This window comes from Salvelinus alpinus, chromosome 7 (assembly GCF_045679555.1).
Source record: "Salvelinus alpinus chromosome 7, SLU_Salpinus.1, whole genome shotgun sequence".
Taxonomy (NCBI): Eukaryota; Metazoa; Chordata; class Actinopteri; order Salmoniformes; family Salmonidae; genus Salvelinus; species Salvelinus alpinus.
The window spans coordinates 78,038,622-78,178,396 of NC_092092.1; the positions used below are offsets into that span (position 1 = coordinate 78,038,622).

At 43.4% G+C, this 139,775-nt stretch overlaps 2 protein-coding genes across 4 annotated transcripts; both read right to left on the reverse strand.

Annotated features, from left to right (window-relative positions):
* Positions 1 to 50,019: 50,019 nt before the first annotated feature.
* LOC139581710 (kinesin-like protein KIF3A) lies at positions 50,020 to 90,121 on the reverse strand. Of its 2 annotated transcripts, XM_071411756.1 has the most exons (18): positions 89,948 to 90,121; positions 89,006 to 89,288; positions 88,461 to 88,605; positions 88,084 to 88,168; positions 87,400 to 87,505; positions 87,042 to 87,181; positions 86,328 to 86,525; positions 82,511 to 82,685; positions 80,829 to 80,927; positions 77,033 to 77,110; positions 63,906 to 64,062; positions 61,892 to 62,072; positions 60,062 to 60,172; positions 58,642 to 58,767; positions 58,389 to 58,442; positions 58,164 to 58,232; positions 56,336 to 56,457; positions 50,020 to 52,746 (listed from the first exon to the last, which is right to left on the reverse strand). In XM_071411756.1, exons 1-18 carry the CDS (start codon positions 89,951 to 89,953, stop codon positions 52,698 to 52,700), a joined length of 2,184 nt encoding a protein of 727 aa, XP_071267857.1. In that variant the 5' UTR covers positions 89,954 to 90,121; the 3' UTR covers positions 50,020 to 52,697. The 2 variants fall into 2 exon arrangements, with proteins under 2 accessions (XP_071267857.1, XP_071267858.1); XM_071411757.1 differs by lacking the exon at positions 77,033 to 77,110 and having other exon boundaries at positions 89,948 to 90,120.
* A 409-nt stretch (positions 90,122 to 90,530) lies between these two features.
* Positions 90,531 to 117,135, reverse strand: LOC139581711 (E3 ubiquitin-protein ligase SH3RF3-like). 2 transcript variants are annotated; one of them, XM_071411760.1, is made up of 8 exons: positions 116,643 to 117,135; positions 100,668 to 100,721; positions 98,108 to 98,232; positions 95,728 to 95,898; positions 95,192 to 95,478; positions 93,890 to 94,410; positions 93,339 to 93,649; positions 90,531 to 91,350 (listed from the first exon to the last, which is right to left on the reverse strand). In XM_071411760.1, exons 3-8 carry the CDS (start codon positions 98,218 to 98,220, stop codon positions 91,170 to 91,172), a joined length of 1,584 nt encoding a protein of 527 aa, XP_071267861.1. In that variant the 5' UTR covers positions 98,221 to 98,232; positions 100,668 to 100,721; positions 116,643 to 117,135; the 3' UTR covers positions 90,531 to 91,169. The 2 variants fall into 2 exon arrangements, with proteins under 2 accessions (XP_071267861.1, XP_071267860.1); XM_071411759.1 differs by lacking the exon at positions 100,668 to 100,721.
* Positions 117,136 to 139,775: the final 22,640 nt, after the last annotated feature.

A 139,775-nucleotide genomic window follows, 5' to 3' on the forward strand; every position in this document is an offset into this window, starting at 1 on the left:
GAATGACAGATTTTTACCTTGTGGTTAACAGGCAGCGTTGGAATAGACCTACAGTAGGGTTCCTACTCTGGGTCTGTGCTAAATGGTGCCCTACCCCCTATATAGTGCTCTACTGACTACAGGGCTGCCATTTTGAACAATACAATTCATAGATTGCTATTTGGGACGCAACCTGTGTGTGACTGTGACTGTACAGCTAAACACTCTATTTTAACACTGTGACTGTTCAGCTAAACACTCTATTTTAACACTGTGACTATACAGCTAAACACTCTATTTTAACACTGTGACTGTTCAGCTAAACACTCTATTTTAACACTGTGACTGTTCAGCTAAACACTCTATTTTAACACTGTGACTGTTCAGCTAAACACTCTATTTTAACACTGTGACTGTTCAGCTAAACACTCTATTTTAACACTGTGACTGTTCAGCTAAACACTATATTTTAACACTGTGACTGTTCAGCTAAACACTCTATTTTAACACTGTGACTGTTCAGCTAAACACTCTATTTTAACACTGTGACTGTTCAGCTAAACACTCTATTTTAACACTGTGACTGTACAGCTAAACACTCTATTTTAACACTGTGACTGTTCAGCTAAACACTCTATTTTAACACTGTGACTATACAGCTAAACACTCTATTTTAACACTGTGACTGTTCAGCTAAACACTCTATTTTAACACTGTGACTGTTCAGCTAAACACTCTATTTTAACACTGTGACTGTTCAGCTAAACACTCTATTTTGACACTGTGACTATACAGCTAAACACTCTATTTTAACACTGTGAGTATACTGCTAAACACTCTATTTTAACACTGTGACTGTACAGCTAAACACTCTATTTTAACACTGTGACGATACTGCGTATGGCAGTCCCAGTTTGTTAGCCTCCTTGATCTCAACTCTATCACAACTTCCCTGTCAGCTACTTCAGAGCCTGACTACTCTGAGCATGTGTCCCCCATGGCACCCTATTACCTATGTTCTGTATTGTATTACTGTTGATCAGATCCCTAGGGCTCTGGTCAAGTGGTGTGCACTATATAGGGAATAGGGTGCCATTTGGGACACTGGCTGACTCTGTGCTCCCCACAGTCCCTTCAAGTCTCCTAGTCCCCAGACACTAGACTGACTCTGTGCTCCCCACAGTCCCTTCAAGTCTCCTAGTCCCCGGACACTAGACTGTCTCTGTGCTCCCCACAGTCCCTTCAAGTCTCCTACGCCCCGGACACTAGACTGAAGTTTAGAGTTCCCTTCTATCCCATTTTTTATGTGATTTATTTAACCTTTATTTAACCTTTATTTAACCTTTATTTAATTAGGCAAGTCAGTTAAGAACTAATTCTTACTTCCTACCCGTCATGAATAAAGATGAATAAATGTAACCAACCTCTAGGAGCATAGAGGGAATGCCAGTCGCCTGTTAGTGCAGACGTAATTCCCCAATAGGTAAGACTGGATGTTCATTTCTTTCAAATTAATTTCAGATTTGATGATGTATTGGAATTTTTTGGCTTGCAATAAGAGTTTTATGAGTGTTGGAAAGATCCTGTTGTCTCTGTTCTGTGGTTCTGTGACTTATCTTCAAACCTCTGATTCAGGAATTAAACTCTGTCAGAGATGAGTTCCCTTGATAGCTTGATAAGGACAGGAAGAAAGCACTATGATAAGATCGGTTCCGTCATGTATGACGTCCTCTGTAAGGTTTCATTAAGATAATCTAATTACTCTTGTGATTCTAACATTTTAGTAATTTAGCAGACGCTCTTATCCAGAGCGACTTACAGGCACAATTAGGGTTAAGTGTCTTGCTCAAGGGCACACAGACAGATTTTTCATCTGGTCGGCTCAGGGAATCAAACCAGTAACCTTTCAGTTACTGGCCCAATGCTCTTAACCTCTAAGCTACCTGCTGTCCACTATGGTCACGCTGAGGTCTATACACCGGTGTCATTCTAATCACTGATAAAACCTGCTGCCCACTATGGTCACGCTGAGGTCTATACACCGGTGTCATTCTAATCACTGATAATACCTGCTGCCCACTATGGTTACGCTGAGGTCTATACACCGGTGTCATTCTAATCACTGATAAAACCTGCTGCCCACTATGGTCACGCTGAGGTCTATACACCGGTGTCATTCTAGTCACTGATAAAACCTGCTGCCCACTATGGACACGCTGAGGTCTATACACCGGTGTCATTCTAATCACTGATAATACCTGCTGTCCACTATGGTTACGCTGAGGTCTATACACCGGTGTCATTCTAATCACTGATAGTACCTGCTGCCCACTATGGTTACGCTGAGGTCTATACACCGGTGTCATTCTAATCACTGATAATACCTGCTGCCCACTATGGTCACGCTGAGGTCTATACACCGGTGTCATTCTAATCACTGATAATACCTGCTGTCCACTATGGTCACGCTGAGGTCTATACACCGGTGTCATTCTAATCACTGATAATACCTGCTGCCCACTATGGTCACGCTGAGGTCTATACACCGGTGTCATTCTAATCACTGATAATACCTGCTGCCCACTATGGTCACGCTGAGGTCTATACACCGGTGTCATTCTAGTCACTGATAATACCTGCTGTCCACTATGGTCACGCTGAGGTCTATACACCGGTGTCATTCTAATCACTGATAATACCTGCTGTCCACTATGGTTACGCTGAGGTCTATACACCGGTGTCATTCTAGTCACTGATAATACCTGCTGTCCACTATGGTCACGCTGAGGTCTATACACCGGTGTCATTCTAATCACTGATAATACCTGCTGTCCACTATGGTCACGCTGAGGTCTATACACCGGTGTCATTCTAATCACTGATAATACCTGCTATCGATATAGTGACTTCAATTTTCTTTTCATTTTGGAAATGACCATAAGATGATTATTATGGTTTACTACAGACAAAGGGAATGCAAACCATGTCAGTTCAATGTGTGTTGCATCTCTGAATGGCATGCTCTTTAACAAAAACCTATATTTTCCTTGTAAAGTCAAGAACAAAAGAATGACTCACAGCCATTAGCTTAAACACTTCTCCTTGTTCTTCTGGAACGTGTTCCCTGTCCAGGGAGAACACAAAAGACTTCTGAGTTATTTATTGACGAGACTAAACTGAAATTAATGTTTTTCAAACTGTTCATCTTCTACAGTAGAAGCTCTGGTGTGTTGTATCAGGGAGACAGGGTCCTTCTACAGTATAAACTCTGGTGTGTTGTAACAGGGAGACAGGGTCCTTCTACAGTATAAACTCCGGTGTGTTGTAACAGAGAGACAGGGTCCTTCTACAGTATAAACTCTGGTGTGTTGTAACAGAGAGACAGGGTTCTTCTACAGTATAAACTCTGGTGTGTTGTAACAGAGAGACAGGGTCCTTCTACAGTATAAACTCTGGTGTGTTGTAACAGAGAGACAGGGTCCTTCTACAGTATAAACTCTGGTGTGTTGTATCCGGGAGACAGGGTCATTCTACAGTATAAACTCTGGTGTGTTGTAACAGGGAGACAGGGTTCTTCTACAGTATAAACTCTGGTGTGTTGTAACAGGGAGACAGGGTCATTCTACAGTATAAACTCTGGTGTGTTGTAACAGAGAGACAGGGTTCTTCTACAGTATAAACTCTGGTGTGTTGTATCAGGGAGACAGGGTTGTTAAGGGATACAGCATGTCAAATAGTTTGGCTTTACATCCCATTCCCATTTTAATGTTTTGTCAGCCTTGTTTTCATGCAGCAGCAACACATTCACACGTTCACCATTTAAATTGATAATTATTCATTAACGAGTGCATGAATGGCTGACAGCGTCTTTCTCATACACACACACACAAACACACTCATATATGTATACATAAAGGTTCAATATGGAACAAGAAAGGCTACCAGGTAATTCATATTGTAATGGGATAAAGTAAGGATTACCATGACGAAGAACACCATCCCAACCGTGAAGCACGGGGGTGGCAGCATCATGTTGTGGGGGTGCTTTGCTGCAGGAGTGGCTGGTGCACTTCACAAAATAGATGGCATCATGAGGCAGGAAAATGATGTGGATATATTGAAGCAACATCTCAAAACATCAGTCAGAAGGTTACAGCTTGGTTGCAAATGGGTCTTCCAAATGGACAATGACGCCAAGCATACTTCCAAAGTTGTAGGAAAATGGCTTAAGGATAACAAAGTCAAGGTATTGGAGTGGCCATCACAAAGCCCTGACCTCAATCCTATAAAACATTTGTGGGCAGAACTGGAAAAGCGTGTGTGAGCAAGGAGGCCTACAAACCTGACTCAGTTACACCAGCTCTGTCAGGAGGAATGGGCCAAAATTCACCAACTTATTGTGGGAAGCTTGTGGAAGGCTACCCGAAATGTTTGACCCAAGTTAAACAATTTAAAGGCAATGCTACCAAATACCAATTGAGTTTATGTAAACTTCTGACCCACTGGGACTGTAATGAAAGAAATAAAAGCTGAAATAAATCATTCTCTCTACTATTATTCTGACATTTCACATTCTTAAAATAAAGTGGTGATCCTAACTGGCCTAAGACAGGGAATTTTTACTAGGATTAAATGTAAGGAATTGTGAAAAACGGAGTTTAAATGTATTTGGCTAAGGTGTATGTAAACTTCCGACTTCAAATGTACGTGTTTGTGAGAGTCTCACCTTTCGATGGTGGGCTCATATTAGTTTGTAGCCCAAACCGGTCGGACGCTATAGACCGATTTTCAGGATGTCTGAAAAACACCACTGTAGCTCTGCCACCTCCCACCGCAGATGCAGAAGACCGACGTCAACGAATGCGGTGGATTGAGACACAGCCCACTCATTAAGCCTGTCGCACACTCTACGCAAACAGAGCCACAGAGCGTCGTATACGGCCCGGTCCAAAAATCCAAAAAGATTGTATAACTACGTAGAGCTACGTAAAACTCCACCTCGTCGCTCCGTTTGCATAGAGTGTAGAGCCCTTTTAAAACAATGGGATTTTGATGGGGATTTGTGTATTATGCTAATTCGATTCCATGTGATTGAAGCCAAGCAGTCTCTGTTCACGTCAGGCTGTTGATCCACAGATAACGCACACACTGACACACACACACACAAACAAACAGACCAGTGGAGGCTGGTGAAGGGAGGACAGTAATGGATCAGAACAGATAGCCTACCGGTCCTTTATCCCATTACAATGAATCCCTCCACTTCCTTGGATTTAAAGTGACACTCCACTGATGGACATCCACCTCACCTTCACCGCTAGCTACCATCCTCTACAGTCTACAGCCTCCTGAACAAGCCTTTAGCTGCTAATAGCTATGCATGTGTCCAAAATGGCACCCGTTTCCCTACACAGTGGTCAAAAGCAGTGCACTACGTAGAGAATAGGGTGCCATTTGGGACACATTCTTTATCTGATACAGTGGAAGGATGATAATAGGATACATGTACCGGTGTACAAAGCACAGTGATTAATCACCTGTCACCTAGGTTGTGTTCCAAATTGCACCCTCTTTCCTATATAGTGCACTACTTTTAACCAGGGCCCATATAGAGAATAGGGTTCCATTTGGGATACCTCCCTAACCCCTAGGAACTCTCTTTCCGATTATAGCTCTGCTAGACTCTACAATAGATGGATAGTCAGTGGTTGGTGCTCAGTTATTAACAGAAGGTGTTTTTTTTACAGGGTGAACAGTGAAAAACATTGCATGGTTTCTTGTTTTGTCTGAGGACAGTTTGTTTCAGTTCACTGTAGAACACAGGTGTGTTACTGTAAGAATTACAACACACTGGTCAGCACACTAATAGAATGAATAGGAGGGGCCTTTTTCCAGTTTAGTAAATATATTGTGGTTAGTTCATGTTCAGCTAGTTATATTATATCCTGAAATAACAAACATATCAATCTACTGATAGTGAAAATAATGGTCAGTATTTAAAGGCATTGGCTGTGTCCCAAATAGTTCCCTATTCCCTATATAGTGCACTACTTTTGGTGGGCCCTGGTCAAATGCAGTACACTATATTTGTATTTATTTTATTTATTTAGAGTTTTTTTTGATTGCTTAAGCACGATTTTCAAAACAGGGCCCGTGTTTTCAAAACACTACACACAATTAGCACAACCACACACCCAATTAGCAAAACACTACAGATCCTTTGCAAAATTAAACACTCTTGTAAAAACTATACACTTCTTTTTAAAAACCACACTTTGTTACCATATGAAACACACACGTTTCACATTACTATACTCTGTTTGCACGAGTTACACTCTGCTGTGATAAACCTAAAACACTTTTAGCACTTCTACTTCCCTATGATTAGAGTAGGCTACTATCAACAAAGTTGACCAAACGTCACTTTACGTATTGTAAGTTCAAAAAAATAAAATAAAAAATAACTAGACAATGTCTCTTCGCCTAGCTGGATCTGGCCAGAGAATTTCATCAAACCACGCAGGCAAAGTTGTCATTAGCAAGACACCTTGGAAAGAAACGTCTTGAATGACGAATCCATCCTTGCATTGCTGCTACCTCCATCTGGTCACAGGCCTCCTCCATGGCTTGGATGAGGGGTACCTCAGCCTGGAGACAGAGATCATATACCTTCCACCTCCATGCAGAGAAAAACTCTTCTATGGGGTTGAGTAATGGAGAGTATGGTGGAAGATATAGAACGGTGAAATGTGGATGTTGCTGAAACCAGTTCTGAACCAGAGCAGAGCGGTGGAAAGACACATTGTCCCAGACAACAATGTATTGCATATGATCGATTTGATTTGCTGCTGTTATGTTGTGCAATTGGTCCAAGAATGTAAGTATGAGTCCTGTGTTGTAAGGGCCCATATGGGCATGGCGGTGGAGGACCCCATTCTGTGTAATGGCTGCACAGAGTGTTATATTACCCCCACGTTGCCCTGGGACATTGACTATAGCCCTGTGGCCAATGATGTTTCTTCCCTCGTGTTCTCATCAGGTTGAACCCAGCCTCATCTACGTAAATGAACTCATGCTGGATCTCCTTTCCATCCATTCGTAAAACTCTCTGAAAAACAGTGTCAGGCAAAATTGTGTAGTTCAGTGTAGATCTAGTATACATATTACAGTACAGTAAAAGATTATGAGACAGTATGCAAGATCACACTGCTAAAGTGAATACATACCTCTGCATAATCATGCCGCAGTCGTTTCACCCTTTCGGAATTGCGCTCGAAAGGCACTCAATAAATTTGCTTCATTTGAATATGTATTTTTTTTAGGATGCGTGCCAGTGTTGATGTTGAGACCTGATGGATATCGTTGAAAATGACGTGGTTATTGACAATGTTAGCTTGAGCTGCTTGAGTGTTATAGCATTGTTGGCCAAAACCATGTTTACTATCTCCCTCTCTTGCTGTTCTGTGAACATAGGAGGCCTTCCCCCTTGTCGTCCCTGACCCTCAATCCTATGTAGAAAAAAAAACAGTATACAATAGTACAGTAATTTCACAGGAAAAGGTAACAGAAGTGCTGATAGTGCATAGAATACAGTACTGTAAGCAGTTACTGAAACCGTGCAGATGTTTTTGATATGATGATATTTTTACAATACCTATTTTCCAGTCGAAATGTTCTCATCACACTTGCCACTGTATATCGGCTTAGATTTGTCTGTACTCGCAGTCCAGCCTCCCTCAGCGTCAGGCCGTGGTTTACAACGTGGTCAACCAGTGTTGCGCGGATCTCATTTGTCAGATTCGGTCCTCTTTGAGCACCTTCTTGTCTTCCTCTTTCTCTTCCTCTTCCTCCCCTTCCTCCTCCTCCTCGTCCTCCTCCTCGTCCTCCTCGTTCTCCTCCTCGTCCTCCTCCTTCTCCTCGTCCTCCTCGTCCTCCTCGTTCTCCTCGTTCTCCTCCTCGTCCTTCTCGTTCTCCTCCTCGTCCTCCTCCTTCTCCTCGTCCTCCTCGTTCTCCTCGTCCTCCTCCTCCTCGTCCTCCTCCTCCTCCTCGTCTTACTCTTTCTCTGACTCTTTCCATTGTCCTTGAAGACCGATGAACTCACCTGCTGCTTTTTATAGTGCTTATACACCTGATTGGTGTGTCTACAATTAAGCAAACAAGTGTTTGCACACCTGATGACTGTGTTGAACCAATTGGTTGGACGGTGTGGTAATTTGACAGTCAGTGCTTTGGTATTGCAAGGACGTGACTTCATGATAGATTTTTGTGTGTAATGTATGTTAAGTGTGTTTAGTGTTTTGCAAATCACTGTGTGTAGAGTTTTGCAACAAGTGTGAGGTTGACAATGTGCTTATAGTTGTGCAAATATGGGCTGATGTTTTGCTTCTTGAGTGTAAGGTTTTGCTAATAGTGTACTACTTTTCATTTTAGTGTGTAAGCAATCCAAAAAAACTGTAAACTTTATTTAAACTAGGCAAGTCAGTTTAGAACAAATTCCTTTTTTACAATGACGGCCTACCCCGGCCAAACCTTAACCAGGACGACGCTGGGCCGATTGTGCGTCCGCCCTACGGGACTCCCAATCACCGGCCGGTTGTGATACAGCCCGGGTATCGAACCAGGTTCTGTAGTGACTCCTCTAGCACTGAGATGCAGTGCCTTTAGACCGCTGCGTCACTCGGGAGCCTCATAGAGGGAGGAGAGTGTCGGGAACAAGGCGCCATTTGGGAGGTAAGCATTATAAAGCGTGTTTTATTGTACGTCGCAGACAGTCCACAGAGCATCACATCCAGCCTGCACAGAGCAGCTATTGAACCAACACTAGTCACATAACATCCAGGAGGAGAAAGATCATGACGGAGCTCTTATCACCTCAAGTGTTTTAGCCTTGGCTCCGTCCCAAATGGCATCCCTATAAAGTGCACTACTTTTGACCAGAGTGTGCACTACTTTTGACTTATGGAGTACCATTTGGGACCCATCAAGCCACTGCAGCCTCTGTCTCCCTGAGTACCTCTGACACATAGAAACCTCCTTCATATTGGATGAGGCAGAAGGATTGCGTAAGACCTTGTCAATAGTCCTCCTGAAATATGTCTGTCTGTTAGCTCCATCAAAACTACTTTGGACTTCGACATTGATTGTCGATCATTTGTTCAAAACGATTTGGTTTAAAAAAATAAATACAAAACATAAATGTTATAATATAACTGTACTGATGTTTTTTCATAACTGTCTGACTTTAGCATAGATAGAATAATATGATTAGATGGGTTGTTGGTCAGTGTTGTTACTAGTGTTTAACAGTTATTCACATCTCAGTACTGTGATGGAGAAGCACGTAATGCTGCCTGACAGCTATGAAACAAAGTCAAGCCGGTTCCCACTGCCAGCAAGTATTTATCTTTAAAGCCTCACATTTTGATGCCATGAACGTTTTAAAACGATGACAAGCCTGCTCCTTTTTTTTATCTTAAATAAAATATAATTTCATGCTGGATTAGCCGTATTGACCAGCAGCAAGAGAGAACAATAATCTCTGTGCTACTAGCCTCCGGGCTGGGAGATCTTCATCGGGGGTGGGGGGGTGGTGTGTGTGTGTGTGTGTGTGTGTGTGTGTGCGTGCGTGCGTGCGTGCGTGCGTGCGTGCGTGTTAGCGTTAGCGTGTCTATGTTAACGGACTTGTGTTAGCGTGTATGTTTCAGTGTGTGTGTGTTGGCGTGATGTGTAATGACCGGAGGGTTGTGGAGCATCTTAATCCAGATATGTATTCCTTCTGACATTACAGTCTACACTCACTCACACATCTATTATTAAAAAGTATACATCAGGCTTTAGTCTGGTTGATTTCATTAGTTATACCAGGTTTCCCTTTAGCGATGGTCATTTGACTGAAGATGCACATCAGGCTTTATGTAAGGGTGTCTGTCTTCTACCTTTAAATACATCCTGGTTTCTGAATCATCATCATGGCAATATAGTAGTTATGTCAAGTCCTTGAAGTTAAAAACGTCATACCCAATACTAAAAACGATAGTCTTCATTCCTTCAGACTGGGATAGTAGATGTGGCCTGATGACTGTCAGACAGGCTGGCAGGGCAGTGGGAGTTCTTTCTGTCTGTCTGTCTGTCTGTCTGTCTGTCTGTCTGTCTGTCTGTCTGTCTGTCTGTCTGTCTGTCTGTCTGTCTGTCTGTCTGTCTGCCTGCCTGCCTGCCTGCCTGCCTGCCTGCCTGTCTGCCTGTCTGCCTGTCTGTCTGTCTGTCTGCCTGCCTGCCTGCCTGCCTGCCTGCCTGCCTGCCTGCCTGCCTGCCTGCCTGCCTGCCTGTCTGTCTGTCTGTCTGTCTGTCTGTCTGTCCACTCCTTGACAAATGGGACTCTGGCTCTCCGCCCAGAAGCTTATCACTATCAAGACATGTTGTTCAGCACAACAAGGACTGAATGATTGAATGCACCTGCAACTATACTGACCCACAGCATGTATACTCACCCACAGCCAATGTAGACAAATTACAGTAAGCTAGCCCAACCTATGTAAACAAATTACAGTTAGCAAGCCTAACCAATGTAGACAAATTACTGTTAGCTAGCCTAACCAATGTAGACAAATTACAGTTAGCTAGCCTAACCAATGTAGACAAATTACAGTAAACTAGCCTAACCAATGTAGACAAATTACAGTAAGCTAGCCCAACCTATGTAAACAAACTACAGTTAGCTAGCCTAACCTATGTTGACAAACTACAGTTAGCTAGCCTAACCAATTCAGCTATTTCCTTACTGTAAAGGCCTTACATAGAGGGAATGGTACAGTTACAAGAAATGCACTGGGCCATGGAATTTATCAACACAATGTGGAACTTGACTTAAAGTTCACAAACAAGCATGTTTAGGAGAAAAAACATACATAAGGTGCTTAATGCTTATGGTGGGGCAATAAGGAAGGTGGTAATGATGGTATTTGAGGTCCTACTCCCCATCACAGGTTTAGCCAATTATCCTTCTAGTAGAGAAACACATCCATTAGTATTTTTAATCTAATGACTTGTTGTTGCGGTTAAAACATGATAACCACAGAATGGACGTCACATTATGACCTATAGCATTAGCTCACGTAGCACTAGCTAGCTATTAGCGTGTTTTAAAATGGCCTCCTGGTCTAGTTAGCACTAGATATTAGCGTGTTTGAAAATGGCCTCCGGGTAGACGAAACAACCTGCCTGGCACTACAACAACATGGATGGAGCTGAGATACGAGGAGGGCAGGATCCGCTAATGTCAATGTCTGTCATTAAAACACTTACCAGGGATAATTACATGGTGTGGTGTCATTAGCCAACTCAAAGCACTATTTTCAGTCATGTGAGGGAGGAGAAGGCAAGCAAGAGCCACCATCACTGTATCTGTGACAGGATTCTTTAATAGATCATTTTAATAGATATTTGATTGGATCAAAGTTATTTATGTCATATGGTAATCTGAGGCCCTAATCTCTCGTGGACAGATTCATCATGTTAAACAGGAAGTGACAACTTTCGCAATAATTTTACTTCTGGGTAACCGAGATTACTGAGGCCCTGATGTTTTTGGACGTGTTGTACATTATTACTGAACCAACTGCAACCCATCCGATAGTATTATAAACTGTCTGCACCACAACAAGCATTGTTTATTTGTAGAGAACATTGCCACAGAATTCAAGAAAACCCACAAAACCCTCAGATATAAAGAAAAGGACATATTTTTCATTACGAGCCATTTTGCAGCGGAAGCATTCTGGGTGCTGGTGGTTCATCCTATAACGTTCGCATCGCTACAATGACCTGTGGGATTCAAAATAACATAAACATATCCAACAGCTCTTGTAGTAGCTGTTTTGAAAGGTCTCTCCGGCCAAACGCAGCTGCACAGCTAAACAGGGGGAAATGAAAAAGGAAATTAGGACAAAGTTATCATGGAGCAACAACAACATTTCATTACTAAAAATGTGCTTTCAAAAGGCAGGATGTATTGCATTCACCCTCTACGTTATAGGTTTTGTTATCAGTACTTTGCAGCGTGGCTCTCTCCTCTTCTCTAGAGCTCTGGCTTAGTTCAGCGGGGAACAATGACCTGGTGTAGAACTGGAACACATGCAGCCTCACAGTGGGCTCTGTTCTGATGAGGACCACACAACACAATGTTCTGATGAGGACCACACAACACAATGTTCTGATGAGGACCACACAACACAATGTTCTGATGAGGACCACACAACACAATGTTCTGATGAGGACCACACAACACAATGTTCTGATGAGGACCACACAACACAATGTTCTGATGAGGACGACACAACACAATGTTCTGATGAGGACCCACAACACAATGTTCTGATGAGGACCACAGAACACAATGTTCTGATGAGGGCCACACAACACAATGTTCTGATGAGGACGACAGAACACAAGGTTCTGATGAGGACCACACAACACAAGGTTATGATGAAGACCACACAACACAATGTTCTGATGAGGACCACACAACACAATGTTCTGATGAGGACCACACAACACGTTCTGATGAGGACCACACAACACAAGGTTCTGATGAGGACGACACAACACAACGTTCTGATGAGGACCACACAACACAATGTTCTGATGAGGACCACACAACACGTTCTGATGAGGACCACACAACACAAGGTTCTGATGAGGACGACACAACACAACGTTCTGATGAGGACCACACAACACAAGGTTATGATGAGGACCACACAACACAAGGTTCTGATGAGGACCACACAACACAAGGTTATGATGAAGACCACACAGCACAATGTTCTGATGAGGACCACACAACACAAGGTTCTGATGAGGACCACACAACACAACGTTCTGATGAGGACCACACAACACAACGTTCTGATGAGGACACACAACACAAGGTTCTGATGAGGACACACAACACAACGTTCTGATGAGGACCACACAACACAACGTTCTGATGAGGACACACAACACAATGTTCTGATGAGGACCACACAACACAATGTTCTGATGAGGGCCACACAACACAATGTTCTGATGAGGACCACACAACACAAGGTTCTGATGAGGACCACACAACACAAGGTTATGATGAGGACCACACAACACAATATTCTGATGAGGACACACAACACAACGTTCTGATGAGGACGACACAACACAATGTTCTGATGAGGACCACACAACACAAGGTTCTGATGAGGACCACACAACACAATGTTCTGATGAGGACCACACAACACAATGTTCTGATGAGGACGACACAACACAATGTTCTGATGAGGACCACACAACACAAGGTTCTGATGAGGACCACAGAACACAAGGTTCTGATTAGGACCACAGAACACAAGGTTCTGATGAGGACCACAGAACACAATGTTCTGATGAGGACCACAGAACACAAGGTTCTGATGAGGACCACACAACACAAGGTTCTGATGAGGACCACACAACAGAAGGTTCTGATGAGGTCCACACAACACAATGTTCTGATGAGGACCACACAACACAATGTTCTGATGAGGACCACACAACACAATGTTCTGATGAGGACCACGCAACACAATGTTCTGATGAGGACCACACAACACAATGTTCTGATGAGGACGACACAACACAATGTTCTGATGAGGACCACACAACACAAGGTTCTGATGAGGACCACAGAACACAATGTTCTGATTAGGACCACAGAACACAAGGTTCTGATGAGGACCACAGAACACAATGTTCTGATGAGGACCACAGAACACAAGGTTCTGATGAGGACCACACAACACAAGGTTCTGATGAGGACCACACAACACAATGTTCTGATGAGGTCCACACAACACAATGTTCTGATGAGGACCACACAACACAATTTTCTGATGAGGACCACGCAACACAATGTTCTGATGAGGACCACAGAACACAACGTTCTGATGAGGACGACGCAACACAATGTTATGATGAGGACCACACAACACAAGATTCTGATGAGGACCACACAACACAAGGTTCTGATGAGGACCACACAACACATGGTTCTGATGAGGACCACACAACACAAGGTTCTGATGAGGACCACACAATACAAGGTTCTGATGAGGACCACACAACACTCTATGAGTCCCTAGGGTTAGGGTTAGAGTTCCTAGGGTTAGGGTTAGAGTCCCTAGGGTTAGGGTTAGAGTCCCTAGGGTTAGGGTTAGAGTCCCTAGGGTTAGGGTTAGAGTCCCTAGGGTTAGAGTACCTAGGGTTAGAGTCCCTAGGGTTAGGGTTAGAGTCCCTAGGGTTAGGGTTAGAGTCCCTAGGGTTAGGGTTAGAGTCCCTAGGGTTAGGGTTAGAGTCCCTAGGGTTAGGGTTAGAGTCCCTAGGGTTAGGGTTAGAGTCCCTAGGGTTAGAGTACCTAGGGTTAGAGTCCCTAGGGTTAGGGTTAGAGTCCCTAGGGTTAGGGTTAGAGTTCCTAGGGTTAGGGTTAGAGTCCCTAGGGTTAGGGTTAGAGTCCCTAGGGTTAGAGTACCTAGGGTTAGAGTCCCTAGGGTTAGAGTCCCTAGGGTTAGAGTCCCTAGGGTTAGGGTTAGAGTCCCTAAGGGCCCGTAGGGAGTTAGGACACAGCTTTACTGACTTTTTTTTATACTAAGCAGACATACACAGTTGTTTCAATAAATTATTAAGTTACTTGTTCACAGCCTTTTTTTGTTCATCAACTTTTTGGTCAAAGTATTACCTGAACTTAACATTTTAGTTGGCCCAAACTTAACTTGAGAAAACGTAGTCAACTTAAAATTACATGTTTTCTCAAATTGTTCAACTAGAAAATCCTATTTGGGTATCTTATCTAATGGAGGCTGTGGAACTGGTTACATACACAAACAGGGGTTTTAACATGAAAGGTTTTCAACAAATGCAGACACAGTAGGCGGATAGTTCGGTTCTCAGACTATTTGTTATAACAAAGGCCAGGTTGACGGCAGGCAGAGGTTCGTAATCCAAGGCAGAGTCAATCAGGGACAGAACGGCAGGCGGGCTCAGGGTCAGGGTCAGGACAGGCAGAAAGGTCAGAACCGGGAAGACTAGAAAACAAGAACTAGAGAAACACACTTGCAAGACCTGACAAAACAAGACGAACTGGCAACAGGCAGACAGAAAACGCAGGTATAAATACACAGGATAATAGGGGAAAATAGGAGACACCTGGTGGGGGGTGGAGACATGCACGAGACAGGTGAAACAGATCAGGGTGGGACAACAAGTTGAGCAAACACATCAATTTAGTTGCCTTATGTTTTTGCCTAAGGTTTCTCAAGTTTGAGCTAAGTTTGGGCCAACTAAAAATGTTAAGTTGGTGAAATAATTGGGCCCGCGTGAAAAGTAGGGAAGGGAATGGGTTGCCATTTGGAACACAAGCTGTCTAATAGTCTTTTACTTGAGTTCCTGATAGGCTGATCAGAATTGACAACCAAGAGCATGTGTTTAAGGTCAGACCACGCTTCTAATGAAAGGTTCACACTCGTTGATGGACCTAACCTGGAACTGATTAACTGTACTGGTTTCCTTAATAACCCCATGGTGGAACTACAGCATTCTCTGAGTGGTCAGTTTCCTGTGAGCCGAAAAGGGGAATTTTCACAATCCTTCCTTCATTTTTATAGAGAAAAAAAAGGAAAGTTATGTTTCCACGCTTAGTCCTCTCTGTAATACCTAACAGTGTATTGATGTACCCCTCCCTACCTTGTAAGTGACTAATCAATACATCTGAATAAGAAGTGAAGCGTCGACACGACTGTGTTACAACTATAGATGTGGTTGGTGTCGATCCAAGTCGTAGAGGAAAGGGGAAGAGGGTTTCTTCAGTGTGACAATGCAGAACGTGAACAAGTGCAACCAGCGAAGATATTAAAGGATTGTTAATTAATTGATTAACATTGCTGGAGCATTTTCAGGTATCACATTCCGTTATCAGACCAAGACATGGTTTTTGTTGGAGGTCGGGGGTCGGGGGGCGCTCGCTTTCAGAACAAGGAAAATAAAATAAAAAACTTTTGCAAATTAAACGATTTGTCAACAGCGCTAATTCTGTGTGGACATTCTGTGTGGACATTCTGTGTGCACATTCTGTGTGGACATTCTGTGTGGACATTCTGTGTGGACATTCTGTGTGGACATCAAAATGTCATTTTGAGGTGAAGTCTGTTGAATGGCACACATTTGAGTACATAGAACTGTACTGCATCTGCTTCAGCTGTTATTTCTGATAAAAAATAGGTAGTTTTTTTCCCCCTCACCAAATGGCACCCTTTCCACACACAGGAACATAACCTTTATCATCCCATTCAGTGAACTAGGTTACAGCCTGGACTCTATCATGAGGCCTAATGCGGTGATAAACGTGTAGAGGTCAAGTGTCTTCTCCCATTATGATCCATTAACAGTTTACAACAGCCTGATACACCCCAGAACAGTATGGCTTCTAGATGATGCCAATAAAATTAAAGTAGTCCTCTCTGTAATACCTAATAGTGTATTGATGTACCCCTCCCTACCTTTTAAGTGACTAATCAATACATCTTAATAAGAAGTGAAGCGTCGACACGACTATCCAGTTATGAAGAAATGTCTCCTCATTAATGGCGAGGAGAGTGCTGTTACACGGCTGGTAGTGTCTCTTGTTTTGGACGTTTCATCTGATGCGCTATGAATAGCTCTCAGTATCTCATCCTTTATCCTCGTCAGTATTTATTGGCTCTGTGGTGGCCTTGTAAACACTGAACTCTGACCCTGATCTCTGACCATCTGGCCTGTGTGTCTGGCCCGTAGTGGAAGAGACATGGGGGACATGGGGGACACACACACAGAGAGAGCGAGAGAGAGAGAGAGAGAGAGAGAGAGAGAGACAGAGAGAGACAGAGAGAGAGAGAGAGAGAGAGAGAGAGAGAGAGAGAGAGAGAGAGAGAGAGAGAGAGAGAGAGAGAGAGAGAGAGAGAGAGAACAATCAGAGGACACTGAGCTATGATCCTGATCTCTGACCATCTGGCCTGTGTGTCTGGCCCTTAGTGGAAGAGACATGGGGGACACAAACACATGGACACACACAGAGAGAGAGAGAGCAATCAGAGGACACTAAGCTAAGGGGACCGGGCCACTGTGATTCTGCTCCATGTCTTTAACTGGAGCAGGTGTAGACCCTAACACAGCAGATGGTATGGATGCTAACAGGCCACAGTGAGACATGGTCTCTGTCAGTCTACACTATGTTAATAACTCCTCTCCAATAAAAAACATGAGCTGGCGCACACCCAGAGGAAATTATTGGTGCTGACTAACGGCGAATAAACTATAAGCTATAAAAAATAAAGAGAGTTACACACTCTATATATAAACTCCCAGTAATTGATTGGGTAAATCACCAACGTTTCGGCATCACTGTGCCTTCTTCAGGGTAAAACTCCTCTCCAACCACCAATCGTGAACTGTCACCGTACAAGACGTCTTACGACTTGAACGTCTTTCTCCGAGTCATGAACATTATGTCGCTGGTGTATAAATTCCCCCCTGAGAAAATGTTGTTGGGGAAAGAGTTTGCATTGAGACACCGTCGTAGTAGCTTCCTGAAATAACTAGAATCCAAACGTACAGTCTGAAGTTAGTGTTACAACTATAGATGTGGTTGGTGTCGATCCAAGCCGTAGAGGAAAGAGGAAGAGGGTTTCTTCAGTGTGACAATGCAGAACGTGAACAAGTGCAACCATCGAAGATATTAAAGGATTGTTAATTAATTGATTAACATTGCTGGAGCATTTTCAGGTATCACATTCCGTTATCAGACCAAGACATGGTTTTTGTCGGAGGTCGGGGGTCGGGGGGCGGGGGGCGGGGGGCGCTCGCTTTCAGAACAAGGAAAAGAAAAGACAAAACTTTTGCAAATTAAACGATTTGTCAACAGCGCTAATTCTGTGTGGACATTCTGTGTGGACATTCTGTGTGGACATTCTGTGTGGACATTCTGTGTGGACATTCTGTGTGGACATTCTGTGTGGACATTCTGTGTGGACATTCTGTGTGGACATGTAACCAATTACAGTGGACAAAAATATAAACACAACATGTCAAGTGTTGGTTCCATGTTTCATGAGCTGAAATTAAATATCCCAGAAATGTTCCATACACAGAAAAAGCATATTTCTTTACATTTTTATATTTATGACAGTAGTGCTCTGATCATTCTCCTGACAGTAGTGCTCTGATCATTCTCCTGACAGTAGTGCTCTGATCATTCTCCTGACAGTAGTGCTCTGATCATTCTCCTGACAGTAGTGCTCTGATCATTCTCCTGACAGTAGTGCTCTGATCATTCTGACAGTAGTGCTCTGATCATTCTCCTGACAGTAGTGCTCTGATCATTCTCCTGACAGTAGTGCTCTGATCATTCTCCTGACAGTAGTGCTCTGATCATTCTCCTGACAGTAGTGCTCTGATCATTCTCCTGACAGTAGTGCTCTGATCATTCTCCTGACAGTAGTGCTCTGATCATTCTGACAGTAGTGCTCTGATCATTCTCCTGACAGTAGTGCTCTTATCATTTTGACAGTAGTGCTCTGATCATTCTCCTGACAGTAGTGCTCTTATCATTTTGACAGTAGTGCTCTTATCATTCTCCTGACAGTAGTGCTCTTATCATTTTGACAGTAGTGCTCTTATCATTCTCCTGACAGTAGTGCTCTTATCATTTTGACAGTAGTGCTCTTATCATTCTCCTGACAGTAGTGCTCTGATCATTCTCCTGACAGTAGTGCTCTTATCATTCTCCTGACAGTAGTGCTCTTATCATTTTGACAGTAGTGCTCTTATCATTCTCCTGACAGTAGTGCTCTTATCATTTTGACAGTAGTGCTCTTATCATTCTCCTGACAGTAGTGCTCTTATCATTCTCCTGACAGTAGTGCTCTTATCATTTTGACAGTAGTGCTCTTATCATTCTCCTGACAGTAGTGCTCTTATCATTTTGACAGTAGTGCTCTGATCATTCTCCTGACAGTAGTGCTCTTATCATTTTGACAGTAGTGCTCTGATCATTCTCCTGACAGTAGTGCTCTGATCATTCTCCTGACAGTAGTGCTCTTATCATTTTGACAGTAGTGCTCTGATCATTCTCCTGACAGTAGTGCTCTTATCATTTTGACAGTAGTGCTCTTATCATTCTCCTGACAGTAGTGCTCTTATCATTTTGACAGTAGTGCTCTGATCATTCTCCTGACAGTAGTGCTCTGATCATTCTCCTGACAGTAGTGCTCTGATCATTCTCCTGACAGTAGTGCTCTGATCATTCTCCTGACAGTAGTGCTCTTATCATTCTCCTGACAGTAGTGCTCTGATCATTCTCCTGACAGTAGTGCTCTGATCATTCTCCTGACAGTAGTGCTCTTATCATTTTGACAGTAGTGCTCTTATCATTCTCCTGACAGTAGTGCTCTTATCATTTTGACAGTAGTGCTCTGATCATTCTCCTGACAGTAGTGCTCTGATCATTCTCCTGACAGTAGTGCTCTGATCATTCTCCTGACAGTAGTGCTCTGATCATTCTCCTGACAGTAGTGCTCTGATCATTCTCCTGACAGTAGTGCTCTGATCATTCTCCTGACAGTAGTGCTCTGATCATTCTCCTGACAGTAGTGCTCTGATCATTCTCCTGACAGTAGTGCTCTGATCATTCTCCTGACAGTAGTGCTCTGATCATTCTCCTGACAGTAGTGCTCTGATCATTCTCCTGACAGTAGTGCTCTGATCATTCTCCTGACAGTAGTGCTCTGATCATTCTCCTGACAGTAGTGCTCTGATCATTCTCCTGACAGTAGTGCTCTGATCATTCTCCTGACAGTAGTGCTCTGATCATTCTGACAGTAGTGCTCTGATCATTCTCCTGACAGTAGTGCTCTTATCATTTTGACAGTAGTGCTCTGATCATTATCCTGACAGTAGTGCTCTTATCATTTTGACAGTAGTGCTCTTATCATTCTCCTGACAGTAGTGCTCTTATCATTTTGACAGTAGTGCTCTTATCATTCTCCTGACAGTAGTGCTCTTATCATTTTGACAGTAGTGCTCTTATCATTCTCCTGACAGTAGTGCTCTGATCATTCTCCTGACAGTAGTGCTCTTATCATTCTCCTGACAGTAGTGCTCTTATCATTTTGACAGTAGTGCTCTTATCATTCTCCTGACAGTAGTGCTCTTATCATTCTCCTGACAGTAGTGCTCTTATCATTTTGACAGTAGTGCTCTTATCATTCTCCTGACAGTAGTGCTCTTATCATTTTGACAGTAGTGCTCTGATCATTCTCCTGACAGTAGTGCTCTTATCATTTTGACAGTAGTGCTCTGATCATTCTCCTGACAGTAGTGCTCTGATCATTCTCCTGACAGTAGTGCTCTTATCATTTTGACAGTAGTGCTCTGATCATTCTCCTGACAGTAGTGCTCTTATCATTTTGACAGTAGTGCTCTTATCATTCTCCTGACAGTAGTGCTCTTATCATTTTGACAGTAGTGCTCTGATCATTCTCCTGACAGTAGTGCTCTGATCATTCTCCTGACAGTAGTGCTCTGATCATTCTCCTGACAGTAGTGCTCTGATCATTCTCCTGACAGTAGTGCTCTTATCATTCTCCTGACAGTAGTGCTCTGATCATTCTCCTGACAGTAGTGCTCTGATCATTCTCCTGACAGTAGTGCTCTTATCATTTTGACAGTAGTGCTCTGATCATTCTCCTGACAGTAGTGCTCTGATCATTCTCCTGACAGTAGTGCTCTGATCATTCTCCTGACAGTAGTGCTCTGATCATTCTCCTGACAGTAGTGCTCTGATCATTCTCCTGACAGTAGTGCTCTGATCATTCTCCTGACAGTAGTGCTCTGATCATTCTCCTGACAGTAGTGCTCTGATCATTCTCCTGACAGTAGTGTTCTGATCATTCTCCTGACAGTAGTGCTCTGATCATTCTCCTGACAGTAGTGCTCTTATCATTCTCCTGACAGTAGTGCTCTTATCATTCTCCTGACAGTAGTGCTCTGATCATTCTCCTGACAGTAGTGCTCTGATCATTCTCCTGACAGTAGTGCTCTGATCATTCTCCTGACAGTAGTGCTCTGATCATTCTCCTGACAGTAGTGCTCTGATCATTCTCCTGACAGTAGTGCTCTTATCATTCTCCTGCCAGTAGTGCTCTGATCATTCTCCTGACAGTAGTGCTCTGATCATTCTCCTGACAGTAGTGCTCTTATCATTCTCCTGCCAGTAGTGCTCTGATCATTCTCCTGACAGTAGTGCTCTGATCATTCTCCTGACAGTAGTGCTCTTATCATTCTCCTGACAGTAGTGCTCTTATCATTCTCCTGACAGTAGTGCTCTTATCATTCTCCTGCCAGTAGTGCTCTGATCATTCTCCTGACAGTAGTGCTCTGATCATTCTCCTGACAGTAGTGCTCTTATCATTCTCCTGACAGTAGTGCTCTGATCATTCTCCTGACAGTAGTGCTCTGATCATTCTCCTGACAGTAGTGCTCTGATCATTCTCCTGACAGTAGTGCTCTTATCATTCTCCTGACAGTAGTGCTCTTATCATTCTCCTGACAGTAGTGCTCTGATCATTCTCCTGACAGTAGTGCTCTGATCATTCTCCTGACAGTAGTGCTCTGATCATTCTCCTGACAGTAGTGCTCTTATCATTCTCCTGACAGTAGTGCTCTTATCATTCTCCTGACAGTAGTGCTCTTATCATTCTCCTGACAGTAGTGCTCTGATCATTCTCCTGACAGTAGTGCTCTGATCATTCTCCTGACAGTAGTGCTCTTATCATTCTCCTGACAGTAGTGCTCTTATCATTCTCCTGACAGTAGTGCTCTTATCATTCTCCTGACAGTAGTGCTCTTATCATTCTCCTGACAGTAGTGCTCTGATCATTCTCCTGACAGTAGTGCTCTGATCATTCTCCTGACAGTAGTGCTCTGATCATTCTCCTGACAGTAGTGCTCTTATCATTCTCCTGACAGTAGTGCTCTTATCATTCTCCTGACAGTAGTGCTCTTATCATTCTCCTGACAGTAGTGCTCTTATCATTCTCCTGACAGTAGTGCTCTTATCATTCTCCTGACAGTAGTGCTCTTATCATTCTCCTGACAGTAGTGCTCTTATCATTCTCCTGACAGTAGTGCTCTTATCATTCTCCTGACAGTAGTGCTCTATGTACTCAAATGAGCACTACATTTTTACATTTTTATGATTACATCCCTTTTAGGGACCATTTCTCCTTTGCCAAGAAAATCCATCCACCTGACAGGTGTGGCATATCAAGAAGTTGATAAAACTGTCACGTTCGTTGTAATAATTGGACCAAGGCGCAGCGTGCGTAGAGTTCCACATATTTTATGAATTGAAACTCACCAAACAAAAAAAACAAGCACAAACGAAACGTGAAGCTACTGGTGTGCACACAGGCAACTATCTGTAGACAAGATCCCACAAACACAATGGGGAAAATGGCTACCTAAATATGATCCCCAATCAGAGACAACGATAAACAGCTGCCTCTGATTGGGAACCATATCAGGCCACCATAGAAATACAACTCACCTAGATGACCCACCCTAGACACTATCACGCCCCAACCAACATAGAGAATAAACAGCTCTCTATGGTCAGGGCGTGACAAAAACAGCATGATAATTGTATTGGGTGCGTGCTGGTGGCAGGGAAGTCAGGCGCAGGAGAGTGAACTTGGTATAAACGGAGCAGTTTAATAAGTGCTCAAAAACTCAGAAAACCAAAATATACAAAAATAGTATAAGTGGGTACAAAACCCGTCGCACCCAGAACGCGACACCAGAACGCGACACCAGAACGCGACACCAGAACGCGACACCAGAACACGACACCAGAACACGACACCAGAACACGACACCAGAACATGACTTACACAAAACTTACAACAAACAATCACCGACAAAGACATGAGGGGAAACAGAGGGTTAAATACACAACATGTAATTGATGGGATTGAAACCAGGTGTGATGGAAGACAAGACAAAACCAATAGAAAATGAAAAATGGATCAGCGATGGCTAGAGGGTCGGTGACGTCGACCGCCGAACCGCCCGAACAAGGAGAGGGACCAACTTCGGCGGAAGTCATGACAATCATTACACAGGTGCACCTTTTGCTGAGGACAATAGAAGGCCACTCTAAAATGTGCAGTTGTCACACAACGCAACAGATGTCTCAAGTTTTGAGGGAGCATGCATTTGGCATGCTGACTGCAGGAATGTCCACCAGAGCTGTTGCCAGAGAATGTAATGTTCATTTCTCTACTATAAGCCGCCTCTAAAATTGTTTTTTAGAATTTGGCAGTACATCCAAGCAGTCTCACAACCGCAGACCACGTGTAACCACGCCAGCCCAGGACCTCCACATCTGGCTTCTTCACCTGCGGGATCATCTGAGACCAGCCACCTGGACAGCTGATGAAACTGTGCACAACCAAATAATTAATTCCTTTTTAATTCGTGGCCTGCATACTCACCAGAGATGTCACCCATTGAGCAGTTTGGGATGCTCTGGATCGACGTGTACAACAGCGTGTTCCAGTTCCCACCAATATCCACAGGCCACGTGGGACAGCATTCCACAGGACACAATCAACAGCCTGATCAACTCTGTGCAAAGGAGTATTGTCGCGCTGCATGAGGCAAATGGTGGTCACCCCAGATACTGACTGGTCTTCTGATCAACGCCCTTACCTTTTCTTAAAGGAATCTGTGACCAACAGATACATACAGTATCTGTATTCCCAGTCATGTGAAATCCATAGATCAGGGCCTAATGAATTTATTTCAATTGATTGATTTCCTTTTATATAAACTGTAACTCAGTAAATCTTGTGCATGTTGCGTTTATGTTTTGGTTCAGTGTAATTATAGAGCACCACACTTTAACACAGCAGAGAGAGAGAGAGAGAGAGGGAGAGAGAGGGAGAGAGAGAGAGAGAGAGAGAGAGAGAGAGAGAGAGAGAGAGAGAGAGAGAGAGAGAGAGAGAGAGAGAGAGAGAGAGAGAGAGAGAGAGACAGAGAGAGAGAGAGAGAGAGAGAGAGAGAGAGAGAGAGAGAGAGAGAGAGAGACAGAGAGAGAGAGAGAGAGAGAGAGAGAGAGAGAGAGAGAGAGAGAGAGAGAGAGAGAGAGAGAGAGAGAGAGAGAGAGAGAGAGAGAGAGAGAGAGAGAGAGAGAGAGACAGAGAGAGAGAGAGACAGAGAGAGAGAGACAGAGAGAGAGAGAAACAGAGAGCGAGAGAGAGAGAGAGAGAGAGAGAGAGAGAGAGAGAGAGAGAGAGAGAGAGAGAGGGCCATAACAATGCTATAGCTGCAGCAGCAAACCAAGCTGTAGAGAGCCCCTCTGATGCTGATGAGAACAGTTAAGACAGAATGGAGGAAGCCATTCAATGGCTTGAATTAAGGGGAGACAGGGGATGTGTTTTTAATTTACAGGAGAATGAGGTAGCAAGCAGAACCAAATTACAGAGCAGGAACACAGTTTACTGATGCTGCCTGATATGCTGTACTGTGCAATAATATTAAACATAAAAGTATACTGCATTGTTGCGGAGGGGGAAGTAAGTATTGGGAACAGAGAGAAATTAATATGCTGCAGTCTCTGCGCTACTGTCAGGAGAATGATCAGAGCACTACTGTCAGGAAAATGATCAGAGCACTACTGTCAGGAGAATGATCAGAGCACTACTGTCAGATGAATGATCAGAGCACTACTGTCAGAAGAATGATCAGAGCACTACTGTCAGGAAAATGATCAGAGCACTACTGTCAGAAGAATGTTCAGAGCACTACTGTCAGGAGAATGATCAGAGCACTACTGTCAGGAGAATGATCAGAGCACTACTGTCAGAAGAATGATCAGAGCACTACTGTCAGGAGAATGATCAGAGCACTACTGTCAGAATGATCAGAGCACTACTGTCAGGAGAATGATCAGAGCACTACTGTCAGAATGATCAGAGCACTACTGTCAGAATGATCAGAGCACTACTGTCAGAAGAATGATCAGAGCACTACTGTCAGAACAATGATCAGACCACTACTGTCAGGAGAATGATCAGAGCACTACTGTCAGAAGAATGATCAGAGCACTACTGTCAGAAGAATGACCAGAGCACTACTGTCAGAATGATCAAAGCACTACTGTCAGAAGAATGATCAGAGCACTACTGTCAGAACAATGATCAGACCACTACTGTCAGGAGAATGATCAGAGCACTACTGTCAGGAGAATGATCAGAGCACTACTGTCAGAAGAATGATCAGAGCACTACTCTCAGAAGAATGATCAGAGCACTACTGTCAGGAAAATGATCAGACCACTACTGTCAGGAGAATGATCAGAGCACTACAGTCAGGAGAATGATCAGAGCACTACAGTCAGGAGAATGATCAGAGCACTACAGTCAGGAGAATGATCAGAGCACTACAGTCAGGAGAATGATCAGAGCACTACTGTCAGAAGAATGATCAGAGCACTACTCTCAGAAGAATGATCAGAGCACTACAGTCAGGAGAATGATCAGAGCACTACAGTCAGGAGAATGATCAGAGCACTACTGTCAGGAGAATGATCAGAGCACTACTGTCAGGAGAATGATCAGAGCACTACTGTCAGGAGAATGATCAGAGTACTACTGTCAGGAGAATGATCAGAGCACTACTCTCAGAAGAATGATCAGAGCACTACTGTCAGGAAAATGATCAGACCACTACTGTCAGGAGAATGATCAGAGCACTACAGTCAGGAGAATGATCAGAGCACTACAGTCAGGAGAATGATCAGAGCACTACAGTCAGGAGAATGATCAGAGCACTACTGTCAGAAGAATGATCAGAGCACTACTCTCAGAAGAATGATCAGAGCACTACTGTCAGGAGAATGATCAGAGCACTACTGTCAGAATGATCAGAGCACTACTGTCAGAAGAATGATCAGACCACTACTGTCAGGAAAATGATCAGACCACTACTGTCAGGAGAATGATCAGAGCACTACAGTCAGGAGAATGATCAGAGCACTACTGTCAGAAGAATGATCAGACCACTACTGTCAGGATAATTATCAGAGCACTACTGTCAGGAGAATGATCAGAGCACTACTGTCAGGAGAATGATCATAGCACTACTGTCAAAAGAATGATCAGAGCACTACTGTCAGAATGATCAGAGCACTACTGTCAGAAGAATGATCAGAGCACTACTGTCAGAAGAATGATCAGACCACTACTGTCAGGAGAATGATCAGAGCACTACTGTCAGGAGAATGATCAGAGCACTACTGTCAGGAGAATGATCAGAGCACTACTGTCAGGAGAATGATCAGAGTACTACTGTCAGGAGAATGATCAGAGCACTACTGTCAGGAGAATGATCAGAGCACTACTGTCAGAATGATCAGAGCACTACTGTCAGGAGAATCATCAGAGCACTACTGTCAGAAGAATGATCAGAGCACTACTGTCAGGAGAATGATCAGAGCACTACTGTCAGGAGAATGATCAGAGCACTACTGTCAGAATGATCAGAGCACTACTGTCAGAATGATCAGAGCACTACTGTCAGAACAATGATCATCGCACTACTGTCAGAACAATGATCAGAGCACTACTGTCAGAAGAATGATCAGAGCACTACTGTCAGGAGAATGGTCAGAGCACTACTGTCAGGAGAATGATCAGAGCACTACTGTCAGAATGATCAGAGCACTACTGTCAGGAGAATGATCAGAGCACTAATGTCAGGAGAATGATCAGAGCACTACTGTCAGAAGAATGATCAGACCACTACTGTCAGAATGATCAGAGCACTACTGTCAGGAGAATGATCAGCGCACTACTGTCAGAATGATCAGAGCACTACTGTCAGGAGAATGATCAGAGCACTACTGTCAGAAGAATGATCAGAGCACTACTGTCAGAATGATAAGAGCACTACTGTCAGAAGAATGATCAGAGCACTACTGTCAGGAGAATGATCAGAGCACTACTGTCAGAATGATCAGAGCACTACTGTCAGAATGATAAGAGCACTACTGTCAGAAGAATGATCAGAGCACTACTGTCAGGAGAATGATCAGAGCACTACTGTCAGAATGATCAGAGCACTACTGTCAGGAGAATGATCAGAGCACTACTGTCAGAATGATCAGAGCACTACTGTCAGAATGATCAGAGCACTACTGTCAAAATGATCAGAGCACTACTGTCAGGAGAATGATCAGAGCACTACTGTCAGGAGAATGATCAGAGCACTACTGTCAGGAGAATGATCAGAGCACTACTGTCAGAAGAATGATCAGAGCACTACTCTCAGAAGAATGATCAGAGCACTACTGTCAGAAGAATGATCAGACCACTACTGTCAGAATGATCAGAGCACTACTGTCAGGAGAATGATCAGCGCACTACTGTCAGAATGATCAGAGCACTACTGTCAGGAGAATGATCAGAGCACTACTGTCAGAAGAATGATCAGAGCACTACTGTCAGAATGATAAGAGCACTACTGTCAGAAGAATGATCAGAGCACTACTGTCAGGAGAATGATCAGAGCACTACTGTCAGAATGATCAGAGCACTACTGTCAGAATGATAAGAGCACTACTGTCAGAAGAATGATCAGAGCACTACTGTCAGGAGAATGATCAGAGCACTACTGTCAGAATGATCAGAGCACTACTGTCAGGAGAATGATCAGAGCACTACTGTCAGAAGAATGATCAGAGCACTACTGTCAGAATGATCAGAGCACTACTGTCAGAATGATCAGAGCACTACTGTCAAAATGATCAGAGCACTACTGTCAGGAGAATGATCAGAGCACTACTGTCAGGAGAATGATCAGTGCACTACTGTCAGGAGAATGATCAGAGCACTACTGTCAGGAGAATGATCAGAGCACTACTGTCAGAATGATCAGAGCACTACTGTCAGAAGAATGATCAGAGCACTACTGTCAGGAGAATGATCAGAGCACTACTGTCAGGAGAATGATCAGAACACTACTGTCAGGAGAATTATCAGAACACTACTGTCAGGAGAATGATCAGAGCACTACTGTCAGGAGAATTATCAGAACACTACTGGCAGGAGAATGATCAGAGCACTACTGTCAGGAGAATGATCAGAGCACTACTGTCAGGAGAATGATCAGAACACTACTGTCAGGAGAATGATCAGAGCACTACTGTCAGGAGAATGATCAGAGCACTACTGTCAGAATGATCAGAGCACTACTGTCAGGAGAATGATCAGAGCACTACTGTCAGGAGAATGATCAGAGCACTACTGTCAGGAGAATGATCAGAGCACTACTGTCAGGAGAATGATCAGAGCACTACTGTCAGAATGATCAGAGCACTACTGTCAGGAGAATGATCAGAGCACTACTGTCAGGAGAATGATCAGAACACTACTGTCAGTTTGCACATGAAACTATTGTAATGTTTAGAACATGACTCACGGTAGATAATTCTTAACCCTTCAGACCTTCTCTTTCCACACACGAACAAATATCAACGAATCATTATGATGCTACCAAAACAAACTACACTACAGTACTGCAGCTTGTTATACTATAGCTGGAGGGCATTCATGTGCCACTGAATGTCCAACACACAACCATAAGCAGTGTAAACTAGGTCTCTGCACACTATTCCCTATGTAGAAGCACCCTATTCCCTATGTAGAAGCACCCTATTCCTTATATAGAAGCACCCTATTCTCTATGTAGAAGCACCCTATTCCTATATACAGTGGGGAGAACAAGTATTTGATACACTGCCGATTTTGCAGGTTTTCCTACTTACAAAGCATGTAGAGGTCTGTAATTTTTATCATAGGTACACTTCAACTGTGAGAGACGGAATCTAAAACAAAAATCCAGAAAATCACATTGTATGATTTTTAAGTAATTAATTTGCATTTTATTGCATGACATAAGTATTTGATACATCAGAAAACCAGAACTTAATATTTGCTACAGAAACCTTTGTTTGCAATTACAGAGATCATACATTTCCTGTAGTTCTTGACCAGGTTTGCACACACTGCAGCAGGGATTTTGGCCCAATCCTCCATACAGATCTTCTCCAGATCCTTCAGGTTTCGGGGCTGTCGCTGGGCAATACGGACTTTCAGCTCCCTCCAAAGATTTTCTATTGGGTTCAGGTCTGGAGACTGGCTAGGCCACTCCAGGACCTTGAGATGCTTCTTACGGAGCCACTCCTTAGTTGCCCTGGCTGTGTGTTTCGGGTCATTGTCATGCTGGAAGACCCAGCCATGACCCATCTTCAATGCTCTTACTGAGGGAAGGAGGTTGTTGGCCAAGATCTCGCGATACATGGCCCCATCCATCCTCCCCTCAATACGGTGCAGTCGTCCTGTCCCCTTTGCAGAAAAGCATCCCCAAAGAATGATGTTTCCACCTCCATGCTTCACGGTTGGGATGGTGTTCTTGGGGTTGTACTCATCCTTCTTCTTCCTCCAAACATGGCGAGTGGAGTTTAGACCAAAAAGCTCTATTTTTGTCTCATCAGACAAACCACACCTTCTCCCATTCCTCCTCTGGATCATCCAGATGGTCCTTGGCAAACTTCAGATGGGCCTGGATATGCGCTGGCTTGAGCAGGGGGACCTTGCGTGCGCTGCAGGATTTTAATCCATGGCGGCGTAGTGTGTTACTAATGGTTTTCTTTGAGACTGTGGTTCCAGCTCTCTTCAGGTCATTGACCAGGTCCTGCCGTGTAGTTCTGGGCTGATCCCTCACCTTCCTCATGATCATTGATGCCCCATGAGGTGAGATCTTGCATGGAGCCCCAGACCGAGGGTGATTGACCGTCATCTTGAACTTCTTCCATTTTCTAATAATTGCGCCAACAGTTGTTGCCTTCTCACCAAGCTGCTTGCCTATTGTCCTGTAGCCCATCCCAGCCTTGTGCAGGTCTACAATTTTAGCCCTGATGTCCTTACACAGCTCTCTGGTCTTGGCCATTGTGGAGAGGTTGGAGTCTGTTTGATTGAGTGTGTGGACAGGTGTCTTTTATACAGGTAACGAGTTCAAACAGGTGCAGTTAATACAGGTAATGAGTGGAGAACAGGAGGGCTTCTTAAAGAAAAACTAACAGGTCTGTGAGAGCCGGAATTCTTACTGGTTGGTAGGTGATCAAATACTTACGTCATGCAATAAAATGCAAATTAATTACTTAAAAATCATACAATGTGATTTTCTGGATGTTTGTTTTAGATTCCGTCTCTCACAGTTGAAGTGTACCTATGATAAAAACGACAGACCTCTACATGCTTTGTAAGTAGGAAAACCTGCAAAATCGGCAGTGTATCAAATACTTGTTCTCCCCACTGTAGAAGTACCATATTCTCCATGTAGAAGCACCCTATTCCTATATAGAAGCACCATATTCTCTATATAGAAGCACCCTATTCCTATATATAAGTACCCTATTCCTATACTGCACACTAATTTTGACCAGATCCCTATTGGCATGTCGTGGACCTATTGCAGGGTTTCCCAAACTCGGTCCTGGGGCCCCCCCTGGGTACACGTTTTGTTTTTTAACTCTTCACTACACAGCTGATTCACATAACCAACTCACACTCAAGCTTTGGTTATTTGAATCACCTGTGTAGTGCTAGGGCAAGAAACAAAACATGGTGGGGGGGGGCACGAGCGAGTTTGGGGACCCAGTCCTGTAGGTAATAAGATGCCATTTGGGATGCAGCCGGTCTCTAATTAAAGGTATTGCTGACTGTTCCAGAATGCTTACTTCCGTTTACAAGCCTTCTGCTTCACCAGGTCATTGTTGTTGGCTGCTTGGATGAGGTGCGTGTCCAACGTGCTTAGGTTGAGCCCTCAGTCACCAGTTAGCCACGCTCACTTCTATTACTTTCAATAGACTTCTGACTTGTTTTGTCTCCCTTGGTTGGAACTATTTATTTTCTAACTATAGATCATTTGTTAAAGAGGAAAGCAGTTACTCTAACAACTGTGTGTGTGTGTGTGTGTGTGTGTGTGTGTGTGTGTGTGTGTGTGTGTGTGTGTGTGTGTGTGTGTGTGTGTGTGTGTGTGTGTGTGTGTGTGTGTGTGTGTGTGTGTGTGTATCCTAAATATGCACCAATTGTTTGACCTCAAACTTGTGAAGGCAAAAGGACACTGACAGCATTCCCAATATTTTGTGACAAGGTCATGCTGCCACCTAGTGGTAATACAGTATAATAGCACCTGTCCTGCAGTAGTTTCAGCAGAGGATGAAGGGTCCCAGAAACAATGTGATCATCTCATACAGTAATACTGTGAATGTACTGGTCCCAAATGGCACCCTATTCCCTACATAGTGCACTATAGACAGTGCCTTCGGAAAGTATTCAGACCCCCTGACTTTTTCCATATTTTGTTACGTTACAGCCTTATTCTAAAATGCATTCAATAAAATCCTCAGCAATCTACACACAATACCGCATAATTACGAAGCAAAAACAGGTTGTTTGAAATTTTTGCAAATTTATAAAATAAATAAATAGAAATACCTCATTTACATAAGTATTCAGACCCTTTGCTATGAGACTCGAAATTTAGCTCAGGTGCATCCTGTTTCCATTGATCATCCTTGAGATGTTTCTACAACTTGATTGGAGTCCACCTGTGGTAAATCCAATTGATTGGACATGATTTGGAAAGGCACACACCTGTCAATATAAGGTCCCACAGTTGACAGTGCATGTCAGAAAAAAAACAAAGCCATGAGGTCGAAGGAATTGTCCATAGAGCTCCGAAACAGGATTGTGTCGAGGCACAGATCTGTGGAAGGGTACCAAAAAATGTCTGCAGCATTGAAGGTCCCCAAGAGCACAATGGCCTCCATCATTCTTAAATGGAAAATGTTTGGAACCACCAAGACTCTTGCTATCGGGGGAGAAGGGCCTTGGTCAGGGAGGTAACCCAGAACCCGATGGTCACTCTGACAGAGCTCCTGAGTTCCTCTGTGGAGATGGGAGAACCTTCCAGAAGGACAACTATCTCTGCAGCACTCCACCAATCAGGCCTTTATGGTAGAGTGGCCAGACGGAAGCTACTCCTCAGTAAAAGGCACATGACAGCATGCTTGGAGTTTTCCAAAAGGCACCTAAAGGACTCAGAGCATGAGAAACAAGATTCTCTGGTCTGATGAAACCAAGACTGAACTCTTTGGCCTGAATGCCAAGCGTCACGTCTGGAGGAAACCTGGCACCATCCCTATGGTGAAACATTGTGGTGGCAGCATCATGCTGTGAGGATGTTTTTCAGCAGCAGGGACTAGGAGACTAGTCAGGATCGAGGCAAGGATGAACGTAGCAAAGTACAGAGAGATCCTTGATGAAAACCTGCTCCAGAGCGCTCAGGACCTCAGACTGGGGTGAAGGTTCACCTTCCAACAGGACAATGACCCGAAGCACACAGCCAAGACAATGGAGGAGGACAGGAGTGGCTTCGGGGCAAGTCTCTGAATGTCCTCGACTGGACAAGCCAGAGCCCGGACTTGAACCCGATCTAACATCTCTGGAGAGACCTGAAAATAGCTGTGCAGCGACGCTCCCCATCCAATCTGACAGAACTTAAGAGGTTCTGCAGAGAAGAATGGGAGAAACTCCCCAAATACAAGTGTGCCAAGCTTGTAGCATCTTACCCAAGAAGACTCAATGCTGTAATCGTTGCTAAAGGTACTTCAACAAAGTACTGAGTAAAGGGTCTGAATACTTATGTAAATGCAGTGTTGTAAAGTAATTAAGTAAAAATACTTGAAAGTACTACTTTAGTAGTTTTTTGGTTATCTGTACTTTACTTTACTATTTATATTTTTGACAACTTTTACTTTTATTTCACTAAATTCCTAAAGAAAATAATATACTTTTTACTGCATAAATTTTCCCTGAAACCCAAAAGTACTCGCTACATTTTGAATGCTTAGCAGGACAGGAGAATGGTCAAATTCATGCACTTATCAAAAGAACATCCCTAGTCATCCCTACTGCCTCTGATCTGGCAGACTCACTGAACACATGCTTTGTTTGTAAATGATGTCTGAGTGTTGGAGTGTGCCCCCTGGCTATCCGTTAAAATAAAGAAAAATAAATGGTGCCGTCTGGTTTGCTTAATATAAGGAATTTAAAATTACTTTCACTTTAAATTCTTAAGTATATTTTAGCAATTACATTTACTTTTCATACTTAAGTATATTTAAAACCAAATACTTTTATACTTTTACTCAAGTAGTATTTTACTGGGTGACTTTCACTTTTTCTTGAGTCATTTTCTATTAAGGTATCTTTACTTTTGCTCAGGTATGACATTGGGTACTTTTTCCACGACTGTATAAATTAGCAAAAAATTCTAAAAAGCTGTTTTTGCTTTGTCGTTATGGCTTATTGATGAGGGGGGAAAAAACGATTTAAACAATTTTAGAATAAGGCTGTAAAGTAACAACATGTGGAAATAGTCAAGAGGTCTGAATACTTTGCGAAGGCGCTGTATATATGGAACAGGGTTCCATTCGAGATGTATCCCAAAAACACAGAGAACAGTCTGCTAGCTACAGAACCTCTGGTTCTCTCAAAGAGCTTTATCAGAACGGAAACAAGTCCAGGGAGTGTTTTTGAAAGCTGAAAATGAAGGAAAAAAACAAGGTCCACTTGGATCTATCTATAGGAAGCTATCCACACCCAGACAGGCAGCAGGTTTGGCACCGACCAGAACAATGCTCTTCTGGATTCGACAGTTCTACGACAGCCTTCATTTTGTAGCGTGATCATGAAATAGCCAACTACCTCGTTAACAGTGGTTAACCATTGCTGACATAGAGACATCAGAGGATACTGAGTAGAATAGAGAAAAATAATTATAGAATGCAACTTTACAACTCTATTGGATGGAGAGCAAGTTGCGTATAGACATATCAATGTACATTTGGATCATTAGCTTCTAATTCATGTCAACAGAATTTATATTGGACTATATGTCAGCAATGTCGAGCAATAGGTAGCTGATCTGGGATCATTTTGACCTTTTGTATCATATTGACCTTTTATATCATAGTGGATATGATTACATGGACAGGGGTTAGTTGAGTCGTTTGATGATATACAACCCCTGGTCAGTTCCAAGAGTATCTGAAAGGGTATTGAAAATAAGGATGAATTCATGTAAATCTGTTACACATTGGTTACTGTTAAAGTGGCAATCAGCAGTTCAAGCGTGTGTGTGTGTGTGTGTCCCCCTCCCGTGTTTCAGTAAAAAGCTGAGGGATGCTGCTGGAGAAATGCAACTACTCTCAACTTCATAGACAGAGCTATGGATGCAAAGAATGACCATGACATCAAAAGTATAGTTTTTACCATGTTTTTAGGCTATATAGTGTTTGTTTACATGTACTTTGTTTACAAATGTTGGAGTCAAACAAGCTCATCTTTTGGGTTCTGATAGGCTATGACAGTTGAACTAAGCTCACGAGGCATTTATAAGGTATAATCTTCAAGAATCAATAGGTACATATCCTTAATTCACAAAGTCCAAAAATGTATGTAGGAACTGCAGATTGGCCCTTTAAAGCTAGGGTTAGGGTTTATCAAACTAGGGGTTAGTTCAAATGTTAATCTCTGACAGGATGCAAAAGAGATAACAATCACATACAAACTCAGTCTGAAACAGCAGCATTGGCAACAGAGCAGTGATAGGAAGCAACATGTATTTAATGAACAGTCATCAACATGGTCTAGTCGGTGCTGTTTGAAAATGACAATAATAGAACCATAATGAAGGACCAGTACAGTCTTGATAAAACCCTAAAGCCTATTGCCTGATATTTCAGTAAAGAATGGTTGACTGAATTATCTCCTTAATTCCAACTGCAATTCATTTTATGACATCAGCAGTTTATTTTATGACATCATTAGTTTATTTTATTACATCAGCAATTTATTTTATGACATCAGCAGTTTATTTTATGACATCAGTAGTTTATTTTATGACATCATTAGTTTATTTTATTACATCAGCAGTTTATTTTATGACATCAGTAGTTTATTTTATGACATCAGCAGTTTATTTTATAACATCAGCAGTTTATTTTATGACATCAGCAGTTTATTTTATGACATCAGCAGTTTATTTTATAACATCAGCAGTTTATTTCTTCACACGTTCATCAATTCACTCTTTGATTCCGTGAGGACATCTGTTGAGTGTTCTGTTGAACTGAGCTAGTGGTATTTAGTTCTGTAAAAGGATATCCACTAGTCTTGTCAGTATACGGAAGGAAGTTTAGACAGCAAGACGTAATCTCCACTCTTCTCTTTGAACATCCCAACAGATTTGCACAAGCAGGCAGGTCCACCTCAAATTTTGGGCTGGTCCCAAATGGCACATGATTGGCCAAAATTAGTATACTATATAGGGAATAGGGCACCCTATTGGTCAAAAGTAGTGCACTATATACGGAATAGGGGGCCGGTTTGGTTAAATGCGGAAGACATATTCAGTTGAATACATTCAGTTGTACAGCTGACTAGGTTTCCCCCTTTCTCTTTCCCATTTGGGATGCATACATTGTGTGAATTACTCAGAGTGTCATGTTTGTCAAATTAAATCAAACTTTGTTTGTCACATGCTCCGAATACAACAGGTGTAGACCTTACCGTGAAATGCTTCCTTACAAGCTCTTAACTAACAAGGCAGTTCAAGAAAGTGTTAAGAAAATATTTACCAAATGAACTAAAGTAAAAAATGTAATAAAAAGTAACACAATAAAATAACAATAACGAAGCTATATACAGGGGGTACCGATACCGAGTCAATGTGCGGGGGTACAGGTTAGTCGAGGTCATTTGTACATGTACATGTACATTGTACATTTCAGGTTATAGGCTTTCCCACACAACATCAGATTACATCACAGAGTACAAAATCAAACCTGTACAGGCTACTGAAAATGTGGTCGTTATGACTACAATATTATGGGCTGGTATGGCCCCTACTGAGAAATGTACCCTACATTTGTGTTTCTTTCAGGTTGGGTGGTTCTGTGTAGCGTTGGTATATGTTTTTCTAGGCCTACTATCGGGGATATGTAGAATTTTTTTTAATCTGTCCGGATTACAAAATCTGTCACGAAAAAAGCTCTTGATTAATACTAACCTGACTTTGAATGACATTTATGATTAGAGACTATATCAATGACAGGGTGGAAATGTTTTACCAATATTTAATAAAAAATCATATGTTTGGTTGTGAACATGAGTTTCCTTCAGCTCAGCTGTACCAGCGTTATCTGATGCAAGACACATAGTCATTTCCTTCCACCTTTAGGACTTTTTTCTCTGCACATTTCTTCCCATCCAACATGACTGGACAGATACTGATCTCATAAAGTGCTTATTGAATGTTAAATGTGTTAACTTTCAGGTATTTGTTAGGTATGTCTACCACTGTCTCAATGTAAACTGTAAAGTATTTTGCTTGTAATGTATGGTTTAGTTCTGTGCCAGACTCCAGGAAAACGACCTGTCGTCACGGCGTAAATTAATGGGGATCCTAATCAAATCTGATCCAAATCAAAATCCTAACTGCTGACAGAGACCTGCAAAACATTTTAATGTCAATTTATGAATGGCGGCAATCTGGGATTCAAACAACAAAAAACGATCACCCTATAATTGATTTGTTGGTGTAAATAGCTCTCCAACAGCAGGACCATTCCAGTCTAGCTGATCTAGGATTTCTGTTCCAGACATTCCAGCTTTTCCTTTCTTCATCTCTGCAGATCCATTTTGATAATGACTTGAATTGAGTCATTCATTGAACCGCTGAGTTTGAACAAGTCTCGATGCAGATTGGCTAAACCAGATTGGCTAAACCAGATTGGCTAAACCAGATTGGCTAAACCAGATTGGCTAAACCAATGAATGAAAATACAATCGCAACATGTGTAGTGTTGATCCCATGTTTCATGAGCTGAAATAAAAGAACCCAGAAATGTTCCAAACACAGGAAAAAAAGCTTATTTCTCTTAAATGTTGGGCATAAATGTGTTTACATCCCTGTTAGTGAGCATTTCTCCTTTGCCAAGATAATCCATCCACCTGACAGGTGTGGCATATCAAGAAGCTGATGAAATAGCATGATCTTTACACAGGTTCACCTTGTGCTGGGGACTATAAAGCCACTCTAAAATGTGCGGTTTTGTCATACAACACATGCCACAGATGTCTCAAGATTTGAGGGAGCGTGCAATTAGCATATTGACTGCAAAATGTAAAATGGCACCGGAAGAAATGGCAGCAGTTTTACGGGCGCCCAACCAATTGTGCTATTATGTGTTTTTATTCGAGTTATTTGTAACTTATTTTGTACATGATGTTTCTGCAACCGTATCTTACGGCAAAAAGAGCTTCTGGAAATCAGGACAGCAATCACTCACCTCGGATTAGACAAAGATTTTTTCTTCAACAAGGAGGACACTCAACAGGGCCGATCTCCGTTATTTGCAATAGGAAGCGACGCAGGTACAGAGGACAAAGAGCCGGATGCCTGGTCAGGACCCGGAAAAGGCGGGTGGGAAAGCTGCCGTTACCGTCAATACTACTCGTCAACGTGCAATCATTGGTCAATAAACTAGACGAGGTATGATCACGAATATCCTACCAATGGGACATCAAAAACTGTAACGTCCTATGTTTCACAGAATTGTGGCTGAATGATGACATGGATATTCAGCTAGCGGGATATGCGCTGCACCGGTAAGATAGAACAGCACACTCTGGTAAGATGAGGGGGGGGGCGGTCTGTGCATATTTGTAAACAACAGCTGGTGCACAAAATCTAAGGAAGTTTCTAGATTTTGCTCGCCTGAAGTAGAGTATATTGTGATAAATTGGAGGCCACACTACTTGCCTAGAGAGTTCTAAGCTATACTTTTCATGGCTGTTTAGTTACCACCACAGACAGATGCTGGCACTAAGACCGCACTCAGTCAGCTGTATAAGTAAGTAAGCAAACAGGAAACCACTCACCCAGAGGTGGCGCTCCAAGTGGCCAGAGACTTTAATGCAGGGAAACTTAAATCAGTTCTACCAAATTTCCATCAACATGTTAAATGTGCAACCAGAGGGAAAAAAATTCTAGATCCCCTGCACTCCACACACAGAAACGCGTACAAAGCTCTCCCTCACCCTCCATTTGGTAAATCTGACCACAACTCTATCCTCCTGATTCCTGCTTACAAGCAAAAATGAAAGCAGGAAGCACCAGTGATTCGGTCTATAAAAAAGTGGTCAGATGAAGCAGATGCTAAACTACAGGACTGTTTTGCTATCACAGACTGGAACATGTTATGGGATTCTTCCGATGACATTGAGGAGTACACCACATTAGTCACTGGCTTTATCAATAAGTGCATCGAGGACGTCGTTCCCACAGTGACTGTACGTACATACCCCAACCAGAAGCCATGGATTACAGGCAACATTCGCACTGAGCTAAAGGGTGGAGCTGCCGCTTTCAAGGTGTGGGACTCTAACCCGGAAGCTTACAAGAAAGCCTGCTATGCTCTGGGATGAACCATCAAACAGGCAAAGCGTCAATACATGGCTAAGATTGAATCATACTACACCGGCTCTGATGCTCGTCTTATGCAAGGCTTGCAAACTATTACAAACTACAAAGGGAAAAACAGCCGCGAGCTGCCCAGTGACACGAGCATACCAGACAAACTAAATCACTTCTATGCTCGCTTCGAGGCAAACAACACTGAGGCATGCATGAGAACATCAGCTGTTCTGGACGACTGTGTGATTTTGCTCTCCGTAGCCGACGTGAGTAAGACCTTTAAACAGTTCAACATACACAGGCTGCGGGGCCAGACGGATTTCTAGGACGTGTGCTCCGGGCATATGCTGACCAACTGGCAGGTGTCTTCACTGACATTTTCAACATGTCCCTGATTGAGTCTGTAATACCAACATGTTTCAAGCAGACCACCATAGTCCCTGTGCCCAAGAACACAAAGGAAAACTGCCTAAATGACTACAGACCCGTAGCACTCACGCCCGTAGCCATGAAGTGCTTTGAAAGGTTGGTAATGGCTCACATCAACACCATTATTCCCGAAACCCTAGACCCACTCCAATTTGCATACCGCCCAAACAGATCCACAGATGATGCAATCTCTATTGCACTCCACACTGCCCTTTCCCACCTGGACAAAAGGAACACTTATGTGAGAATGCTATTCATTGACTACAGCTCAGCGTTCAACACCATAGGACTGGACACCGTGCCTGGACTGGCCACCAGCGCAGAGGAAGGCTCCTGCCCTGGAGCTGGACTGGACGCCTTGCCTGGAATCTCCGGACCGTTGACCCTCGCTGGAGGTTCCGGACCATTGACCGTCGCTGGAGGTTCCGAACCGTGGACCGTCGCAGGAGGTTCCGGACCGTGGACCGTCGCAGGAGGTTCTGGACTGTGGACCGTCGCAGGAGGTTCCGGACCGTGGACCATCGCAGGAGGTTCCGGACCGTGGACCGTCACAGGAGGTTCCGGACCGTGGACCGTCGCAGGAGGTTCCGGACTGTTGACCGTCGCAGAAGGTTCTGGACTGTGGACCGTCGCAGGAGGTTCCAGACCGTGGACCATCGCAGGAGGTTCCAGACCGTGGACCGTCACAGGAGGTTCCGGACTGTTGACCGTCGCAGAAGGTTCCGGACTGTTGACCGTCGCAGAAGGTTCTGGACTGTGAATGCGCACTGGAGGCCTGATGCGTGGAGCCGGCACAGGTTGCACCGGACTGATGACACGCTCTTCAGGGCGAGTGCGAGGAGCAGGCACAGGACGTACCGGACTGGGGAGGTGCACTGGAGGCCTGATGCATGGGGCCGGCACAGGTTGCACCGGACTGGTGACACGCTCTTCAGGGCGAGTGCGGGGAGCGGGCACAGGACGTACCGGACTGGGGACACTCACTTCAGGGCGAGTGCGAGGAGGAGATACAGGACGTACCGGACTGGTGAGACGCACTGGAGGTCAGAAGCGTGGAGCCGGCCTAGGTTGCACCAGACTGCAAACCGGATCCTCTGGTCGGATGTTGAGCAGAACACACTTGCACAACATCTCTCTCATCTCTCTCGCTCCCAACTTCCCCATTGCCTCCCTGACGGTCTCTGGCTCTTCAGGGTGAGTGCAAGGAGCAGGCACATGACGTACCGGGCTGGGGTTGTTCAATATCAGACATGTATTTGTTTGAAATCTTTCAACTGGTTTCATTTCAGAGACAAATCACATTTATAGTACAAGTAGTACCACTAGGTTTTACAAAGTCAAAGTAGACAAATAATTAAATGTTTAAAAAAAGAACTGTACAAATAACACAATTGTGACATCAATATACTTTTTTTATTTTTTATTAATCAGTACAGTATATGAGATCTGTATGTGAAATATTTCCATTTTACAGTGAGGGGAAAAAGTATTTCATCCCCTGCTGATTTTGTACGCTTGCCCACTGACAAAGAAATGATCAGTCTAAAATTTTAATGGTAGGTTTATATGAACAGTGAGAGACAGAATAACAACAAAAAAATCCAGAAAAACGCATGTCAAAAATGTTATAAATTGATTTCCATTTTAATGAGGGAAATAAGTATTTGACCCCCTCTCAATCAGAAAGATTTCTGGCTCCCAGGTGTCTTTTATACAGGTAACGAGCCCCTAATCTCAGCTTGTTACCTGTATAAAAGACACCTGTCCACAGAAGCAATCAATCAATCAGATTCCAAACTCTCCACCATGGCCAAGACCAAAGAGCTCTCCAAGGATGTCAGGGACAAGATTGTAGACCTACACAAGGCTGGAATGGGCTACAAGACCATCGCCAAGCAGCTTGGAGAGAAGGTGACAACAGTTGGTGCGATTATTCGCAAATGGAAGAAACACAAAAGAACTGTCAATCTCCCTCGGCCTGGGGCTCCATGCAAGATCTCACCTCGTGGAGTTGCAATGATCATGAGAACGGTGAAGGATCAGCCCAGAACTACACGGGAGGATCTTGTCAATGATCTCAAGGCAGCTGGGACCATAGTCACCAAGAAAACAATTGGTAATACACTACGCCGTGAAGGACTGAAATCCTGCAGCGCCCGCAAGGTCCCCCTGCTCAAGAAAGCACATATACATGCCCGTCTGAAGTTTGCCAATGAACATCTGAATGATTCAGAGGACAACTGGGTGAAAGTGTTGTGGTCAGATGAGACAAATGGAGCTCTCTGGCATCAACTCAACTCGCCGTGTTTGGAGGAGGAGGAATGCTGCCTCTGACCCCAAGAACACCATCCCCACCATCAAACATGGAGGTGGAAACATTATGCTTTGGGGTGTTTTCTGCTAAGGGGACAGGACAACTTCACCGCATCAAAGGGACAATGGACGGGGCCATGTAAAATCTTGGGTGAGAACCTCCTTCCCTCAGAGAGGGCATTGAAAATGGGTCATGGATGGGTATTCCAGCATTACAATGACCCAAAACACACGGCCAAGGCAACAAAGGAGTGGCTCAAGAAGAAGCACATTAAGGTCCTGGAGTGGCCTAGCCAGTCTCCAGACCTTAATCCCATAGAAAATCTGTGGAGGGAGCTGAAGGTTCGAGTTGCCAAACGTCAGCCTCGAAACCTTAATGACTTGGAGAAGATCTGCAAAGAGGAGTGGGACAAAATCCCTCCTGAGATGTGTGCAAACCTGGTGGCCAACTACAAGAACGTCTGACCTCTGTGATTGCCAACAAGGGTTTTGCCACCAAGTACTAAGTCATGTTTTGCAGAGGGGTCAAATACTTATTTCCCTCATTAAAATGCAAATCAATTTCTAACATTTCTGACGTGTTTTTCTGGATTTTGTTGTTGTTATTCTGTCTCTCACTGTTCAAATAAACCTACCATTATAATTATAGACTGATCATTTCTTCGTCAGTGGGCAAACGTACAAAATCAGCAGGGGATCAAATACTTTTTTCCCTCACTGTATATGTTAGTCATTTAGCAGATGCTCTTATCCAGAGCGACTTACAGTTAGTGCATTCATCTTAAGATAGCTAGGTTAGACAACCACATATCACAGTCAAATATACAGGATACATTCCATTCCAGCTAAACTTTTGTTTTTATTTGTTTTATTTCACCTTTATTTAACCAGGTAGGCCAGTTGAGAAACAATTCTCATTTACAACTGCGACCTGGCCAAGATAAAGCAAAGTAATGCAACACAAACAACAACACAGTTACACATAAACAAGCGTACAGTCAATAACACAATAGAAAGGTCGATGTACAGTGTGTGCAAATGAGGAAAGATTAGGGAGGTAAGGCAATAAATAGGCCATGGTGGCCACTTTTTAGCAATTAAACACTGGAGTGATAAATATGCGTTAGATGAATGTGCAAGTAGAGATACGTCGGTGCAAAGGAGCAAAAAATAAAAATAACCATATGGGGATGAGGTAGTTGGGTGAGCTATTTACAGATGGGCTATGTATAGGTGCATGAATCTGTTCTGACAGCTGATGCTTAAAGTTAGTGAGGGAGATATACGTCTCCAGCGTCAATGATTTTTGCAATTCGTTCCAGTCATTGGCAGCAGAGAACTGGAAGGTTAGGCGGCCAAAGGAAGTGTTGGCTTTGTGGGTGACCAGTGAAATATACCTGCTGGAGCGCATGCTACGGGTGGGTGCTGCTATCAGTGAGCTGAGATATGGCGGGGAATAACCTAGCAAAGACTTATAGATGACCTGGAGCCAGTGGGTTTGGCGACGAATATGATGTGAGGGCTTTGGTGACAAAACAGTTGGAACTGTGATAGACTGCATCCAATTTGGTCAATAGAGTGTTGGAGGCTATTTTGTAAATGACATCGCCGAAGTCAAGGATCGGTAGGATAGTCAGTTTTACGAGGGTATGTTTGGCAGCATGAGTGAAGGATGCTTGATAGGAAGCCGATTCTGATTGGAGATGCTTAATGAGGGTCTGGAAAGAGAGTTTACAGTCTAACCAGACACCTAGGTATTTGTAGTTGTCCACATATTCTAAGTCAGAACCGTCCAGAGTAGTGATGCTAGACGGGCGGGCAGGTGCGTGCAGCGATCGGTTGAAGAGCATGCATTTAGTTTTACTTGCATTTAAGAGCAGTTGGAGGCCACAGAAGGAGAGTTGTATGGCATTGAAGCTCGTCTGGAGGTTAGTTAACAGAGTGTCCAAAGAGGAGCTAGAAGTTTACAGAATGGTGTCGTCTGCGTATAGGTGGATCAGAGAATCACCAGCAGCAAGAGCGACATCATTGATGTATACAGAGAAGAGAGTCGGCCCAAGAATTGAACCCCTGTGGCACCCCCATAGAGACTGTCAGAGGTCCGGACAACAGGCCCTCCAATTTGACACACTGAACTCTGTCTGAGAACTAGTTTGTGAGGCGAGGTAGTCATTTGAGAAACCAAGGCTGTTGAGTCTGCCGATAAGAATGCGGTGATTGACAGAGTTGAAAGCCTTGGCCAGGTCGATGAAGACGGCTGCACAGTATTCTATTTTATCGATGGTGGTTATGATATTGCTTAGGACCTTGAGCGTGGCTGAGGTGCACCCATGACCAGCTCTGAAACCAGATTGCATAGCGGAGAAGGTACAGTGGGATTCGAAATGGTCGGTGATCTGTTTGTTAACTTGGCTTTCAAAGACCTTAGAAAGGCAGGGTAGGATAGATATAGGTCTGTAGCAGTTTGGGTCTAGAGTGTCTCCCCCTTTGAAGAGGGGGATGACAGCGGCAGCTTTCCAATCTTTGGGGATCTCAGACGATACGAAAGAGAGGTTGAACAGGCTAGTAATAGGGGTTGTAACAATTGCTGAGGATAATTTTAGAAAGTGAGGATCCATATTATCTAGCCCAGCTGATTTCTAGGGATCCAGATTTTGCAGCTCTTTCAGAACATCAGCTGTCTGGATTTGAGTGAAGGAGAAGCGGGGGGGAGGGAGCTTGGGCAAGTTTCTACAGGGGGTGCTGAGCTGTTGGCCGGGGTATGGGTAGCCAGGTGGAAAGCATGGCCAGCCGTAGAAAAATGCTTATTGAAATTATCGATTGTTGTAGATTTATCGGTGGTGACAGTGTTTCCTAGCCTCAGTGCAGTGGGCAGCTGGGAGGAGGTGCTCTTATTCTCCATGGACTTTACATTGTCCCAAAACCTTTTGGAATTAGTGATACAGGATGCAAATTTCTGTTTGAAAAAGCTAGCCTTAGCTTTCTTAACTGACTGAGTATATTGGTTCCTGACTTCCCTGAAAAGTTGCATATCGATGGGGCTATTCAATGCTAATGCAGAACGCCACAGGATGTTTTTGTGCTGGTCAAGGGCAGTCAAGTCTGGGGTAAACCAAGTGCTATATCTGTTTTTAGTTCTAAATTTTTTGAATGGGGCATGCTTATTTAAGATGGTGAGGAAAGCACTTTTAAACAGCAACCAGGCATCCTCTACTGACAGGATGAGGTCAATATCCTTCCAAGATACCCGGGCCAGGTCGATTAGAAAGGCCTGCTATCTGAAGTGTTTTAGGGAGTGTTTGACAGTGATGAGGGTGGTCGTTTGACCGCGGACCCATTACGCACGAAGGCAATGAGGCAGTGATCTCTGCGATCCTGGTTGAAGACAGCAGAGGTGTATTTAGAGGGCAAATTGGTCAGGATGATATCTATGAGGGTGCCCATGGTTACTGATTTAGGGTTGTACCTGGTAGGTTCCTTGATCATTTGTGTGAGATTGAGAGCATCTAGTTTAGATTGTAGGACGGCCGTGGTGTTATTTAGCATATCCCAGTTTAGGTCACCTAACAGTACGAACTCTGAAGATAGATGGGGGGCAATCAATTAATTGGACTCAGATTAAGATCATTTCCATAGAAAGTTATTTTTAGTCACATATGGTCACATATGGTGTCCAGGGCACAGCTGGGGTCTGAAGGGGTCTATAACAAGCGGCAACGGTGAGAGACTTGTTTTTGGAAAGGTGGATGTTTAAAAGTAGAAGTTCGAATTGTTTGGGCAAAGACCTGGGTAGTATGACAGAACTCTGCAGGCTATCTCTGCAATAGATTGCAACTCCGCCCCCTTTGGCAGTTCTATCTTGTCGGAAGATGTTATAGTTAGGGATGGAAATTTCAGGATATCTTCCCTCAGTTAGTCATCAAGTTTCCGTTTGATACTAATTGATTGCTAAGAGGACTGCGAGGACTGATGGCAACTCTGTCGACTCTGCATAGTCCAGTACCTCATATTGTTATTTATTGTATTGTATTTAAATGTATTATGACATTTATTTTTGTACTATTTATGAATAAATTAACTTGTAAAAGTTGCAAAAAGTATTGTTCTAAATGTGGTTTATTAAGTGTGTTGATCCTACTGCACCATATATTTTCTAGACTTGACCTATTCCTGACTCTAGCCTCAAACTACATTTTATAATGTGGAATCACTCAACTGTCTGGCAGTCTCCACACTAAAGCACTGGTAAAACACAATCATTAACGTTATACTGTTTCAGGCAAATTGTGGAAAAAGGCAAATTCTTGGCAGTGGCCATGGCGTTATAGCATCAATCAATCATTCACATTTATTTTATAAAGTTGTCACAAAGTGCTTTACAGATACCCAACCTAAAACCCCAGAGAGCTTTACAGATACCCAACCTAAAACCCCAGAGAGCAAGCAATACAGAAGCACAGTGGCTAGAAAAAACTCACAAGAAGGCAGGAAGAAACCTAGAGAGGAAGTAGGAAGAAACCTAGCATGATTCCAATCTTAAAACATACTTTTATTTTCTATTTATCTATTTTTACCTAACTTTTTTTTATTTTTTTATCGTAACTTCTTAAAGCATTGTTGGTTAAGGGCTTGTAAATAGGCGACAAATAACATTTGATTTGTTCATTGACTATAGCTCAGCATTCAGCACCATAGTACCCTCCAAGCTCATCATTAAGCTTGAGGCCCTGGGTCTCAACCCCACCCTGTGCAATTGGGTCCTGGACTTCCTGACGGGCCGTCCCCCCAGGTGATTAATGTAGGGAACAACACCTCCACTTCGCTGATCTTCAACACTGGGGCCCCACAAGGGTGCATGCTCAGCCCCCTCCTGTACTCCCTTTTCACCCATGACTGCGTGGCCAAGCATGCCTCCAACTCAATCCTCAAGTTTGCAGACGACGCAACAGTAGTAGACTTGATTACCAACAACGACGAGACAGCCTACAGGGAGGAAGTGAAGGCTCAGGGAGTGTGGTGTCAGGAAAATAACCTCTCACTCAACCTCAACAAAACAAAGGAGATGATCGTGGACTTCAGGAAACAGCACAGGGAGAACCCCCCTATCCACATCGATGGGACAGCAGTGGAGAAGGTGTAAAGTTTTAAGTTCCTCAGCGCACATATCACTGAAAACTGAAATGGTCCACCCACACAGAGTTGTGAACAAGGCGCAAAAGCGCCTCTTCAACATCAGGAGGCTGAATACATTTGGCTTGGCACCTAAAACCCTCACAAACTTTTACAGATGCACAATTGAAAGCATCCTGTCGGGCTGTATCACCGCCTGGTACGGCAACTGCATCACCCACAACTGCAGGGCTCTCCAGAGGGTGGTGCGGTCTGCACAACGCATCACCAGGAGCCAACTACCTGCCTTCCAGGATACCTACAGCATCCGATGTCACAGGAAGGCCAACAAGACCATCAAGGACAACAACCACCCAAGGTCAGTACAGGTGCATCAAAGCTGGGACCGAGAGACTGAGGCCATCAGAATGTTAAAGAGCCATCACTTGCACAGAGTGGCTGCTGCCGACATATACATGTTATATGTTAGTAATTTAGCACATACTCTTAATCAGAGCCACTTACAGTTAGTTCATTCATCTTAATAACATAGCTAGGTGAGACAACCACGTATCACAGTCAAATATACAGGATACGTACATTCCATTCCAGCTAAACAATGGATATATAGCGTTTTGCATCTTAAATCTATGAATACAAAACCGGAGAACAGTAATATTTTACACACACATTAAGGTACATACAATAATTTCTTAATTTCACAAATGTGAAAAATAAATAGCGTTTTGAAATTAAACTTCATACATTTTCACACTGTCAATCATCAAGTTTCAGCTTGATACTATTTGATTGCTAAATGATCATATGCAATATTACTTCCCATATAAGGACATGCTGGATGTTGATCGTCATCATTTTAGCTGTGACTTAGTGATCTCTATCTAACTGTGAGGAGTTTCAGTGTCAAGAGACAATATAAGAGGCCTGTGTTTGACGTTGCAAGTCAGTCACATACGAACCTTCTTCACCCCGAGGACTGAGACTGTATCTAGTCATAGCCTGCTGCTACTTCTCCTACTACTACTACTACTACTGTAAAGCCATGAAGACTGTCGCTCTCCTCTTCTCCTTTACATTTGCGCTGGTCTTCACTACGGTCACTGATGAGACTCATCTATTGGATACGTTAATCTGCGAGGTTAAGAAGATCCTCAATGGAGGTCCGGAGGTAAGAAAATTGAAATGTTGCATATAACAAGTGTAATAACTGCATTATAATCCATTGTATCTACAGTGTTATTAAATGTTGCTCTGCTCTATTGGATTAGAAGGCCTCTTGTTAAAAATGAGAGCAAAAGGGGTCATGAAAAATGACACAAATAACAAACATTTTGTGACGTTTTGTTTCTAGCTTCAGGCCCTTTTGGACCGTCTAGTGCCAGCGGGATTCGATCAAGATCGCTGCAGGGCAAACGGGGTAAATTGTATCCATAATCTTGATGAATAGAATGAAAACATGGTAGACAATGTTCCATTATGGGCCGGAATCCCCAGACACAGACTAAGCCTAGTCCTAGAGAATAAAAACCATGTTCAATGGATATTCACCATTGAAAAGTGCTCCTTAGTCCAAGACTAGCCTTAATTTGTGTCTGGAAAACAGGACCCTCACGTCCATCAGTGATAACTACTATTAACTTACCCATGTCAACACGTGTTGATGCAAATCAGACACTTATTAATGCTGACCAGAAAGTCGACCATGTATTTTAAGAATTTTCTACAGGCTATTATTGAATCCATTACAACAGCAGATTCATCAATAACCATGACACTCTCCAATTCCAGCCTGAAGATTTCTGCATAGCTGAGACTATTCTGTCTGCCATAAGCCATACGCAGCACAGGATTCCATTAAACAACATATCTAAAATCAGTAGAGTGTTGAAGCAGTACAATAAGGTAAGGAATCATTCAGACAAATTAAGCTTGGTTGGGGAGGTGGGGGGGTCTACTCTAGCCTGGGCTGCAAATTCTTGTCATGCCAAAGGAGTGGCATGATGGCACAAACAGACTGGCACCCAGGCTAGCTTAGGTGTATTCAGTGAAACATCCAAAATGTTGCAGATATACATTCATGAGTAGAGATTATGTCTGTTCAACACAATGTATGTATATCTTGTACTGTTGCACACACTTGAACAGAGCCCTGCTCTTGTCAATCAAACAGTAACTACTACTCTGACTATTAGCCATAACAATTATCAGTGTAGAAAAAGTAACTCAAAACATACAGGGCGGTGTTTCAGACATGGATGAAGGCCTGGACTAAAAAGCACTTTCTATGGAAATTATCTTAATCTGAGTCCATTAAACTGGCGTCATCCTAGTCCAGGAAAACGCCCCCATAATGCAATAATACTTGATTCATCCGCAAAAAAATCTTGTTTCTTTACACAAGATGTATTGCGCACCATGTTGTAGATAAACACCCTGAGCCTTGTTGAAGTACAGCATGTTAGGGTTCTAAGGTAGTGATCTGGGTTCTGTAGGCAGTCTACAGTTCTCAGTGGAATGTTCTCTGTTCTCTCCCCAGTTTCATCTAACCAACTGCACTGTGAAGGAGAACGATGATGAGGAACAGCTTCGCGATCTCCTGACAAACCTCAAAAAGTGTGCCCAGGTCATCTACTCTCGTCCCCCCCCTGCCGTTCATCGCAAACGACACTAGAGCTTTGCTGAGAGGACTGATGGAAACTCTGTCGACTCTGCATAGTCCAGTACCTCATATTGTTATTTATTGTATTGTATTTAAATGTATTATGACATTTATTTTTGTACTATTTATGAATAAATTAACTTGTAAAAGTGGCAAAAAGTATTGTTCTAAATGTGGTTTATTAAGTGTGTTGATCCTACTGCACCATAGACATGACATTTTCCTAGACATGACATTTTCCTGACTCTAGCCTCAAACTACATTTTATAATGTGGAATCACTCAACTGTCTGGCAGTCTCCACACTAAAGCACTGGTAAAACACAATCATTAACGTTATACTGTTTCAGGCAAATTGTGGAAAAAGGCAAATTCTTGGCAGTGGCCATGGCGTTATAGCATCAATCAATCATTATTTTATAAAGTCCTTTTTACATCAGCAGTTGTCACAAAGTGCTTTACAGAAACCCAGCCTAAAACCCCAGAGAGCTTTACAGATACCCAACCTAAAACCCCAGAGAGCTTTACAGATACCCAACCTAAAACCCCAGAGAGCTTTACAGATACCCAACCTAAAACCCCAGAGAGCAAGCAATACAGAAGCACAGTGACTAGAAAAAACTCCCAAGAAGCCAGGAAGAAACCTAGAGAGGAAGAAACCTAGCATGATTCCAATCTTAAAACATGCTACACACGGCAACCAGACAAATCACACGGCAACCAGACAAATCACACGGCAACCAGACAAATCACACGGCAACCATACAAATCACACCTAAAAAGACAAAGAAAGAGAGTGAGATTAAACATGTGCAATAATTTAATAAATTACTAAAATACAGGGGGGGGGGGGGCTCAGTAGATGTAAACATTTGAAATACAGTATATTCCAAAAAATAAAGACACTTTGCTTCCACTACAATACACCATGAACGATGAGATGAAAAGGAAGAAATCAAAGCGTGACAATAAATGGCTTAGTTAGTGTTTAATGGGCGAATGGCTCTACTATATAGACGGGTTAGCTGACATCAGGGAAATGATGTGTGTGTCGATAAGGCAGAAGTCCGTGTGGTGTTATAATTCTGGACAGTCAGATAGCTAACAACAATGACAAGAAGCTGCTACGCGGGGAATCGTAGGAGGCTGGTTTCAGCTTATCCCGTTTTATTCGGAGGTGTTTCGACTGATGTCACGTCCATGCTAACATGGTGAAAATACCCTAGCTAACCGACAACTGTAACGATGCATTTTTAGAGATAAGCGCTCATTGTGCAAATGTATTTGTTTTCAATAAACATTTGGAGACTAAATATACTGTAGTTTGTCTCATAGTTGCGCACTCGTCGGTATTGTTGCTAAACAACCAACCCGTCTATGGAAGCGGTATGGCATGCATGTCCTGCCCTTCAGACATAAAGGAAACCAAGCTTAAAGCTCACTTTAGACGCCCATAAGTCTGATGCTTGAAATAAGGGCATTATGACCTGTGGTGCACATATGAATCATTTCTGGAATTGTTCTTTTGTTAAAGGCCATCAGATGTATCCATTACATCCTGCCAGTAGAAGTGGCGGCGTCGGCATCTCAAAACAGTGTTAGTTGTTGTCGTCGCTTTCAAGACCTGATCAAAAACCATGGCTTGTGCTCATCATAGACTAATCTCATACGTCCCAAATGGGACCCTATTCCCTATTTAGTGCACTACTTTTGACCAGAGCCTTACGGGACACCCTATGAGCCCTGGTCAAAAGTAGTGCACTATAAAGGGAATAGGGTTTCATTTGGGACACAGCCTGTGTGTTGCCCACTGAACTGTGCTCAATGACTACATTAAGAATTAACAACATTAAGCTGACTATCCTCAACAAGCCTCCCCTTATTATAATACAAGGTCCCCTTGACTTGAGAAGTCCAAGGGGCAGGTCCAAATGACACCCTATTCCCTATTTAGTGCACTACTTTTGACCAGGGCTCATAGGGTGACAATAGGGCTCTGGTCAAAAGTAGTGCACTAAATAGGGAATAGGCTGCACCATTTGGGACGCTGGCTAAACCCTACAGTACAGTTTCTGCTGCCTGCTCCCTCCCTCCCTGACCAACCGTTTCCTCTCCTCCCTTCACATTTAAAACCTTACTTGGCTATACAGTGTATTAAGAAAATCTTCTTAAATAACGACAATAAAGATCTTCATGTTCGACTATTGACTGACTGCTGTTGTTCATTCTAAAGGTAAAGTAGTGTAGATTAATTGACTGCTGTTGTTCATTCTAAAGGTAAAGTAGTGTAGATTCATTGACTGACTGTTGTTCATTCTAAAGGTAAAGTAGTGTAGATTCATTGACTGACTGTTGTTCATTCTAAAGGTAAAGTAGTGTAGATTCATTGACTGACTGTTGTTCATTCTAAAGGTAAAGTAGTGTAGATTCATTGACTGACTGCTGTTCATTCTAAGGTAAAGTAGTGTAGATTCATTGACTGACTGTTGTTCATTCTAAGGTAAAGTAGTGTAGATTCATTGACTGACTGTTGTTCATTCTAAGCTAAAGTAGTGTAGATTCATTGACTGACTGTTGTTCATTCTAAAGGTAAAGTAGTGTAGATTCATTGACTGACTGCTGTTCATTCTAAGGTAAAGTAGTGTAGATTCATTGACTGACTGTTGTTCATTCTAAGGTAAAGTAGTGTAGATTCATTGACTGACTGTTGTTCATTCTAAGGTAAAGTAGTGTAGATTCATTGACTGACTGTTGTTCATTCTAAGGTAAAGTAGTGTAGATTCATTGACTGACTGTTGTTCATTCTAAGCTAAAGTAGTGTAGATTCATTGACTGACTGTTGTTCATTCTAAAGGTAAAGTAGTGTAGATTCATTGACTGACTGCTGTTCATTCTAAGGTAAAGTAGTGTAGATTCATTGACTGACTGTTGTTCATTCTAAGGTAAAGTAGTGTAGATTCATTGACTGACTGTTGTTCATTCTAAAGGTAAAGTAGTGTAGATTCATTGACTGACTGCTGTTCATTCTAAGGTAAAGTAGTGTAGATTCATTGACTGACTGTTGTTCATTCTAAGGTAAAGTAGTGTAGATTCATTGACTGACTGTTGTTCATTCTAAAGGTAAAGTAGTGTAGATTCATTGACTGACTGTTGTTCATTCTAAAGGTAAAGTAGTGTAGATTCATTGACTGACTGCTGTTCATTCTAAGGTAAAGTAGTGTAGATTAATTGACTGACTGTTGTTCATTCTAAGGTAAAGTAGTGTAGATTCATTGACTGACTGTTGTTCATTCTAAAGGTAAAGTAGTGTAGATTCATTGACTGACTGCTGTTCATTCTAAGGTAAAGTAGTGTAGATTAATTGACTGACTGTTGTTCATTCTAAGGTAAAGTAGTGTAGATTCATTGACTGACTGTTGTTCATTCTAAGGTAAAGCAGTATAGATTCATTGCAGTACATGGGGCTCCAGCCCTGATTGGCTCTCTCACTGCAGCAGCGATTCCATCACAGCCTCGGGCTTCGCTGATCTTTTCCTGTCAGGAGATAAGAGGGATGCATCACAAATGGCACCCTATTCCCTATATAGTGCACTACTTTAGACCAGAGCCCTATGGCACCCTATTCCCTATATAGTGCACTACTTTTGACCAGGGCCCATAGGGAATAGGGTGCCATTTGAGACGCAAATGAGATGATCATGGGGTTAATATACACTTAGTATACAAAAGAACACCTGCTCTTTCCATGACAGAGTGAACAGGTGAATCCAGGTGAATCTGTTATTGATGTCACTTAAATCCACTTCAAATCAGTGTAGATGAAGGGGAGGAGACCGGTTAAAAATTATTTTTAAGCTTTGAGACAATGGAGACATGGATTGTGTATGTGAACCATTCAGATGGTGAATGGGCAAGACTAAAGATTGAAGTGCCTTTGAACAGGGTACTGCAACGCTGTTGGGTTTTTGACGCTCAACAGTTTCCCGTGTGTATCAAGAATGGTCCACCACCCAAAGGACATCCAGCCAACTTGACACAACTGTGGGAAGCATTAGGGTCAACATGGGGAAGCAGCATCCCTGTGGAACGCTTTCGACCCCTTGTAGAGTCCATGTCCCGACGAATTGAGGCTGTTCTAAAGGTAAAAGGGTGTTCAATATTAGGAAGGTATTCCTAATGTTTTGTCCACTCAGTGTATTAGTACTGTTATCCTGGTTGGTATATTAGTACTGTTATCCTGGTTGGTATATTAGTACTGTTATCCTGGTTGGTATATTAGTACTGTTATCCTGGTTGGTATATTAGTACTGTTATCCTTGTTGGTGTATTAGTACTGTTATCCCGGTTGGTATATTAGTACTGTTATCCTGGTTGGTATATTAGTACTGTTATCCTTGTTGGTATATTAGTACTGTTATCCTGGTTGGTATATTAGTACTGTTATCCCTGTTGGTGTATTAGTACTGTTATCCCGGTTGGTATATTAGTACTGTTATCCTGGTTGGTATATTAGTACTGTTATCCTTGTTGGTGTATTAGTACTGTTATCCTGGTTGGTATATTAGTACTGTTATCCTGGTTGGTATATTAGTACTGTTATCCTGGTTGGTATATTAGTACTGTTATCCCGGTTGGTATATTAGTACTGTTATCCTGGTTGGTATATTAGTACTGTTATCCTGGTTGGTATATTAGTACTGTTATCCTGGTTGGTGTATTAGTACTGTTATCCTTGTTGTTGTATTAGTACTGTTATCCCGGTTGGTGTATTAGTACTGTTATCCCGGTTGGTATATTAGTACTGTTATCCTGGTTGGTATATTAGCACTGTTATCCTGGTTGGTATATTAGTACTGTTATCCTGGTTGGTATATTAGTACTGTTATCCCGGTTGGTATATTAGTACTGTTATCCCGGTTGGTATATTAGTACTGTTATCCCGGTTGGTATATTAGTACTGTTATCCCGGTTGGTATATTAGTACTGTTATCCCGGTTGGTATATTAGTACTGTTATCCCGGTTGGTATATTAGTACTGTTATCCCGGTTGGTATATTAGTACTGTTATCCCGGTTGGTATATTAGTACTGTTATGCCGGTTGGTATATTAGTACTGTTATGCCGGTTGGTATATTAGTACTGGTATCCTGGTTGGTATATTAGTACTGGTATCCTGGTTGGTATATTAGTACTGTTATCCTGGTTGGTATATTAGTACTGTTATCCTGGTTGGTATATTAGTACTGTTATCCTGGTTGGTATATTAGTACTGTTATCCTGGTTGGTATATTAGTACTGTTATTCTGGTTGGTATATTAGTACTGTTATCCTGGTTGGTATATTAGTACTGTTATCCTGGTTGGTATATTAGTACTGTTATTCTGGTTGGTATATTAGTACTGTTATCCCGGTTGGTATATTAGTACTGTTATCCCGGTTGGTATATTAGTACTGTTATCCTGGTTGGTATATTAGTACTGTTATCCTGGTTGGTATATTAGTACTGTTATCCCGGTTGGTATATTAGTACTGTTATCCCGGTTGGTATATTAGTACTGTTATACCGGTTGGTATATTAGTACTGTTATCCTGGTTGGTATATTAGTACTGTTATCCTGGTTGGTATATTAGTACTGGTATCCTGGTTGGTATATTAGTACTGGTATCCTGGTTGGTATATTAGTACTGGTATCCTGGTTGGTATATTAGTACTGTTATCCTGGTTGGTATATTAGTACTGTTATCCTGGTTGGTATATTAGTACTGTTATCCTGGTTGGTATATTAGTACTGTTATTCTGGTTGGTATATTAGTACTATTATCCTGGTTGGTATATTAGTACTGTTATTCTGGTTGGTATATTAGTACTGTTATCCTGGTTGGTATATTAGTACTGTTATCCTGGTTGATATATTAGTACTGTTATCCTGGTTGATATATTAGTACTGTTATCCTGGTTGGTATATTAGTACTGTTATCCTGGTTGGTATATTAGTACTGTTATCCCGGTTGGTATATTAGTACTGTTATACCGGTTGGTATATTAGTACTGTTATCCTGGTTGGTATATTAGTACTGTTATCCTGGTTGGTATATTAGTACTGTTATCCTGGTTGGTATATTAGTACTGTTATCCTGGTTGGTATATTAGTACTGTTATCCTGGTTGGTATATTAGTACTGGTATCCTGGTTGGTATATTAGTACTGGTATCCTGGTTGGTATATTAGTACTGTTATCCTGGTTGGTATATTAGTACTGTTATCCTGGTTGATATATTAGTACTGTTATCCTGGTTGGTATATTAGTACTGTTATCCTGGTTGGTATATTAGTACTGTTATCCTGGTTGGTATATTAGTACTGTTATTCTGGTTGGTATATTAGTACTGTTATACTGGTTGGTATATTAGTACTGTTATTCTGGTTGGTATATTAGTACTGTTATCCTGGTTGGTATATTAGTACTGTTATCCTGGTTGATATATTAGTACTGTTATCCTGGTTGATATATTAGTACTGTTATCCTGGTTGGTATATTAGTACTGTTATCCTGGTTGGTATATTAGTACTGTTATCCTGGTTGGTATATTAGTACTGTTATTCTGGTTGGTATATTAGTACTGTTATACTGGTTGGTATATTAGTACTGTTATTCTGGTTGGTATATTAGTACTGTTATCCTGGTTGGTATATTAGTACTGTTATCCTGGTTGATATATTAGTACTGTTATCCTGGTTGGTATATTAGTACTGTTATCCTGGTTGGTATATTAGTACTGTTATCCTGGTTGATATATTAGTACTGTTATCCTGGTTGGTATATTAGTACTGTTATCCTGGTTGGTATATTAGTACTGTTATTCTCGTTGGTATATTAGTACTGTTATCCTGGTTGGTATATTAGTACTGTTATCCTGGTTGGTATTAACACTGTTATTCTGGTTGGTATTAACACTGTTATCCTGGTTGGTATATTAGTACTGTTATCCCGGTTGGTATATTAGTACTATTATCCCGGTTGGTATATTAGTACTGTTATCCTGGTTGGTATTAACACTGTTATTCATGGTGGATAACGATGTACCGACAGCAGCTGGGGGACAGACGGTGGTGGTGGTTTACCTTCGTCCAGTCTTGGGTCTACTACTCTTGGAGGACCTGGGCCTCTCCAGCTTCATCAGTGACTGTCTCATACTCTCCTCTGTGTAGGCCAAGTACACATGGGACAAGTCCATCTCAAACGGCTGGGGGGAGAGAGGAAGAGAGGAAGGAGAGAGGGATAAAGAGAGGGATAGAGAGAGGGAGAAAGGTAGGAGAGAAGGAGAGAGGAAGGAGAGAGGGATAGAGAGAGGGAGAGAGGAAGGAGAGAGGGATAGAGAGAGGAAGGAGAGAGGGATGGAGAGAGGAAGGAGAGAGGAAGGAGAGAGGGAGAGAGGAAGGAGAGAGGGAGAGAGGAAGGAGAGAGGGATAGAGAGAGGGAGAAAGGTAGGAGAAAGGGAGAGAGGAAGGAGAGAGGGATAGAGAGAGGGGGAGAGGAAGGAGAGAGGAAGGATAGAGGGAGAGAGGAAGGAGAGAGGGATAGAGAAAGGAGAGAGGGAGAGAGAGAGGGAGAGAGGAAGGAGAAAGGGAGAGAGGAAGGAGAGAGGGAGAGAGGAAGGAGAGAGGAAGGAGAGAGGGATAGAGAGAGGGAGAAAGGTAGGAGAGAGGGAGAGAGGAAGGAGAGAGGGAGAGAGAGAGGGAGAGAGAGAGGGAGAGAGGAAGGAGAGAGGGATAGAGAGAGGAAGGAGAAAGGGAGAGAGGTAGGAGAGAGGGAGAGAGGAAGGAGAGAGGGAGAGAGGTAGGAGAGAGGAAGGAGAGATGGAGAGAGGAAGGAGAGAGGAAGGAGAAAGGGAGAGAGGAAGGAGAGAGGGAGAGAGGAAGGAGAGAGGAAGGATAGAGGGAGAGAGGAAGGAGAGAGGGATAGAGAGAGGAAGGAGAAAGGGAGAGAGGTAGGAGAGAAAGGAGAGAGGGAGAGAGGTAGGAGAGAGGGAGAGAGGAAGGAGAGAGGGAGAGAGGAAGGAGAGAGGAAGGATAGAGGGAGAGAGGAAGGAGAGAGGAAGGAGAAAGGGAGAGAGGAAGGAGAAAGGGAGAGAGGAAGGAGAGAGGGAGAGAGGAATAGAGAGAGGGAGAGAGGAAGGGGAGAGGAAGGGGAGAGGGAGAGAGGAAGGAGAGAGGGATAGAGAGAGGAAGGAGAAAGGGAGAGAGGTAGGGGAGAAAGGAGAGAGGGAGAGAGTTAGGAGAGAGGGAGAGAGGAAGGAGAGAGGGAGAGAGGGAGAAAGGTATGAGAAAGGGAGAGAGGAAGGAGAGAGGGATAGAGAGAGGGAGAGAGGAAGGATAGAGGGAGAGAGGAAGGAGAGAGGGATAGAGGAAGGAGAGAGGGAGAGAGGAAGGAGAGAGGGATAGAGAGAGGGAGAGAGGAAGGAGAGAGGCAGGAGAAAGGGAGAGAGGAAGGAGAAAGGGAGAGAGGAAGGAGAGAGGAAGGAGAAAGGGAGAGAGGAAGGAGAGAGGAAGGAGGGAGGAAGGAGAGAGGGATAGAGAGAGGGAGAGAGGAAGGAGAGAGGAAGGAGAGAGGAAGGATAGAGGGAGAGAGAGAGGGATAGAGAGAGGGAGAAAGGTAGGAGAGAGGGAGAGAGGAAGGATAGAGGGAGAGAGGAAGGAGAGAGGGATAGAGAGAGGAAGGAGAAAGGGAGAGAGGTAGGAGAGAGGGAGAGAGGAAGGAGAGAGGGAGAGAGGAAGGAGAGAGGGAGAGAGGAAGGAGAGAGGGAGGAGAATGGGAGAGAGGAAGGAGGGAGGGAGAGAGGAAGGAGAGAGGGATAGAGAGAGGGAGAGAGGTAGGAGAGAGGGTAGAGTAATATTATCCAGATGCACTATGCTGTCTGTCTTCTTATGTAGGCGTGAACTAAGAACTCACATCTTTCTCTTTCTTGTCCAGCACGGGGGTCTGTTTTCTCATGTTGTTACCAGTGTACGCTACACACTTCTGAGGACCAACAAGTAAACAAATAAACAATGTCATAAGCATGAGGCAATCACACCAACGTTCCTCTGTACTGTCTATATTAACGAAGAAACTCCCTCCCCTAAGCATAATTATTCTCAGGTTAAATATTTCACTGTGGCTGAATGCAGAACTCACCAGCTGCCATTCCCCAATGTCCTCATTCCACTGTACGTAGTTCTCGATCATCTCCTGCACCAGACAGGAAGAAGCAGGAACCATATTAGCATCAGCGCTAACTAAATACGCTCTCACACAAACATAAATGGAAACATAAATGGACGGACACACACATCCACGACATGTTACATACCTACCTACACACACACACACACACACACACACACACACACACACACACACACACACACACACACACACACACACACACCTGGTATTCCTGTGGGATGAAGCTGTCTATGATGAGCATCTGCAGTCGTAGCTCTCTGCTGAGGTGGCGGATATTCTCCAGCAGGCCCTCGATCTCCCGGTGATGCTCCTGCTGCAGGTCGGCCATCTGACAACACAACAACAACCTCAAAACAACCACACGACAACCACTGAACCCATGCCATGTGTTGATGAAGAAATGAACCAATGCCATGTGTTGATGAAGAAATGAACCAATGCCGTGTGTTGATGAAGAAATGAACCAATGCCGTGTGTTGATGAAGAAATGAGCCAATGCCATGTGTTGATGAAGAAATGAACCAATGCCATGTGTTGATGAAGAAATGAACCAATGCCATGTGTTGATGAAGAAATGAACCAATGCCATGTGTTGATGAAGAAATGAACCAATGCTGTGTGTTAATGAAGTAATGAACCAATGCTGTGTGTTAATGAACCAATGCTGTGTGTTAATGAAGTAATGAACCAATGCTGTGTGTTAATGAACCAATGCTGTGTGTTAATGAAGTAATGAACCAATGCTGTGTGTTAATGAACCAATGCTGTGTGTTAATGAACCAATGCTGTGTGTTGATGAACCAATGCTGTGTGTTAATGAACCAATGCTGTGTGTTAATGAACCAATGCTGTGTTAATGAAGTAATGAACCAATGCTGTGTGTTAATGAACCAATGCTGTGTGTTAATGAACCAATGCTGTGTGTTAATGAAGTAATGAACCAATGCTGTGTGTTAATGAACCAATGCTGTGTGTTAATGAACCAATGCTGTGTGTTGATGAACCAATGCTGTGTGTTAATGAAGTAATGAACCAATGCCGTGTGTTAATGAACCAATGCTGTGTGTTAATGAAGTAATGAACCAATGCTGTGTGTTAATGAACCAATGCTGTGTGTTAATGAAGTAATGAACCAATGCTGTGTGTTGATGAACCAATGCTGTGTGTTACTGAAGTAATGAACCAATGCTGTGTGTTAATGAACCAATGCTGTGTTAATGAAGTAATGAACCAATGCTGTGTGTTAATGAACCAATGATGTGTGTTAATGAACCAATGCTGTGTGTTACTGAAGTAATGAACCAATGCTGTGTGTTAATGAACCAATGCTGTGTGTTAATGAACCAATGCTGTGTGTTAATGAACCAATGCTGTGTGTTAATGAACCAATGCTGTGTGTTAAGGAACCAATGCTGTGTGTTAATGAAGTAATGCTGTGTGTTAATGTTCTGCTCCTGCTGCAGGTCATCCACAACACCACAAGGCCCCAGTCCTGTGTTTGAACCCACTTGGGATACATCCTATTCACTATATAGTGCACTAGTTTCCACTAAGTCCAAGTCCTGTGTCCAAGTCACCAAGTCCAAGTCCTGTGTCCAAGTCACCAAGTCGGACATTCTTACCTCTGACTTGGCAGCCATCAGCATGGTCCAGACCTTCTTCAGCTTCTTGGTCTTCCCCTGAGCCTCCTCCTGCAGACTGGAGTACTTCTCCTCCATGTCCAGACGCTCCGCCTGCATGGACGTCACAAACAAGACAGGGAGTTTTGGATTTCATTTCATTTATTGAATCATTAAAAACGGGAAACACTTTTGAACCTCATTAATTATCTCCATGTAGAAACTGGTACGGTGCTGGAGATACTGAATCTGACGTTAAAAAGTTGTAAAGTCTCCCTTGAACATAGAAGACTGCTCCGCCGGAGACAACAGAACATGCAGGAATACAATAACACCTGAAGGCTTTTTCCCCACGATGGAGACAAGATGGAGTATTTTGGTATTTTATTAGGATCCCCATTAGCTGTTGCAAAAGCAGCAGCTACTCTTCCTGGGGTTCCACACAAAACATGAACCATAATACAGAATGACATGATAGAGAACATCATTAGACAAGAACAGCACTACATACATTTTTAAAAGATACTCTATTCCCTATGTAGTTCACTGCTTCTGACCAGAGTCAGTTTGTAGATTTTATTATGTTCAATTCCTCTGCTCATCGACAGATGCCATTGCCATTTTCAGGGAAAGCAAAGCAGGCACCTCACCTGAACTAGCAAGGTGCTGACTGGTGTGACTTAGTAGACTTTAAGGCAGTGATTTTCAAACTTTTTCAGCATGGATTCTATTTTTTTCACCAGAAATTCTGGCAACCACACCCCACCCAAAATTGAATGGCAACATAAAAAAATATATATATATTTTTTTTATGACAATCTTAAAAAAATATATATAATTTAATGACAACCTTAAAAAAACAAAAGTGATTTAATGACAACCTTTAAAAAAAAAAAAAAAAACGTCAACAAATAACGTTAAATTCATGACATTTTCATCTCTCATGAAAATTACAAGAACCAATAAATACATTTCCTCATTTTTCTCAACAGCAACATAAATATATTGTCCCATAAAATAATCTGTCGTCTCAATTTCTGTCCCTCCCCCGACATAGGGCTCTAGTCAAAAGTAGTGCACTATGTAAGGAATAGGGTGCCAGTTGGACATGGGACAGTTAATACGTTATGACTCATTTCATTTCCCAATATGCTGGGCATGTGACATCTCACCAAAATATCACCTCTCATCAGCGCCACTCATCACTGAGAATCAACCCCGCTCAAACAGTCAGAGGAAGTCAATCAATCAATCAATTTTATTTTATATAGCCCTTCGTACATCAGCTAATATCTCGAAGTGCTGTACAGACACCCAGCCTAAAACCCCAAACAGCTAGTAATGCAGGTGTAGAAGCAAGTGTAGTGTAGTGTAGGAAGTGTAGTGGTGAGTATTTTGATGCAGAAATGAGACATGTCAGATGACCAAGGTTGAGTTAACCACTAAGCCATATATGTATAACAGCTCTTCAGTTGTCTGAACTAGGACCCTGGTTACGCTCTACAATGTACTGTAGATTATATCATATCCTGTGACAGAACTGCTTCTCCTCCAGTTCTCTGCAGCGCTGCTTTGGGTTGATGGTATGATGTACAGAGCCTTCAGAAAGAATTCACACCCCTTGACTTTTTCCAAATGTTCTTGTGTTACAGCCTGAATTTCGAAAAACATAATTCCACTTTGACATTATGGGGTATTTGTGTGTAGGCCAGTGACACAAAAATCAACATTTTATCACTTTCAAATTCAGGCTATAACAACTAAACGTGGAAAAAGTAAAAGGGTCTGAATAGTTTCTGAAGGCCCTGTAATATAGTGTGTAAGAAGGTATACCTCCTTCTCCTCTAGTTCTCTGCGGAGCTGCTCAGCCCTCCTGCGTCTCTCCTCTAACTCATTGTTAGACTCCTGCAGTAGTTTCTCCTGCTCCTCAGCCTTGGCCAGGAGGTCCACTCCTCCTACGATCACCTTCTTCTCCAGGGCTGACAGCTTCTCCAGCAGCAGGTGATGCTCCTGTCTGGGGGAAAGAGGTTAGAGGTCAGGGCTCAGTAGATCTGAAAATACCTTCAGTAGGTTAGATGGAGTTTCTGGCATATTCCTTATACCCTTCTAGAGGTCTCTGATCGACAAGAGGGCATCCAAAAGTATCTAGGGGTGGGGGTGGGGCTAACGTTAGATTATACACTGCTCAAAAAAATAAAGGGAACACTTAAACAACACAATGTAACTCCAAGTCAATCACACTTCTGTGAAATCAAACTGTCCACTTAGGAAGCAACACTGATTGACAATAAATGTCACATGCTGTTGTGCAAATGGATTAGACAAAAGGTGGAAATTATAGGCAATTAGCAAGACACCCCCAATAAAGGAGTGATTCTGCAGGTGGTGACCACAGACCACTTCTCAGTTCCTATGCTTCCTGGCTGATGTTTTGGTCACTTTTGAATGCTGGCGGTGCTCTCACTCTAGTGGTAGCATGAGACGGAGTCTACAACCCACACAAGTGGCTCAGGTAGTGCAGCTCATCCAGGATGGCACATCAATGCGAGCTGTGGCAAGAAGGTTTGCTGTGTCTGTCAGCGTAGTGTCCAGAGCATGGAGGCGCTACCAGGAGACAGGCCAGTACATCAGGAGACGTGGAGGAGGCCGTAGGAGGGCAACAACCCAGCAGCAGGACCGCTACCTCCGCCTTTGTGCAAGGAGGAGCACTGCCAGAGCCCTGCAAAATGACCTCCAGCAGGCCACAAATGTGCATGTGTCTGCTCAAACGGTCAGAAACAGACTCCATGAGGGTGGTATGAGGGCCCGACGTCCACAGGTGGGGGTTGTGCTTACAGCCCAACACCGTGCAGGACGTTTGGCATTTGCCAGAGAACACCAAGATTGGCAAATTCGCCACTGGTGCCCTGTGCTCTTCACAGATGAAAGCAGGTTCACACTGAGCACATGAGCACATGTGACAGACGTGACAGAGTCTGGAGACGCCGTGGAGAACGTTCTGCTGCCTGCAACATCCTCCAGCATGACCGGTTTGGCGGTGGGTCAGTCATGGTGTGGGGTGGCATTTCTTTGTGGGGCCGCACAGCCCTCCATGTGCTCGCCAGAGGTAGCCTGACTGCCATTAGGTACCGAGATGAGATCCTCAGAGCCCTTGTGAGAGCATATGCTGACACATGCACATTTGTGGCCTGCTGGAGGTCATTTTGCAGGGCTCTGGCAGTGCTCTTCCTGCTCAAAGGCGGAGGTAGCGGTCCTGCTGCTGGGTTGTTGCCCTCCTACGGCCTCCTCCACGTCTCCTGATGTACTGGCCTGTCTCCTGGTAGCGCCTCCATGCTCTGGACACTACGCTGACAGACACAGCAAACCTTCTTGCCACAGCTTGCATTGATGTGCCATCCTGGATGAGCTGCACTACCTGAGCCACTTGTGTGGGTTGTAGACTCCGTCTCATGCTAGCACTAGAGTGAAAGCACCGCCAGCATTCAAAAGTGACCAAAACATCAGCCAGGAAGCATAGGAACTGAGAAGTGGTCTGTGGTCACCACCTGCAGAATCACTCCTTTATTGGGGGTGTCTTGCTAATTGCCTATAATTTCCGCCTTTTGTCTATTCCATTTGCACAACAGCATGTGAAATTTATTGTCAATCAGTGTTGCTTCCTAAGTGGACAGTTTGATTTCACAGAAGTGTGATTGACTTGGAGTTACATTGTGTTGTTTAAGTGTTCCCTTTATTTTTTTGAGCAGTGTATTTCAAAGCAGTAGATTATTCTCCAACCGTGATTTCTGGAAAATTTGGGAACTTAGGGAATGTTTGTGGAATGTTTGCAACCCCAGACTATACTCACTGCGCTTTGAGCAGATCCTTCTCTCTCTTCTCCAGTTCTGCCCTGGCCTTGTTCCTCTCCTCCTCCTCCATGTCCAGCTTGGCTTCTAGCTCCTTCCTCTCCTCCTCGATCTTCGCCTGCATCTCCACCATCTTGTCAGGAGAAACCTTCTTCTTCCCTTTAATAATAATAGTGATCATCATTTATTTGACTTATAGAACCATCCCCCAACTCCACAGCCATCATCAAATAAAATTGTATTCGTCACAAGCGCCGAATACAACAGGTGAAGACCTGACAGTGAAATGCTTACTTATGAGCCCCTAATCAACAATGCAGTTATATTTTATTTAAAAAATGTTTTTTACAATAATAATACGAATAAGAAATAAAAAGTAACAAGTAATTAAAGAGCAGCAGTAAAATAACAATAGCGTCACTATATACAGCGGGATATCGGTACAGAGTCAATGTGCGTGGGCACCGGTTAGTCGAGGTAATTGAGAGTACATGTAGGTAGTTATTCAAATGACTATGCATAGATGATAACGTCTATGCATGGACGTTTCTTAATGACACGTCATTGTTTAGTTCCCACCACCTCAACCCACCCACTAAGGGTGGAAGTTTCCCCTAGGTACAGAATGCTGATCAAAGATCTGCATCTAGGGGAACATCACCCTACACCCAACCCAGTCTGATTCGTAGGTTTGCTTAGACAGCACTAGTCTGGTCCCAGATCTGTTTGTGCTTATCCTGCCAACTCCTATGGTCATTGTCACACTGTGCACAAACAGATCTGGGACCGGGCTAAGACAACACATCATATTACAATGGTCAATTAAGTCAAATATTAGATTTAATATACTCTCAACATGTTAGATAGTAGCTGCTCTTCTACAGAGCAGTAAAAACAGTATCGACATAAATTATCTCCTTGATGACACAGCAGTCAGTACTTTCTGGAGAAAATATTAATCAGATTAAAAGAAGGAAGTTGAAGGGTGATTTTAAAAGACCTCTGTGTATGTCCCAACTGACACCCTGTTACCTTTATAGTGCACTACATTTGCACAGAGCCCTATGTACCCTGGTCAAAAGTAGTGCACTACAAAGGGGTTCCATCTGAGACCTGTTTCTCGACAGAGTGCAGGCCTCAGGGCAGCTATTTCCTCTTCAGATATTCATATGTCAAGCACAAGGCTCTCAGAGATATGGACATGAAGACGTACGCGATGGGAAAGACCTTGACAGACAGAGTGGCAGTACAGTAGAGAGACCCTTCATTCATATTGACTGACCGACTCAACCATACATTTCATTCTGTTGACGTTTTTTTTTGGCTTTAAAAAGCTGGTTAGTCAATTCAATTATATTAGTTTGATAATTTAACTACATTCTATAGTTCACTGAAAGACATTGCAAATATAACCTGGTCCCAGATCTGTCTGACAACTAGAGTAAAGAAGTTGCCTGGGCACATACAGATCTAAGACCAGACCAGAGACATTGGCTGTATCCCAAACGGCTCCTTACCTATTTTGTGCACTACGTTTGACCAGGGCCACATATGTAGAGATTAGGGTACAGTTTGGAACACAGCCATTGATTGTGGTCAGTTGGGAGTTATTTATCTACAGAGGATGTTTTGGCACCAACCTCTGTCTTCTTGCATTAAGAGGAGAATAGCGAGTCAGAGTCAAACAGGAAGCATTTTGCACCAGGAGGAGAAAGAAGAGATTACACAGTGAGCTGGAACAGTCTTATAGATTCTACAGAGAGGAGGCACAGACACACACAGACGGAAAGAGAGACACAGACAGAACAAGAGACAGACAGAGAGGGAGAGCAAGATAGAGGGAGAGACAAACAGACAGAGGGAGCGAGGCAGACATGACAGAGGGAGAGAGACAGACAGACAGACAGAGGGAGAGAGAGACATATATTGAGAGACACAGACACATAGAGAGAAAAACAGAAACCCAGTAGTAGTGTTGATATAGTGGTTAGATAGATAGACATGTAGTAGTAGTGTTGATATAGTGGTTAGATAGACATGTAGTAGTAGTGTTGATATAGTGGTTAGATAGATAGACATGTAGTAGTAGTGTTGATATAGTGGTTAGATAGACATGTAGTAGTAGTGTTGATATAGTGGTTAGATAGACATGTAGTAGTAGTGTTGATATAGTGGTTAGATAGACATGTAGTAGTAGTGTTGATATAGTGGTTAGATAGACATGTAGTAGTAGTGTTGATATAGTGGTTAGATAGACATGTAGTAGTAGTGTTGATATAGTGGATAGATAGACATGTAGTAGTAGTGTTGATATAGTGGTTAGATAGACATGTAGTAGTAGTGTTGATATAGTGGTTAGATAGACATGTAGTAGTAGTGTTGATATAGTGGATAGATAGACATGTAGTAGTAGTGTTGATATAGTGGTTAGATAGACATGTAGTAGTAGTGTTGATATAGTGGTTAGATAGACATGTAGTAGTAGTGTTGATATAGTGGTTAGATAGATAGACATGTAGTAGTAGTGTTGATATAGTGGATAGATAGATAGACATGTAGTAGTAGTGTTGATATAGTGGTTAGATAGATAGACATGTAGTAGTAGTGTTGATATAGTGGTTAGATAGACATGTAGTAGTAGTGTTGATATAGTGGATAGATAGATAGACATGTAGTAGTAGTGTTGATATAGTGGTTAGATAGATAGACATGTAGTAGTAGTGTTGATATAGTGGATAGATAGATAGACATGTAGTAGTAGTGTTGATATAGTGGTTAGATAGACATGTAGTAGTAGTGTTGATATAGTGGTTAGATAGGCATGTAGTAGTAGTGTTGATATAGTGGTTAGATAGACATGTAGTAGTAGTGTTGATATAGTGGATAGATAGATAGACATGTAGTAGTAGTGTTGATATAGTGGTTAGATAGATAGACATGTAGTAGTAGTGTTGATATAGTGGTTAGATAGACATGTAGTAGTAGTGTTGATATAGTGGTTAGATTGACATGTAGTAGTAGTGTTGATATAGTGGTTAGATAGACATGTAGTAGTAGTGTTGATATAGTGGTTAGATAGATAGACATGTAGTAGTAGTGTTAATATAGTGGTTAGATAGACATGTAGTAGTAGTGTTGATATAGTAGTTAGATAGACATGTAGTAGTAGTGTTGATATAGTGGTTAGATAGATAGACATGTAGTAGTAGTGTTGATATAGTGGTTAGATAGACATGTAGTAGTAGTGTTGATATAGTGGTTAGATAGATAGACATGTAGTAGTAGTGTTGATATAGTGGTTAGATAGATAGACATGTAGTAGTAGTGTTGATATAGTAGTTAGATAGACATGTAGTAGTAGTGTTGATATAGTGGTTAGATAGATAGACATGTAGTAGTAGTGTTGATATAGTGGTTAGATAGACATGTAGTAGTAGTGTTGATATAGTGGTTAGATAGATAGACATGTAGTAGTAGTGTTGATATAGTGGTTAGATAGATAGACATGTAGTAGTAGTGTTGATATAGTGGTTAGATAGATAGACATGTAGTAGTAGTGTTGATATAGTGGTTAGATAGATAGACATGTAGTAGTAGTGTTGATATAGTAGTTAGATAGATAGACATGTAGTAGTAGTGTTGATATAGTGGTTAGATAGACATGTAGTAGTAGTGTTGATATAGTGGTTAGATAGATAGACATGTAGTAGTAGTGTTGATATAGTGGTTAGATAGACATGTAGTAGTAGTGTTGATATAGTGGTTAGATAGACATGTAGTAGTAGTGTTGATATAGTGGTTAGATAGATAGACATGTAGTAGTAGTGTTGATATAGTGGTTAGATAGATAGACATGTAGTAGTAGTGTTGATATAGTGGTTAGATAGATAGACATGTAGTAGTAGTGTTGATATAGTAGTTAGATAGATAGACATGTAGTAGTAGTGTTGATATAGTGGTTAGATAGATATGTAGTAGTAGTGTTGATATAGTGGTTAGATAGACATGTAGTAGTAGTGTTGATATAGTGGTTAGATAGACATGTAGTAGTAGTGTTGATATAGTGGTTAGATAGATAGACATGTAGTAGTAGTGTTGATATAGTGGTTAGATAGACATGTAGTAGTAGTGTTGATATAGTGGTTAGATAGACATGTAGTAGTAGTGTTGATATAGTGGTTAGATAGACATGTAGTAGTAGTGTTGATATAGTGGTTAGATAGATAGACATGTAGTAGTAGTGTTGATATAGTGGTTAGATAGACATGTAGTAGTAGTGTTGATATAGGGGGTAGATAGATAGACATGTAGTAGTAGTGTTGATATAGTAGTTAGATAGACATGTAGTAGTAGTGTTGATATAGTAGTTAGATAGATAGACATGTAGTAGTAGTGTTGATATAGTAGTTAGATAGATAGACATGTAGTAGTAGTGTTTGATATAGTAGTTAGATAGATAGACATGTAGTAGTAGTGTTGATATAGTGGTTAGATAGATAGACATGTAGTAGTAGTGTTGATATAGTGGTTAGATAGACATGTAGTAGTAGTGTTGATATAGTGGTTAGATAGGCATGTAGTAGTAGTGTTGATATAGTGGTTAGATAGACATGTAGTAGTAGTGTTGATATAGTGGTTAGATAGATAGACATGTAGTAGTAGTGTTGATATAGTGGATAGATAGATAGACATGTAGTAGTAGTGTTGATATAGTGGTTAGATAGGTAGACATGTAGTAGTAGTGTTGATATAGTGGATAGATAGATAGACATGTAGTAGTAGTGTTGATATAGTGGTTAGATAGACATGTAGTAGTAGTGTTGATATAGTGGTTAGATAGATAGACATGTAGTAGTAGTGTTGATATAGTGGTTAGATAGACATGTAGTAGTAGTGTTGATATAGGGGGTAGATAGATAGACATGTAGTAGTAGTGTTGATATAGGGGGTAGATAGATAGACATGTAGTAGTAGTGTTGATATAGTAGTTAGATAGACATGTAGTAGTAGTGTTGATATAGTAGTTAGATAGATAGACATGTAGTAGTAGTGTTGATATAGTAGTTAGATAGATAGACATGTAGTAGTAGTGTTTGATATAGTAGTTAGATAGATAGACATGTAGTAGTAGTGTTGATATAGTGGTTAGATAGATAGACATGTAGTAGTAGTGTTGATATAGTGGTTAGATAGACATGTAGTAGTAGTGTTGATATAGTGGTTAGATAGGCATGTAGTAGTAGTGTTGATATAGTGGTTAGATAGACATGTAGTAGTAGTGTTGATATAGTGGTTAGATAGATAGACATGTAGTAGTAGTGTTGATATAGTGGATAGATAGATAGACATGTAGTAGTAGTGTTGATATAGTGGTTAGATAGGTAGACATGTAGTAGTAGTGTTGATATAGTGGATAGATAGATAGACATGTAGTAGTAGTGTTGATATAGTGGTTAGATAGACATGTAGTAGTAGTGTTGATATAGTGGTTAGATAGGCATGTAGTAGTAGTGTTGATATAGTGGTTAGATAGACATGTAGTAGTAGTGTTGATATAGTGGTTAGATAGACATGTAGTAGTAGTGTTGATATAGTAGTTAGATAGACATGTAGTAGTAGTGTTGATATAGTGGTTAGATAGATAGACATGTAGTAGTAGTGTTGATATAGTGGTTAGATAGACATGTAGTAGTAGTGTTGATATAGTGGTTAGATAGATAGACATGTAGTAGTAGTGTTGATATAGTGGTTAGATAGATAGACATGTAGTAGTAGTGTTGATATAGTAGTTAGATAGACATGTAGTAGTAGTGTTGATATAGTGGTTAGATAGATAGACATGTAGTAGTAGTGTTGATATAGTGGTTAGATAGACATGTAGTAGTAGTGTTGATATAGTGGTTAGATAGATAGACATGTAGTAGTAGTGTTGATATAGTGGTTAGATAGATAGACATGTAGTAGTAGTGTTGATATAGTGGTTAGATAGATAGACATGTAGTAGTAGTGTTGATATAGTGGTTAGATAGATAGACATGTAGTAGTAGTGTTGATATAGTAGTTAGATAGATAGACATGTAGTAGTAGTGTTGATATAGTGGTTAGATAGACATGTAGTAGTAGTGTTGATATAGTGGTTAGATAGATAGACATGTAGTAGTAGTGTTGATATAGTGGTTAGATAGACATGTAGTAGTAGTGTTGATATAGTGGTTAGATAGACATGTAGTAGTAGTGTTGATATAGTGGTTAGATAGACATGTAGTAGTAGTGTTGATATAGTGGTTAGCTAGATAGACATGTAGTAGTAGTGTTGATATAGTGGTTAGATAGACATGTAGTAGTAGTGTTGATATAGTGGTTAGATAGACATGTAGTAGTAGTGTTGATATAGTGGTTAGATAGATAGACATGTAGTAGTAGTGTTGATATAGTGGTTAGATAGATAGACATGTAGTAGTAGTGTTGATATAGTAGTTAGATAGATAGACATGTAGTAGTAGTGTTGATATAGTGGTTAGATAGATATGTAGTAGTAGTGTTGATATAGTGGTTAGATAGACATGTAGTAGTAGTGTTGATATAGTGGTTAGATAGACATGTAGTAGTAGTGTTGATATAGTAGTTAGATAGACATGTAGTAGTAGTGTTGATATAGTGGTTAGATAGATAGACATGTAGTAGTAGTGTTGATATAGTGGTTAGATAGACATGTAGTAGTAGTGTTGATATAGTGGTTAGATAGATAGACATGTAGTAGTAGTGTTGATATAGTGGTTAGATAGATAGACATGTAGTAGTAGTGTTGATATAGTAGTTAGATAGACATGTAGTAGTAGTGTTGATATAGTGGTTAGATAGATAGACATGTAGTAGTAGTGTTGATATAGTGGTTAGATAGACATGTAGTAGTAGTGTTGATATAGTGGTTAGATAGATAGACATGTAGTAGTAGTGTTGATATAGTGGTTAGATAGATAGACATGTAGTAGTAGTGTTGATATAGTGGTTAGATAGATAGACATGTAGTAGTAGTGTTGATATAGTGGTTAGATAGATAGACATGTAGTAGTAGTGTTGATATAGTGGTTAGATAGACATGTAGTAGTAGTGTTGATATAGTGGTTAGATAGGCATGTAGTAGTAGTGTTGATATAGTGGTTAGATAGACATGTAGTAGTAGTGTTGATATAGTGGTTAGATAGATAGACATGTAGTAGTAGTGTTGATATAGTGGATAGATAGATAGACATGTAGTAGTAGTGTTGATATAGTGGTTAGATAGATAGACATGTAGTAGTAGTGTTGATATAGTGGATAGATAGATAGACATGTAGTAGTAGTGTTGATATAGTGGTTAGATAGACATGTAGTAGTAGTGTTGATATAGTGGTTAGATAGATAGACATGTAGTAGTAGTGTTGATATAGTGGTTAGATAGATAGACATGTAGTAGTAGTGTTGATATAGTGGTTAGATAGACATGTAGTAGTAGTGTTGATATAGTGGATAGATAGATAGACATGTAGTAGTAGTGTTGATATAGTGGTTAGATAGATAGACATGTAGTAGTAGTGTTGATATAGTGGTTAGATAGACATGTAGTAGTAGTGTTGATATAGAGGTTAGATAGACATGTAGTAGTAGTGTTGATATAGTGGTTAGATAGACATGTAGTAGTAGTGTTGATATAGTGGTTAGATAGATAGACATGTAGTAGTAGTGTTAATATAGTGGTTAGATAGACATGTAGTAGTAGTGTTGATATAGTAGTTAGATAGACATGTAGTAGTAGTGTTGATATAGTGGTTAGATAGACATGTAGTAGTAGTGTTGATATAGTGGTTAGATAGACATGTAGTAGTAGTGTTGATATAGTGGTTAGATAGATAGACATGTAGTAGTAGTGTTGATATAGTGGTTAGATAGATAGACATGTAGTAGTAGTGTTGATATAGTAGTTAGATAGACATGTAGTAGTAGTGTTGATATAGTGGTTAGATAGATAGACATGTAGTAGTAGTGTTGATATAGTGGTTAGATAGACATGTAGTAGTAGTGTTGATATAGTGGTTAGATAGACATGTAGTAGTAGTGTTGATATAGTGGTTAGATAGATAGACATGTAGTAGTAGTGTTGATATAGTGGTTAGATAGATAGACATGTAGTAGTAGTGTTGATATAGTGGTTAGATAGATAGACATGTAGTAGTAGTGTTGATATAGTGGTTAGATAGACATGTAGTAGTAGTGTTGATATAGTGGTTAGATAGATAGACATGTAGTAGTAGTGTTGATATAGTGGTTAGATAGATAGACATGTAGTAGTAGTGTTGATATAGTGGTTAGATAGATAGACATGTAGTAGTAGTGTTGATATAGTGGTTAGATAGATAGACATGTAGTAGTAGTGTTGATATAGTGGTTAGATAGACATGTAGTAGTAGTGTTGATATAGTGGTTAGATAGATAGACATGTAGTAGTAGTGTTGATATAGTGGTTAGATAGATAGACATGTAGTAGTAGTGTTGATATAGTGGTTAGATAGATAGACATGTAGTAGTAGTGTTGATATAGTGGTTAGATAGATAGACATGTAGTAGTAGTGTTGATATAGTGGTTAGATAGATAGACATGTAGTAGTAGTGTTGATATAGTGGTTAGATAGACATGTAGTAGTAGTGTTGATATAGTGGATAGATAGATAGACATGTAGTAGTAGTGTTGATATAGTGGTTAGATAGATAGACATGTAGTAGTAGTGTTGATATAGTGGTTAGATAGACATGTAGTAGTAGTGTTGATATAGTGGTTAGATAGACATGTAGTAGTAGTGTTGATATAGTGGTTAGATAGACATGTAGTAGTAGTGTTGATATAGTGGTTAGATAGATAGACATGTAGTAGTAGTGTTAATATAGTGGTTAGATAGACATGTAGTAGTAGTGTTGATATAGTAGTTAGATAGACATGTAGTAGTAGTGTTGATATAGTGGTTAGATAGACATGTAGTAGTAGTGTTGATATAGTGGTTAGATAGACATGTAGTAGTAGTGTTGATATAGTGGTTAGATAGATAGACATGTCGTAGTAGTGTTGATATAGTGGTTAGATAGATAGACATGTAGTAGTAGTGTTGATATAGTAGTTAGATAGACATGTAGTAGTAGTGTTGATATAGTGGTTAGATAGATAGACATGTAGTAGTAGTGTTGATATAGTGGTTAGATAGACATGTAGTAGTAGTGTTGATATAGTGGTTAGATAGACATGTAGTAGTAGTGTTGATATAGTGGTTAGATAGATAGACATGTAGTAGTAGTGTTGATATAGTGGTTAGATAGATAGACATGTAGTAGTAGTGTTGATATAGTGGTTAGATAGATAGACATGTAGTAGTAGTGTTGATATAGTGGTTAGATAGACATGTAGTAGTAGTGTTGATATAGTGGTTAGATAGATAGACATGTAGTAGTAGTGTTGATATAGTAGTTAGATAGACATGTAGTAGTAGTGTTGATATAGTGGTTAGATAGATAGACATGTAGTAGTAGTGTTGATATAGTGGTTAGATAGACATGTAGTAGTAGTGTTGATATAGTAGTTAGATAGATAGACATGTAGTAGTAGTGTTGATATAGTGGTTAGATAGACATGTAGTAGTAGTGTTGATATAGTGGTTAGATAGATAGACATGTAGTAGTAGTGTTGATATAGTAGTTAGATAGATAGACATGTAGTAGTAGTGTTGATATAGTGGTTAGATAGACATGTAGTAGTAGTGTTGATATAGTGGTTAGATAGATAGACATGTAGTAGTAGTGTTGATATAGTGGTTAGATAGACATGTAGTAGTAGTGTTGATATAGTGGTTAGATAGACATGTAGTAGTAGTGTTGATATAGTGGTTAGATAGATAGACATGTAGTAGTAGTGTTGATATAGTGGTTAGATAGATAGACATGTAGTAGTAGTGTTGATATAGTGGTTAGATAGATAGACATGTAGTAGTAGTGTTGATATAGTGGTTAGATAGATAGACATGTAGTAGTAGTGTTGATATAGTGGTTAGATAGATAGACATGTAGTAGTAGTGTTGATATAGTGGTTAGATAGATAGACATGTAGTAGTAGTGTTGATATAGTAGTTAGATAGACATGTAGTAGTAGTGTTGATATAGTAGTTAGATAGACATGTAGTAGTAGTGTTGATATAGTAGTTAGATAGATAGACATGTAGTAGTAGTGTTGATATAGTGGTTAGATAGATAGACATGTAGTAGTAGTGTTGATATAGTGGTTAGATAGACATGTAGTAGTAGTGTTGATATAGTGGTTAGATAGATAGACATGTAGTAGTAGTGTTGATATAGTGGTTAGATAGACATGTAGTAGTAGTGTTGATATAGTGGTTAGATAGATAGACATGTAGTAGTAGTGTTGATATAGTGGTTAGATAGATAGACATGTAGTAGTAGTGTTGATATAGTGGTTAGATAGATAGACATGTAGTAGTAGTGTTGATATAGTGGTTAGATAGATAGACATGTAGTAGTAGTGTTGATATAGTAGTTAGATAGACATGTAGTAGTAGTGTTGATATAGTGGTTAGATAGATAGACATGTAGTAGTAGTGTTGATATAGTGGTTAGATAGACATGTAGTAGTAGTGTTGATATAGTGGTTAGATAGATAGACATGTAGTAGTAGTGTTGATATAGTGGTTAGATAGATAGACATGTAGTAGTAGTGTTGATATAGTGGTTAGATAGATAGACATGTAGTAGTAGTGTTGATATAGTGGTTAGATAGATAGACATGTAGTAGTAGTGTTGATATAGTGGTTAGATAGATAGACATGTAGTAGTAGTGTTGATATAGTAGTTAGATAGACATGTAGTAGTAGTGTTGATATAGTGGTTAGATAGATAGACATGTAGTAGTAGTGTTGATATAGTGGTTAGATAGACATGTAGTAGTAGTGTTGATATAGTGGTTAGATAGATAGACATGTAGTAGTAGTGTTGATATAGTGGTTAGATAGATAGACATGTAGTAGTAGTGTTGATATAGTGGTTAGATAGACATGTAGTAGTAGTGTTGATATAGTGGTTAGATAGATAGACATGTAGTAGTGTTGATATAGTGGTTAGATAGATAGACATGTAGTAGTAGTGTTGATATAGTGGTTAGATAGATAGACATGTAGTAGTAGTGTTGATATAGTGGTTAGATAGATAGACATGTAGTAGTAGTGTTGATATAGTGGTTAGATAGATAGACATGTAGTAGTAGTGTTGATATAGTAGTTAGATAGATAGACATGTAGTAGTAGTGTTGATATAGTAGTTAGATAGATAGACATGTAGTAGTAGTGTTGATATAGTAGTTAGATAGATAGACATGTAGTAGTAGTGTTGATATAGTAGTTAGATAGATAGACATGTAGTAGTAGTGTTGATATAGTGGTTAGATAGACATGTAGTAGTAGTGTTGATATAGTGGTTAGATAGACATGTAGTAGTAGTGTTGATATAGTGGTTAGATAGATAGACATGTAGTAGTAGTGTTGATATAGTGGTTAGATAGACATGTAGTAGTAGTGTTGATATAGTGGTTAGATAGACATGTAGTAGTAGTGTTGATATAGTGGTTAGATAGACATGTAGTAGTAGTGTTGATATAGTTGATAGATAGACATGTAGTAGTAGTGTTGATATAGTAGTTAGATAGATAGACATGTAGTAGTAGTGTTGATATAGTAGTTAGATAGACATGTAGTAGTAGTGTTGATATAGTGGTTAGATAGATAGACATGTAGTAGTAGTGTTGATATAGTAGTTAGATAGATAGACATGTAGTAGTAGTGTTGATATAGTGGTTAGATAGACATGTAGTAGTAGTGTTGATATAGTGGTTAGATAGACATGTAGTAGTAGTGTTGATATAGTGGTTAGATAGATAGACATGTAGTAGTAGTGTTGATATAGTAGTTAGATAGACATGTAGTAGTAGTGTTGATATAGTGGTTAGATAGATAGACATGTAGTAGTAGTGTTAGCTGAGACATCATCCTTCTTGGGTTCAACTCTATCCCCCCCAGTCAGTCTAGCACCAACCGACTTCTGTGAAACCATCTTCCATGTACAATATGACTTATAGCCAGCAAAACAATGACGGTTGTAGAAAGCAGTTTGTATTGCTGTTTGTAGAGACGTTTGGGCTGGGTACCTTCTATCTATAGGACTGGCAGGGGATCTTATATCTATAGGACTGGCAGGGGGAGGATGGGTATCTTCTATCTATAGGACTGGCAGGGGAGGCTGGGTACCTTCTATCTATAGGACTGGCAGGCTGGGTATCTTCTATCTATAGGACTGGCAGGGGGAGGATGGGTATATTCTATCTATAGGACTGGCAGGCTGGGTATCTTCTATCTATAGGACTGGCAGGGGGAGGCTGGGTACCTTCTATCTATAGGACTGGCAGGGGCAGGCTGGGTACCTTCTATCTGCAGGACTGGCAGGGGGAGGCTGGGTACCGTATATCTATAGGACTGGCAGGAAAGGCTAGGTACCTTCTATCTATAGGACTGGCAGGGCAGGCTGGGTACCTTTTATCTACAGGACTGGCAGGGGGAGGCTGGGTACCTTCTATCTACAGGACTGGCAGGGCAGCCTGGGTACCGTATATCTATAAGACTGGCAGGGGGAGGCTGGGTACCTTCTATCTACAGGACTGGCAGGGCAGCCTGGGTACCGTATATCTATAAGACTGGCAGGGCAGGCTGGGTACCGTATATCTATAGGACTGGCAGGGTGAGGCATGCAAGCAGGGGAGGTTAAAGTTAGGACTGGCAGGGCGGGCAGGCAGGCAGGGGAGTTTAACATTAAGAAGGGGTAGTTGGTTAGCCTGTTCCTTGATGTATACAGGCTCCTCAGAGTAGGTGTTGATCTAGGAGCAGGTCCCCTTGTCCATAAAAGCATTAAGCTATAGGCCTAAAAGGCACAACAGATCCTAGATCAGCACTCTCAACTCTGAGATGCTTTGTGAATACAGTCCCTGGAACATATTAACTAGCAACCCTGGTAGGGTTGGTAGTGCAGAGAGCAAGCTGCTCCCACTCACTAGTCTGAGCCTTGGATTTCTCCTCAGTGGTCTGTGCCTCTATAGAGGAGTCTGAGCTACTGATGCTGCTGCCACTGCCTGCAACACAGAGTAGAGTAGACACTCAACAGGGACATGTCAAACACAGAGAGAGATGGAGAGAGGGGAGGGTGATGGAAGGATGGGGAGAGAGAAGATAAGGAGAGAGGAGAGAGAGAGAAAGATTGGGGGATGGGATCCTGTAAAAAGAGCAACAAACCTGGAGCCAATCAGCCTAGAGGCCAATCCTAAATGCTTTATATAACCTGGAGCCAATCCTAAATGCTTTATATAACCTGGAGCCAATCAGCCTAGAGGCCAATCCTAAATGCTTTATATTACCTGGAGCCAATCCTAAATGCTTTACATAACCTGGAGCCAATCAGCCTAGAGGCCAATCCTAAATGCTTTATATAACCTGGAGCCAATCCTAAATGCTTTATATAACCTGGAGCCAATCAGCCTAGAGGCCAATCCTAAATGCTTTATATAACCTGGAGCCAATCCTAAATGCTTTATATAACCTGGAGCCAATCAGCCTAGAGGCCAATCCTAAATGCTTTATATAACCTGGAGCCAATCCTAAATGCTTTACATAACCTGGAGCCAATCAGCCTAGAGGCCAATCCTAAGTGCTTTACATAACCTGGAGCCAATCAGCCTAGAGGCCAATCCTAAGTGCTTTATATAACCTGGAGCCAATCAGCCTAGAGGCCAATCCTAAGTGCTTTATATAACCTGGAGCCAATCAGCCTAGAGGCCAATCCTAAGTGCTTTATATAACCTGGAGCCAATCAGCCTAGAGGCCAATCCTAAGTGCTTTATATAACCTGGAGCCAATCCTAAATGCTTTACATAACCTGGAGCCAATCAGCCTAGAGGCCAATCCTAAGTGCTTTATATAACCTGGAGCCAATCAGCCTAGAGGCCAATCCTAAATGCTTTATATAACCTGGAGCCAATCAGCCAATCCTAAATGCTTTATACAACCAGCGACATTAAGCAATGCATGGAGAGTGGATGCACACACACTAGGGCTGGGCGATATTACTTTCATTTGAATGTATATTTTAGTTCCATGTTCCAAAGGCCTGTATAGCAAGAATCAAGGTTAAAAATAACACCAATAGGGAAGTTAACATTTCAACTCCTCAAATTGCAGGCAGATTTGTAACCAAAACAAGACAGTTAACTGATCAGGTGACCAAGAACAACAGTCAAGGTACTAGCTATACTACAATAGAAGTGTATTAAAGAGTATCAGGAGGTCCCAATAAATATAGTCATACTTTGATAATGATGTGTGAACGATCGTTCGGACGTGTACAGGGCCTTCAGAAAGTATTCACACCCCTTGACTTTTTCCACATTTTGTTGTTGTTACAGTCTGAATTTTTAAAGGGACTAAATTGAGATGTGTTGTGTCACTGGCCGACACACAACAGCCCATAATGTCAAAGTGGAATGATGTTTCTCAGAAAGTTTTCCAATTTAATTCAAAATGAAAATCTGAAATGTATTGAGTCAATAAGTGTTCAACCCCTTTGTTATGGCAAAATATCCTAAATATGTTCAGGAGTAAAAATGTGCTTAACAAGTCACATAATAAGTTGCATGGACTCACTCTGTGTTCAATAATAGTGTTTAACATGATTTTTCAATGACTAAATCATCTCTGTACCCACACACATACAATTGTATGTAAAGTCCCTCAGTCAAGCAGTGAATTTCAAACACAAATTCAACCACAAAGACCAGGGAGGTTTTCCAATGCCTCACAAAGAAGGGCACCTATTGGTAGATGGGGGGGAAAAGAAGAAAAAAAAGCAGACATTGAATATCCCTTTGAGCATGGTGAAGTTATTAATTACACTTGCATGGAGCTAAACACAGGCCAAATCCTAGAGGAAAACCTGGTTCAGTCTGCTTTCCACTAGACACTGGGAGATGAAGTCACCTTTCAGAAGGACAATAACCTAAAACACGAGGCCAAATATACACTGGAGTTGTTTACCAAGAAGACAATGAATGTTCCTGGATGGCCAAGTTTCAGTTTTGACTTAAATCAGCTTGAAAATCTATGGCAAGACTTGAAAATGGTTGTCAAGTAATGATCGACTTCATATTTGACAGAGCTTGAAGAATGTTGAAAAGAATAATGGGCAAATATTGTACAATCCAGGTGTGCAAAGCTCTTAGAGACTTACCCAGAAACACTCACTGCTCTTAGAGACTTACCCAGAAACACTCACAGCTCTTAGAGACTTACCCAGAAAGACTCACAGCTCTTAGAGACTTACCCAGAAAGACTCACAGCTCTTAGAGACTTACCCAGAAAGACTCACTGCTCTTAGAGACTTACCCAGAAACACTCACTGCTCTTAGAGACTTACCCAGAAACACTCACTGCTCTTAGAGACTTACCCAGAAACACTCACTGCTCTTAGAGACTTACCCAGAAACACTCACTGCTCTTAGAGACTTACCCAGAAACACTCACTGCTCTTAGAGACTTACCCAGAAACACTCACTGCTCTTAGAGACTTACCCAGAAAGACTCACTGCTCTTAGAGACTTACCCAGAAACACTCACAGCTCTTAGAGACTTACCCAGAAACACTCACTGCTCTTAGAGACTTACCCAGAAACACTCACTGCTCTTAGAGACTTACCCAGAAAGACTCACTGCTCTTAGAGACTTACCCAGAAACACTCACTGCTCTTAGAGACTTACCCAGAAACACTCACTGCTCTTAGAGACTTACCCAGAAAGACTCACTGCTCTTAGAGACTTACCCAGAAACACTCACAGCTCTTAGAGACTTACCCAGAAAGACTCACAGCTCTTAGAGACTTACCCAGAAAGACTCACAGCTGTAATCACGGCCAAAGGTGCATCTTCAAAATATTGACTCAGGAGTGTGAATACTTATGTAAATGAGATAGTTCTGTATTTATTTATTTTTTTTAATTAAAAAACATATTTTCACTGTCATTATGGGGTATTGTGTATAGATGGGTGGGAGAAAAACATATTTAATCCATTTTGAATTCAGGCTGTAACAAAATGTGGAATAAATAAAAGGGTGTGAATACATTGAAGGCATGAAACTGTTGGATCTGGGTGTATATCAATTCAGTCTTTGTACTGTGTGTACAGTTTGACAGATTCATCTTTTCCACCTTTTGTCTAACATAAAGGGCAGATGCCATGGTTTGCTCTCACTCTACACGTCTTCTAGGTATTTTTAGTGCGATTATTTAGAAAAGGGGACGCTGACTCATTTAAGGAAATAAGCCCACATTAAATAATCATGTCAAACATCTCGCTGACAACTTTTGGGGCCAATATGTTTTACATGTGGGCGGATAAACCTTTGATGATAGCATCAACCACAAATGGTTAAGATAAGTCTATGTAGAAGCATTCATGCATCAGCTTTTTCCCCCCCTGTTTTTTTAAGAGTGCATCTTTCTGCTGCAATGCTGGAAGCAAGTTTCCATAAACAAACACAACTTCTCTGAAACATATTTATTCATATATTCAGTTTTTAAAAGCATCGGGGGATATTGGGACTGGGGAGCAGTCCTCTGCTGCATCCCAAATAGCATCCTATTCCCTATATAGTGGACTACTTCTAACCAAAGCCCAGTACACTTCAGAAGCCAAGGGCCCTTCCCAGAGAACTAGTACCCTTCAAAGTAGCCTAGTGAACTTCATGAGCCAAAGTACCATTCGCACACTCCTGTTGGGAGAGAGGAAGAACGGCCCCCTTACCTCTCCGCTTCCTTCGTCCCTCTCCTCCTTCTCTTCCCTCGTCATCTCCTTCATCCATCTCTTCTGATCCACTGCCCTCCGACCCGGAGATCTCTTCCCCTGGAACAGCAGAACAGAATTAAGTTCTAAACTCTCCTTAAACCCTAAGTGCAGGCTAACTCTCCTTAACTTCTTATGGCTGGCGGCGCTATTTTCACGTTCGGATGAAAAGCGTGCTCAGAGTAAACTGCCTGCTACTCAGGCCCAGAAGCTAAGATATGCATATTATTATTAGATTTGGATAGAAAACACTCTGAAGTTTCTAAAACTGTTTGAATGTGAGTATTACAGAACTCATATGGCAGGCGAAAATCTGAGAAAAATCCAACCAGGACGTGGGAAATCTGAGGTTTGTAGTTTTTCAAGTGAATGCCGATCCAATATACAGTGTAAAATTTGTTCCGATTGCACTTCCTCCGGCTTCCACTAGATGTCAACAGTCTTTAGAACGTTGTTTCAGGCTTCTACTGTGACGGGGGAGCGAATAAGAGCTGTTTGAACCAGTGGTCTGCGAACCAGTGGTTCTACGAACTGTAATAGAACTTGCGCCTTGTGCATTTGGATTACTGGACTAAACGCGCAAACAAAAAGGTGGTATTTGTACATAAACGATGGACTTAATCGAACAAAACAAACATTTATTGTGGAACTGGGATTCCTGGGAGTGCATTCCGATGAAGATCATCAAAGGTAAGTGAATATTTATAATGCTATTTCTGACTTCTGTTGACTCAACAACATGGCGGGTATCTGTTTGGTGGCTGAGCGCTGTACTCAGATTATTGCATGGTGTGCTTTTGCCGTAAAGCTTTTTTGAAATCTGACACAGCGGTTGCATTAAGGAGAAGTATATATTTAATTCTATGCATAACACTTGTATCTTTCATCAACGTTTATAATGAGTATTCCTGTAAATTGATGTAGCTCTCTGCAAAATCACCGGATGTTTTGGAGGCAAAACATTACTGAAAATAACGCGCCAATGTAAACTGAGATTTTTGGATATAAATATGAACTTTACGGAACAAAACATACATGTATTGTGTAACATGAAGTCCTATGAGTGCCATCTGATGAAGATCATCAAAGGCTAGTGATTCATTTTATCTCTATTTCTTTACGACAAAAGCATACCATGCGATTATGTTAAGTCAGCGCCTAGTCACAAAAAACAGCCATTTTCCAGCCAAAGAGAGTTTGGCTGGAAAATGGCTGGTTTTTGTGACTAGGCGCTGACCTAACATAATCGCATGGTATGCTTTTGTCGTAAAGCCTTTTTGAAATCGGACACCGTGGTGGGATTAACAACATGTTTATCTTTAAAATGGTGTATAATACTTGTATGTTTGAGGAATTTTAATTATGAGATTTCTGTTGTTTGAATTTGGCGCCCTGCACTTTCACTGGCTGTTGTCAAATCGATCCCGTTAACGTGATTTCAGCCGTAAGAAGTTAAACCCTTAGTGCAGGCTTACTAAAACGTTTCTCCATTAAGCATGCCTTTCAGTCTAAGACTAGGAAACAGGAAATTGGCCCTTAAAGTCCTTGGACCGAATCCTAACTTGAACACAGAAGTGTGTTTGTCATATTACAACTCCTGTCCCAAATGAAGACAGCATCAATAGAGAGGACCACTAACTGACCTTCTTGGAGTTTCTTCCTAAGCTCTTCGATCTCCTTCTGGAACTGCCGTAGCAGGGCATCCTTGGGGTCTTCATTGATCCGGGCTTTGTTCTTGATGTTCTTGGCCCGGTTGGCGTAACGCAGCGTGCTGATGGTCTCGTCGTAGTTATAGTCCGCTGGGCCGATGTTCGCACACTGACCGTTGAGAAGGTTTATGACAATACATATCATGACAGAGCAAAACGTTCTTATGAGACAACAGCAAGGAACGAGAGCTTGGTAGACTTAATCAAAATAAATGTAACATTTGTATATTTATTTATAACAGTGTTCTAATTTGATTCCAGTTGGATGTAATTTAATCTAATACATCTCCAGGCAACAAGACTGATAAATAGCTAACAAAACAGATACACAGACTGAGATAACCTTGTATCTTTATCGGCCTTTTATTACTGTCCTGTCTCTAAACACACTCACAGGGCCCCACACACACACTCACAGAGCCCTACACACAATCACAGAGCCCAACACACACACACACACAGAGCCCTACACACGCACACACACACACACAGAGCCCTACACACACACAGAGCCCTACACACACACACAGAGCCCCACACACACCCACACAGAGCCGTACACAGACAAACACACAGAGCCCTACACACACACACTCACAGAGCCCTACACACACAAACACACAGAGCCCTACACACACACACACACACTCACAGAGCCCTACACACACACACAGAGCCCTACACACACACACACACACACACACAGAGCCCTACACACACACAGAGCCCTACACACACACACAGAGCCCCACACACACCCACACAGAGCCGTACACAGACAAACACACAGAGCCCTACACACACACACAGAGCCCTACACACACACACAGAGCCCTACACACACACACACACACACAGAGCCCTACACACACACACCACACACACACACACACACACACACACACACACACACACACACACACACACACACACACACACACACACACAGAGCCCCACACACACAGAGCCCCACACACACACTCACAGAGCCCTACAGACACACACACAAACCCACAGAGCCCTACAGACACACACAGACAGGGCCCCACACACACACACACACACAGAGCCCTACACACACACAGGGCCCTACACACACACAGGGCCCTACACACACACACAGGGCCCTACACACACACACACATACAGTGGGGCAAAAAAGTATTTAGTCAGCCACCAATTGTGCAAGTTCTCCCACTTAAAAAGATGAGAGAGGCCTGTAATTTTCATCATAGGTACACTTCAACTATGACAGACAAAATGAGGGAAAAGAATCCAGAAAATCACATTGTAGGATTTTTTATGAATTTATTTGCAAATTATGGTGGAAAATAAGTATTTGGTCACCTACAAACAAGCAAGATTTCTGGCTCCCACAGACCTGTAACTTCTTCTTTAAGAGGCTCCTCTGTCCTCCACTCGTTACCTGTATTAATGGCACCTGTTTGAACTTGTTATCAGTATAAAAGACACCTGTCCACAACCTCAAACAGTCACACTCCAAACTCCACTATGGCCAAGACCAAAGAGCTGTCAAAGGACACCAGAAACAAAATTGTAGACCTGCACCAGGCTGGGAAGACTGAATCTGCAATAGGTAAGCAGCTTGGTTTGAAGAAATCAACTGTGGGAGCAATTATTAGGAAATGGAAGACATACAAGACCACTGATAATCTCCCTCGATCTGGGGCTCCACGCAAGATCTCACCCTGTGGGGTCAAAATGATCACAAGAACGGTGAGCAAAAATCCCAGAACCACACGGGGGGACCTAGTGAATGACCTGCAGAGAGCTAGGACCAAAGTAACAAAGCCTACCATCAGTAACACACTACGCCGCCAGGGACTCAAATCCTGCAGTGCCAGACGTGTCCCCCTGATTAAGCCAGTACATGTCCAGGCCCGTCTGAAGTTTGCTAAAGAGCATTTGGATGATCCAGAAGAAGATTGGGAGAATGTCATATGGTCAGATGAAACCAAAATATAACTTTTTGGTAAAAACTCAACTCGTCGTGTTTGGAGGACAAAGAATACTGAGTTGCATCCAAAGAACACCATACCTACTGTGAAGCATGGGGGTGGAAACATCATGCTTTGGGGCTGTTTTTCTGCAAAGGGACCAGGACGACTGATCCGTGTAAAGGAAAGAATGAATGGGGCCATGTATCGTGAGATTTTGAGTGAAAACCTCCTTCCATCAGCAAGGGCATTGAAGATGAAACGTGGCTGGGTCTTGATCAATGATCAATGACAATGATCCCAAACACACCGCCCGGGCAACAAAGGAGTGGCTTCGTAAGAAGCATTTTAAGGTCCTGGAGTGGCCTAGCCAGTCTCCAGATCTCAACCCCATAGAAAATCTTTGGAGGGAGTTGAAAGTCCGTGTTGCCCAGCAACAGCCCCAAAACATCACTGCTCTAGAGGAGATCTGCATGGAGGAATGGGCCAAAATACCAGCAACAGTGTGTGAAAACCTTGTGAAGATTTACAGAAAACGTTTGACCTCTGTCATTGCCAACAAAGGGTATATAACAAAGTATTGAGATAAACTTTTGTTATTGACCAAATACTTATTTTCCACAATAATTTGCAAATAAATTCATTAAAAATCCTACAATGTGATTTTCTGGATTTCTTTCTCATTTTGTCTGTCATAGTTGAAGTGTACCTATGATGAAAATTACAGGCCTCTCTCATCTTTTTAAGTGGGAGAACTTGCACAATTGGTGGCTGACTAAATACTTTTTTGCCCCACTGTACATACACTCACAGAGCCCTACAGACACACACACACACATACAGGGCCCTACACACACACACAGGGCCCAAACAAACACACAGGGCCCCACACACACACACAGGGCCCCACACACACACACAGGGCCCCACACACACACACAGGGCCCCACACACACACATAGAGCCCCACACACACACAGAGCCCTACACACACACACAGAGCCCCACACACAGGGCCCCACACACACACAGGGCCCTACACACATACACTCACAGAGCCCTACACACACACACACACACACACACACACACACACACACACTACACACACTACACACACACTACACACACACACTACACACAAATGGTATTGAACTGACCCTGTATATAGTATGGTATTAACTGACCCTGTATATAGTATGGTATTGAACTGACCCTGTATATCGTATGGTATTAACTGACCCTGTATATAGTATGGTATTGAACTGACCCTGTATATAGTATGGTATTGAACTGACCCTGTATATAGTATGGTATTAACTGACCCTGTATATAGTATGGTATTGAACTGAGCCTGTATATAGTACGGTATTGAACTGACCCTGTATATAGTACAGTATTGAACTGACCCTGTATATAGTACGGTATTGAACTGACCCTATATATAGTACGGTATTGAACTGACCCTGTACATAGTATGGTATTGAACTGACCCTGTATATAGTATACTTACGTACTTATTGTGTTCTTCATATTTATTGATTATTACATTGTTGGGTTCTGAGTTGGCAAGAAAGGCATTTCACTGTACTTGTGCATTTGACATTAACTTGAAACTAACGAGTCATTGCTACCATTGACACTAATGGGGTGCCAACACAGAACTAGAATAAAGTAGAACAGGCTGAAATAAAGAAGTCAATGATGCCATAACGGGTGTACTGGCAGCCATTTTGAGTGTACCCATAGCATTAAAGCAGCAGGAAGTAAAAGCAGGACGTGTTGTTAGTTACCATCATGGTCTTGGAGTTTCCCCCCAGTGAGTCCTGCAGCAGGCGGGTGAGTTTAGAGTTCCTGTAGGGGACGTGGGTGCTCTTCCCGTCCACCAGGGCTGAGATGACGTTACCCAGCGTGGACAGAGATAGGTTGATCTTAGTGGCTTCTTTCAGTCGCTGGCCCGTCGCTCCCGTCTTCCCCTGACGCTCAGAACCCTGGGAAAGACAGGGTACAGTGTGGTGGGTTAACTGGTGTTGATGTTTTCTTCTGTTTGCTATGTGGGGGGAGAGAGACAGACAGAGAGACAGAGACAGAGACAGACAGGACAGACAGGACAGACAGGACAGACAGGACAGACAGACAGGACAGACAGACAGACCTTATATAGCCACAGATGCATTGCTATTCCATAATAAATGTTGACTCTGATAAGAACACGCTCAACATGCCTTACTGACTTCCTTTAGCAGCCTTTAAAAACTCATCATTGGAGTCAAAATGTTCATAAAGGTCCTGTATTGAAATTCAAATTATAATTCCCATTGCAGAGACTAAGAAGACCCTAGGCAGAGAAATGTATGAAAGTAATCTATACAGATTATGTTCTTATATCTCAAAAAACAGTTAGCAATCATTTTCTTACTCCTGAAAAAGCATCACGTTTCCTCTATGGGAAGATTCCATCTGTTGAGAAAAATTATATTTTTTAATTCTTCAGGTGACTTCCTTACCGCCAGATCCACTAAGTGGAGTTTTCCCATGCGTACGTGCTGGTCTCCATCCACACCCTTCTCACTGCACTCGATGGTGATGGTGAAGATGGCATGAGAGCGAGAGCTGTGTTCATTCATGTTGGTGGAGCCAACCGAGCCTGGGTGGGATAAAGAACACTTTCACAAACATCAAATTGCATTTTCTTGGTTACACTTCATGGTAACTTCCATGAGTGTGGTGTAACCTTTATTCAAGCAGGAAAAGACCCTTGAGGTTATAAACCTATTTTGTGAGGGAGGCCTGACGAATGGTATACATGCTCATGAATTTGAATGCTTAGAACAACTTATACAAATGTTTAATGTGAATCTTTACGGTTCTTGTGCCCCATTGTCATAATCCTGTCCATGTCATCAGCGTTGTTCACCACATAACCAGACAGGTCCTTGATGTAAACGCCCACATCTGGCCTCTCCTTCACCTGGCGGTCACACCAACACAAACCAATGATATGAGTTAGGAGCAGGCAATACTCTCTAATTCCTCTTATACATTCATAGCTTAAGTTCCCTCCTGGGAACCAACCATGTTATCATGCTCATCTGTATTAGAAACTAAGAAGTGAATTAATGGAGGTTTAAATCGTCTATAGTTCCCTTAACAGAGAACATCCCACAGTCATGTGCTATGTCCTGTTGTCTCCTTTCAGGAACCAATGACATTGATGTATTATTGACAAACCAATGGAGATTAGTTATGATAAGGAAATCATCTTTAATTCCCTTTCTGGGCCCCTAGTATTGTGTCATGTCCTGTTTTGTCCTTCACGGAACCAACAACGTTAGCATACTCCACTTTATCATTTGGTCACTGTGGTCTTCAAATCAAATCCAACCAATAAGCTACTACCTATGAAGGTAGCGCCAGTGTTTTGTGCCTCATATTCTTGTACGGTTCATCTAATGATGGTCACAATTATGGGTCATGTTCTTCATTTCTACAGCTGCGTCATACAGCTACTTCCTGCTAAATGAATGGAAGCATCTCATATCCTCTAACCTCCAGCCTCTGCATCTGGTCCTTCCCCAGCAGGTCCCTCACTTCTTCATTGTAAATCTCCAGATAAGACACGCGAACTAAGAACCTGCGGTTGACAGGAAAGGTACTTATTTCAGATCAACCTTCGACTGAGAGACAGTGAGCAACAAGCATGTCAAAAACAGTGCCTGTCTGTTTTTCTTGAATGCCTATGAATGTTCTGTTTACATTGACTCCAACCAGTGTCTTAACCAGCGTTGCGTGATTGAGGCATTTTGCTCTCCTAGGGGCTGAAAGGAATAAGTCAAGTCAGTCTTATCATGTTGCATCAAACAATTGCCTGGCAATAAACTAGTATTGTTTCATTGTTTTGCCTGTTTGTGTTAAAATGTCCTTACCGGGTGTCGCCCTCTGCTTTGGCGATGTGGCCGAACACATGAGCAAAGGAGTTGGGGATTATTCCTCTGAGCTCTGGCACTGCCCTCACTCCCTCCATGGTGAACGTCTTTCCTGTCCCTGTCTGTCCGTACGCAAAGATGGTCCCTGGAGTAAACACAGGGTCACTATTAAAACATTAAGGAGGCGGATTCCAGGGCAGAGATTGAGCCTAGTCCTGGACTAAAAAGCTCAATGGAGAATATCTACTAGGCTTAATCTGTGTCTGGGAAACCGCCCCTACGTGGTAGATGAAACAGCAACACTCCTAATCTGAATACACACTGACAGCACACATCACTACAACTGAATGGAGGCTATCACTTATAAACAATGGGGGTGGGGGGGGCTATGGTGAAAAGGAATTCACAAAAGCCGTCTGATAATAGGCCTGTCATTGTCAGTCAGTCAACACATGCAAGTGTGTCGTTTTACATGGTGTGTCAGCAACAGCAAATGGACAAAGCGTTTCCATCATTCGATAATTTCAAATCCTCTCTCCACTTACCATTGTAACCCTCTAATACTGAGTCTATGATGGGGCGGGCTGTCAGATTGTAAACGTCCAGCTGTTTGCTGTCTGGTCCGAACACGGTGTCAAACGTGAAGGTCTTGGGGGGTTCGTGGGTAGTCTCTAATTTGTTGACGGTTATGGTCCCTCGGTTCTCATCCACACTGACGGCCTGCTTGTGGCCCATACTCCTCTCCTTCTGGTTCAGCGGGCGACATCGCACAACCACTTTGACGTTGTCCATGATCTCCGGCTTGTCCGATTTGTCCATCTTGTTGCTCTGCAAGGGGGGAATAACTATGCATGATGCCAGCCACCTAGTAGCTACGTGATTTCAGAGCCGATGGCTCAGCATGATGTCATGTAATGCAATATGAAAACACTGCTCATAGCTAACGTTATTAATCTCACCACAGCAAAGGGAGAGATCAAACTGGCTGGCTAACTTGTCTCAATGAATGCAGTTAGCAAGCTAACATTACAGTACAGCTAACGTTAGCAAAGATAGCTAGTTAGGTAGCTAATTAACTGTCAAGATAGTTGAAAGATCTAGTTGCTAGCTCAATGGATGGCCCATCCATACGTGCTGGCACGTAGCTAGCTAGTTAGCTGGCTCGCTACACTGCAATGTATAGCAAGGAAGCTAATGTTAGCATGTTAACTAACCAGCTGCTGCATCGCTATGCACAACGAATAAAACGTAGTTAACACAACAACTTGTCTAGATGCGCTTGCTGCATCCTAGTTTTAACGTGGCTACATCTCTATCAAATATAATGACACTGTCTAAAACAGATTGAAAATAGCTAATGCTAACTCATCCAAAACCCAAGACGAAGCTAACTATAGCAAGGTAAGGTAGTTAGCATCACATCAAAAAAAGAAGGGAGGAGCCCTCTGAAAAACACAAATACAGAGAAATACAAAGAGCCCACTTACCGGCATTTTAAAACTTCAGTTTTGATGACTAAATAATATGAGCCAATAGCAAACGCGTTTTGATGGTTTGATGTAAGTGTTTATCTTATCAAAATGATTTAGATGCCAATGCTGTGCCCATTTTCTCCAATGCTGATAACGTTTGTTGTCACCTCTGGACGAATTGAATCTGCGGCTGCGCGGTAAAATGATGGGGGGTATAGCTTGGTAGTGTACAGTAAAGTACAGGATATATGCATAGCTATAGGTGGAGGTAAAAGGCCTAGCTCACTATGTTAATCTTAGTGAACAACGTCACATTTTTGTATTCACCTAAAATGTTAGTTGAAAAACGTTAAGACAAAGAGTAAGATGAAAAACAGAACAGGGGAACATGATCCATGCAACAGCGAACAAAACGAGTCTTTTTGCTATAATGTGCCATACATTATTTATTTTCAGCACTCAAAGAGCAGAGAAGGAGAATCTCTTAGAGGACACGTGTGTCTCTTATCAGAAAAGTTTTCAATGTACAGGACAGAACACATACCATGGGTGTGCAGTTATTCAGCAAAATCATGTTGAGAATGTAACAAACGCATGCTATAGTTGACGAAAGCATTGTTTATTACCACTATATGATCATCACTTAATATACATTTAGCCTCTGGTAAAAACACTGTTATTGTTTTTCAAATCTAGACTCTGTGGGCTTTGCAAAGGCACTGAGCAGTGTGTCCTTTAGCTCTTGAATAAAAACTCATTCTTTATGCAAAACATTGGTCTGAGGTGGTTTTGTGTAACGGATTGGTAAAAATATGTGCAACTCATGCTTCTGCACATCAAAATATACACAAATATATCTTAGAAGCGTATAGTTATGTGTCTACAGTTTAAAACAGGTCCAAGGAATCTCAAGGGGAAAAATGTTTCCCTTTGTATTTGGTCACTATATGGCAGTAATATAATATATTATTTTCAACACACATAAAATACATACGCACACTCTCCCACAGATTTGGCATCTCGTTTGGCAGTGTCAACAGGTGGAGATCCATAGAAATAGAATTTCTAGAATGGACATTCCTTTTCAAGTCAACGTTAAGTGATGAGGTGGGCCGGCGGCCATATTGAGTGTACCCATGAGTCTATCAGTTGTATATCAAATAAGGAGCTTCCCCCATTCTAATCATTCTATTTCTATGTGAAAAACACACATATAATAACTAAACACTACAGGCCGTCAACTGAACCGGTCTAGGAACTGTAGAACACCGCTATGGAAGAGGCCCGTGTGGCCACTGCTCTCCTGGGTGAGCAGAACCCGTCCGTCGGGCCGATGTCTATGAAGCAGGACAGGCTCACCCTGCATCAGGCTCATTTCTGACTCTGTCTGGGCCTGGTAGGACGTCGCTACTCTGTGTCTGGGGGGGGGGTAGAGAAAGGGGAATGAGTGGAAGAGAGAAAGAGATTGTCCCTTTCTCAGGACCCTGTCTTTCAAAGATAATTTGTAAAAATCAAAATAACTTCACAGATCTTCATTGTAAAGGGTTTAAACACTGTTTCCCATGCTTGTTCAATGAACCATAAACAATTCATGGACATGCACCTGTGGAACGGTCCTTAATTAAGACACTAACAGCTTACAGACGGTAGGGAATTAAGGTCACAGTTATGAAAACTTAGGACACTAAAGAGGCCTTTCTTCTGACTCTTAAAAACACCAAGAGAAAGATGCCCAGGGTCCCTGCTCATCTGCGTGAACGTGCCTTAGGCATGCTGCAAGGAGGCATGAGGACTGCAAATGTGGCCAGGGCAATAAATTGCAATGTCCGTACTGTGAGACGCCTAAGACAGCGCTACAGGGAGACAGGATGGACAGCTGATCGTCCTCGCAGTGGCAGACCATGTGTAACAACACCTGCACAGGATCGGTACATCCGAACATCACACCTGCAGTACAGGTACAGGATGGCAACAACAACTGCCTGAGTTACACCAGGAATGCATAATCCCTCCATCAGTGCTCAGACTGTCCTCAATAGGCTGAGAGAGGCTGGACTGAGGGCTTATAAGCCTGTTGTAAGGCAGGTCCTCACCAAACATCACCGGCAACAACGTCACCTATGGGCACACACCCACCGTCGCTGGACCAGACAGGACTGGGGAAAAGTGCTCTTCATAGACGAGTCACGGTTTTGTCTCACCAGGGGTGATGGTCGGATTCGTGTTTATTGTCGAAGGAATGAGCGTTACACCGAGGCCTGTACTCTGGAGCGGGATCGATTTGGAGGTGGAGGGTCCGTCATGGTCTGGGGCGGTGTGTCACAGCATCATCGGACTGAGCTTGTTGTCATTGCCTGCAATCTCAACGCTGTGCGTTACAGGGAAGACATCATCCTCTCTCATGTGGTACCCTTCCTGCAGGCTCATCCTGACACGACCCTCCAGCATGACAATGCCACCAGCCATACTGCTCATTCTTTGCGTGATTTCCTGCAAGACAGACAGGAATGTCAGTGTTCTGCCATGGCCAGCGAAGATCCCGGATCTCAATCCCATTGAGCACGTCTGGGACCTGTTGGATCGGAGGGTGAGGGCTAGGGCCATTCCCCCCAGAAATGTCTGGGAACTTGCAGGTGCCTTTGTGGAAGAGTGGGGTAACATCTCACAGCAAGAACTGGCAAATCTGGTGCAGTCCACGAGGAGGAGATGCACTGCAGTACTTAATGCAGCTGGTGGCCACACCAGATACTGACTGTTACTTTTGATGTTGAGCCCACCTTTGTTCAGGGACACATTATTCCATTTCTGTTAGTCACATGTCTGTGGAACTCGTTCAGTTTATGTCTCAGTTGTTGAATCTTATGTTCATAGAAATATTTACACATGTTTGCTGAAAATAAACACAGTTTTTTTACCTTTATTTAACAAGGCAAGTCAGTTAATAACATATTCTTATTTACAATGACAGCCTAGGAACAGTGGGTTACTGCTTTGTTCAGGGGCAGAACAACAGATTAAAAAAATAATAATAATAATAATTTTAACCTTGTCAGCTCAGGGATTTGATCTTGCAACCTTTCAGTTACAAGTCCAACGCTCTAACCACTAGGCCAACTGCAGCCCCCCAAAAAGAAGTGTCCTCTCAGTGTAGTTGACAGTGAGAGGATGTTTCTTTTTTTTCTGAGATTATTTGCCATTTAGCAGATGCTTTTTTTCAAAGAGACTTATAGTCAAGCGTATATTTTTCGTATGGGGTGGCCCCAGCGGGAATTGAACTCACGACCCTTGTGATGCAAGTGAGCCACAGAGGACCACCATCTCATACAGAATACAGAAATCCTACTTCCTGAAGCCAGACACTAAGCAGGCCAGTTTGTGAAAAAGGAGGTGCTGGTTCCTCTCTTACCTGCTAGGGCTGCTGGACCGTATTGACGCAGATGGTGCTGATGATGATAATGAAGAGGTAGGTTTCTGATTGGAAGTCAGAACATCAGAGGGGTTTGTCTCCAGACCTTTCCTAAGAACAGGAGCCTTGCCTTCTTTCAGTATGATCCCAGGCCCGTCTCGCCCCAGTGTGAGTGATGGAGCCCAGACCTCCAGGGGAGGTGGACCAGGCCGGGTACTGGCGGGGGGCTGGCTACCCGAGGGCAGGGAGGTGGTCCTGGACCGTGGTGGAGGGGAATCAGGCTGGGTCAGGAACCGCACTGACTTGGTGGGCTGAGGGATAAAACACATACACAATGTTGGCATTATGATACAGTAGTGGAATAGGAATACAGATGATTGATGCTGGATATAGCAGACAGTGGCAGTCAGCATTTGCTACGTGAATGAGTTCATGGTAAGAGAGAATTTCAAAATAAATAAAAACGAAATAGAAGTCAAAGTAGACATGAAACCAGTCAACTCTCCCTCTAAGCTACTTAATATGATCTAGAAGGCAGGTGTGCGTGTTACCTTCTCTGTGTTGTTCTTGAGGGCGTCTGGTCTCACTAGGATAGAGTGTATGGAGTGCTGACCATTCGATGCTGCTTGCCTCGTCTCCAACACCTCAACGCTGTGCGTTACAGCGTTACACCTCGTCTCCAACACCTGCCTATCAAACACCTCTCTGGCAGCAGTGTCCCTGTCCTTCATAAAACTACCACTAGGGGGCGCTGGCCCTTCAGACATCCAGGCCAGAGATCTGTAGTGATTGGGCAGGATGCTCATGTGTTGTTTCTTCCTGAGCAGAGCAGGGGAGAAGCCAGGGCCCTGGATGTGGCTAAAGTTCTGGCTGTGAGATTGGGACTGAGAATGGGGCTGAAGGCCTGAGGTGGCGGTGGTAGTGTGGGGGTAGTGGTTACTGCACTGGGACGAGCTCTGGGACGAGCTCTGGGACGAGCTCTGGGACGAGCTCTGACTGTGGGTCTGGGATTGAAGGGCTGAGCTGGATGAGATGGTGGTGTGGGGGTAGTGTTTTCCCCGCTGAGATGAGCCTGAGAGGACATGAAACATACTTTGAAGTCACTCAAAATGGATCCTTGTCAAATCAACGCAATGTAATTTCCACTGCACTGTTCTGGGTTCCACATTGTACGATCTGACATATCAACTAGAATAGACAGGTTTAATATCTCTGACTGGTCAATGCTGAATAGAGAAGCCTTTTTTACAGGTTTAATATCTCTGACTGGTCAATACTGAATAGAGAAGCCTTCTTTACAGGTTTACTATCTCTGACTGGTCAATACTGAATAGAGAAGCCTTCTTTACAGGTTTAATATCTCTGACTGGTCAATGCTGAATAGAGAAGCCTTCTTTACAGGTTTAATATCTCTGACTGGTCAATACTGAATAGAGAAGCCTTCTTTACAGGTTTAATATCTCTGACTGGTCAATGCTGAATAGAGAAGCCTTCTTTACAGGTTTAATATCTCTGACTGGTCAATACTGAATAGAGAAGCCTTCTTTACAGGTTTAATATCTCTGACTGGTCAATACTGAATAGAGAAGCCTTCTTTACAGGTTTACTATCTCTGACTGGTCAATACTGAATAGAGAAGCCTTCTTTACAGGTTTACTATCTCTGACTGGTCAATACTGAATAGAGAAGCCTTCTTTACAGGTTTAATATCTCTGACTGGTCAATACTGCATAATGTTAGGATAATAACCAACCAACATGCTTGAGACTGAGAATAAAGCACTATGGAACTGTGGAACCACCCAACACCTGAAAAGTGAACTTTGTAGAGTTACAAACTTCCTTCACTCTTACCTCTGTGTGAACGATGGAAGACCCTCCTCACTGTGTCCCATCCCTCCGAGCCCACCCGATGCAGGGATTGTCTCGTGGCGCCGCCTGATGATATCATAGGCTGCGTGGCCATGGATACAGACGGCTGCGGAGCCCGTTGTCCAGTAGAGTAACTAGTTCCATCTGAGTTGACCCTGTCGAGAGCTAGAACCACCGCTGGCGTTTTGGAGGACGAGGAGGTTCTTCTTCCAGAGACTGTACCAGGGCCTGCCGTCACTGCCTTGGAATCCAAGAGCCTGGCAGAGGTTCTGTGGCAGGCAGGGAATAAATAGATATTGGTGTCAAAATCAATAAATGAGGTGTCCATGACACAAATGAAAGTCAAAAAAGATGGAACCATTGTAGGAAAGTAGTGTCACTGATGACCCCCACATCAGCTAACAGAAAGGCTGATCCCTCTGATAACTTTAACCACAGCATTACAATCCAAATAACAATTGCCACTCGTTTCTCACGGTCTGCGTAATGAAACCGGCAGAAATAGCTCTCCCGCTTACCTGAGGACAGGTGTGACGTAGTTGCCGGGCAGAATGCCCACTTTGCCCGTCCGTAGAGAGAGGCCTCTGAGCCAGCCCTCCTTAAACTTCCCATACACCCCCACCATCTCCCCCTTCCTCAGCTCCAGTTCCTCAGAACGACGGGGCTTGTAGGAGTACAGAGCAGCACACCTGAAGAACGGAGTACATGTTAGGTTACAACAATCTCACATACAGTGCATTCGGAAAGTATTCAGACCCCTTCACTTTTTCAAAATATTGTTACGTTACAACCTTATTCTAAAATCTATTCAATAATTTTCTCCCCTCACCAATCTAAACACAATACCCCATAATGACAAAGCGAAAACAGTTTTTTGGAATTTTGTGGACATTTATTAAAAATGAAAAACAGAAATACCTTATTTACATAAGTATTCAGACCCTTTGCTATGAGACTCAAAATTGAGCTCAGGTGCATCATGTTTAAATTGATCATCCTTGAGATGTTTCTATAACTTGATTGGAGTCCACCTGTGGTGAATTCAATTGATTAGACATGATTTGGAAAGGCACATGACTGTCTATACAATGTCCCACAGTTGACAGTGCATGTCAGTAAAAAAAACAAGCCATGAGGTCAAAGGAATTGTCCGTAGAACTCAGAGACAGGATGTTTTTCAGCAGCAGGGACTGGGAGACTAGTCAGGATTTAGGGAAAGATGAACAAAGCACAGAGTACAGAGAGATCCTTGATGAAAACCTGCTCCAGAGCGCTCACAAAGGTTCACCTTCCAACAGGACAACAACCCTAAGCACACAGCCAAGACAACGCAGGAGTGGCTTTGGGACATGTCCTTGAGTAAGACCAGCTAGAGCCCGGACTTGAACCTGATCTAACATCTCTGGAGAGACCTGAAAATAGCTGTGCAGCTGTCCATCCAAACTGAGAGAGCTTGAGAGGATCTGCAGAGAAGAATGGGAGAAACTCTCCAAATACAGGTGTGCCAAGCTTCTAGCAAAAATGTAAAAACAACTATTTATGGGGTATTGTGTGTAGATTGATAAGCAAAAAAATAATGTAATAATTTTTTGAATAAGGCTGTAACGTAACAAAATGTGGAAAAAGTCAAGGGGTCTGAATACTTTCTGAATGCACTGTAGATACAGACACACTGTAATGAAGTCACTGTAGATACAGACACACTGTAATGAAGTCACTGTAGATACAGACACACTGTAATGAGGTCACTGTATATACAGACACACTGTAATGAAGTCACTGTAGATACAGACACTGTAAGGAAGTCACTGTAGATACAGACACACTGTAAGGAAGTCACTGTATATACAGACACACTGTAATGAAGTCACTGTAGATACAGACACACTGTAATGAAGTCACTGTTAGATACAGACACACTGTAATGAAGTCACTGTAGATACAGACACACTGTAATGAAGTCACTGTAGATACAGACACACTGTAATGAAGTCACTGTAGATACTGTAGATACTCCATTCTAGTGTTGAACCACTGTCACGCTACTCCATTCTAGTGTTGAACCACTGTCACGCTACTCCATTCTAGTGTTGAACCACTGTCACGCTACTCCATTCTAATGTTGAACCACCGTCCCACTACTCCATTCTAGTGTTGAACCACTGTCCCGCTACTCCATTCTAGTGTTGAACCACTGTCACGCTACTCCATTCTAATGTTGAACCACCGTCCCGCTACTCCATTCTAGTGTTGAACCACTGTCCCACTACTCCATTCTAGTGCTGAACCACTGTCCCGCTACTCCATTCTAGTGTTGAACCACTGTCCCGCTACTCCATTCTAGTGTTGAACCACTGTCACGCTACTCCATTCTAATGTTGAACCACCGTCCCGCTACTCCATTCTAGTGTTGAACCACTGTCCCGCTACTCCATTCTAGTGTTGAACCACTGTCACGCTACTCCATTCTAGTGTTGAACCACTGTCCCGCTACTCCATTCTAGTGTTGAACCACCGTCCCGCTACTCCATTCTAATGTTGAACCACCGTCCCGCTACTCCATTCTAGCTGTTACTAGTCCAGTGTTTGTCCAGTGTTTGTCCAGTGTTTGTCCAGTGTTTGTCCAGTGTTTGTCCATTGTTTGTCCAGTGTTTGTCCAGTGTTTGTCCAATGTTTGTCCAATGTTTGTCCAGTGTTTGTCCAATGTTTGTCCAATGTTTGTCCAGTGTTTGTCCAGTGTTTGTCCAGTGATAGTCCAGTGTTCAAAAGCTGATGGAGTTGCTAGGCGGCGAACTGCTTGGCATCAGCGGAGATTGTTACTACCATTTTACTACTGTATTACTCCATAGTTACTACTACGTTAATCCTACGTTACTCTAATGTTTCTCCAGTACTCACACACTGATGGAGAGCTGCTGAGTGGAAGACTGTTTGGTGTCGGCTGAGGTGGAGGGGGTCTGGGGGCTGATCAGAGCCATGGTGATGGTGGGAGGAGCTTCACCACTACTCATCTTCCTCTCGCCCTATAGAAACAGAGGAAGAAGACCAGGGTGTAAATATATATACTGCCAAAGAGTGTTCTTCCTCTCACCCTATAGAAACAGAGGAAGAAGACCAGGGTGTAAATATGTATACTGCCATAGTGTTCTTCCTCTCACCCTGTAGAAACAGAGGAAGAAGACCAGGGTGTAAATATATATACTGCCATAGAGTGTTCTTCCTCTCACCCTATAGAAACAGAGGAAGAAGACCAGGGTGTAAATATATATACTGCCATAGAGTGTTCTTCCTCTCACCCTATAGAAACAGAGGAAGAAGACCAGGGTGTAAATATGTATACTGCCATAGTGTTCTTCCTCTCACTCTATAGAAACAGAAGAGGAAGACCAGGGTGTAAATATGTATACTGCCATAGAGTGTTCTTCCTCTCACCCTATAGAAACAGAAGAGGAAGACCAGGGTGTAAATATGTATACTGCCATAGAGTGTTCTTCCTCTCACCCTACAGAAACAGAGGAGGAAGACCAGGATGTAAATATGTATACTGCCATAGAGTGTTCTTCCTCTCACCCTACAGAAACAGAGGAGGAAGACCAGGATGTAAATATGTATACTGCCATAGAGTGTTCTTCCTCTCACCCTACAGAAACAGAGGAGGAAGACCAGGATGTAAATATGTATACTGCCATAGAGTGTTCTTCCTCTCACCCTACAGAAACAGAGGAGGAAGACCAGGATGTAAATATGTATACTGCCATAGTGTTCTTCCTCTCACTCTATAGAAACAGAGGAAGACCAGGGTGTAAATATGTATACTGCCATAGAGTGTTCTTCCTCTCACCCTACAGAAACAGAGGAGGAAGACCAGGATGTAAATATGTATACTGCCATAGTGTTCTTCCTCTCACCCTATAGAAACAGAGGAGAAAGACCAGGATGTAAATATGTATACTGCCATAGAGTGTTCTTCCTCTCACCCTATAGAAACAGAGGAGGAAGACCAGGATGTAAATATGTATACTGCCATAGTGTTCTTCCTCTCACCCTATAGAAACAGAGGAGGAAGACCAGGATGTAAATATGTATACTGCCATAGAGTGTTCTTCCTCTCACCCTACAGAAACAGAGGAGGAAGACCAGGATGTAAATATGTATACTGCCATAGTGTTCTTCCTCTCACCCTATAGAAACAGAGGAGAAAGACCAGGATGTAAATATGTATACGGCCATAGAGTGTTCTTCCTCTCACCCTATAGAAACAGAGGAGAAAGACCAGGATGTAAATATGTATACTGCCATAGTGTTCTTCCTCTCACTCTATAGAAACAGAGGAGAAAGACCAGGATGTAAATATGTATACTGCCATAGAGTGTTCTTCCTCTCACCCTACAGAAACAGAGGAGAAAGACCAGGATGTAAATATGTATACTGCCATAGAGTGTTCTTCCTCTCACCCTATAGAAACAGAAGAGGAAGACCAGGGTGTAAATATGTATACTGCCATAGAGTGTTCTTCCTCTCACCCTACAGAAACAGAGGAGAAAGACCAGGATGTAAATATGTATACTGCCATAGAGTGTTCTTCCTCTCACCCTATAGAAACAGAGGAGAAAGACCAGGATGTAAATATGTATACTGCCATAGTGGTCTTCCTCTCACCCTATAGAAACAGAGGAGAAAGACCAGGATGTAAATATGTATACTGCCATAGAGTGTTCTTCCTCTCACCCTATAGAAACAGAGGAGAAAGACCAGGATGTAAATATGTATACTGCCATAGTGTTCTTCCTCTCACCCTATAGAAACAGAGGAGAAAGACCAGGATGTAAATATGTATACTGCCATAGTGTTCTTCCTCTCACCCTATAGAAACAGAGGAGAAAGACCAGGATGTAAATATGTATACTGCCATAGAGTGTTCTTCCTCTCACCCTATAGAAACAGAGGAGAAAGACCAGGATGTAAATATGTATACTGCCATAGTGTTCTTCCTCTCACCCTATAGAAACAGAGGAGAAAGACCAGGATGTAAATATGTATACTGCCATAGTGTTCTTCCTCTCACCCTATAGAGAAAAAGAGGAAGAATTCAAACAGTAAAGTCGGAGAAGATATCATGTAAACTGACAGAGGATGACTGAGATGCCCTCATATTAAATGTGAAAAAGGGCATTTATGTGGTATAAAGGAGAAATAAAGCAGACTTTAAAGCAGGACTGCCAGAAAGAGAACCTGGGAGAGACAGGAAACAGGAAACAGGAAGATAGACAGACATAAACCTGTTTGATTTTAAAAGAAGGATATGAATGCAGGTCATTGAATTTAGTCACTCTTTGACAGCATCCCTTTTGATTTAAACAAACAATTACATACATGTTTGCCAATGCCAAAACATTCAGGAGATAAAGGTGAACCATTTTGCGTACCCCACCATTTTTTATGTATTTATTTATCTCACCTTTATTTAACCAGGTAGGCCGGTTGAGATCAAGTTCTCATTTACAACTTTGACCTGGCCAAGATAAAGCAAAGCAGTGCGACAAAAACAACAACACAGAGTTACACATAAACAAACGTACAGTCAATAACACAATAGAAAAATATATAAACAGTGTGTGCAAATGTATTTAAGATTAGGGAGGTAAGGCAATAAACAGGCCATAGTGGCGAAATAATTACAACTTAGCAATTAAACACTGGAGTGATAGATGTGCAGTGAAATGAATGTGCAAGTAGAGATACTGGGGAGCAAAAAATTATAAAAAATATGGGGATGAGGTAGTTGGGTGGGCTATTTACAGATGGGCTATATACAGGTGCAATGATCGGTAAACTGCTCTGACAGCTGGTGCTTAAAGTTAGTGAGGGAGATATGCATCTCCAACTTCAGTGATTTTTGCAATTCGTTCCAGTCATTGGCAGCAGAGAACTGGAAGGAAAGGCTTCAACTAGCCTACCTGGTTAAATAAAGGTGAAATAAATAAAAAATAAAAATAAAAATTCAAGAGCATGTTGTGTCTCAACCGATTGCGGGCACAACACAAAAACCTTAGATGACGTACAATAAGGTCAACACATGTGAATATGAAAACAGAGTTTTTAAATAATTGAGGTTAAAGGTTAAAAAATAACATTATTCTTATTTTTATATTTTCCAGTGAAGAATACTTGGATGTCTCATGGTATGATGGGGTATGCAAAATGGGTCAACTTTGAGCACCTTTATCTCTTGAATGTTTTGTCATTCGGGTCCAAAAAGTCACGTTCTGAGCACTTCTACAATGGGCAAATATGTATGGAAGGTTTCGTCCAAATCAAAAGGGGATTTACCCCATACTGTAGAACCAGGTGATCAGGCTGTGATCAGGCTGTGTAGAAGGCTGTGTCCCGAATGGGACCCTATTCTCTATGTAGTGTACTACTGGTCAAAGGAAGTGCACTACTGGTCAAAGGAAGTGCACTACTGGTCAAAGGAAGTGCACTACTGGTCAAAGGTCAAAGGAAGTGCACTACTGGTCAAAGGAAGTGCACTACTGGTCAAAGGAAGTGTACTACTGGTCAAAGGAAGTGCACTACTGGTCAAAGGAAGTGCACTACTGGTCAAAGGAAGTGCACTACATAGGGAATAGGGTGCATTTGGGACATACACTCACTGTTCCACCTAGTAAGCCCCTGTAATTGTTATTTGATGATGCGTACAGAAAAAATTATAATAATCTCAGCAATGGTCTCTGCCAGCAGACTCCTTTCTACCCTCAACCAGTCTCTTCACTATAAATAATGAATCATTTGTGTCAGTACTGACAACCCAATGTGTGTCTGAGAGCCAGTATTTGTTCTATTATTTAACCTTTATTTGACTAGGCAAGTCAGTTAAGAACAAATTCTTATTTACAATGACGGCCTACCGGGTTAACTGCCTTGTTCAGGGGCAGAATGACAGCTTTTTACCTCATCAGCTCGGGGATTCGATCCAGCAACCTTTCGGTTACTGACCCAACGCTCTAATCACTAGGCTACCTGCCGCCCCAGTACTTTCAACCTGAGGTGTGTCTCCAAACAGGTCAGACCCCAGACTTCAGGATAATGACACTTCATTACCTAACCAAGCCTGAGGTGTGTCTCCAAACAGGTCAGACCCCAGACTTCAGGATAATGACACTTCATTACCTAACCAAGCCTGAGGTGTGTCTCCAAACAGGTCAGACCCCATACTTCAGGATAATGACACTTCATTACCTAACCAAGCCTGAGGTGTGTCTCCAAACAGGTCAGACCCCATACTTCAGGATAATGACACTTCATTACCTAACCAAGCCTGAGGTGTGTCTCCAAACAGGTCAGACCCCATACTTCAGGATAATGACACTTCATTACCTAACCAAGCCTGAGGTGTGTCTCCAAACAGGTCAGACCCCATACTTCAGGATAATGACACTTCATTACCTAACCAAGCCTGAGGTGTGTCTCCAAACAGGTCAGACCCCAGACTTCAGGATAATGACACTTCATTACCTAACCGAGCCTGAGGTGTGTCTCCAAACAGGTCAGACCCCAGACTTCAGGATAATGACACTTCATTACCTAACCGAGCCTGAGGTGTGTCTCCAAACAGGTCAGATCCCAGACTTCAGGATAATGACACTTCATTACCTAACCGAGCCTGAGGTGTGTCTCCAAACAGGTCAGACCCCATACTTCAGGATAATGACACTTCATTACCTAACCGAGCCTGAGGTGTGTCTCCAAACAGGTCAGACCCCATACTTCAGGATAATGACACTTCATTACCTAACCAAGCCTGAGGTGTGTCTCCAAACAGGTCAGACCCCAGACTTCAGGATAATGACACTTCATTACCTAACCGAGCCTGAGGTGTGTCTCCAAACAGGTCAGACCCCAGACTTCAGGATAATGACACTTCATTACCTAACCGAGCCTGAGGTGTGTCTCCAAACAGGTCAGACCCCAGACTTCAGGATAATGACACTTCATTACCTAACCGAGCCTGAGGTGTGTCTCCAAACAGGTCAGACCCCAGACTTCAGGATAATGACACTTCATTACCTAACCGAGCCTGAGGTGTGTCTCCAAACAGGTCAGACCCCAGACTTCAGGATAATGACACTTCATTACCTAACCGAGCCTGAGGTGTGTCTCCAAACAGGTCAGACCCCAGACTTCAGGATAATGACACTTCATTACCTAACCGAGCCTGAGGTGTGTCTCCAAACAGGTCAGACCCCAGACTTCAGGATAATGACACTTCATTACCTAACCGAGCCTGAGGTGTGTCTCCAAACAGGTCAGACCCCATACTTCAGGATAATGACACTTCATTACCTAACCAAGCCTGAGGTGTGTCTCCAAACAGGTCAGACCCCAGACTTCAGGATAATGACACTTCATTACCTAACCAAGCCTGAGGTGTGTCTCCAAACAGGTCAGACCCCAGACTTCAGGATAATGACACTTCATTACCTAACCAAGCCTGAGGTGTGTCTCCAAACAGGTCAGACCCCAGACTTCAGGATAATGACACTTCATTACCTAACCAAGCCTGAGGTGTGTCTCCAAACAGGTCAGACCCCAGACTTCAGGATAATGACACTTCATTACCTAACCAAGCCTGAGGTGTGTCTCCAAACAGGTCAGACCCCAGACTTCAGGATAATGACACTTCATTACCTAACCAAGCCTGAGGTGTGTCTCCAAACAGGTCAGACCCCAGACTTCAGGATAATGACACTTCATTACCTAACCAAGCCTGAGGTGTGTCTCCAAACAGGTCAGACCCCAGACTTCAGGATAATGACACTTCATTACCTAACCAAGCCTGAGGTGTGTCTCCAAACAGGTCAGACCCCAGACTTCAGGATAATGACACTTCATTACCTAACCAAGCCTGAGGTGTGTCTCCAAACAGGTCAGACCCCAGACTTCAGGATAATGACACTTCATTACCTAACCAAGCCTGAGGTGTGTCTCCAAACAGGTCAGACCCCAGACTTCAGGATAATGACACTTCATTACCTAACCAAGCCTGAGGTGTGTCTCCAAACAGGTCAGACCCCAGACTTCAGGATAATGACACTTCATTACCTAACCAAGCTTGAGGTGTGTCTCCAAACAGGTCAGACCCCAGACTTCAGGATAATGACACTTCATTACCTAACCAAGCCTGAGGTGTGTCTCCAAACAGGTCAGACCCCAGACTTCAGGATAATGACACTTCATTACCTAACCAAGCCTGAGGTGTGTCTCCAAACAGGTCAGACCCCAGACTTCAGGATAATGACACTTCATTACCTAACCAAGCCTGAGGTGTGTCTCCAAACAGGTCAGACCCCAGACTTCAGGATAATGACACTTCATTACCTAACCAAGCCTGAGGTGTGTCTCCAAACAGGTCAGACCCCAGACTTCAGGATAATGACACTTCATTACCTAACCAAGCCTGAGGTGTGTCTCCAAACAGGTCAGACCCCAGACTTCAGGATAATGACACTTCATTACCTAACCAAGCCTGAGGTGTGTCTCCAAACAGGTCAGACCCCAGACTTCAGGATAATGACACTTCATTACCTAACCAAGCCTGAGGTGTGTCTCCAAACAGGTCAGACCCCAGACTTCAGGATAATGACACTTCATTACCTAACCAAGCCTGAGGTGTGTCTCCAAACAGGTCAGACCCCAGACTTCAGGATAATGACACTTCATTACCTAACCAAGCCTGAGGTGTGTCTCCAAACAGGTCAGACCCCAGACTTCAGGATAATGACACTTCATTACCTAACCAAGCCTGAGGTGTGTCTCCAAACAGGTCAGACCCCAGACTTCAGGATAATGACACTTCATTACCTAACCAAGCCTGAGGTGTGTCTCCAAACAGGTCAGACCCCAGACTTCAGGATAATGACACTTCATTACCTAACCAAGCCAATCAAAATAGATACTGACTAATTTGGAGAGGATTTGCATTTATTTTGTAAAGAAATATGTGGATCATTCAGTCCCATTACGCCAGTAACAACGTTAATGTTGGCGTTGCGTTGCCTAGGAGTCTACGGTAGACTCAGAGTGGTTGTGTTGACATTATGGTCATACTGTACGACAATCAGCCATGGAGCTATTTACTACATGATGCTGGACAACATTATGAAAGCAGTAATGTTATCCTCAGGTTGTTTGAGAGGTAAGAACTCACAGTGCAGTACTGTAGTGTAACTCAATCTCTCCCTCATATATACAGTGGGGAGAACAAGTATTTGATACACTGCCGATTTTGCAAGTTTTCCTACTTACAAAGCATGTAGAGGTCTGTAATTTTTATCATAGGTACACTTCAACTGTGAGAGACGGAATCTAAAACAAAAATCCAGAAAATCACATTGTATGATTTTTAAGTAAATAATTTGCATTTTATTGCATGACATAAGTATTTGATACATCAGAAAAGCAGAACTTAATATTTGGTACAGAAACCTTTGTGTGCAATTACAGAGATCATACGTTTCCTGTAGTTCTTGACCAGGTTTGCACACACTGCAGCAGGGATTTTGGCCCACTCCTCCATACATACCTTCTCCAGATCCTTCAGGTTTCGGGGCTGTCGCTGGGCAATACGGACTTTCAGCTCCCTCCAAAGATTTTCTATTGGGTTCAGGTCTGGAGACTGGCTAGGCCACTCCAGGACCTTGAGATGCTTCTTACGGAGCCACTCCTTAGTTGCCCTGGCTGTGTGTTTCGGGTCGTTGTCATGCTGGAAGAACCATTCACGACCCATCTTCAATGCTCTTACTGAGGGAAGGAGGTTGTTGGCCAAGATCTCGCGATACATGGCCCCATCCATCCTCCCCTCAATACGGTGCAGTCGTCCTGTCCCCTTTGCAGAAAAGCATCCCCAAAGAATGATGTTTCCACCTCCATGCTTCACGGTTGGGATGGTGTTCTTGGGGTTGTACTCATCCTTCTTCTTCCTCCAAACACGGCGAGTGGAGTTTAGACCAAAAAGCTCTATTTTTGTCTCATCAGACCACATGACCTTCTCCCATTCCTCCTCTGGATCATCCAGATGGTCATTGGCAAACTTCAGACGGGCCTGGACATGCGCTGGCTTGAGCAGGGGGACCTTGCGTGCGCTGCAGGATTTTAATCCATGACGGCATGGTGTGTTACTAATGGTTTTCTTTGAGACTGTGGTCCCAGCTCTCTTCAGGTCATTGACCAGGTCCTGCCGTGTAGTTCTGGGCTGATCCCTCACCTTCCTCATGATCATTGATGCCCCACGAGGTGAGATCTTGCATGGAGCCCCAGACCGAGGGTGATTGACCGTCATCTTGAACTTCTTCCATTTTCTAATAATTGCGCCAACAGTTGTTGCCTTCTCACCAAGCTGCTTGCCTATTGTCCTGTAGCCCATCCCAGCCTTGTGCAGGTCTACAATTGTATCCCTGATGTCCTTACACAGCTCTCTGGTCTTGGCCATTGTGGAGAGGTTGGAGTCTGTTTGATTGAGTGTGTGGACAGGTGTCTTTTATACAGGTAACGAGTTCAAACAGGTGCAGTTAATACAGGTAATGAGTGAAGAACAGGAGGGCTTCTTAAAGAAAAACTAACAGGTCTGTGAGAGCCGGAATTCTTACTGGTTGGTAGGTGATCAAATACTTATGTCATGCAATAAAATGCAAATTAATTACTTAAAAATCATACAATGTGATTTTCTGGATTTTTGTTTTAGATTCCGTCTCTCACAGTTGAAGTGTACCTATGATAAAAATTACAGACCTCTACATGCTTTGTAAGTAGGAAAACCTGCAAAATCGGCAGTGTATCAAATACTTGTTCTCCCCACTGTATATATATATATGAGCATTATGCATTATGTTCTCCCTCTCCCCTCTCATTAGGCAGCATTATGTTCTCCCTCTCCCCTCTCATTATGTTCTCCCCATTAGGCAGCATTATGTACTACCCCCCCCATTAGGCAGCATTATGTTCCCCCCCCCCCCCCCCCCCACTAGGCAGCATTATGTTCTCCCTCTCCCCTCCCCCATTAGGCAGCATTATGTCCCCCCCCCCCCCCCCACTAGGCAGCATTATGTTCTCCCTCTCCCCTCCCCCATTAGGCAGCATTATGTTCTCCCTCTCCCCTCCCCCATTAGGCAGAATTATGTTCTCCCTCTCCCCCCCCCCCATTAGGCAGCATTATGTTCTCCCTCTCCCCTCCCCCATTAGGCAGCATTATGTTCCCCCCCCCTCCCCCATTAGGCAGCATTATGTTCTCCCTCTCCCCCCCCCATTAGGCAGCATTATGTTCTCCCTCTCTCCTCCCCATTAGGCAGCATTATGTTCTCCCTCTCCCCCCCCCATTAGGCAGCATTATGTTCTCCCTCTCTCCTCCCCCATTAGGCAGCATTATGTTCTCCCTCTCTCCTCCCCCATTAGGCAGCATTATGTTCTCTCTGTACCCTGAAGAGGGACAAAGAAAGTCCTGATTAAGATCCTGTCAGAGTCTCAAATGCCACCCTATTTCCTACATCGTGCACTATGGTCCGTAGGGTCTGGTCAAAAGTAGTGCCCTATGTAAAAAATAAATTACAGAGAACAGGGTGGCATTTGGGACGTAACTCTGCTATACAGTAGCCATAAAATCAGCCACAGTCTCCTGCATGACATGCACTTTGCAATGTAAAAAGCAATGCTATGAGGCAGAAGTAACGTGACACCGAGTTAGCATCCCACGGCATGTCCTGGAGATATGCTGCTATTGGTTAAGAGGATTCTGGACGGGTGAATGGTGACAGTTCATTACCGGGCATTCCACTATCTATTTAGGCTCTTCTTTAGAAACACTTGAAATGTTGACAATTAGTCAATGGATGCAAACAAATTGTACCCTATATAGTGCACTACTTTAGACCAGAGCCCCCCTACATAGTGCACTACTTTTGACCAGATCCCTATGCAAGTCCTGGTCAAAAGTAGTATACTAAATAGGGAATGGGATGGTATTCGGGACGCATCCAAATAATGCCTCATGGTTTCTGTCATGGGAGAGACTAGGAACAGAATATTGCCAGCTACAGCACCAGACTCTTGGAACTGGCTGTTCTGACCAGGATGTCAACAACACATCACTTCAGACTCTAGGAACTGGCTGTTCTGACCAGGATGTCAATGACACATCACTTCAGACTCTAGGAACTGGCTGTTCTGACCAGGATGTCAACAACACATCACTTCAGACTCTAGGAACTGGCTGTTCTGACCAGGATGTCAACAACACATCACTTCAGACTCTAGGAACTGGCTTTTCTGACCAGGATGTCAATGACACATCACTTCAGACTCTAGGAACTGGCTGTTCTGACCAGGATGTCAATGACACATCACTTCAGACTCTAGGAACTGGCTGTTCTGACCAGGATGTCAATGACACATCACTTCAGACTCCAGGAACTGGCTGTTCTGACCAGGATGTCAACAACACATCACTTCAGACTCTAGGAACTGGCTTTTCTGACCAGGATGTCAATGACACATCACTTCAGACTCTAGGAACTGGCTGTTCTGACCAGGATGTCAATGACACATCACTTCAGACTCTAGGAACTGGCTGTTCTGACCAGGATGTCAATGACACATCACTTCAGACTCCAGGAACTGGCTGTTCTGACCAGGATGTCAATGACACATCACTTCAGACTCTAGGAACTGGCTGTTCTGACCAGGATGTCAACGACACATCACTTCAGACTAGGGCTGGGCGATATGTAGAGTTTATCGCCCAGAAACACTGGCTAGTGTTTCTTTTTTCCCCACCACAGACGATCTATGGTCGAGCAGAACGCCAGAGCCACACCTAAGTTTGACAGTCCACTACGTAAATGAAGACTGGAAAATGCAAAATGTCTGCCTCCAGACGTCTTACTTCCCCGATGATCATACGGGTGAAGTAATAGCCCAGGGTCTCAAAGACTCTGGCATCGTGGAAGATGAGCGAAGACCGACAGGTGTGCATGACAACTGACAGCGGGAGCAACAAGATAAAAGCATTGCGCTTCAACTGGACCCGCCTGCAGTGCTTTGGGCTTCACCTCGCCATCAGTCAGTGTGACATTGGATAATTAAAGTGCATTCAAAGAAGTTATGTTCAGGCCATCTGTAGGCTAATGTGTTTGTAGTTGTGTCATTCTGCCAATCTAATAGCAAATAACCACAGGCTGTGTTAATTATAACAACAAATGAACTATACTAATACATTTTCAATCAAAACGATTATATAAATTACATATTCAAACAGTTAGTGGTCAAAATTCCTAAACAATAGAATAGACGTGTGGGTGTGTGTTCATTTGTGTTGTCCATTTGTTTTGCACAAATAGGCCTCCATATTTTTTTTAATAAAGAAAAATCAATTAAGAATAATGTCTTGCCTTTTTTAATTTGTATACAGAAAACAAGAAGTCTAGATATACAGTTGTATGAAAAAGTTTGGGCACCCCTTACTCTGTCGTTACAGAAAATGATCACAGTGGCATGCCATTCATTTTCTAATAAAAGCTGAGTACTGGGGTATTGTCCAGACAAAGATTTTTAGTGTAGCAATATTAAGTTGTATGAAATTAAATCAGATGTGAAAAATAGGCTATGCAAAAATGTGGGCACCCTTGTCATTCTGTTGATTTGAATACCTGTAACTACTTAGCACTGATTAATTGGAACACACAATTGGTTTGGTGAGCTCATTAAGCCTTGAACTTCATAGACAAGTGCATCCAATCATGAGAAAATGTATTTAAGGTGGCCAATTGCAAGTTGTTGTTCTCTTTGACTCTCCTCTGAAGAGTGGCAACACGGGGGCCTCAAAACAACTCTCAAATGACCTGAAAACAAAGATTGTTCAACATTATGGTTTAGAGGAAGGCTACAAAAAGCTATCGCAGAGATTTAAGCTGTCAGTGTCCACTGTGAGGAACATAGTGAGGAAATGGAAGACCACAGGCACAGTTCTTGTTAAGGCCAGAAGTGGCAGGCCAGGTAAAATATCGGAGAGGCAACGGCGAAGGATGGTGAGAACGGTCAAAAACAGCCCACAGACCACCTCCAAAGACCTACAACATCATCTTGCTGCAGATGGTGTCACTGTGCATCGTTCAACAATTCAGCGCACTTTGCACAAGGAGAAGCTGTATGGGAGAGTGATGCGGAAGAAGCCTTTTCTGCACACAAGCCCAAGAGACACAAACAGAGTCGCTTGAGGTATGCAAACGCACATTTGGACAAGCCAGCTTCATTTTGGAATAAGGTGCTGTGGATGAAACAAAGATTGACTTATTTGGTCATAACAAGGGATGTTATGCATGGAGGTAAAAGAACACAGCGTTCCAAGAAAAACACTTGCTACCCACAGTAAGATTTGGTGCGGGTTCCATCATGCTGTGGGGCTGTGTGGCCAGTGCCGGTACTGGGAATCTTGTTAAAGTTGAGGGTCGCATGGATTCCACTCAATATCAGCAGATTCTTGGGAATAATGTTGAAGAATCAGTCACAAAGTTGAAGTTATGCCGGCGCTGGATATTTCAACAAGACAACGACCCAAAACACTGCTCAAAATCTACCCGGGCATTTATGCAGATGAACAAGTACAATGTTCTGGAATGGCCATCCCAGTCCCCAGACCTGAATATCATTGAGAATCTGTGGGATGATTTGAAGCGGGCTGTCCATGCTCGGCAACCATCAAACCTAACTGAACTGGAAATGGTTTGTAAGGAGGAATGGTCCAAAATACCTTCATCCAGAATCCAGACACTCATTAGAGGCTATGGGAAGCGTCTAGAGGCTGTTATTTTAGCAAAAGGAGGCTCCTCCTCCTCCTTGTCCTCTCCTCCTTGTCCTCTCCTCCTCTCCTCCTCTGTTGCTCTCCTCCTCCTCCTTGTCCTCTCCTCCTCCTCTCCTCCTCTGTTGCTCTCCTACTTCTCCTTGTCCTCTCCTCCTCCTCCTTGTCCTCTCCTCCTCCTCCTCTGTTGATCTCCTCCTCCTCCCTGTCCTCTCTCTCTCCTCTCCCCTCCTCCTCCGACTCCCTCTCCTCCTCCTCCCTCTCCTCCCTCTCCTCCTCCATCCTCCTCATCCTGTTGTAATGGTTTGTGGTTAACAGCGTTGTCATTCTGTAAACACTACATAGTGGTGTTCCAGACCCAGGCTATTAGCATCACCCCTCTAGAAACACAGCCTGGCAGGGTGTTCCAGACCCAGGCTATTAGCATCACCCCTCTAGAAACACAGCGTGGCAGGGTGTTCCAGACCCAGGCTATTAGCATCACACCTCTAGAAACACAGCCTGGCAGGGTGTTCCAGACCCAGGCTATTAGCATCACACCTCTAGAAACACAGCCTGGCAGGGTGTTCCAGACCCAGGCTATTAGCATCACACCTCTAGAAACACAGCCTGGCAGGGTGTTCCAGACCCAGGCTATTAGCATCACACCTCTAGAAACACAGCCTGGCAGGGTGTTCCAGACCCAGGCTATTAGCATCACACCTCTAGAAACACAGCCTGGCAGGGTGTTCCTACTGTCTCAGCACTTGAACCGAATCTCATGCCATCTCCAGCAACACAACAAGTCAACTGTTAGCAGCAGGTAACTTCTTAGCAACTGTTAAACTGTTAGTGACTGTTAGCACAGATCTGTTTGTTTGCGCTTCATACGCCAACTCCTCTTCCTTTGGTTGTCATCCCAAACGTGACTCACACAAATCAGATTTGGCAAAGAAACAGGGCAATAAATAATCTGTTCTCCACAGACAGCCTCATAGCAATTTGTAGCCGTTGTTGACATGTTGATAACATTGGTAATGCTGGTTCTCTGATTATGAAGCCCGTACTGTACAACATTAACGTTAAATAAACAGCAATGTTAAAGATTGTTTTACTTCCTTTACATCCTTACCTCCTTACTTCCTATAATACCACCATCAACATCATGACATCACAACTTAGTGCTGAGGTGGGAAGAAAACACTCGTAACATCAACAACCTCCTTCTGTTTATCTGGGTGGGAAGGAAGGAACGAAGGGCATGCAGGACTAGGCTTGTCTGCTATTATTGGCACAGCAATGTGAAGGAGTATTACCTGCTCAGTGAAGAGGAAGGAGCTCTCAGGCAGATAAGAGAGGGAGGGAGAGAAAGAGGGAGTGAGAGAGAGATGAGAGAGGGAGGGAGAGAAAGAAAGAGGGAGTGAGAGAGAGATGAGAGAGGGAGGGAGAGAAAGAGGGAGTGAGAGAGAGATGAGAGAGGGAGGGAGGGAGAGAAAGAGGGAAAGAAAGAGAGAGAGGGAGATCGGGAATGAGAGAGAAAGAGAGGGAGAGAGGAGAGAGATGAGAGGTTATGTTATATAACTGACTCTACAGAGTGACTCACCATCGTCATCATGTGAGGAATCAACACAGAGGGGTGCTCTGGACCCTCCTCCTCCTCCTCCTCCTCCTGTGAGGGATCAACAGAGAGACAGAGGGGTGCTCTGGACCCTCTTCCTCCTCCTCCTGTGAGGGATCAACACAGAGACAGAGGGGTGCTCTGGACCCTCCTCCTCCTCCTCCTCCTCCTCCTCCTCCTGTGAGGGATCAACAGAGAGACAGAGGGGTGCTCTGGACCCTCCTCCTCCTCCTCCTCTTCCTCCTCCTCCTGTGAGGGATCAACAGAGAGACAGAGGGGTGCTCTGGACCCTCCTCCTCCTCCTGTGAGAGATCAACAGAGAGACAGAGGGTGCTCTGGACCCTCCTCCTCCTCTTCCTCCTCCTCCTGTGAGAGATCAACAGAGAGACAGAGGGGTGCTCTGGACCCTCCTCCTCCTCTTCCTCCTCCTCCTGTGAGAGATCAACAGAGAGACAGAGGGGTGCTCTGGACCCTTTTCCTCCTTCTCCTGTGAGGGATCAACACAGAGACAGAGGGGTGCTCTGGACCCTCCTCCTCCTCCTCCTCCTCCTCTTTATCCCTGCTTGAGAGCATGAGTCTACCTCTGCACTTTCTTCATGATTCTCTCCCTCCCTGACATGTATAATTGCAGGGTAGAGCAGTGATGTTTCTATTTAAAACCTCTTGGCGCACGGATCCCTTTAACGGGATCATTTTCGTAAACAACCGCTGAATTGCAGAGCGCAAAATTCTAAGAAAATACTAAAAATATTTATTTTCATGAAATCACAAGTGAAAATATACCAAAACACAACTTAGCTTGTTGTTAATCCACCTATCGTGTCAGATTTTGAAAATATGCTTTACAGCGAAAGCAATCCAAGCGTTTGTGAGTTTATCGATCACTAGACAAAACATTGCGAACAGCTAGCAGCAATGTAGATTGGTTACGAAAGTCCGAAAAGCAATAAAATGAATCGCTTACCTTTGATGATCTTCGGATGTTTGCGCTCACGAGACTCCCAGTTACACAATAAATGTTCCGTTTGTTCGATAAATATTATTTTTATATCCAAAAACCTCCATTTGGTTGATGCGTTATGTTCAGAAATCAACAGGCTCCAGCAGTTATGAAGGGAAGACGAAAATTCCACTTGGGAGCTAGGACCAGCCAATCAGAATGAGTTTTTCCACACAAAGGGGAAAGGGAAAGGGGGATGCCTAGTCAGTTGTCCAACTGAATGTATTCAACTAAAATGTGTCTTCCGCATTTAACCCAACCCCTCTGAATCAGAGAGGTGTGGGGGGCTGCCTTAATCGACATCCACGTCTTTGGCGCGCCGGGAACAGTGGGTTAACTGCCTTGCTCAGGGGCAGAACGACAGATTTTTACCTTGTCAGCTCGGGGATTTGTTCCAGCAACCTTCCAGCTTTATTACAGACAGAAATACTCTGAAGTTTCATTAGCTGTACGTGTGGCTGGTCTCAGACGATCCCAAAGGTCGTCTGAAGCCGGATGTGAAGGTCCTGGGCTGGCGTGGTTACATGAGGTCTGCGGTTGTGAGGGCGGTTGGACATACTGCAATATTCTCTAAAACGACATTGGAGGGGGCTTATGGTAGAGAAATTAACATTTCATTTTCTATTGTGGACATTCCTGCACTAAGCATGCCAATTACACAATAAAAACTTGAGACATCTGTGGCATTGTGTTGTGTGACAAAACTGCATATTATAAAGTGACCTTTTATTGTCCCCAACACAAGGTGTACCTGTGTAATGATCATGCTGTTTAATCAGCTTCTTGATATGCCACACCTGTCAGGTGGATGGATTATCTTGACAAAGGAGAAATGTTCTCTAACACGGATGTAAACAGATTTGTTCATGACATTTGAGAGAAATAAGATTTGTGTGTATATGGGGAAAAAACATCTGGGATCTTTTATATCAGTTCATGAAACATGGGACCAACACTTTACATGTTGAATTTATATTTATTGTTCAGTATACAAAAAGGCCAGCGTAGAGCCCTGAGGTTAGACATGAAATCTCTGCAGGCTTTTGTGTTGGTAAGGATGACATAGCACAAGCCTCAGAATAACCTGCTTTGAAATGACTATGACTACACAGCATAGTGTAGTTGTACAGTATCACTTAGGGTTAAAAAGTAGAGGATTCATTTCTTTATCTGGGACCAGGCACAACATAACACACAAGTAGGTACTGCACCTGAGTTAGCGTAGCTGCGTAGCTAATGCTTTATCAGCAGTCCAGATGATGTTTGTGGCTAATATGTTTATGGTACACCAAGTTAAGGTCAAGGTTGTTGTCCCCTCCATCTCCTCTGCTAACTGAGCACCTGGGAAGCATCGTTGAGCACCCCTTCCTGTCTGTGTCTCCACACCAAATTACACCCTACATAGTGCACTACTTTTGACCAGAGCCCTGGTCTATATAGGGGTATTGGGTCCCATTTTGGACACAGGTGTATTCCATCTCCCAGGCCAGACCACAGCAGGACCATGCAGTCCTTTCAGACTGCTACTCATCAGCTTCATGGAAGCCTGGCCTCCTACCAACCACTCTGATTGGAATCTGGGCTTCCCTGCTGTTTCCTATACAGCTTCCCTGCTGTTTCCTATACAGCTTCCCTGCTGTTTCCTATACAGCTTCCCTGCTGTTTCCTATACAACTTCCCTGCTGTTTCCTATACAACTTCCCTGCTGTTTCCTATACAGCTTCCCTGCTGTTTCATATACACTCTGCTCCATCTTCCAATACCTCCATCCCTCTATCATTCACTCCCTCCATCTTCCAATACCTCCATCCCTCTAGCATTCACTCCCTCCCTCCATCCATCTATCATTCACTCCCTCCATCTTCCAATACCTCCATCCCTCTAGCATTCACTCCCTCCCTCCATCCATCTATCATTCACTCCCGCCATCTTCCAATACCTCCATCCCTCTAGCATTCACTCCCTCCCTCCATCCATCTATCATTCACTCCCTCCATCTTCCAATACCTCCATCCATCTATCATTCACTCCCTCCATCTGTCATTTGGGATGCAGCCCTTGACTCTCCTCTGACTCAATGATCCTTTAAAGGACTAGTTAGTCTGAAAACAGCCTGTCTTAATGGACTAGTTATCCCGAAAACAGCCTGTGTTACAGGACTAGTTAGTCTGAAAACAGCCTGTGTTAAAGGACTAGTTAGTCTGAAAACAGCCTGTGTTACAGGACTAGTTAGTCTGAAAACAGCCTGTGTTAAAGGACTAGTTATCCCGAAAACAGCCTGTGTTACAGGACTAGTTAGTCTGAAAACAGCCTGTGTTACAGGACTAGTTAGTCTGAAAACAGCCTGTGTTAAAGGACTAGTTATCCCGAAAACAGCCTGTGTTAAAGGACTAGTTATCCCGAAAACAGCCTGTGTTACAGGACTAGTTAGTCTGAAAACAGCCTGTGTTACAGGACTAGTTAGTCTGAAAACAGCCTGTGTTACAGGACTAGTTAGTCTGAAAACAGCCTGTGTTAAAGGACTAGTTATCCTGAAAACAGCCTGTGTTAAAGGACTAGTTATCCTGAAAACAGCCTGTGTTAAAGGACTAGTTAGTCTGAAAACAGCCTGTGTTAAAGGACTAGTTAGTCTGAAAACAGTGTAGATATGGATGTGAAAGGAAAACCGAGAGAAAGAAGAGGGTGGAGAAGAGGAGGAGATGAGGAGAGGAGATGAGGAGAGGAGGAGAGGGGTGGGGAAGTGTTCTCTCTCTAGTCGATGAAAACCCTGGCATTCCACAGAGATCTTGAGACAACAGCAATAGAGAGACAATTTTTAGGGGAATTCCAAAGAGGAAGAATATAACAAAAGCAAACCAGATCTTACTATGTAGGAAGCACAAAGTCAACATCAAGAAACTAAGCAACAGAGTAAATGGCTTGAAGCTTTATCCAAATCCTCTACGCTCCCCTACACACTCACACACACACACAAACACATCTGAGGACTCACCTTTTGTGACAGGTGTCTGCCAGTGCTGCGCTTCACGCGCTGGGAGGTCACACCTGAGCCTGAGCGGTTAGAGGAGCTGTGATTGGCAGGGGGGGCCGGAGGGGTGGGACGGCTGGCTCTGGTCACCCTGAAGGTTCAGCCTGTTGAGGGCACTAACGCTGGGTGGCTGACCCTGCCCCTGGGACGGCTGGCTCTGGTCACCCTGAAGGTTCAGCCTGTTGAGGGCACTAACGCTGGGTGGCTGACCCTGCCCCTGGGACGGCTGGCTCTGGTCACCCTGAAGGTTCAGCCTGTTGAGGGCACTAACGCTGGGTGGCTGACCCTGCCCCTGGGACGGCTGGCTCTGGTCACCCTGAAGGTTCAGCCTGTTGAGGGCACTAACGCTGGGTGGCTGACCCTGCCCCTGGGACGGCTGGCTCTGGTCACCCTGAAGGTTCAGCCTGTTGAGGGCACTAACGCTGGGTGGCTGACCCTGCCCCTAGGTCGGCTGCTACACACTGTTGATAATAGCAGCTTGTTGCGTTTTTTCCTGGGTGATGGTGGGGGGGTTGAGAGCAGAAATATTGGGGGTCTTCGTGGGGCTCTGGGGCGCCCTGAAGCAGGTTGTCCAGTTTGGGTTTGTTGAGTAACCGGTCCCGCTGTTGCTAAACCCACTCTCACTCCTGATCCGTGGGCGAGATCCAGCCGGGAAGTCACTCCCCTTCCAGGTCTTTCCCTCCAGAAGCTTGGCTGCTGCCGCTGTGATTGGCTAGGAGAGAAGAAACACATTACAGGATCAGAGAGAGAGAGAGACAACGAGGGAGTGAGAGACCGAGAGAGTGAGAGAACCGAGAGACCGAGAGACTGAGAGAGTGAGAGACCGAGAGACAGGGAGAGGCCGAGTGACAGGGAGAGACCGAGTGACAGGGAGAGACCGAGTGACAGAGAAACCGAGAGAGTGAGAGTCCGAGAGAGTGAGAGACTGAGAGACAGGGAGAGGCCGAGTGACAGGGAGAGAACGAGTGACAGGGAGAGACCGAGTGTCAAGGAGAGACAGGGAGAGACCAAGAGACTGAGAGACCGAGTGACAGAGAGAGACCGAGAGACAGAGAAAGTGAGAGAACATTCATAGAGAACCCACACTCCTAATCTCCCTGTGAAAATGAAACTGTTGATCATAAACAGAGAGGAAATCCTCCTTCCTTCCTCCTCCTTCTCCCTCCTCCTTCTCCCTCTTCCCTCCTCCCGCTCCCTCCTCCTTCTCCCTCCTCCTTCTCCCTCCTCCTTCTCCCTCTTCCCTCCTCCTTCTCCCTCCTCCTTCTCCCTCCTCCCGCTCCCTCCTCCTTCTCCCTCTTCCCTCCTCCCGCTCCCTCCTCCTCCTCCCTCTTCCCTCCTCCCGCTCCCTCCTCCTTCTCCCTCCTCCTTCTCCCTCCTCCCTCTTCCCTCCTCCCGCTCCCTCCTCCTTCTCCCTCCTCCTTCTCCCTCCTCCCGCTCCCTCCTCCTTCTCCCTCTTCCCTCCTCCCGCTCCCTCCTCCCTCCTCCCTCCTCCTTCTCCCTCCTCCCGCTCCCTACTCCTCCTTCTCCCTCCTCCCTCCTCCTGCTCCCTCCTCCCGCTCCCACCTCCTTCTCCCTCCTCCCTCCTCCTTCTCCCTCCCTCCTACCTCCCTCCTCCTTCTCCCTCCTCCCGCTCCCTACTCCCGCTCCCTCCTCCTTCTCCCTCCTCCCTCCTCCCGCTCCCTCCTACCTCCCTCCTCCTTCTCCCTTCTCCCGCTCCCACCTCCTTCTCCCTTCTCCCGCTCCCACCTCCTTCTCCCTCCTCCCTCCTCCTTCTCCCTCCTCCCGCTCCCTACTCCTCCTTCTCCCTCCTCCCTCCTTCTTCTCCCTCCTCCCGCTCCCACCTCCTTCTCCCTCCTCCCTCCTCCCTCCTCCTTCTCCCTCCTCCCTCCTCCTTCTCCCTCCTCCCGCTCCCTCCCTCCTACCTCCCTCCTCCTTCTCCCTCCTCCCGCTCCCTACTCCCGCTCCCTCCTCCTTCTCCCTCCTCCCTCCTCCTTCTCCCTCCTCCCGCTCCCACCTCCTTCTCCCTCCTCCCTCCTCCTTCTCCCTCCACCCGCTCCCTCCTACCTCCCTCCTCCTTCTCCCTTCTCCCGCTCCCACCTCCTTCTCCCTCCTCCCTCCTCCTTCTCCCTCCTCCCGCTCCCTCCTACCTCCCTCCTCCTTCTCCCGCTCTCTCCTCCCTCCTCCCTCTCCCTCTTCCTTCTCCCTCTCTCAGCCACTTTACCTGCCATCCCTTGGATCACCACTGTGGTCATTTCTGTTCTGTGACGCAGCTGTTTAAAAGAAGCCTTTATTCTCTCACTCCTTAGCTGTCATGCTGCACTTGTTGGCTAGGCTCTCTAGGCTCTCTAGGCTCTCTAGGCAGTGAGGCAAGCAGGCAGGCAGAAAAGCCCTCGTTGAGACAGGCAGTCAGTCGTGACGGATGTTGAGACAAGCAGGAGGCAGAGTGGAGCAGAGTGATGCTGCTACACAGGCAGAGCAGGCGAGCAGGGAAGCAGAGGAGAGGAAAGAGGAAAGGAAAGAGGAGAGGAGATATGAGAGGAAAGATGAGGAGAGGAAAGAGGAGAGGAGATATGAGAGGAAACATGAGGAAAGAGGAGAGGAAAGAGGAGGAGGAGAGGAAAGAGGAGGAGGAGAGGAAAGAAGATGAGGAAAGAGAGTGTTAGATAGAAGAAAGGAAGGTTAAATATAGAACAGAAGAGTGGCATATAGGAAAAGAGGAAAGAGAAGAGGGCCCTTGGTAGAAGTAGTGCACTTTATAGGGATCAGGGAGCAATTTGAGCCAGACTCAGTAGGGAGAGCAGGATCCGCTCTATTCGCCTCAGTACACAAGGCCTGACATTTAAGTATGAATCAAAGAGGAGAGATTTGAGAGGAATCAAAGTAATGCCCCAGCACTGAGCCAGTATTAACCATATTACAGTAAAGACTTTATTACATAATACCAATATATAGGGTCCTGAGAGGGTAGGTATCACAACGTTGATCATATCTGACCGCATGGTCCTCTCACTATACACTACGTAGACAGATAGGAACAGGAAGGACTAACCTCAGGCAACTGGAAAGGGAAAATGACAACTTTATCTCCCAGCTTTCCTTCAATCCAGTTTTCATCCGCTCCTCTGATGACCGTGAGGACGTCTCCCTGGAATTCAGGACAAGAGTGAAGAAACAGAGAGCGATAGAGAGAAGGAGAGAGAGAGAGAGAGAAGGAGAGAGAGAGAGAGAGGGAGAGAGAGAGAGAGAGAGAGAGAGAGAGAGAGAGAGAGAGAGAGAGAGAGAGAGAGAGAGAGAGAGAGAGAGAGAGAGAGAGAGAGAGAAGGAGAGCGAGAGAGAGTGAGTAAGAAGCACCACGTGTAACGTGTTTAGAACAGAACTGAGAGAGTGCTACGCATGCAGAAGGAACCACTCAGAGGAGCTCCCCACTCCCGCCCTCTTCCCCCTACCTCCCTCCCTTCAGCACATTCTGGCATCCACTCTGTAGTAGGCCTCTTCTTTTCCTCTCTACGTACAGCCTCTCTCTCTCTCTCTCTCTTTCTCTCTCTCTTTCTCTCTCTCTTTCTCTCTCTCTTTCACTCTCTCTTTCTCTTTCTCTTTCTCTCTCTCTCTCTCTCTTTCTCTCTCTCTTTCTCTCTCTCTTTCTCTCTCTCTTTCTCTCTCTCTCTCTCTCTCTCTCTTTCTCTCTTTCTCTCAAGGGGCTTTATTGGCATGGGAAACATATGTTAACATTGCTAAAGCAAGTGAACTACATAATATAGAAAAGTGAAATAAACAATAAAAATTAACAGTAAACATTACACTCACAGAAGTTCCAAAAGAATAAAGACATTACAAATGTCATATTATGTGTATATACAGTGTTGTTTATTTTTTATCTTTTTTTTAACCTTTATTTAACTAGGCAAGTCAGTTAAGAACAAATTCTTATTTTCAATACGGCCTAGGAACAGTGGGTTAACTGCCTTATTCAGGGGCAGAATGACGATGCGCAAACGGTTAAAGTGTCACGTTCTGACCATAGTTCTTTTGTATTTTCTTTGTTTTAGTGTGGTCAGGGCGTGAGTTGGGTGGGTAATCTATGTTTTCTATTTCTGTGTTGGTTTTCTGTGTTTGGCCTGATATGGTTCTCAATCAGAGGCAGCTGTCAATCGTTGTCCCTGATTGGGAACCATATTTAGGTAGCCTGTTTTCTGTTGGGTTTGGTGGGTGGTTGTTTTCAGTCTTTGTGTGTCTGCACCAGACAGAACTGTTTCGGTTTTCACTTTTGTTGTTTTGTATTTGAAGTGTTCTGTTTTTTGTTTATTATTAAATTAAGATGAACACTAACCGCGCTGCGCTTTGGTCCTCTCCTTCCACCGACGAAAGCCGTTACAGAACCACCCACCAAAACCGGACCAAGCAGCGTGGTAACAGGCAACAGCAACAGGAGCGGCAGCGATACCTGGAGTACTGGACTTGGGAGGAAATATTAGACGGCAAGGGACCATGGGAACAGCCGGATGAATATCGCCGCCCCAAGGCAGAGCTGGAGGCAGCGAAAGCCGAGAGGAGGCGGTATGAGGAAGCAGCACGAAAGGGCGGATGGAAGCCCGAGAGGCAGCCCCAAAAATTTATTGGGGGGAGGCACACGGGGAGTGTAGCTGGGTCAGGTAGGAGACCTGAGCCAGCTCCCCGTGCTTACCGTGAGGAGCCGAGGATGGAACCGGAGCCAGTCGGGGTGGAGTTGGAGGTGAGCAGGGGGAGTGAAGCAGAGACTGTGAAGGATTTAATGGGGAAATTGGAGGAGAGAGTTATGAGGGAGGTGCTGTGTTGGTGCATGAGGCACGACATCCGCCCGACGGAGCGTGTCGGGGATTTGATGTCACCGGAGTCAGCTCTCCATACTCGTCCTGAGGTGCGTGCTAGCCGTCTGGTGAAGACTGTGCCAGCCCCACGCACCAGGCCTCCTGTGCGCCTCCCTAGCCCTGCACGTCCTGTGCCAGCTCAGCTCACCAGCTCTCCTGTGCCGGCGCCACGAACCAGGCCTCCAGTTCCAGCACCCCGCACTCGCCCTGAGGTGAGTGTTCCTAGTCCGGTACCACCAGTGCCAACACCACGCACCAGGCTTCCTGTGCATCTCCAGAGTCCAGTACGCCCTGTTCCTCCTCCCCGCACTCGCCCAGTGGTGCGTGTCCCCAGCCCGGTACCACCAGTTCCGGAACCACGCACCAGGCCTACTGTGCGCCTCAGCAGGCCAGAGTCTCCCGTCTGTCCAGCGCCGCCTGAGCTGCCCGTCTGTCCAGCGCCGCCTGAGCTGCCCGTTTGTCCAGCGCCGCCTGAGCTGCCCGTCTGTCCAGCGCCATCTGAGCCGCTAGAGCCGTCCGTCAGTCAGGAGCCGCTAGAGCCGTCCGCCAGACAGGAGCCGCTAGAGCCGTCCGCCAGTCAGGAGCCGCTAGAGCCGGCCGTCAGTCAGGAGCTGCCAGAGCCGTCCGCCAGTCCGGAGCTGTCCCTCAGTCCGGAACTGTCACTCAGTCCGGAGCTGCCCTTCAGTCCTGAGCTGCCCTCCAGTCCTGAGCTGCCCTCCAGTCCTGAGCTACCCCTCAGTCCTGAGCTGCCCTCCAGTCCTGAGCTGCCCTCCAGTCCTGAGCTGCCCTCCAGTCCTGAGCTGCCCTTCAGTCCTGAGCTGCCCTCAGTCCTGAGCTACCTCTCAGTCCTGAGCTACCCCTCAGTCATGAGCTACCCCTCAGTCATGAGCTACCCCTCAGTCAAATATGGGTTATATTTACATTGGTATTTGTTCTTCACTGGTTGCCCTTTTCTTGCAGCAACAGGTCACAAATCTTGCTGCTGTGATGACACACTGTGGTATTTCACCCAGTAGATATGGGAGTTTATCAACATCGGGTTTGTTTTCAAATTCTTTGTGGATCTGTGTAATCTGAGGGAAATATGTGTCTCTAATATGGTCATACATTTGGCAGGAGGTTAGGAAGTGCAGCTCAGTTTCCACCTCATTTTGTGGGCAGTGTGCACATAGCCTGTCGTCTCTTGAGAGCCATGTCTGCCTACGGCGGCCTTTCTCAGTAGCAAGGCTATGCTCACTGAGTCTGTACATAGTCAAAGCTTTCCTTAAGTTTGGGTAAATCACAGAGGTCAGGTATTCTGCCACTGTGTACTCTCTGTTTGGGGTCAAGTAGCATTCTAGTTTGCTCCGTTTTTTTTGTTAATTACTTGACACATTGGAAATAATTATCTGTTTGTTTTTTCATGATTTGGTTGGGTCTAATTGTGTTGCTGTCCTGGGGCTCTATGGGGTCTGTTTGTGAACAGAGCCCCAGGACCAGCTTGCTTAGGTGACTCTTCTCCGGGTTCATCTCTTAGTAGGTGATGGCTTTGTTATGGAAGGTTTGGGAATGACTTCCTTTTAGGTGGTTGTAGAATTTCTGGATTTTGATAATTAGCGTGTGTCGGCCTAATTCTGCTCTGCATGCATTATTTGGTGTTTTACGTTGTATACGGGGGATATTTTTGCAGAATTCTGCATGCAGTCTCTCAATTTGGTGTTTGTCCCATTTTGTGAATTCTTAGTTGATGAGCGGACCCCAGACCTCACAAACCATAAAGGGCAATGGGTTATATAACTGATTCAAGTATTTTTAGCCAGATCCTAATTGGTATGTCGAATTCTAAGTTCCTTTTGATGGCATAGAATACCCTTCTAGCCTTGTCTCTCAGATCGTTCACAGCTTTGTGGAAGATTCCTGTGTCGCTGATGTTTAGGCCAAGGTATATATCGTTTTTTCTGTGCTCTAGGGCAACAGTGTCTAGATGGAATATGTATTTGTGGTCCCGGCGACTGGACCTTTTTTGGAACACCATTATTTATGTCTTACTGAGATTTACTGTCAGGGCCCAGGTCTGGCAGAATCTGTGCAGAAGATCTAGGTGCTGCCCTCCTTGGTTGGGGACAGAAGCAGCAGATCATCAGCAAACAGCAGCAGATCATCGTCCCTCTCTCGTCCCTCTCTCGTCCCTCTCTCTCTCTCTCTCTTCTCTCTTTCTCCCCCTCTAGTCCCTCTCATCCCCCTCTCTCTTGTCCCTCTCTCTCGTCCCTCTCTCTCGTCCCTCTCTCTCGTCCCTCGTTCTCGTCCCTCTCTCTCTCGTCCCTCTCTCTCTCTCTCTCGTCCCTCTCTCTCTCTCTCGTCCCTCTCTCTCTCTCTCGTCCCTCTCTCTCTCTCTCGTCCCTCTCTCTCTCTCTCTCGTCCCTCTCTCTCTCTCTCTGTCCCTCTTGTCTCTCTCTCGTCCCTCTCTATGTACAGCCTCTCTCTCTCCTGTCTCTCTCTTGCTCTGTCTCACCAGCCAGCCTCTCTCTCTCAAGAAGTATTACTAGAATGTGTTCCTTAATGCAGAATGTGTGGGGGAGAGTACTAAGACCCTTATATAAGTCCTGCCTCTCAAATCCTCCCTCCTTCATTGTAAGAAACACTGCATCAGAGGTCTCTGTGTGCCAGAAAGAGAGAGAGGAGAGGGGAGAGAGAGAGATACGAGAGGAGAGAGGAGAGAGAGAGGAGTAGGCAAGTCAGAACAAATTCTTATTTACAATGACGGTCTACACCGGCCAAACCCTAATCCGGACGATGCTGGGCCAATTGTGCGCCGCCCTATGGGACTCCCAATCACGGCCTGTTGTGATACAGCCTGGAATCGAACCAGAGTCTGTAGTGACGCACTGAGGTGCAGTGCTGTAGACCGCTGCGCCACTCAGGAGCCCAAAAGTAATGTGGGTTTATAGACAATGATCTGTTAACTAATAGTCAATTGATCAAATCAAATAGATCCCCCCCACCTAATTTAAATAAGAAGAACACAATCTCTGAGAAAGAAGGTCATGTATTCACATGCTGGAGACTACTCTGTCAGGACAGGCCTCTCAATGTGGCGAAACACAGGGTGTGCAGGCTTTGCTTCTAGCCCAGTACTAACACATCTGATTAAATTAATCAAGGGCTGGATGATTTGTTCTATTGTAAAAAATCAGGCAAAGTCTTATTTATTTATTTTGTTACAAGGGGGAACCCCTTGAGACCAGGGTTTCATTTACAAGGGGAACCTCTTGAGACCAGGGTTTCATTTACAAGGGGAACCTCTTGAGACCAGGGTTTCATTTACAAGGGGAACCCCTTGAGACCAGGGTTTCATTTACAAGGGGGACCTCTTGAGACCAGGGTTTCATTTACAAGGGGAACCTCTTGAGACCAGGGTTTCATTTACAAGGGGGCCCTGGGAACAATACATCAACATGATCAGTCTCAATACAACACTATAAATGTAGAATTACAACAAATCACAGTCAAAAGCGGCAGACAGAATTACACATCAATCAAAACAAGTGCAGTTCTCCTTCAATACATTCCAGGCACTATGGGCACAATAACTAAAAGCAATCTTCCCGGACTCTGTGGAGACCAGAGAAACCTCTAGAACAGGGGTCTCCAACAGGTAGACGGTGAGCTTCCAGTAGATCGCAGCCCACCTACGAGCAGCTTGCCAAGCAATTCCATTTTTTTTCTTCTCATGTGTCCCATCTTTAACTGTCACAAACATAAAGCTCCCTACTATCCAACCAAAGCCACATTGACATCCCACCCCTGGCTAGCCACTATTGGTTTAAAATGCCAAAACGTAACACAATATCAGCCAATTAATTTCAATTAATGTCTTGTCTGTGTCTGTGCCCATTTGTCTATCACTCCGTATGTAGCCAGTTAGCGATGCTCGTAGGCTAATGATAACCATCTTGTGGGTAGACATAGACGTTCCCCAAAAACCTTCTCAATGAAATGCTAACTACAAAGTAAGTTTACCTGACAGAAATATATCTGTATCAATTGGGTGGCCATAGTTTCGCATGTGCTGCAGCAGTAGGCCTAACAGAAACATCGCTAGACCGACAAATTCCTCTCTTCCTAAAATCGCATTTAAAACCTGTTAAGGCTGCAAGCCCGACACCGGTACACCTATGACAACATCCAGCTCAAGTGCAGGGCGCGAAATTCAAAATCAATTTTTTTAAAATATTTAACTTTCACACATTAACAAGTCCAATACAGCATTTGAAAGATAAACATCTTGTCAATCCAGCCAACATGTCCGATTTTTTTAATGTTTTACAGAGAAAACACCACATATATTTATGTTAGCTCACCACCAAATAAAAAAGAGGACAGACATTTTTCACAGCACAAGTAGGATGCAAGTAGCATGCACAAGCCAACCTAACTAACCTAGAACCAACCTAAATAACCTAGAAAAAACTACCTCAGATGACAGTCCTATAACATGTTACACAATAAATCTATGTTTTGTTCCAAAAATTTGCATATTTTAGCTATAAATCAGTTTTACATTACTGCTACCATCATAGCTACAGTCAGAAATCGCACGGGAGTAGCCAGAGAAAATACAGACACCAACGTCAACTACTAATTACACATCATAAAACATTTCAGAGAAATATATGGTGGATAGCTAATGAAAGAGAAAGATCTTGTAAATAGAGACAATATTTCCGATTTTTGAAGTGTTTTACAGCGAAAACACAATATATCGTCATATTAGCTTACTACAATAGCTAACATCACAACAAAGCAAACGGTAGCATAGCACAGTTCGACAGATATATATGAAATAGCATCCCAAATTGGGTCCTTATCTTTGTTGATCTTCATTCAGAATGTTGTACAAGGGATCTTTTGTTCAGAACCGTCTTTATTTGGATCCAGAATAACTATTTCCCTCTTCAATTAGCAAACACACTGGCCTTACTGCGCTAACCTCTCGTTCGTCTTCAAACGCATCACGTATAAAGTCATGAATAAATTTCAATAATATAATTAAACTATATTGAAAAAACATACTTTAGGATGATATTGTGACATGTATCAAAAAAAATCGAAGCCAGGGGTCATATTCATCTATAACGACCGTTTTCCAGGTGGAGAGTCGTGGTCCAAATTCGCGCCTCAGAAAAAAAAAATAATGACGGTCCTCTCATTCCAAGAAGGTGTATGCATTCTCTGAAAGAGATAATCAACTGATTTCTGCTCTCACTTCCGCATGACACCCAGAGGAAGGTGTATGACGTGTTTCTACAGTCCTAAGTGACATGACCTTTTATAGACAAGCTCTTGAAGAGACAGTTCGCTTTTTGGAAATCTCACTTCCGGATAGGAAATGAGCTGTAAAAATAGTTCTGTTTCACTTAGAGACATAATTCAAACGTTTTTAGAAACTAGAGAGTGTTTTCTATCCAATACTAATAATAATATGCATATTGTACGAGCAAGAATTGAGAACGAGGCCGTTTGAAATGGCCACCTCTTTCCAGGTTACTCAATGCTGCTCTTTCAGCCATAACAGGTTTTAAAGAGAAATTACACAAATGATTTAATTAACCTCTTAGATGTAATGGCAACATGTTGATTTCCGCCTAAATGGACAAACCCAAAAGGAACTGCTATTCATGTGTAATTACATGATTCTGACATGCAAAAACGTGATATATTTACAAAGAAGACATCTGGGAGATTATGAGGGAATGATCAGAAGATAGGAGTTACATAGTTCAGAATACACAATATTAAACACACACAAAATAACCGTTTTTTATTTATTTATTTTATTTTGAAAGTCATCTTTCATTGACAAGCTATAAGTGACTTATTGATGCCCAGAGCTGGAAACACAGCAGATGGCTTCCACAACATGTGAACAATATCAGAAAATAAAATGGAAATGTGCAGACGTTGTAGTAAGTGGTGTCAGGTGTGGTCACGGGACGTTTCCAAGTGTCCCTCAACCTCTACAACGTGGCATATGTCTGTAAGTGAGATCATTCCAGTGCTATTACATATTTGAAATCCCTAAATGCTATTTGTTCTGTATAAAAACACAATTGATACCGTATCAACCTCACTCAAACATTGTGGTAGTGTTATGGGGTATCCAGGGTACATTTGAGTGTCTTTTCAACCTCTCCCTGGTGTCTGATTGTGGTAACTGCACTGTTTTTGAACACTGGGTGTGCCTAAAAGTTATTGTTCACTGTCAAAAACTAAACTTTCTACATCATCAATCTCTCTAAAACATTGCTGTGGTGTCAGGGGACATCCAGGGAATATCCAAGTGTTTTCATCACATTTTTCATGGACAAAGATACAGTCACTTGGTGGACATTTTATGTTGCCAGTAAGTCATACATCAGATAACATTGGCAATAGACTAGATTTGTTCCTACCAACCTAAGGATTAATTTCATACCCTCCATGTAACTCAAACACAGACCAAATCGAAGCTTTGTTTGGTGAAAAACGTTGTTTAAAATTAACATTTCGACTCTCAGGGCTGGTGATCAATAATGGTAGGTCACAGGCAAACAAATAAGACATCCTCATGATCTGTGGAGTCCCGGCTTTGGGTGTGTATCAACATATTCCGTGCTTATTTCGTTAATGCCTTTACAACTCTAACCGGAATGTAAATTACAGCCATCCTGAAATTAGGCCATTGGCTCCGCCTGCCCTTATATGGTAGTAAAACACCCAAGATTTTAAGGCACAGATTAAAAGCCAAGATACTTTGTTTTCGGCAGACACCCTGCTTTTGCAGATAGAGGCTACCGTTCTCATACCAGACTGAATTGAATTAAATACTTAAAATATGGTGAATTTACATTTAAGAGGTTTTAAAGCATTGACATGGACTCAACATCAATTTTCATTGTTTCTCTAGGAATAATTGTAGTATTGACAGGCCACGGGCCCCGGGCCTGAAGGTCTCCTGGTGCTGCAAGCAGGGCTTCCAGAAGGTGTGTTGGCAGGGCAGGACCTTGGCTGAAATGTCCAGGTGCTCCAAACACAGCCAGCTAATCCAGTTCAGAATGGGTACAGGGCTCTGCGTCGGCGTGGCTCTGTGTGTTCAGGTAACCGGAAGTGCAATACCAAGCTACCTACCTGGGGCACTCAATCTAAAAACAAATCACCCTACAATCGCTGTCATCAATTACTTATCTAGCTTGTTAAATCCTCATTCTCCATACTGTAAAATACATACAGTAGGCTATACCCTCATTCTCCATACTGTAAAATACATACAGTAGGCTATATCCTCATTCTCCATACTGTAAAATACATACAGTAGGCTATATCCTCATTCTCCATACTGTAAAATACATACAGTAGGCTATACCCTCATTTTCCATACTGTAAAATACATACAGTAGGCTATACCCTCATTCTCCATACTGTAAAATACATACAGTAGGCTATATCCTCATTCTCCATACTGTAAAATACATACAGTAGGCTATATCCTCATTCTCCATACTGTAAAATACATACAGTAGCAACTCACATGCATTATCTTTCTTTAGGTTAACAAAAGGGTATTAGTTATTTATCTCATGTAATATTTTTGAATTATACCTACACATCTAAAGGGTATTGTGTGTGACAATAAGATTGGTGAGGATTTAACTGAATATAAAACGTGTACTATTGTTAAGCTATAATGTAGACTCTTTCTGTATAATAGAAGTAGATCCTGACAGAAAGCAGTAGGACAATCCGCAGGCTAACGAATTGAAAAGTATCATGATATTTCCTCAATATGGTCCGGGCCAGGGTTGTCTACCATCTATCATGTATCATGTACTCCCCCTGGTGGTGAAATGTACATTTCACACACTCATACTGAAGACAAAGAAGCCTGTGATATACCATATTTTAACTATACGTATTATAACAGAGCATTGAAGAACTTGAAATATTGCAATATTTCAAGCTTAAACCTCTGACATTGAATTAATTATCTGGGGAACTCTTGAGAACTTATGCCCATTAAATGACAATGATGAGGGGAGAGAGGGCACGAGGATGGTGACTATAATGATGAGGGGAGAGAGGACAAGAGGATGGGGACTATAATGACGAGGGGACAAGAGGATGGGGACTATAATGATGAGGGGACAAGAGGATGGGGACTATAATGATGAGGGGACAAGAGGATGGGGACTATAATGATAAGGGGACAAGAGGATGGGGACTATAATGATGAGGGGACAAGAGGATGGGGACTATAATGATGAGGGGAGAGGGGACAAGAGGATCGGGACTATAATGATGAGGGGACAAGAGGATGGGGACTATAATGATGAGGGGAGAGAGGACAAGAGGATGGGGACTATAATGATGAGGGGACAAGAGGATGGGGACTATAATGATGAGGGGACAAGAGGATGGGGACTATAATGATGAGGGGACAAGAGGATTGGGACTATAATGATGAGGGGACAAGAGGATGGGGACTATAATGATGAGGGGACAAGAGAATGGGGACTATAATGATGAGGGGACAAGAGGATGGGGACTATAATGATGAGGGGACAAGAGGATGGTGACTATAATGATGAGGGGACAAGAGGATGGGGACTATAATGATGAGGGGACAAGAGGATGGGGACTATAATGATGAGGGGACAAGAGGATGGGGACTATAATGATGAGGGGACAAGAGAATGGGGACTATAATGATGAGGGGACAAGAGGATGGGGACTATAATGATGAGGGGACAAGAGGATGGGGACTATAATGATGAGGGGACAAGAGGATGGGGACTATAATGATGAGGGGACAAGAGAATGGGGACTATAATGATGAGGGGACAAGAGGATGGGGACTATAATGATGAGGGGACAAGAGGATGGGGACTATAATGATGAGGGGACAAGAGGATGGGGACTATAATGATGAGGGGAGAGAGGACAAGAGGATCTGGACTATAATGATGAGGGGACAAGAAGATGTGGACTATAATGATGAGGGGAGAGAGGACAAGAGGATCTGGACTATAATGATGAGGGGACAAGAAGATGTGGACTATAATGATGAGGGGACAAGAGGATGGGGACTATAATGATGAGGGGACAAGAGGATGGGGACTATAATGATGAGGGGACAAGAGGATGGGGACTATAATGATGAGGGGACAAGAGGATGTGGACTATAATGATGAGGGGAGAGGGGACAAGAGGATCGGGACTATAATGATGAGGGGACAAGAGGATGGGGACTATAATGATGAGGGGACAAGAGGATGGGGACTATAATGATGAGGGGACAAGAGGATGGGGACTATAATGATGAGGGGACAAGAGGATCGGGACTATAATGATAAGGGGACAAGAGGATGGGGACTATAATGATGAGGGGACAAGAGGATGGGGACTATAATGATGAGGGGACAAGAGAATGGGGACTATAATGATGAGGGGACAAGAGGATTGGGACTATAATGATGAGGGGACAAGAGGATGGGGACTATAATGATGAGGGGACAAGAGAATGGGGACTATAATGATGAGGGGAGAGGGACAAGAGGATGGAGACTATAATGATGAGGGGACAAGAGGATGTGGACTATAATGATGAGGGGAGAGGGGACAAGAGGATCGGGACTATAATGATGAGGGGACAAGAGGATGGGGACTATAATGATGAGGGGACAAGAGGATGGGGACTATAATGATGAGGGGACAAGAGGATGGGGACTATAATGATGAGGGGACAAGAGGATCGGGACTATAATGATGAGGGGACAAGAGGATGTGGACTATAATGATGAGGGGACAAGAGGATGGGGACTATAATGATAAGGGGACAAGAGGATGGGGACTATAATGATGAGGGGACAAGAGAATGGGGACTATAATGATGAGGGGACAAGAGAATGGGGACTATAATGATGAGGGGACAAGAGGATTGGGACTATAATGATGAGGGGACAAGAGGATGGGGACTATAATGATGAGGGGACAAGAGAATGTGGACTATAATGATGAGGGGACAAGAGGATTTGGACTATAATGATGAGGGGAGAGGGACAAGAGGATGGGGACTATAATGATGAGGGGACAAGAGGATGGGGACTATAATGATGAGGGGAGAGGGACAAGAGGATTGGGACTATAATGATGAGGGGACAAGAGGATGGGGACTATAATGATGAGGGGACAAGAGGATTTGGACTATAATGATGAGGGGAGAGGGACAAGAGGATGGGGACTATAATGATGAGGGGACAAGAGGATGGGGACTATAATGATGAGGGGAGAGGGACAAGAGGATGGGGACTATAATGATGAGGGGACAAGAGGATGGGGACTATAATGATGAGGGGACAAGAGGATGGGGACTATAATGATGAGGGGAGAGGGACAAGAGGATGGGGACTATAATGATGAGGGGACAAGAGGATGGGGACTATAATGATGAGGGGACAAGAGGATGGGGACTATAATGATGAGGGGACAAGAGAATGTGGACTATAATGATGAGGGGACAAGAGAATGTGGACTATAATGACGACGGGAGAGGGGACAAGAGGATGGGGACTATAATGATGAGGGGACAAGAGGATGGGGACTATAATGATGAGGGGACAAGAGGATGGGGACTATAATGATGAGGGGACAAGAGGATGGGGACTATAATGATGAGGGGACAAGAGGATGGGGACTATAATGATGAGGGGACAAGAGGATGGGGACTATAATGATGAGGGGACAAGAGGATGGTGACTATAATGATGAGGGGACAAGAGGATGTGGACTATAATGATGAGGGGACAAGAGGATGGGGACTATAATGATGAGGGGACAAGAGGATGGGGACTATAATGATGAGGGGACAAGAGGATGGGGACTATAATGATGAGGGGACAAGAGGATTTGGACTATAATGATGAGGGGAGAGAGGACAAGAGGATGGGGACTATAATGATGAGGGGACAAGAGGATGGGGACTATAATGATGAGGGGACAAGAGGATGGGGACTATAATGATGAGGGGACAAGAGGATGGGGACTATAATGATGAGGGGAGAGGGGACAAGAGGATCGGGACTATAATGATGAGGGGACAAGAGGATGGGGACTATAATGATGAGGGGACAAGAGGATTTGGACTATAATGATGAGGGGACAAGAGGATGGGGACTATAATGATGAGGGGACAAGAGGATGGGGACTATAATGATGAGGGGACAAGAGGATGGGGACTATAATGATGAGGGGACAAGAGGATTTGGACTATAATGATGAGGGGACAAGAGGATGGGGACTATAATGATGAGGGGACAAGAGGATGGGGACTATAATGATGAGGGGACAAGAGGATGGGGACTATAATGATGAGGGGACAAGAGGATGGGGACTATAATGATGAGGGGACAAGAGGATGGGGACTATAATGATGAGGGGAGAGGGGACAAGAGGATCGGGACTATAATGATGAGGGGACAAGAGGATGGGGACTATAATGATGAGGGGACAAGAGGATGTGGACTATAATGATGAGGGGACAAGAGGATGGGGACTATAATGATGAGGGGACAAGAGAATGGGGACTATAATGATGAGGGGAGAGGGGACAAGAGGATCGGGACTATAATGATGAGGGGACAAGAGGATGGGGACTATAATGATGAGGGGAGAGGGGACAAGAGGATCGGGACTATAATGATGAGGGGACAAGAGGATGGGGACTATAATGATGAGGGGACAAGAGGATGGGGACTATAATGATGAGGGGAGAGGGGACAAGAGGATCGGGACTATAATGATGAGGGGAGAGGGGACAAGAGGATCGGGACTATAATGATGAGGGGACAAGAGGATGGGGACTATAATGATGAGGGGAGAGGGGACAAGAGGATCGGGACTATAATGATGAGGGGACAAGAGAATGGGGACTATAATGATGAGGGGACAAGAGGATGGGGACTATAATGATGAGGGGACAAGAGGATGGGGACTATAATGATGAGGGGACAAGAGGATGGGGACTATAATGATGAGGGGACAAGAGGATGGGGACTATAATGATGAGGGGACAAGAGGATGGGGACTATAATGATGAGGGGACAAGAGGATGGGGACTATAATGATGAGGGGACAAGAGAATGGGGACTATAATGATGAGGGGACAAGAGGATGGGGACTATAATGATGAGGGGAGAGGGGACAAGAGGATGGGGACTATAATGATGAGGGGAGAGGGGACAAGAGGATCGGGACTATAATGATGAGGGGACAAGAGGATGGGGACTATAATGATGAGGGGACAAGAGGATGGGGACTATAATGATGAGGGGACAAGAGGATGGGGACTATAATGATGAGGGGACAAGAGGATGGGGACTATAATGATGAGGGGACAAGAGAATGGGGACTATAATGATGAGGGGACAAGAGGATGGGGACTATAATGATGAGGGGACAAGAGGATGGGGACTATAATGATGAGGGGAGAGGGGACAAGAGGATCGGGACTATAATGATGAGGGGACAAGAGGATGGGGACTATAATGATGAGGGGACAAGAGAATGGGGACTATAATGATGAGGGGACAAGAGGATGGGGACTATAATGATGAGGGGACAAGAGGATGGGGACTATAATGATGAGGGGACAAGAGGATGGGGACTATAATGATGAGGGGACAAGAGGATGGGGACTATAATGATGAGGGGACAAGAGGATGGGGACTATAATGATGAGGGGACAAGAGGATGGGGACTATAATGATGAGGGGACAAGAGAATGGGGACTATAATGATGAGGGGAGAGGGGACAAGAGGATCGGGACTATAATGATGAGGGGACAAGAGGATGGGGACTATAATGATGAGGGGACAAGAGAATGGGGACTATAATGATGAGGGGACAAGAGGATGGGGACTATAATGATGAGGGGACAAGAGGATGGGGACTATAATGATGAGGGGAGAGGGGACAAGAGGATCGGGACTATAATGATGAGGGGACAAGAGGATGTGGACTATAATGATGAGGGGACAAGAGGATTTGGACTATAATGATGAGGGGACAAGAGGATGGGGACTATAATGATGAGGGGACAAGAGGATGTGGACTATAATGATGAGGGGACAAGAGGATGGGGACTATAATGATGAGGGGACAAGAGGATGGGGACTATAATGATGAGGGGACAAGAGAATGGGGACTATAATGATGAGGGGACAAGAGGATGGGGACTATAATGATGAGGGGACAAGAGGATGGGGACTATAATGATGAGGGGACAAGAGGATGGGGACTATAATGATGAGGGGAGAGGGGACAAGAGGATGGAGACTATAATGATGAGGGGAGAGGGACAAGAGGATGGGGACTATAATGATGAGGGGACAAGAGAATGGGGACTATAATGATGAGGGGAGAGGGACAAGAGGATGGGGACTATAATGATGATGATAATGATGATGATGAAATGCATCTAATTCAACTGGACCTTTTAATGTCTTGAATTTCATTCACACACTGAACTCCAAACCACAAACGCACTTTATTAGATCCCACGGATAAATCATTTACCCATATAAACCAGGTTTCCATCCAAACTTTTCATAGAGTAAAGTACATTTTGGATTTTTTTTTTAAGTCACGAAAGGCCTGATGGCACACAGCACCTCTGTAGGGAAACTTTCCAAATGTCGATAAAACAAAATACACTATACAAGGTGGGATCTTTTTGTATCAATAAAATTAATTATGCCATAAATGGCGGTGGAAACACCTTAATGTCCAAATATTGTTATTATAACCATTATATTGAAGTTAACTCTGAGTCACGCAATGATATGTTGTGTGGTCCTCACACTACGACTTGGGAAGGCATGCAGTTTATTAGGTTATAAATTATGATGAACTTCACAGGGTGGTGAAAGTGGACGGCGCAGGAATACACAATAGTGGTTTTTAATACACCCAAAACAAACACGTATACAAAACACCGGGCTGTACCCAAACAAGAGAGTGAGGATAAACCTCGTTGAACGCCACGGGACGATACCCGTAATACACACTATGTGTATATATGTATATATAAAGCACGCAGCTTAACAGCTGCACCACCACATCGGTACTCACACCACCAACGGACATGGGAACAATAACCGACCCAAGACAGAGGGCACATATATAACATACTGATCAGGGGAAATGGGAACCAGGTGTGTGTAATCAGACAGTCCAGACTTGATGATAATGAATCCTGTTCAGCGAAGCCTAGAAAGACGGTGACGCAGACCTCCAGAACTGGTGAACAGAATGAGCATCAGTACCGGGCGGATCCGTGACATTGATGCTCCTTTCCAATAAATATTGAGGGTCTTATTCTGGTGACATGAAGATCGATGCTTGGCTGCCATTTGACAAATACAAATAATCTCTCTCTTATAATAATAATGCATTTTTTTTGTTTTATTTTTAAAGAAAATGTATCTCATCATGTAGGTATCGTACTGGCAACAACCGGATGTTTCGCTTTTCAGTGGAAATTGAAAGACTTCCACTTTTGGACTTGGCCTAAACCATAGAGAATGATAGAGGCCTCCAGTGCCCTAAAGGCCGTTTTAGCATGGACAACACCATTGAGGGTTCAACCATTTTAATGTAGTCAACTGGGTGGGACTTCCAACTTCTTTGGCTGACTCCCCCTATTGGAGTCATGTGCAACCGGGTCATCAGGAGGGTCATCAGACAATCATGAAGAAGAAAATTGACAATTTCAAAATGGAGATAGCCTCAAAGGCGCTGCCAATGCTGTCACAGGCGTCATAATGGCACAGATACAAGGATGAGGCCTCTTTCCATCTCTATGGGCGACACTCCATTTTAACTCCTCCGCATTTACTAGATTGGTTGAACAGTGCAGAAGAGAACCTCCCTTGACATTTTTTTGGGGCTCATTGCTCTCTAGCGAGTCCTTGTGGCGGGCCGTGCGCCTGCAGGCTGACTTCAATCATCAGTTGAACAGAGTTTCCTTCGGCACAGCTGGCTTCCAAGGGTTAAGCGGGCGGGTGTTAAAAAGCACGGTTTGGCGGGTCATGTTTCGGAGGACGCATGACTCGACCTTCGCCTGTCCCGAGCCCGTCAGGGAGTTTCAGCAAGGGGGTAAATAAATAAAACAATAAAAGGGGAAAGGTTAGCTAACATGCAAAGTAGCTAAAAAGTAGTAAGTAGTTGCAAAGTAGCTAATTAGCTAAGATGCTAAAGTTGATGCTAAAGTTGATGCTAAAGTTGATGCTAAAGTTGATGCTAAAGTTGATGCTAAAGTTGCCCGCGTTGAGATTCGAACACGCAACCTTTGGGTTACTAGACGTTCGTATCATGTTCGTTTTTGCCTTATATAAGCATACCAACAATTTACATATCATACTAATTTGAGTCTCGCTGATTTACATTTACTATGTTACGTGTAGTGTATAAGAGAAGGCTGTGTGGTCAAGCCCAGTATGTAGGGGATCTATATAGTTTCAGGCTTGTATGCCTGCTACATTATGTTCGTAGCCTACCCGCACTGTATCTTGGGGGATCGTGGCTAGAGCAGGAGTTGGCACATTGGGTACATCATGAAAACATTTTTGGTGACAAAACCATCAGTAGAGTTGTAAATGTAATGGAAACCCATTTATCTTATATTTTGTATTCGGTACATGAGAAATTAACCGCAAAAGTTATTTTTATGTGCACTACTTCATCACGCACAGCCTTTTATCTGCAACAGAGTCAATTTGATGGAAACACATCTCTGGTGGGAAAATGTGCATATTGTTTTTATGTCGTTTTTAGAATATTCACATGAAAATCTGTCACCAATTTGATGGAAACCTACTGTAGCTACTGGCCATGTACTGAAAGTTCAGCATTCCATCTAAATGTTTTAAACACGCATTCATATTTTATCTATTTTGCACGTCAGCAGAACACCAGAACATGGTGAATTCTTAAAATATAGCTTTTAAAAGGAGAAGGGTGAGGGATGGAGAGGGAGAGAGCAAGAGGGGGAGATACTTGTCATTACTTATTTATATGTTGACGCAGGGCACAGAGTCCAAGGCTGCGGTCCAAACACTTAAAAGACACACCCTATCCCCTCAGTCCTCAAATGAAGTGGACACTTCTGATGACGTATCATGATGTCAGACGAGTATACACTTGCAGGGCAAGGGAGGAAGGAATGATTTTTAAATGGACCACTGTTGGCAGGAAATTCGTCCCTCGTTCATCCCGCGGCGATTGTGTTTTCAGCCTTCGGTAGCTTGTGGGTGCTTTATATGCGCTACAGTAAATTATGAGTGCATGTCTACATATATATTAAATATATAATTATTAATATACACCTACTGTATGACAGCTAGTAAATGAATTAGTTAACTAACGTTAGCCTGCCTAGCTGGAACTTCTGAAGAAGGAAAATGTTATATTTCTACAATTTCCAAAAGACAACCAAACAAAACATATTGACTTTTTATGTAGTAGTAGCAAAATGTCTAACTTATTTTCATTTGTTTTTACTTACACTTGTATGTTGACTTCTCCATTGATGTTGTTTTTAAGTTTTCACAGACTTTTCTTTGCGGATGTACAATCGTCGCAAATTGAATTATGGGGCGTTTCAGGCCCCGAAGTGAACATAATTGTACACTCGCAAAGCCGACTAAAAACGAGGGCTGAGGGGATTACGTTGCTTGGCTAGTCATTTGGACCACCCTCCAAGATGGTGACGGGGATTCCCGCAAGGGCGTAAGTGGACAAGGGTGTGTCTTTTAAGTGTTTGGACCACAGGCCAAACATTAGAGCAGCCAATGGCTGTTGAGAGGAAGGGTGTAGGTACCATGATAAACACAGGATAATATTTCTTGATACAGAGCATGTTGACTGTCCATAATTTCTTCTGGATAATAATTTCTCTACACTGACAGGACTCATGGTATAACTAGGGCCCTGAGTTTTTCCTGGTCATGTAATCTCACCAGGAAATACGATAGTCCAGTGGTTCCCAAACGTTTTATAGTCCCGTACCCCTTCAAACATTCAACCTCCAGCTGAGTACCCCCTCTAGCACCAGGGTCAGCTGAGTACCACCTCTAGCACCAGGGTCAGCTGAGTACCACCTCTAGCACCAGGGTCAGCTGAGTACCACCTCTAGCACCAGGGTCAGCTGAGTACCCCATCTAGCACCAGGGTCAGCTGAGTACCACCTCTAGCACCAGGGTCAGCTGAGTACCACCTCTAGCACCAGGGTCAGCTGAGTACCACCTCTAGCACCAGGGTCAGCTGAGTACCACCTCTAGCACCAGGGTCAGCTGAGTACCCCATCTAGCACCAGGGTCAGCTGAGTACCACCTCTAGCACCAGGGTCAGCTGAGTACCACCTCTAGCACCAGGGTTAGCTGAGTACCACCTCTAGCACCAGGGTCAGCTGAGTACCACCTCTAGCACCAGGGTCAGCTGAGTACCCCATCTAGCACCAGGGTCAGCGCACTCTGAAATGATTTTTGCCATCATTGTAAGCCTGCCACACATACGATACATTTATTAAACATAAGAATGAGTGTGAGTTTTGCTCACAACCCGGGCTCCTGGGAAGTGACAAAGAGCTCTTATAGGACCAGGGCACAAATAATAATATAATAATAATCAATCATTTTGCTCTTTATTTAACCATCTTACATATAAAACCTTATTTGTTCATCAAAAATTGTGAATAACTCACCGCAGGTTAATGAGAAGGGAGTGCTTGAAAGGATGCACATAACACTGCAATGTTGGGTTGTATTGGAGAGTCTCAGTCTTAAATAATTTTTCACACACAGTCTGTGCCTGTATTTAGTTTCCATGCTAGTGAGGGCCGAGAATGCACTCTCACATAGGTACGTGGTTGCAAAGGGCATCAATGTCTTAACAGCGCAATTTGCCAAGGCAGGATACTTTGAGCGCAGCCCAATCCAGAAATCTGGCAGTGGCTTCTGATTAAATTCAATTTTCACAGAACCGTTGGTTGCAATTTCGATGAGGCTCTCTTGTTCAGATATCGGTAAGTGGACTGGAGGCAGGGCATGAAAGGGATAATGAATCCAGTTGTTTGTCATCCGTTTCGGGAAAGTAACTGTAACTATGTGCTATAGTTACTTGATTCCCAACTATGAGTTGGGAAGCAAGTTCAGGGAGAGAGTGTTTTAATAAAATAAACAG

Coding starts and splice junctions, on each gene's coding strand:
- LOC139581710 (XM_071411756.1), bottom strand. Junction 87,182..87,399: donor GACAATGGGGCACAAGAACC/GTAAAGATTCAC, acceptor TATCCCACCCAG/GCTCGGTTGGCTCCACCAAC. Junction 80,928..82,510: donor TAGGAAGAAACTCCAAGAAG/GTCAGTTAGTGG, acceptor CTGCTGTTCCAG/GGGAAGAGATCTCCGGGTCG.
- LOC139581711 (XM_071411759.1), bottom strand. CDS start 98,220: ATGAGTAGTGGTGAAGCTCCTCCCACCATCACCATGGCTCTGATCAGC. Junction 95,899..98,107: donor CAGCAGCTCTCCATCAGTGT/GTGAGTACTGGA, acceptor TCCGTTCTTCAG/GTGTGCTGCTCTGTACTCCT. Junction 95,479..95,727: donor TACGTCACACCTGTCCTCAG/GTAAGCGGGAGA, acceptor TGCCTGCCACAG/AACCTCTGCCAGGCTCTTGG.